Genomic DNA, 112,080 nt, shown 5'->3' with positions numbered 1-112,080 from the left:
ACATAGATAGTGACAGTCCGGTAGTTATGACGTTACAACAGTCTCAGAGAAAGAGATACCCAGCTCCCAACACATGACCACTCTCAGACTAGAGGGATCATAGTTGGAGCTCTCCTCATGACAAGGGACGTTTACCCAGTACTTTCTCCTGACCCCGAACATCTATTAACCCTGACACAAAATCTACTCTTATTAGGAGCAAGCTCACATGAGAACATACTAACTAGTAGTATCCAATGACTAGTTCTATTGATTAATGAATAATATAAGCACACAATAAATCAAATTTTCTTCCACAGAACACACTACAGACCTATGGTTTATTGTGATGTCATGTGACCATACTAACCGACTTTGACATGCTGTAAAACAACACACCCCAGGCAACATTGCATCTCACAGCATCATGTCATTGTATTTTAACATCATTTCTTAGTATTCATCAGTGGTGTTCTCTATCCCTCCTCTCTCTGTCCTCAGATCTATGTTCTGGACAGATGCCTACTGTATGGGCTGTGAGTGATTTAACTGTCTGTGCCATGCCATGATTCCCTCTGATCCATGGCCCCTTCACTCCCCACCATCTGTGCCCCCCCCAACCCCATCCCCATACCCGCAGGCACAATGACAATCTGTAGGTGTGTGTGCATGCAAGAATACGTGCCTTTGTGGAGCACGCTAACGAGACACACAGAGAAATATTGTCGTTATTGATGGTGAGCGCCATCGACACACAACAATGACTAACTGGTGATACAAGCAGTGTGTGACATGCACACCTGTTTGTGCTAGCAACAGATCCAGAGAGGCACGGAGACTGCTCTGTTTGTTGATGCTACTGAACCTGACTCTTAGGAGGTCACACTGAGAAAAACGGGGCGTGTTCCTGTGCATTCGTATTCCTCCAGTAGGTTCTGTACCTTGGTATTACTTGTCAGTGTGTCCTGAATTGGTCGTGCATCAATTGGTATGGATTCTGTATCTGTGTGGGAGTTTCCTACGAGTGTTGTGTGTATTACATGATTGTGTGTGTTTTGTAAGTGTGTGTGTGTGCCTGAGTGTAGTTATGAGGGGCTGGTGTCGAGCTGAGCAGCACCCAGCTGGTAGTGTGGGCTCCCGTGTTCCCTGGGTGATGTGGGCGCCATGGACCATGTGCCCTCCCCTAACCCCACCCATCAATCATATGGCTGACAGCCATGCAGGCCTATCAGGGGCCCCCAGGAAGCATGCGTCTCCTGCTACCTATGATGGATGACTATGGAGGCTTCAGGACTGAGGGGGGCTGAGGTCTATGGAGTGTGAAGTTAGAAGAGGATACAGAGGGATCAGTCTGTGTTACATGTGCTATGAGTCAAAGTCTAGGAAGTAGGCTAGGATGTAAAGGCTCCACACCATAACGTTCTGGTTAACGTTCTCTGAAAGTTCTAATCGTTCAATTACGAGCGTTTGAGGGTGAGGTGGACACATCTGGCGTGTGACTAACGTGTGACTATACCGCATGACTAGCGTGGGACTGACACCTGAGGAGCGTGTAACAACGACCGAGTAAGACACCCCTGAAAACTATTAGCGTGTGACGACGTGTCATTGAGTCGCAATGTGTGACGAAAGCAAACAATGAAAACGACGTTTGCTTTCGCAAACGATGAATAACAATCAAGTAACGCTAGGGTAACAACTGACTAACGCCAAAAGCGTGCAACGTTATCGTTTAAAATTAAACGTTGAAGAACGCTGGTCTCCATGAGAACTTTTGTGCATGTTCAAAACTTTTTTTGGACCAGCGTTCTCCGACGATCACCGACGATTACCGACGATTACCAACGTCACCAGCGTCCACACAACGCTCTTATGGCGCTATACCAGCGCTACACCATCGACCATGGACGATTACCAACGTTTCCTCTAACGTTATAGAACGTTGATCAGAACGTTATGGTGTGACGGGGCCTTAAGTTAGGATACAGGCTGGCTTTGTTTTGGTGTTGTGTACCCTGTAGAGGTAACTATATGTGCATTCTTCTGAGGGTGATAACATGCATGGCTGTAGAACAGCCCATTCTACATGGATCCACTTTCACGTTCATGCTTGGCTGGGTAGAGTTTGCCTCATATCAGCAGTGTGTCCATGGATTATAGACAGAAGTGTTATTCTGTGCCTCTGTGAGTTTTCATAACGACTCCAGGTCTCCCAATGAATACACCAGTACTCCCCTGAGTCCACTTTCACTTTATCTGAGTGGTTGCACTTTTGTCCATGGATTTCCTTGGCTATTTCTTTTTAACTAGCTTGTAAAATGTAAGATACAATATCTATCCCAGATGACCAGCTTTCTAAATAACCCAAAGCAGTGAGATTCCGTCAGTGTATTTATGCCAACAGACCAAATCAGATAAAGTGTTTCTCCATTACCATGTCTACTCTTGGGAAAGCAATAATAAGAGGGTGAAATAAAAGCTACGTGATTTGATGTTTTGGTACTGCAGTGTTTGCATTATGCAATTACTGTAACATTGTCTTTTCTAATCAATCAATGTGTTCTAGCAATGTTTTAACTTGAAAGAGAGAACATTTATTTTCCTGCATCTGCAGGAATAGCCAAGAGTTGTTGTATATGTTGTTGGAAGCATTAAATGGCTAATGACCACAAAGTAACAGTTACAACTTGCATTTCTACCCAGTACATTAGCTGCTCCAGAAAACTAGTACATTTGCTAAGTGGATCTATTATTAGCGTCTGATATCTGGTTTACATAGCGTTAACAAACCTCACACAACAACATGTAATGCCCTCAAGCCTGCTTTATCCTCATAGTGATTCAAACATAATATAGATCCCATCACCTCACGCGACATCCCATATATTAGTTCATCTTTAATTTTGTGTTGGGGAAAGCCAAGACAGAGACCGTGAGGTTAAGACTGGTTTCATCACAAATCTGCCAAAATGTACATTATGTTTCACTGGTACTACATGCAGCACTCCACGCTGATCAATGGACAGAGCTAGCTAACTGAGCTCAGGGCAAAAAAGTGTAATGTCCACTTAACCATTAATGACACAGCCTCTCCATAAAGTTTATGCTTTATGGCATTGCTCATATTTCATCTTAACCAACTCCTCAATACATCACCTGGCTTCCGCTTTAAAAACTGTAAAGAATTTACCAAAGGAATGTATATATATATCAATGGAAGGAACTTTAAAATATGCTGGGCAGCTTGCTCTGAAGGTTTCCTCTCACCGCTGTTGATGTTCATGCCTAGAATACACCTGGCCTATCTAGAATTTTCCACAATGGTGTCCAGACATTGGCCTTTTGAGCTTCTTAAACAGGCTATTTTCTCCCCTAATGTTGTTTCCTATTTTCTCTTCTCCTCTATTGATTGGACAAGCTTTGTGGATCGATAGATTGCTGTAGATGAGAGAGATTGTGGACCAGGCGGGATACCTCTCTCCAAGGACTCGCCTTGCTCCCTCTGAACTCTTCACAGGCTTTTTTTCACCCCTTTCAAGGTTATGAACTGAACATTTCATATTAAAAGTCAGGTGGTTGTTTGTTGGGGTGCAGAGTGGGTCAACCACATATGCTGAGCTGTGTTTTCATGGTGGGCTTGTTTGGTCACAGCTCACTGCAGAGCAAATCACCTTGAATCTATGGCCTGTTTAAGCAAGGATGTTTACTGCTCCCCAAAATCCGATAGTCCTGTAGGTTGTGCCAGACAGTGAAGTGTTAGAGACAGATGGTACAGACTGTTGGTACATTATGGTGTTTAAGGGGATCACTACACCATGATGTTACGTGTGAACGTTTTTGTGTATGTCTTTGTATTAATACAGACATCATAGACTGGCAACAACATAGATATAAATACATGCTGGCCTTTTCTCATTCTGCACTGTTGCATTGAAGGAGGAGAGATGTGTACTTGACAGATTTTGCAGAAGCTGCTATTTTTCCTGCCAAGGGAAGAAAGAGAGGTGTCAGATTTCTGCCGGTGCCATTGTGTTCGCTGGCCAATGACAGTGCAGAGGAGAAACTCATGACCTACTGAGCCTTCACTTCTTCTCTCCTTGCGTCTGTAACAATCCGGTCCAACACTCCAAAGGCTCTGGTGAGTGGCAGCTCCACTGCAGTGCTGTCCATTTTAAATGACTGGGCTCTTCACCTGAGTCAGATGCTCCAGGACATTATGCAAATGTTCACCGTTCCCTACACTCGCAGACCTTCGCCGCTCTCGCTGACGATAATCAGCCACGATTATGCACTTGTGGTTGCAAATGCATCTTCTGCAATTAAGCTCACAATGATCATTATTATCATCAGACAGAGAGAAAGAGAGATGGAACACAAGAAAAGGAAGAGACAGAATCGAGATAGATGGCTTATGCAACTCCAACGGCACACTTGAACAACGTGACCCCTGTGCAGAACACAGAAGTAGTTTCCCTTCAAACTTTCGACCGCTGTGAAAAGATAAAGGTCAGATCACCACCCATGTCTTCTGTGAAAACCTTTAAGTTTAGTCCCTCTAAACTAGCTTTGCTTTGATGCCTGCAGACAGCAGGACTGAATGTAATACTGTCCTTTGAATGTTATACTGAAGGCTATTCCCTATTCTGAAGGGCAGTTTGTCAACGGCTTAGTGAGCATGCATAAGGCTCAACATTCAAAATACCGCATTCCAATCTTTTCATTCTATAGCTAATGCCCAGCTTCTTGTAGCAGATATAATTTTGACATCCTGTTTAGTACATTTTGCAACAGTGCGGGCCCCATTACTGGGAACAGGGTCTCCACAGATAACAGCCTTTTGGCGATGCAAAATATCTGGTTCAATATTTCAATATTTCATCATGCCCTCGGCACTGAGCATAAACATAGCTATTGCCATGGTACCATGATTTCTCTGAACCATCCATATGGTTTCTCTCTCTCTTTCTCTCTCTGAGTCTGTGTGAGGAAAAGCTCAACAGAGGAAGTGAGGTAGGACTCCTATGGCTAGGCCACTGCTGATTAGGGCTAAGTGTGGGCGTGGCCTCAACAGAGCTGATGATCTGACCTCAGTGCTAATGACTTCACACGCTAGGCTTTGACACATCAGCTGCAGACTGTTCATTTATGACCTTTTGGCCTCAGCACGGATGGAATCTGTGCACAACAGATCCAGTGCACAACACTGTTATACAGCTACCGTGTTCTTACGGCATGCACTGATCCTCCATCAAAAGGTTACTTTATTTACACATTTGATTCATATAGTTGCTCTTGTCTTTTCGGCAAGCACAGCTTCTGCCCTCTTGATGTCTAAACAGAAGATTTGGATGTCAATCTCTTTCTCTCTGTGATTACACTAAAGTTTAAATAAACCAAACCCAAGCTTGCTGAATGAAGGTTGCTGTATAATTTCCTGCTCTCAGTCAAATTCAAATTGCCTGTAGGGGGCCTATAACAGGTGTGTAATCTACATAACGCAATCACAGCATAATAACTGCAATTACAGAAACAAGAAATTGCGATTGCAATAAAGGATAAGAAAAGGAGCACGTGTTTTTGTCAAACACTTTGGCACACCAGGACTGTTCACGACCAAACGGCAGTGGTTATCATTTAGTAGAAGAAAAAAAAAACTAAAGTTCTGCCTTAATGTGCAGGGCTGCGGGTTGTTTTTGATTTTTCAATGGCGTTGGATACATCCCCTAGGGCAAATAAAACTGAAGACAAATTTGATGTGGTGACAAAAGAGAGGGATAAGATGGAGGAGAGGACAGGGGCCTGTCTCTGCTAATTAAAAGCGGGGCCACTGGTGTCGAAGCAGGGTTCTCAAGTTAACAAGGAAGGCCATAATGGAAGGTGTCAGAGGAGGAGGGTGGTGGCCCACAGAGGAAGAAAGAGAGAGAGAGAGAGAGAGAGAGAGAGAGAGAGAGAGAGAGAGAGAGAGAGAGAGAGAGAGAGAGAGAGAGGGGAAAAGATAGAGAGAGGAAAGAGAGAAAGAGGGGGATAGAGAGATAGAAATATTGAGAAATAGAGAGATGGAGAGAGAGATGGAGTACAGTACATGATGGATGGACCAGGGGATGGGTATTGTTACAATCATTAAAGAGACATCTCACCTCACCACATAAATTACCTGGGATTAAATATTAACGATGTGTCTGTCCTGGCTGACACATTTGGAGATGTTGTCCATGATTTAGTCAACTTTAGATGTGCTGTGAGAAGAAGGGACAGCGTGCATGTTCTACTTCAGTAATGATAAGAAACGGCTACCTTGTAAAAGTAAAGGTTATGTTTTGGTGTCAGTAATAGGAGCCAAAACCTCATGCCATTTCTGAGAGAGCGTATACATTTACATTTATGCATTTAGCAGACGCTTTTATCCAAAGCGACTTCCAAGAGAGAGCTTTACAAGAGTGCATAGGTCACTGATCATAACAACGAGATAGCCCCAACATTGCGAGCAGCCAAAACAAGCCAAGCATACATTGTGGAAAACAAATAAGTGCCAAAGGGAAGAACCATAAGAGCATGCAGTTAAACAAGTTACAATTAAATAACGTGAAACTCAAAAAGTGCAAGTGTACCTGTAGAAAAACAATCAACAGTAGAAATATTTCAGTGAGTACAAGAATTTAAATCCGTTACAACTAACCAACAAGAGCAACAAGTCTCTCAATAAGAGAGACTTGGAGGAAACTGACATCAGGTCCAGACAAGCTTTCGCACATGTACATTCAAAGTCATCTAACAGTCGGTGAGAAGAATTTTGACTGTAGAACTACAATATTTTTATTAACTAAACGCTTGATTAAACCCCCAACTCTCCTTAATGTTTACGTATTAGTGTATTTGAGCAGGGCTGTCTATGATTAATTGCTTGTTTGGCATTGAACTAATGCTAGTTAACCTGTTGCTACCAGGACCTCATTAGCTGAAGTGGTTATTGCAGACAACTGAATAGATTTGCCTGGGCACGGCTTCTGCTTAAATCAATAATCAAATTACATTAATTGCATTAATCTATAAAGATACATAGTCTAGAAAACTAATGTTTGGTGGTCATTTTGTGTGTTGGGCCAGGTGAATACTATGTATTACCATTGTATGCCCTGCTGAGAGTAACAGGTATTGGAAAAAACATTTCCTCTCGTGCCTTCACGTATTATGAGTTATTTTAGACGTGTAAGTGACAGGTCTGTTTCAGTAATGGGAAATGCGTGAGAGGCATCATGGCCACAGTTGAGGTGTGCAGTGTAGCTGGACCAAATCGTTAAGACATCACCCTTCTGGATTGATCCTTGGGTTAAGAGCTTGAACTTCAAGGTCCAAAGCCCAAGGACAAAGGAGAGCATTTATCATCAGTCTTAGAACCCCCATTACAACATCCCCCTCCACTCTCCCCCTGTACACCACCCACCAATACCCAAAATGACCCCAATTGATTGCTTGGTCCACGAATTATGGCAGACATGTTTCCATTATAAAGAAAACAACAGCTCCCAGTGTTGCATGAGGACATCATGTAATCCAACTACAACCAGCGAAGAGTGAATAACAAACCACAAAGTATCTTAAGCACAGCTAACCTGATCAAAGCTCCACATTAACAGCACAGGAGAGTGTTGCCCTGCAGTCTAAAACCACTCTTGCAGACCCATTTTGAGAATTAATACTTGGCGTAATGGCATGATTAGCCAAAAAGTGCTGACGTGTTTTTTTGGTCCAACTGCAGGAACAACATTAGTCGTTAGGTGTAGCCACAGGGAACAGGAACTCCGGTGAAGACATTCTATCATTATATTAGGGGGATGCTTCTACCAGGGTTGTAATGGAATAAACACAGTGACTTAAAGCACTTCTGAGTTGGGTTTCTCATCTTGTTGTTTTAAAAAGACCCGTCTGAGACCAGCGACCTACGTAATATAGCCTATTACATGTCTTAGCTTAGTGAAGGGTAGATTTACATGAGTCCAGTTGGTTATCCTACCGTAGATAAATAAATTAACATTCAACGGCACAAACATGTTTTAATGTCATTAGGTTTAGTGTTGTCATATTAACAATTGAACAATTGTTGACATTTCCAATAAATTAGTAAAGGAACACTCCAAAGGTAATCGAAAGGACCAAAGTAACAGAATAAACGGTGGGGAAAAACATGGGTTTATGATAGTCCTTAGAGAAATAGGTTGCCCGAGCCTTTGCCTTTGATTTCAGCTCGAGTTAGAATGATATTATCGATCGGGAGGTGCGGCCCGACAATGGCGTTTGTTGTTGGCCCTGAGAGGGACAGAGTTGAGAGAGAAAGAAAGACAGTGAGAGAAAAGGACAGTGAGGGAAAAATGTCATTTGCTGTTTTTTTGGGAAAGGGAAAAAGACAGACAAAGAGAGATCGAGATAAAGACAAAGAAAAGAGAGAGGAGGGTGAGAGGAGAGAGAGAGCGGCCGTGGAATGAGTAAGGGTCCGTCGGCAGAAATAGAACAGCTCCCCAATCAATCGTTGTGCCGGGGCCTGCTGGGAAACTGCAGGGGCTCCCTCAGCAGTGTCGTATAAAGGAGAGGTCGTAATGGGCCAATACATTAGATAAATGGCATTTACTGCTATGGAAACGACTTGGAACCTGGCTGTAGGTTGCCCACTGAGTCAGCCGCCAGTACGTATTTATATCCCCCCTCTTCCGCTCCTTGCTGTGTAATTCCCCTCCTACGCTCCCACACCTCGGATGATCCCCCTATCAGAGCTCTGGCCACCCACTCATTGGCCCCCCTGGCCCCCCTCCCCTTTGCCTGAGGTCAATGGTGTCCTGCTCCGAGGGCCAGGTAGGGGGTGTGAAGCTGTTTGTCGCCAGCACAGCTGGCTGCTCACTGCTTCCTGTCAACTGATTCCAGGCGTGCTTGGGCAGGGAGGGGGGGGGGGGGGGCTTTGAGAGGGGGGAGGAGCGAGACTCAGGGGGGGTGATGGCTCATGGAGGACGATGATAACAAAAAAACTATGTAGCCTCTGGCTGTTCAGCCCCACAGTGAAATAAATGATGTGGCAAACAGCTATAGCTAATAGTTGACAGAGAGCTGATCTGATACAGCCTGTTGTCGTAATGGGGGAGGGAAGGGGGGGCTGTTGTCAATTTCTACGCTCTACAACAGATCTTATATTTTGGGGCCAGCTTTGATGTGGGTCCTGAATCGAGTAGGATGAGAGGGCATTTTAGGTTTGAATAAAGACACAGACCTGTCTATTTTCTTCACACTTTTTTGATCTTCTAATGTCTTGCGTTCATTCCTGCCTCTGGTAATACCCAGAGAAGATTTCCTCTCTGGCGTTTTGTACGTCTACTATCTCTGCTCTCTCTGCTTCCAGTGTATGAATAATGAATTCCTTATTCAAAGGAAGCAGGCGATCTAGCCCGTACACGGTTGTCATTGTACGAGTGCTCACAACCCACAGACCCTTGTCATGTTCATGCTTCTCTGGGGAGCAATTTCAACACAATTTACCAGGCTTGAAAAACACGATGTCAGACAGGCTGAGTGTAGCAGCTAGCTAGGCTAGACGTTACCATACAACAATCTCGCTTAACCAATGTCAGACAAGAGGACATTTAAATGGAACTTCCTCTCAGTGATGGCTTTGTGTTCAGCTTTGCTACTATTCATTAAGCAAAGTGGGCCAACAATGGAATACTTAACAATGTAAATGCTTAAAACATTTTGCATTATTTATGAATGCTGAACAACTTCATGGGTTAAAAGCTTAATGGTTGTTTGGGGACTGCATTCTGTAGTGTATTGCACACTGGTTAATGCAGCTTCAGAGTCCACCTAATATCCCAGTGAATTGATTAGTGTTCAAGGCTGCATCAGTGTCCTCTTGTTCAATAGTTACATACTGTACTTTCATCATATTTGAAAAAGCTACATTAACTTGTATAATTTGATGACTTGAGCTGGCATTTAGTGAATGAGTCATACGTGTCCTCTATATCTTAAGTGATGTTTAAACACACCCACACACACATACCAACACACTACAAATGGGGGATGTAGAGCAATTTTAATCAGAGAGGGATGCTGAGGGTCAGCTTTTTATCCCGGCAAGGCTGGCACTCTTTGCCCTCTCACCTGCATGGTGCATTTCTCAGCTGCCTCAATCTCATTCTCACCTGCCTGCTGGGTGTGCTTGTGTGTATCTGCCAGTGTGTGTATTTAGGTATTTCTGTGTGTGTGCTTGTGTGTCTGCCTGTTGTGTGTCTGCCCATGTGTGTGTGTGTGTGTTTGTGAATATGTGTACATATAATTGTGTTTGTGTACACCTGGACCTCTTGGTGTCTCCACTCTGCCCTAGCACACAACACAGAGGATAGAATCCATGTAGCGTCTCCTTAACCCACACCACACCATCAAGCTCCACTGACCTGCCATGATTTTCTTAGCTCTTATAGCTTCATCACAGTTTTCAAGGCAGAACAGACTTACTGTGTTTGAAGGAAACTATAAAATGCGTTTCTATTCTGACAATTGGTCAATTTTGAAGATCGTTGTTGTTGTAGAATAGAATAGATCCTTTTGATGCAGGGTTCAAGTGCTGTGTCCTCTGAAAGGCACACTTTAGTAAAGGCGACACAAACCTTTTACAGCATTCGAAATGACTGCCTTGCCGTGTGTCTTGATCCGAGTCAGCTTTGTGTTCAGAGAAGTTGGTGATGATACCTGGAATCTGCCATGGGAGGGATCCCCTGTCACAAGTCTCATTAAAACAGCTCTGTCACCACATCAAAGGCTCCTTTTTAACAGAGGAGACCGCGATCCCTGCAAACACTCCCAACACACCCCGTGTATCCTCCACGAGAGAAGGTGGGAAGACGGTGGGATGGGAAAGTTGAGGTTTTGGGTCACTTTAGATCTTTGGTGGACAGAAATAGAGGCTATTTAATGCAGAAATATGATAATCATCTCCTGGACCGCAAGGCGTCAGGACTTTTTAATATCTCCCTCAGCTCAGGTGATGTATCTGGGGTGAGCTGCTCTGTGACACTTGTAAGCGACAGAGGTTTTTGTCAACTCAGCACTCACCAAATAGGAAGTCCATTCTTTTTAGCCTATCACTGACCGTGCAGTAAATATCTCAGAGAGAGAGAGAGAGAGAGGCAGAGAGAGAGAGAGGCAGAGAGAGAAAGAAAGAGGAAGGAGAGACGGGGGGGACAAAACGAGAGAGTGAAAAAAGGGAGTGAGAGAGTGACCTCATTTGCACCTTCTCCAGGACCTCCTTTGTTTCTGCATTACTCTAATTGGGGCTTGTTGCGGCTATGTTCAGACTGCACCAGATCCTGCTACTCTCCCTCCCTCCCTCCCTCCCTCCTTCCCTACCTCCCTCCCTCCATCATTTTGGATGAGGGAGATAGGAAGGGCACAGAATAGATTATGATCAGATAAGCTTCCCTTAACAAGCCTTTTCTCCTGCCGTAGCTGTCATCTCTGGGCAGAGTAATACTGTTGCTGATGTGATTCGGCCAGAAGACTGATTTTTGCAATGTCCTTTGAGAGCTTTCTCATTTCTCTGTTCTTCCCAGGACAAAATGAAAGCAGTAGACTGCAGAGATAAAGTTGCGGTGGATTGTTGAATCAATAGCCCCAGGTCTAGTTCCCTTCAGACCTGCCTAGTGGGTATAACTAAAGAATCACACCTAACAGCAGCAAATACTGTACTTTGGGACAAATATCTAAATTGTACTTTTTGACTCAGACCTTGAGCACATACATTCCCAAAGAAGACCAGATATTACCCACCAAAATCATTTACAACCTTTTTTAAGTTAGAACAATGCTACTCTTTTCCTAATCCTTACTACTGTGATAAACCACTGATGGTGTTCCTTCTTATCCAGATGAAAACTCCTGCTTTAGTCATCCTGATTGTGTGCAGAGAACACATTTGAAATCCACCCACATGCTTACTGGGATCATCCCACATCAAAGTACTCTGGGAGAACTTTGACTCAAGTCTCTATCATGTGCTCTATTTAAAGTTCATAAAAGGAAACAAGTCATAAACAACACACAAGCATGTTTAATAGCAAAACAACAGACTCTATACAGTTACAATATGTAATTGTGTATCACAAACACCACCATCACAGTGGTTAGGAGCCATGGACGTACCAGAAATATACTCAAACTACCATCAGATCTAAGTGGAAATGCAAGAAAAAATTCCTTTCTAATTCTTCAGTATACCTGGCGGTGTGTCTATCATTACCATAATCATAACCATGATCATACTACCGTACTACTGTATATAGAATGTGTGTATATAGTATTCACCACACTAAATTGTGTGGAAAGGATGCACCGCTGGAGAATTAGATGTCTTGTAGTTTGGATTTGTGGGACAAACCTATCGATTCAATTGTTCCAGGCTAGAGCAATCGAGCACCGATAATAACTAACTGAGATAATTCCACTCTGTATTTGGACCCATGTATAGCCTTTGTGTTCAGGACACCTTGTCTCAGGAACTCCTGCTAGAGTGCAGCCTAGCAGAAAGACGTGTCACTTCCTCCCTTCCTCTGAGACCCTCCCCCCGAATTTGATGAGTCAGACATATGTGCGACTTGAACGAGATGTTTGAAGGTTAGTCAGCATCCTATGACCTCCCCAACTCACTCTTGTTCTTGACGTTGATTAATTTCTAGCCAGGAGAGACAAGTACGCCACTGCTCCACATCTCCACACCTTCTAGAAGAAGTCAGTCAATAATGAAACTCTCTGATTTACCATTGCTGTCCATTCAATGTTTTTGTTATTTATTTAAAAAAATACTGAAGGTTTTTTATTTGGATATATTCTACGTAACGTGGCTCTAAATAGCAAAACAGGCCTTGGAATTGTCTGGTCTAAGGAAGAGTGACGCATTGTGAATAGACGTGCCCACTTTAGAGCAGCTACCTGCGGTCTGACTGGAGGGGGGAGGGGGAGCTAAGATCAGCTCCACACAGCTATGAATCACAAGCCTTGGTTTTCTGACTCACTGGAATTATGTAAGCTCCTTGCATTCCATCAAATATGGAGGAGGAAGAGGAAACCATTTATGAAACGTGTAGAGTTCCCTTATCAGATTAACACAGGAAAATATCCGTCAAAAGTACGTCGAAAGTGATGATGACAATGTTGTTGCTGCTGCTGATGATGATGATTGCTGATGACCCCTCTGGTCATTTGGGTGATTGATTTGCATTTTGAAGTGAACGATTCATTAAACTCTGCTGGTCATTTCTTCAGATCACCTGTGTTGATATAGAAGGTCAAAGAAACTAGATAAATAAATAAAAACTGAAGCATGAAGAGATTGCTGTGAGCCAAATAATGATATTGAATTCCACTAAGCCTGTCTCTCTGACTTTCCACAGTCATCAGGCGGCGTTAGCTGTGACACAAACCACATTGAAATGATGGTGAAAATGGGACCTGTGTGTGAGGACTGTGTAAGTGACTCAGCATCTGCAAGTCTTCCTTTAGCCCCGAACCCCACTGAGTTAGCTGCCATGCAATCTCACCCTGATATAATAGAAACCAATTAACTGAGTGGGTGGCTTTACCAAAATCTTGATTTAAAATCTCGCTTTATTAAAAAGAGTTACAAAGTGCCAGCATACTTAACCTGACTGGTGGCGGAGATATGATAAAGAATGTAATCCGCTTGGCGTGATGTGATTGGCTTATCGAGTAATAGTCCCCCCACAGTGTGTGAAAACTCGCTTGCATTCCGAAGTCAGTCTTAGAGCTTCATTCCCCCCCCCAAAAAAAATACATTTGACAAAACGTGTTTTTTCAGGGGGTAGGAAGTAACTTTAAATTCCCTTTCCCTCGGCACACTAGAACAGTTCAAATCAATTGTCATATTGCTGCAGTGTGGGCTACAACATTATTTCACAGTCCTTCAGTGACCATACATGTGGATTGATAGATACTGATGGAAAACCCCAACATAGATAATTAGTATACATATAAGTATAATACAACTGTCTAGCTTTGCTGGGGTAATAAGCCATCTTGTGCTCTGCAGTAGCCATCGCAAGGTCCATTAGTTTGTCTTTCTGCGAAGCTCTTTCAAATGACGATGGCTGAGTGTCACTGTGGCTCCTCACACTGCCTGTTCTGAGCAGCTTAACCCGGGAACCCTGGGATGAGATATTAATGAGTTATTAATGCACTCGGCTGGCCTGGGATCAGCCCAGCCACACCTCTGCATATCCTCATTGCCTGATCGTATCGAAGAGGAGGAAGAGTTGCTGGGGTTTTGTGAATATCTGCGTTGAGCCCCCAAAATATGCAGACCAGGGTAGATATTTTTTAATGGAAGGAGGATGGTGGTTACTAAGTATTAGTGTTGAAAGTATGTGAGAAAAATAAAAATGATAAAGTTGTCTTAATACTGCATTTAGTTATGTACGATCAGGATAGCTATGCATAACCTCTACATAACCTCGTTATCTGACTGTACTTTGGTGTTCATACACATTAGTGTTGCTGGCAGAATGACTTCATGACATCACACTCCTTAAGCCCCTTGTAAGGCATCTGCTGGGAGGAACAATATGGAATGATGTACAATGATGTACGCCTAGGGTAGGGCTATACGATGCATCATAAACATTTGATGTTGAGCTTCAGTGTATTTTGTATGATTAAGGGGCATTTGTTGCATGCCCTTTCAGTATCAATGAACTGAAATGAAATTCAGGAGCTGTCCTGGTTTACCAGTTTCCCTTCCCCCACGTTCCCCCATGTTTCCCCTACCCCCTTACAACCCCCCCTCTCCAGCGCTCCAGTCATCGAGGTTTCTTGTGTGTGCACTCCTTGACAGTGTTTATCTATGGATTACACCTTTTCTCCTCGTCTGCATCGCAGGCCAGGTCCTTCCTGGCTCTTCTTGCTGAACAAGCACCTCTCTGGGACAGGCACTGCAGCACAAATGAGGAACTGCATCTTTTTCATATAGAATGTGACTTATATAATGGGGTTGTGGATTTATCATGTCAGAAATAACAGTTTTTCCCTTTTTCTTTTTGTAAATCTGCTGAATTACTTTAAACCCCCTTGGAATTCTGTCAGGTGATGAATGGTTTGTTAGATACTGTTTACTCTGAGGCGGGATAAAAACTCATCTAATGCATTTTATAAACATCCGCTTGTGGTTGTATATACAAGCATATCCGCTCTGTTGTGAAATAATCACTTGATCTTAATACGAATCCAATTGGCATATTGGAATTTGTCACCAGAATTTTCCATCTTCCCGTATTGTAGTACAGTTTTAATTTCAGCCCTGTAAGGTCCCACCAGGTTGGATATGTGTTGGCTAATCTCATGCATTTTGTCTTTCAAAAATGCATCGCAAGACTTCAGCTTATGGCAGGATGAAAACACTGACCATCTGGTGTGAATCCCAGCAACATCAATTTTTTCATTTTGGATTATGGAGATTTTGTTTGTGAATACAAGCTTCAGGTCTTTTGGCAACAGGTGTGAGAGGTGCATTGGCGCTGCAGAATCTTAACACTGATTCTTACATGGTTTTATAAGTCATAGACACTGACAGGTGACATGTAAATGCGCCGAGCATGCATGCATGCACACTCACACATCCAACAATCCTGCACTACACACACACACACACACACACACATACACACACACACACACACGCAAAGCCCACAGCAGCCAATGCTTTCACAGCTGAAACAAAAAAGGTCCTATGCTCCATCTAAACCCCTCATAATGAGTCCTCTCATCTCCCCACAGCACTGTTCGGAGAGGAGCTGGCTTCTCTGCTGACACCCTGGCAAGAAGCACCGACCACCCCTACTCTCACCCCTTCCAACAGAACCAGCCTGAAAACCCCATGAAGTGCTCACTGGGTCTTTTCCTCCTCTGTCCGGAGTGCCACGTCTCGGAGATGTGAACAAAGCTCGCGGGGGGTGGAGAGGGTGTGTGGCGGAGGCAAAAGGACTTCTTAACTGAATCAGACTCAGTCAGCCGAGACGGCTGGAAACGTCTTCTCCTTTGATTCCCCAGGGGAGGAGAGGGCCAAAACAAATGAAGTCTGACTCCTTTATTTTCTCTGGGGTTCTGTAGGACTGACCCGGGTTGTCCCTCGGCCCGAGGGGATCAAGCAGTGATCCTCTGCTGTCTGCCCGCCCGCCTGGACTGTCACAGCAACACAATAGGCCAACTCCAACTTCATTCTCTTGCCATGACAGAGCAAGGATAGCCCCACATTCTCTCCGTGATGAGGGGAAGGCTTCATTAACAGTGTTGTGTCTCAGATCTATTTAATGATTAGAAAGCATTGATCTGTTCATATCATTGCCTGAGGAATGCCTTGATGTGTTTTTGATTTTTTTTTTTCAGTGAGATAGCAAAAAAGGTTAGTGAAAATTTTACACCGTCAAATAAAGATCTCAATGAAAGATGAAAAGAAGAATAAAATATTCAAACATAAAAAAGATGTTTCCCTGCAAAGAAATATTTGCAATGAATAATTAATGAGACAATGAAAATACACATAATATCCCCAGTGAGAATGAGTCCACATTATTCATGTAACAGTATATCCTTTGTTTTGTCTCATAAAATGAGGCCCAAACCTTGTAAAATTGGTTGCAAAATAGATTTACAGTTTACTGTAAAAACTGCAGGTATCAGTGTAAAGCATCTTCAACACTTGTGACTAGCTGTTGGCAGATACACGTGTGCGATGGATATCAACACACCCCGCTTTGCAATCTACACATACCAGCTTTCTGTCAATCATCTTTGTCCCACGAGACACAACAGAGATATGGCTTGGTGGATGTTTTCTTTCCAGGCATACACCACAATCCCTGTTTCTCCAAACCAAACCACTGTAACAAGCCCACTTGCATGCGCTGTAAACGCTTACGGCCGCTGCTATTTTTGGTCATCTTGTCTAACGAGGAGATGTGGAACACCTGTGGAGTGTAGCGCTGCAGTGGTCTGCCCTGTTGTCCTGTCTCGGGCCCTAATAGGCAGGTGGCACCTCCCATCAGAACACAGATATACTGGCAAGGACACAGCTGTTTTCACAAGAAAAGAGAGACAGAAAAGAAGGAATAAAGAGAGAGAGAGAAAAAAAGACACAAAAAGACTTCATGTCTGAGGGGCTGTGCTAATTTGGAACATCCTAAAACCTTTGTGCCTTGTTCAAATCTATCAGACAGGGCGGTTATTTAATTACATTTTAAATAGACTCTGAATGATGAATTAAATCTCTCCACTGTTCTGTTGCTAATCAAAACCTGATTAATCCATTTTTAATCATTGCTGACAGGGGCATCCCTTGATGTTTCATTCAACTGAAGATGACGTCTGAAGCCGCTGTGCACTCCGGCCAAGGTCCCCTCCATCAAGATTCAGACAACAAGTTGTAATGACATGCACAGGAGACATGAAGGTCACCTGAGATGTGACTGCAATCACGGGAGAGTTTAAGTTGCTTTGGGCCATAAAATAGCTTTTTCTCTTTTTTTTACAATGTTTCAATACCCATCTGATGCACCGGCTTGACTTTAAAGGATAGAAGGGCGGACGGACGATCTATCAAACTATCTCTCTTTACCCCTCCAGGGTCTGTGTATCATTATGGGAAACACACTGGTGGTGGGACATCCATTTCACAGTGTAACCAAGCAGACTGCTCTGCGTTTATCTATCTGAGAAATGGCCACCATAAAACTGCTAGGCTCCTTTCAAAATAATGTTGGAGAGTAAGATACAATTTCCCCGCATTACGGACTGCTTTTTTCTGGAGGGGGCCAGTCAGGAGAATGTATTATTGTTATAAATGTAAGTCATCCACACAGTCCCTGGTGTCCTCTGTGCTGGAGTCAAGGTTTGAAAGAGGATAGTCTGTGAAAAGAGAAGGAGAAAATAGAGGAGGCCTTTTGTTGCTTTTTTTGGGGGGGGGTGGGGGGGGTGTATGAGAGAACGTAAGAGGGTAATCTCACACAGGTCTTTTGTAGACAGGCTTCCATGAGTGACACAATCCTGGAAAACAATAAATTAGCCTTCAAGACCTAAGTTCTCTTCCGGAAGCTCTGTATGCTTCTGTGGTCTTGACGACTGACTTCCCATTGTATCAAGCAGCCTAAGACATTTTCAAGGTTTCTTAAGCAGAAGTCTGAGGAGTATGAATAGGCAACAGTGATGTCTTGTCAGTCTCCAATGTGCAAAAATCTCAAATTCATGAATAAATAAGAAGAGCAAAAATGAATCTGCATTATCATCGAGGGATTACATCCCCATCCTGCCGCAGCAAAGGAAACCGTGTGTGGTTTAATACTCGGGTCAGAATGGTAATGTGTAATCTGCCTTGACTAATTGAGTATAGGATTTTGAATAGCGTTGAGAGGAGAACAAAAAACGGAATGCATCCGAAAACCTAAAAACATTTTGGGCTTCCTGAACGTGGGGGGTTGTATGTGGTGTAGGTAGGCGGTGGGGTTAAGTGTGGGGGGTTTGACTATATATTGACAGCTTACTGCGAGAGACAGCATCCTCAACATTAGAGTAGGTGTGGAATCTCAATGCAGCCGGGATGGCTGGTAGATGAATTGTTTAGAGAACAAAACCTTGATCTCGCCAGATACACGCTCTCTGCCTCGGTGGCTGTCACGTTTCTCTCCCACTCTGTCACTCTCAGGAGTGTGGCGCCTCTCCTACACTGTGGGGGCGGATGGCAAACCGCCTTCCTGCTCCCCTGGTTTTCAAAGAGCATGGACATGCGCTGTCCTTCAAAAGCAGCTTTTACATAGAACATCTCTTCCGTTCCATTCACTCTAGCCTGTCTCAGCCTGAGTGCCCAAGTACCATAAATGGGTGGTGAGGTTTACTCATCAAACACAGTTCTCTCAGAGATAGACTAAAGTGTAGTGTCGTGTACTGTAAGGAGGTAACAGTCCTCCAGAGCACTGAGGGAAAGTCTTGAACTCTCTTTTCTGTACTGAAGCCCTCTATTGTTATGATTTTCAAAAACATAAGCTTGTCCATGGCAGTGGGTTTTCAGACTACACCAGTTCCTCAAGCACTGAATAAAATTGTTCCCCCAAACACCAACATCCATAGGCTATATGTTTGAACCAGTTTCAGAATACTGATGTGTTATTTGTGGGAGTAGTTCAAGTGATGGGACACACATTGTTATAGTCAGACCTCGAGGGAAGGTTACAACATTGAAGGGACAGTGAGATCCTCAAGGCTCAAGTCCAAGGTACAAGAATATTTTATCTTCTGAGAAAGCCAACAAAAAAAAGCTTTGGACACCTTTTTCACAGTTGAGTAAGTTGTCTTTCATTTTTTATGAGCCTCTCTTATTCATGTCACTGCACAATGTTAGTCTTAGGAAATTGGTGGGTAAACATCTTCTGTTTTGCCAACTTCTTAGCATGTTTGTGATGTGCCCTATTCACCTCTCTACCTGTACTGACATATGTAGTTTTCTTGCTGGAGTTGGGGTGAATTAAAAGGCCAGGAGTGTTGTGTCTACAGGATACAAGAGGTCAGGGGGAAGACGAGCTATTGAATCTCAGTCTGATGACTACCTATGAGACACCAAGGATTCCCACACAAACACACCAGGAGTTAAATACAAGCATCAAAGATACTCAATGATTCAGTCAAACGCCCGAAAAGCCAATTTAGAGAATGCTGGAAAAACTGTACTTGATTATTGCAGATATGAATCTCACACACAGTGGAAACTATTTATGTCATTAGATCTTATCCATTTTAACTAGGCACATTCTCAAATATGTCTGTGAAGCCCACGTGAATTGATTGCTTTTCCCATTTCTTTAGAACGTTTACCTAGGGTTGTCAATACACAGGGGCCACAGTACACAGCCCATGTGTCCAATCACAGTATATAATAGGATCAGCCATTTGAAGCATCACACTCACTGTCACTGCCTATAATGTCTTGTCTGAAACAAGGTTAGAGTGTGTTGTCTCTGTGTAAGAGAGACAGAGGAGAAGTCGTATCTATCCTCAATTGTTGGAGAGGTGGCTGAAAATCCCTTCTGCTTAATTAATTTCCACCGGCAACCTGTTATGCCTACACCCCATCTTTTGAATGGCCAATAAGTACAGGGGTGGTTTTGATTGGTCCACTCTGCAAAAAAATTGGGCTTTCAAGTCGAGAGGTGGATCTCTACACGCCAAACAATTTGAGAGACTTTGTGTGGAGCGATGAGATGAAAAGAACAATAATTGATCGAGACGTAGACAGTTAGGCGGAAGGATCTGGATAACAGGGATACACCCGATGACAGGGAAACGGTTTGGCTTGGCAGTCCCAAAGAGGAAGGTGTTCACTAGGTGACAGACGTTCACATGACAGAGTGTTTGAAATGGTAAGTGAAGATGGACAGCAAGCCTGGGAGATTCTGAAGTCCCTGATAGCCGAGACGAGTTGAAAGGACCAGACTGGCGTCTACTCTCTCATTCTTATTTGACTGAGATGGAAGTATGAGATGTGCCTGATACGATCTTTCATGAGTTTCTCCAACTTGATTAATGGACTATCTCACAAAGAAGAAGAATGAAACTTCAAGGAAGGAATGATTTCTGACAGACCAATCACAGTTTTTTGGGTGGGGGTCGGGGGCTGTGCGAATGATGCTTGAAAAGAATATGTAGGGATTTTGATCTATGTTTAGTTTGTGTTGGAAAAAAATTCAAACTGAGAAAAGTCCATGACAGGTGGTTGTCATGAGGGAAACTTCTAAGTTAGTGATACTGACGTCATAATGTAATGAGGTAAAAGGACTATGGGCCTATTCATTGAAACTGTGGAGACCCTTTACTGGCAGGAATTGTGTGGGAACACATTTTCATAAGTTGGTGAAAAGGTGATCACCTCTGGAAATCTCCATGCATAAGATTTAAGGATCACTATTCAAACGTAGATTGGGCATGCAGTACAACTTGATGAATGTAGGAATACAATTTTAAACAAACCAAGCTAAATTCAATCGGACACAGACTAAATGCTAGACACATATTATCTGTCTTTTATATTCAGTTTGACAGACAAAAAATCTCCTCAAGACAGATTAAACATTGACAGTAGTTTACTTAAATGGTGAAAGTAAAATTTGTTTTTAGATCATGGACTAGCCTACCTCGAACGTCGAAGTAATTTGCCAAGCTATTTGGATATAGCGTCCTCGAAAATATGTAGCCTACGCAATTTCATAGTGCAAGAGATGACGTTGTCTTTATATGGTCAGTGTTGATTATGTCCATAGCTTTCGCAGGTAGGTACCGATCGAAGATACGATAATGCTGTGTAGGAGGGACTTGATGCTCCGCGCAAACTTCTCGTTTGAGCTTTACCCATTCGAGTGCCAGTCGCCCTAGTCCTTCTTGGCGCGACGACATCAACTTGGAATTCAGTGGACACGGTAGCGGATCCTACAATGCAGTTGAAAGTGAAAAAGCGAGCGGAGGCTGAGAATTTTACGCTGATATAGCCTATAACGTTTTTTTTCTTCCTTTTCCTTAACATTAGATTTTCTGATACAAGGACACTAGCATCTACAGCAGTCATACCTTCACTAGCACAGTCACGTATTTGCGCGGTCACATTAAAAACATAATCACAAACACACTAATAACATATCTTTATTTTACGAAGAAGGACGTCAACCTTTTTGGATCGAGACATGGATCTATGGTTCTGTTCGACCCGAATTTGCTGGTGGAGGGTATTGTTTCTCATGAGCATCTTCCAAGACTATTTGAGCTCAATGCTGGACTGCCCGCCAACCTGCAGCTGCTCACCAACAGAGATATATTGCAATAAGTCCGACAATGGGAAATTCTTCCCCTTGCTTGCTCTTCAAGATACAGGAAGCAGTGGCAATACAAGTGTCGATATAGAAGACTTTTTCAAGAATATTACGTCCATGTAAGTATGGGAATTGTGTGTGGAGTCTCAATGCATATGAAAGTCCTTCATATGCTGTAAATATAAGGGTAACAAAAACTGTCTAAATACACTGCAAGAAAACCAACAGTCAACTCACAACAATTCAGTGCTATTAGCTACTATAAAAAACACAAATGATTTCCATACACATCTTTGGGTAAATACAATTATGTATTAAAGATACATCTTAAAGGTTTGTGGTCGGAAAAGCAGACTGAAATGCCAACATTTATGCTTTGATGAGCTTGAACGTGACCAGACAAACTTTATCTAAGAGAACAATAAATTATATGAATCTACAGCAATTGTTTTACAAACATTTTCATATGAATAGCCTACTCCAAGAAATTTGAATAAAAAAGTAATAAAAAGGCACCCATGTAAGATAGAAACATGGTTAAAGATTAATCTGCCCCCCGTTTATATCCAGGGAGTATGTCTTAAAATAATGGTCTGTTTTAAATAGAGCACAGCACTGATTACGTGAATTTACCCTCCAGAAGTGTATTTTCACTCTGCCTCACCATCTCTGGATCGCCGTCCTCCTCTGTTCTTGTGTGATGCGTTTGAGCGGCGCGCTGGCATTGACCCTCCTGCCAGCCAACATCACAGAGCTCTTTCTTTAAAAGTAGCTAATTAGCCCTATGTTTTCTTATGCGATATAGACATAAGCTGACGGGGTACACTGGTTTCTTTTATAATTGCATCTGCAAATTGTGCCAAATCGTTTCTGCATTAGGCCTACTCAAGATTGCGGATTTTTCTCGCATGACATCTGATCATTCCGCCGCTTGTGGTAGCCATCTCTAACCTCGTCTTTATTTTAATGGACAACTAGTTGTGTGTGTGGTTTAATCATTGCTTGCCCGGGCCAGTAGAGGGTACCATGGTTGTTTGTAATGGCAAACATTCAGCATAAAGTAGAATACTACATTTGTGAAAATGGGTGAAATCGTGCCATGGCTTGTGCTTGCCTGAAGCTATATAACGTAATTGACCAAAGAGTAATTGTGTATCTAATGACGGTGTCAAAAGCTAAGCAACCCACGCTGTTTTACTTGTTTGCGTGGCCGTTGGCTCAGTCCCTTACTTGTCGTGTTGGCACCTGCAGCTCGCGCGCAGGAAGAGCGTCTTGCTTGTCAGCACCATGTCTGCTGGACAGCTCCCGGTGAGACGGCGGAACGGCCTCGCATTTGGGCAGTCTGCAGCAACGGGGTCCATGAACAGCAGGATTTCTCTCTCTCTCTCTCTCTCTCTCTCTCTCTCTCTCTCTCTCTCTCTCTCTCTCTCTCTCTCTCTCTCTCTCTCTCTCTCTCTCTTTCTTTCTTTCCCCCATTAACTTCCCTTTCTGGTTTGGATGCATATATTTTCCAGCGCCCTTGAACTATGCCACTAAAGCCATCAAGGCTTTTTCCTTCTCTTTGAGGGAAATCGAGAGACAGTGAGTGAGAGTGACAATTGGCTGAATACAACATGGTAGCTGCAGGATTATAGAGACAACTCTATTTCACATTACCACTGCAGTCTGATAATAATTTTCACAATTACAATGAATTTGTCATGAATTGAGTGATCTGCGTCTGTGTGTGAAATAGTTCACAGGCAACTGGAATGGAATAAAAAGTAAAGGCTGTTGAAATATTTGACATTCACGTGAAGGTCTCTTGCTAAGAGTGCGACTGCAGGTGTGGGTGATATATTAATCCAATGAAAAGATCCCATCTTTTCTTTTCATACCCCTGTAGTGAAGTTCCGGACTTTTCTATTAGTTCTGTAGTGCTGCACAAGAGAACCCGTTGCTTATTACATAGGCATCCGGTACAAAGGGGACTCTATGAAACACCTAGGATGAAATCCTGTGAATAATTCCTCTTTTTTGAAGCACACTGTAAAGTGACATCTCCATTGCAGACATCCATTCACTGGGCTTAGAGGTGGAACCTCAACTGGAGAAGTGTGCTTGGAGGAAAATCTATTTGTCAAAGTTACCTTTTTTTCTTCTTTGTCGTGCAGGAACATGAAACATGAAAAAACATGAAAGATTTATGTGTAATGACGAAGGTATGGTTTTCATTTGATGGACAGATGAAAACAATAAATTGGTTGTTTTGCTCAGTTTTCAACCACTTACACATCTGTTGGTTGATTGAAATATGTAGTATAGTTTATATTTTTGTGCTATTGGCTGTTACTGTACCCATATGCTCTCATCAATCCTATTCTGTTTTAGTTCATTTATCATTCATCTCCCTGTTTTCAAAGCAAGCACAAAACACTGACTAGTCTACAGACTTACTCACAAATATTCTTTGTTTCTGCTCTAATTCTTGGTAAAAAAGGGAACCAAGACCAAGATTTGGCCAATGAGGGGAACACAACCCCCCGTGGTCCGAGTTTGCTGGAGATGTCTCTAGCATGTATCCCTGTATGTCAGCCATATTGTTTGGCGTAGCTGGACATGGGGCGGACCTACCACTGTGCTAAGCATAATGTTACTCAGGCACTGAAGGTTCTTCTTGTCATAAGCATATCATCAAGTTTGCATGAGCCTGTCTTTGTGGTAAGTAGGTCAGGGCCGCCATCAGAGAATTAGGAGGAGTGTGTTCGTTTTGGATCCCTGGCATGCAGAGACGCAATGAAAAGGCCTGGCCATGTGACTGACCTGGCTTTCTCCCACGCACCCTCTGCATCTGCAGTGCTCCTCTGCTTTAAAGGAGCATACTAATGAAGCAACTCTCCTTTAACAATCAAAAGATGCATTGAGGATCCACGGGGTGAGAAAGCCAGCCGGCGCCCCAAGGCCACACTGTTTGAGAGCGGATTAGACAATCCCTTTAAGATATCCTCATTAGGAAATGTATCAAATCTGATCAGTGAACTTCTATCTTAGCTTGTTGATTTTTTAATTACATGTTCTTGGATTTGTAACACTATGATGTATTCTGATTTTGGTTAATTCTACAATTGAAGACCTACATAAAACCACAGAGACTGTTCTGCAACACAAACCGTTCAGCTACTCTTCACTCACCCCTAATTGCATTGACTATAGAAAGATAACACACTGTATAGGGTTTCATTGGAGATAAATTATGGTTGGAGACCTTTGTTATCACCTTTAATTTCCTGCAAGATAACCTCCCCTGAAGCTGAGACTGTGTGGGTGACCTTCCAAGTATGAATCACCCCCACTGGCGCCCACATGATAGCCTTTATCAGCATACACTTAAATAGTGCATGACACCCTGTCTCCTCCTCTGTCCTCATGCCTGTTTAAGCCTCAATTACTATTCATATGTTTTTGTCATTAGAAAATATCAATCATCGGGCATTAGCAATTATGATGAATCATACCCCTCTGTGTCTGTAGAGTGTGAGTGCGTAGTTTGGACAATGTGGATTTTCCTTTTACATTTCAGAAAGGTACAACAATGTGTATATGGTCTATGTGTCTTTATCAATTACATTACCACGACTAAAGAGCTCTCTCTAGATTGTGTGCAAACATTGCTGTTAACATTATGAAGGCCGGAATGGTCCTCTATCCTTAGTGACCTTGAATGACAGCTGTCATTGTGTCTGGAGTGCACTCACTGTCCAGTGGCATGCCCTGTGTGAGCTCTCACACCAAGTTACTATGCATTATCATTTTCAATAATATGAATAATGTCCCCTGCTATTGGAATAGCCCTGGGTGGATTGCTGCTACAACCCTCTTACTAATGTGATATTATAGATTTATTTAGGGAAAGCAGGGCAATGGACATCAGTTATGGGTCCACATCTCACTCCTCCCCTCTAGGCTCTGGCTTTAGGGCACTGAAAGTGAGTGTCAATGATGTGAGTGTTTGCATGTGTGGGTTTTTTGTGGGTTTGCGTGCATTCATGGATGGTGAGGCTGTGGATGTATTAAGGCAATTTGTTTGAGTGACTGTGTGCGAGTATTTGTGTGTGTGTGTTGTATATCGATGGGGTGAGTTGTAATGGTTCTGGTGGTAAACAGGCCTGATAAAGGTAATGGACCCGACCTGATTCCGGCGGGTAACATAATCAATGACTGGGTCACTAAGGACATATGACCCACCTTGGCGTAAACACAGCTTCTGTTTCTCAGCCCTGTTACAGTGACAGGGTGCCTAAGAACACATTTCTATCGATCTCTTAGAGACGGTTTCTGATTTAGATTCTTGTTCTGCTCTGTCTTCTATTGGCATACGTTTGACTTCACCTTCACACGGTGGGGGTGATGGGCCACTCAACCATGTTCAATGATTATTCTATCATTTTCAGGAACTGGCCTAATGCTGTTGTTGTCCTTAATTCAAGCTGAGTGTTTCAACACTTGGTATGGTATTATATTGTGGTACAGTTTGAGCGGGCGACAATTTGAGCGTACACAAAATATTTTTGCAAAGTGGGAAAAGACTGGGGAGTTTGAGGGGGTCTTGAATATTTTGTGAGACTCTGACAGGGCAGTAATTTGTTTTTGTGGATATGGCCAAGGGAAGGAGTTATTTGATCAAATATTACAGATGCACCGTTTGTGAAAGTTGTCAGCTGAATACTTTGACAAATTACAAAACATGGTTGCTTGTTTTCTGTTTTGACTAGTCCTTGATAGAACTGCGGCATGGTTGATCAATCATATACAGTGGCCGGCCTCGACAGCTGTCTGGCTCTGTCAGCGTGAGATATAATGCCTTCTCCTTTCCAAACAGGCCACTTCCTGTAGTCATTTGGTGTACAGTGGCTTAAAGACAAAAACGACAACATTGACTGCACAGTGAGGGACTACATGAAATCTTTGTGTGTGTTGAATTGCTCTATAGTGTCAGAAGATCCAGTGTGCCAGGATTGCTGCCAACTCACTTGTCACTTTGAGTGCAGCTTGAATGATGAGCAGACGAGTCTTGTGCTTTGGAACTCATGCATGATTGTTTGTTGTAGCAACAGGTTAGATACGCTGAATTCGATGAATAGCGTTGTCTGTGTATGTGTATGTTTGGTACATTGGGTGTGCTTTAGTTTTGTGTAAATGTACACATGCAGGTGTGTGTGCCTGTGTATGCATGCTTGTGTGTACCTGTGTGTGGTGTGTGCAATGTTGCATGTCAGAGAGAGAACTTCCTAGCAAATATACCTCTCCAGACCTGCAGGCTCTGAAATCCCTCTCTAAGGTAATTGGTTGACAGTTTACTATTGGATGTGAATACAGTGTGATGAGAGGGTGTTGTAGTATTCTACATCGTTGCCAAGAAAACAAATACAAAAATGTTGGGTGCATTTTCCAAAAACCCAGTTAGACTTAATCCTACTCAAGGCTACAATGCAGAAAATCCACTGCCCCCCCCCCCCCACCACCACCACCTTCTCCATGTCTCTTTTCTGCTTGTGTCCCAGTAAACCTGGAGAGTTGAGGTGCATTGATTTGCACTAGGAAATGGGATTATGGAGATGTAACCTTCACTGAGTCTTTATTGCTGCAATATACCCAGAGTGCATTGGGGCAGTGATGAAAGGACACCATAGCAGAGCACTTACTGTTGAGACCGCACCTGCAACCCCTATTTTTTTCTTCTTTTTCTTTTTTTAGGACCTTCTCTTTTGTGAAATATTGAACACTTTAAGTCCTTGGACAAAAAAGTATTTGATATTTTTTGGGGCTATGCTACCTAATATTGTCCCATTGTGGTGTTTGAAGAGCTGCTGTTCACAATATGTTGGTTGTGGGGGAGGATGCAACTAGTTGGAAGCAGGAAGGAGGAAGCAGTTTTTGGACACAAAGCCCACTTTCCATAACCTAAGTGTTGGTATTTGCTTTGAAATAAACAGCTGCTATTTTGACATCAGGATTAATACAGTCAAATTCAAAACACATTTTCAACTCAAACCCCTCCTTTTCCTGCAGGTGTAAAATGTCTCCGGTCATATTTTTCAGTCAACATGAATATGCTAATTTATTAGTGGTTTAATTAGATATGAGTACTCAGGTGCTGGAGTGATACACACAAGATTCTGTTTAACCTTTCACTTTGATTTCCCCTAAGCCTAGATTGTAGTCCACATAAAAACAACACAACAACACTCCATGTTTGAAGCAGTGGTGTTTTGTAGCCCTTCAGAGCACCATGTTTCAGAAGATTTTGTTTAGACCCAATGCACAGTATGTGTTGGGTTTAGAGACATTCTTAATAACTTCATTTTTTATTTTGGTATACTGCTGTATCTTTGAGTTGGATAAAATCCACATGAACTGTATGTATAATTTGTTTGGATAAGATGTCAGATCGACAAGTTATTGCCTTAAAGCATTATTGTCTGTTTTGCAGTGTTGTCCCTGTGGTCTTCGACTGCTTCGATGAATTATACATCTGAGCTGACTACTATATATCACTGCCATTCAATGCGTAGTTTCTACTATGTGGAAAATGAAGGCTGGTCTGGGAACAGTGTGAGAAGTATGAGTTGGCATTAATGTTAGATACACAACTTAAGGCAATGGGGACCAAAAAACGAGCCAGGGTTGGTTTTGACGTGCTGACATGGAGTCCAACAACATAAATTGATGTGCACAATACATGTGCGTCTTCAATTCATGTGTCATCAATACACTCGGATCTGAAATGGATATTGTAACCATAAAGGAGTTCCTAATTAAGTGTACTTCGTGGGGGCGTTGATTGCAGAAGGGTGTTCCGAAGCCCCTATCATCTCCAGTTAGGAGTGGAAGATCAGACGATCCTAAAAGGTTAGACAAATTGGCAGGTGTCTTGAATGTCAAGGTCTGCCAAATCTTTTCTCTGAGCACGTAAGACTACATTTACTATTCATTGTACCTCCCCCTCCCCATAACACACACACAATATACTGTAATGACAGCTTTTAAAAGTTAAGACTTCAGAACTAAGAGCCCATCAACTCCTTGGCTGTCAAATGAGTCTCATCAGTGTATGGAAGGTAGCATAGTTCATTACTGAGCACCTCTCTGATCAGTTCCGTAATATATCTGTGATCCTGCTCGATTTGAACCTAATTGAAATCCCCAGGAGAAATACCCTATAGCTGTAAATTGATCATTTCCCGAAACTGGGGGAGACTAGCAATGTGAAGAAGCTGCGCTGCACTCAGGAAGTCTTATCTGTGGTGTAGTAATGTATGGTCCTTCGTTCTTCCTGGGAAAATCAAGCCAGGATCTTGTGATCCCATTGTGCTCCACAGCCTTTGAAAGTGTGCTTTGTACTGCAGTATTAGGTGAGGATGAACTGGAGCAGATGCTGCATACAGCACAATACCAAATACCTCAGCTCTGGACTGTGTGACCTCCTTTTGAAGCTGTTTGCATTGTTGTCTGCACCATTTCCTTCCTAATGCACCTAATAGCACACCTTCTCAATCAAGTCTCTACTCGTGCAAATGTATTTCCAGGTTTTTTTTCCACCTGGTACAAGTGCATTGAGGCTTATTTAGCAAATGGACATGACTGCTTCTTGTCATTTGAAATCAGAAAAGTGTCCACTTCTTTTGCCCTTGAATATCAAGGATAGTGTACAGGCCCATTTTTTCTATTAATAGTGAGTAATAGCTTTGGATATAACTATACCCTTCTTTTAATTGTGTTTCTCACCATACACGTGTTTACCTCTTTCTCAAAGCAAAGACACAAGTGTGTCAGGGCAGACAAAATGCTGGTTTACTAACCAGATTGACTGCTTACAAACAGATGAATCAGGGATCTTGGTGCGTCAGCAGACACATCATTTGGAGCAAGACAGCCAGGGTGACGATAACAATTTCTAGTGATTGATGACACAAAGTTGGCATTTGCATCCTTAGGAAGTGATAAAACAATCCTTATATACTTCAGATGGTGGAAGATCATGCAGAAGTTGAATATTTCGTTTGTACTGTAATTGTAATTAGAAATAGGGAATTATAAGCAAATTGTTTGATTAGTGCTTTAGTTTCATCCTAAATAATCGTATTTAATAATCTTTCTAAATCTTTTATCACGTTTATTTGACGACTTCATATATTTGAACTCTCTGATTGGCTTCTGTACAATGTTTTATCCATTTGCGTTCAATCATTAGTCCAACCAGATGGAAGGTCTTTTAAACACATTTTATATCCTTGGTTAAAGGTTACAAATTTGAATGCTGCATGACAATTTTGGCAGGAATCCAGAACAATAGAATCACTTGTTTAATTAAAATGTAGCTTACAGCAGTATGCAGGACATGGTCTGAAGGAGAGTTGACATGAAAACGTTGACAACAGCAGAAAAACCTGATTAATCTTGTTATGTTTTTGTTTTGGTCACGGATTGGAAAACTTGCCCTCAATCATCCAATTACGTTGGCATGGTCAATGAACCCTCAAAGTAATAATGGCAGTTTGACAAATGTCAAGGTCTTTGGATTGGTTCATTCACCAGATCAGAGACTCACTAATGAATACTAGAATAATTCCTGTTTTTCTCCCATACTGTGATTTCCTGCAGACTACTTTGAAAGTCTTGATTTTTAAATTAAGAAATCTAATCCATAAATGAATATACTAAATTTAGAGAGCCTTAAGTATTTAACATTTATTTTCTTAGTCTTTCACTTTGCTGATTGAGAACACAAATTAATACAAATGTAGACTAAAGTAAGATGACGTTTGAGGCATCTTCTTTCCCCACCCTTGCCCCACTATTATGAGCCTGTCGACCTCTCTAGGCCATCTTAATAAATAAGATTTGTTTGAAATTGACCTGCTTGTTAAGACAACCAAAAATATATAATGTTCTTCAGGAATCCAGAAGCCATCTAATGATGTTACTGAGAATGAGAGGGTTCTGATTGCCAACGTAAGTATTCAGGTTTCTTGGCTGGCAGAGGAAGGTTCTCCACCATAGTTCTAATTTCACTGACCCTTGACAGTTAAAATCATGGAAACTCTACTGCATGGTAACCTGGTAAACATTGCCACCAAAATGCAACTCCTTATTTTTATCCTCACCATAACCCTGCGATGGGTAATTAGAAGGGACGTCTCGGGCCTGGGAAACCAGTGGATGTGAAGCCAAGCTCCTGGGCCCTATTTTCAGGGGCAGAGTGTGCCCAATATGATTAAGAGTTTGCTTCATGACGGCAAATAAAATTAGTAGTGTTAACAAGAATATAGCGCTACAACACTCTGTCAGAGGGGTTTGGCCCAGCCACACATGCTGGCTGTGTAACTCATGTAAACAAAACAAGCCTATACCCATTCTTCCTCAGGGAAGGATGCTTCAGGGAGCGATTAGTTGTGGTTGCCGTGTTATTTTTTAACCTGCAGTTAAATCATTTACATACAATTTGATTTGACTGACTAGTGAGATCATTGATCATCTGTTTAATGCTCTTTTGAACTGGTTTAATGTGTAGTCAGTGTTGTAATCTATTGAAACTTTAGAGTAGTAGAGTAGAAGTGTTTAAGATAAAAAGTAGCTTGTGTTTCAGTATGTCAAAGCTTTAGCGAGGGGGGGGGGGGGGCAAGCCGGCAGGCGGGGGGATCATAGTCTGATGACTCCTGGCAAATTGGAAGCTAATTATAGTCATTTTCATTTTGGGCAGAAACCAGTGCTTAGTCATGTGCAGAGTGTAGATACATTTCAGAGCACGCCTCGCCGCATCTACGTTTAGCACTGCCAAGTTTACCCTCACGATTGAATGAGCCTGCTCTGAGGGTGACGCTCAGGGGTTTAGGTTTTTACACCAAAATCCCAATCTGTAAACCAATGACAGAAGCTTTTGGGCCAACCAAAGGACGAGGACAACACATTTGATTTATAAAGACACCTTTTGTGATTTTTCCATTGCTTCCATTGCATCTCAGAGTATGCATTCAAAGAAACAGAAAATGTCCCCCCCAAAAATGATCAGACTTTGAATTGGCAAGAAAACTGCTGTACATGTGGATTTTCATTGTTGGTAGGGTAATGCCACACAATACCATACATATGACCGTCCCCTTACATCAACAAACAGCATGGCTGTGATATGACAAACTGTATTGTACTCGGTCGCTTGACTGTGTAGTACATTGACTATTTTGTGTAAAGAGTTCCATGTTACAATGGTGCCATGATGCCAAGACCACACAGTTAGCGTTGGCAGCCAGGGTTGCTGCAGGGAAGGAAGGTCAAAGGGCATTTAGCAGATGTGAATTGGCAGGCTGAGATCTGTCTGTCATGTGATATGACCAGACCAACAGGTGGCATCCCAGAATTACAACAAGTAACATGTTTTCAGTCCTGCTGTACAGAGTGCAGAGAAGCCTTCTCTATAATAATATTATAAAGTCTATGTTATAGATGTAGACATCTTGATCGGTACACATAAAATATACTAGAATGTAAAATTGTTCTGGAATACCGGTAGTACATATAACTCCACGCAAACAATTTTATTGGTCAGTGGGTCCATTGGTCAGTGGACTTGACCAATTGAGTACTTGTCCTCCATAGGATAGTTCCCTTAGAGACCTGCAATGGAGCTAACCAATCAATTGAAATTTCATTCTCAGCATTTTTCATTTCTGTTGGTATTGATTCAAAGTCTCTTTGTTGTGGTTCTTTCTCTCTATTCCACAGTTGCCTCACTTTTTCTACCTCGATTGCTGGTGAATTTTGGGCATTATCTTAAGTGCTGAATCCATAGCTTCTGAGGGGGGAATCATTTCCAATGTAGTCGTAATTTGGTCAATTTTGACTGTCACTTTGATATCGATATCATATTCCTCACCCAGCAGTGCCTAGTGATATAGTAATTGAGAGGAATTCTTACAGCTTGCATGGTCAGTTTTTCATACTTTTCTTAAATGTGTCTCCTTAATGTTTTCAGTTTATATTTTCCCATATAAGGTGTGTCTGATGATTAGTGTCTAAAACCTGTGCGTGTGGTGGGGGTTGTTTCAGGCACCTTTATACATCATCGTCTGTTCTTGTCCCTTTCTCATGTTCCAAAATACATGTCAACACCCAGGTAAAGTCCTAAACCATATTCTGCCTGGTGTCAAATATCAATGATCATGGAACAGCCCTCTCTGAGACCTGACACCTTCCTCCAGAAGCTGCCTGGCATCATGTAGCATGTGGATCCACAGCACTGAGAGCTGGATTGAGCTCCTCTCATTCATATGTGAACAGGGGTCCCAGTTGAATTTGTATATTAATGTGAATGTTGGAGGCCATTTTCCAAACTGATTCTGCAAACAGATGGGAGGCAGATATAATTTCATAGGCACATGCATTAGAAAGGAAGCCTGTGCATCTGTCTGTGTGTGTATGGGTGAGGGTGTGATTGCATTTGCATAATGAAGATGCAACATGCCATGCTTTTGTCTTTTGTGGAGGACACAGAGAGAGAAAAAACGAAGGAATCAGTGTAATACTCGACTCCCATTTACAAGTTGTGAATGCCTAATGTACCTCATGATTGGTTTGGAGGATGACTTGTTCCAACGCACCAGACACAGTGTAATCTGTAGACCTACACACGCTAGCCACCCTCCCACCAACGGCCCTGGTCCTGTCACAACGTGTTTCTCAATGGCCTTCTTTTACATAATCAGAATGTCTACCTCAGACTGTGTTTACCATGGTTCTATAGTAAAGCGAGTTCGAAGAACAATGGGTGGTCTGATTGATGCTAGCGGTTGTATTTTAATCTAGATTGGAGCTTCACTACCATCCACCCACACTGAAGGAGTGTTTCACTGCTTCTGGCCTTTATGGAAACAGCAAAGGGAGAAAAGAATGTAGATCAATGTCCCGAGAGCACTCCCAAGACATTCTATTTTATTAAACATTTTCCCATTAAGGAAGGAGTACAACTGTTGTACATCATTCCAACAGAGTCGTAAATCACGGAGAGACAGCAGTATTGGAAACAATGGGGGGAATCAGGGGAGATTACGGGAAAAACAATTTGGGGCCTCTTCGATGTTTGTGTAGAGAGTCTCTTGACAAGATTTTGAAATAGATTCACCATGTGTTGCCACCCTGTGCATCAAATGTGTTCTTCTGAGGTGGCTGGACTGGGGATGCTCTTCTATTTCTGTTGTATTTGTCTTTATTCTCTAACTTGAACATTTGTCTTCTGAAGGAACATATCAGGTAAAGGCATTATCAAACTCAATTCCCACGTTTCCAGCTCCCTCGTTAATTGGAGTTAACGTGGTTTCTGGTTGGTTTTACTTCATAACAGCCGTCTTGTGCTTTTCATCTCTGATCGCATTGATCTTGATATGTGCTGTTTATATCTTCAAGGTTTTCATGCTGGAAAAGGACACTCTAATAAAATAAAATCTTCAAGGCGTTGTTGTCAATTCCCAGCACATATTACGGTATTAGTTGGCTATTAATTAGGAATCAGATTTGGGAAGTAGCCAAAGTGTCTCGTCACCAGTAACGACAGCCCCGTTGAACAGTATTCTGAAGTAGAAAATTCAAGTTTAGTTCATAGACAAGTTCATATTTTTATAGAGATAACAATCAAGTTTGAATTCCTTCAGTGTCAGTGCTTCCTTTACATCTGTGTCATTTGGTGCATTTGCTTTGTCACAACAAAGCCTCAAATTTCCCTGTGAAAACTATACACCGCATACTAAAACAATTCTAATATATCATGCTCGTACGAATTACACAAACACACGTGTACAGATCCTTTCTCTGTGCTCTACGGATGAGCTCCCAATGTGCAGGCTTCATTTCTTGTGTGCATTGGTCTGTGGCAACTGCAGTGCTGCAGCCAACCAACCCCTCTGTTGTGTTCTGCTGGGAAATCAGGATCCCACCAATGCTGTGAGAAACCAAAAAGGAGCATGGGAAAAACCCCTAGCCCTTCTTCATGGTGTACCACATCACTGCTCAGCTACTTGCCACAAGATCACTGCTCTCTGAGGACTGACTGTCTTCAATAACATTCATCGAAACATTGCAGCACCGGACTGGTGTGTGTGTGTGTGTGTACGTGTGTGGCTTGTGTGTGAATGAGCTGAAAGTAACAAGGATACTGTAGTTGTTACCTTGCTGGGTATTGTTTAAAGATGGTGGTGATTTTGGGGAGGCCTTTGGTTGGAACACCGTTCCGATGTCCTTTGGATGTATATGTCTTGCTTGGCAGCTACCAGATTCATTTTGAATAGACAATCAGCTCAGGCAGCTTGGCCTGACATTTGGTGAATGTAAATTACTCAGTGTTTTGACATGGGTTAAAGAGATTGATTTGACATATGATATTTCGGATTGAACGTGTGAAATAGAGGTGCATTTCTGGCTTTTAATCATTTATCACTCTCTCTTTTCTGTCTGTCTGTCTCTCTCTGTGTCTCTCTCTCTTTATGTCTCTCTCTCTCTCTCTCTCTCTCTCTCTCTCTCTCTCCCTCACTCTACTGACAATAAAGCAGTCACCATGACTTTGGTATCATCAAGACCCCCCTGGTTACCTCCTCCAACTCAATGCTATTTTAGTGCTTTTATACACAAATCATTTACAAATACTCTCTTACCTTGAAGCTAATTTGCAAGCGTATGCACACAGTTGGAGGCACTGCTTTTCATGTTAGTCTCCCATGACAATTAGGTTATAGGGTCCTCTGTGGGGGGCTGATACTGTAGCGTCTGTATAAGTAAAGTTGTCTGCAGTTGTACATTTTCCCCAACACTTATATAAAGCTTCAGAGACCGTCTCCTGGGCAATTAAATCTATCAGAAGTCAACAGAGCACGCTCTGTCAGAACTAGCAATTTAAATGAGTATGGATTCACAAAACTTTGAAAATACCCTTGCATGGTTGAAGTCTACTTAGCAACTTGGAGTGAGAGAAAAACCTCTGCTATGCTGCTATTTCTACTACATATTTTCGTTTTTCTTCACAAATTAATAAAAAATGACTTTTAATATATCTTTTTTCCTTGTTGCAGACATATAGAGAACTGGACGGGCCTGCAGACTCTAAAAGATGTGGATATGGAGCTCTACACTGGACTACAGAGACTGTGAGTGTAACTACTGAAGCCCTCTAAGGGCCCTTGTGTTTATTCCTAGTTGTTTGTTTTGGATAGGTCTAAACAATTTCGGAGATAGATTTAATCTAGCCCATCGGAGGGAGAAAGAGGCCCATTACCAGCTTGCCTAGATCTTTTCCAGGCTTTCAGATCTACAAAAGTGTTGAGGGAGTAGTTGGCGAGTTTGTGAGTGGGAGCTGGTTTTGGATAGTGCCAGGGTGATGAATACTTCACTGCATTGCACTCACAGTGGTGCAGGCAGCCCAGGGAAGTGGGAAGCGCCATTGTAACCTGCTTTGTGCCTTATCAGTGTTTGCGATCAAGCTGACTGCAGTAGAGAGCTGAATATTTGCTGCCCACAGGGAAACAGCGAAGCAGCCATAGGAATAAGCACATGTGGCTGTTGCATCACAAGCAAGACATCAGGATTTAATGGCCAGTATTTTTTCCAGGCTAATTCTCTCAGGAGATGACAAGGTGTTAGTCTGCAGGCGAGGCGAGAGGGGAGGAGGGTTTGTGACTGTATAACTGATGATAATACAAGCTGATCTTTAAACAAGCTTTTAATTCTCACCCAGTCACACGCAGGCAGAACATCCCCCTCGCTTCGCTTTGCCACTGATCAAATAATGCTAAAAAGCAGCGGGTAAAATTGAATTAAGGAGGCCCTTGCTTTTGCGTAGCTTTTTTTCTTCTCTTTTCTGTTTTTTTTCTCAAAGCAATGTTACCCTGTCTTCTGTCCCTCCTCTCTACCCACACACTGTGTCCTTACACCCTCCTCCTACCCTGTCCCTCCTCTCTACCTCCCACCCCCTTTCCCCTGTGAAGAACATCCGTCTCTTCCTTTCCTGCACCCTGAAGACAAAGCTGGCCTCTTCCCCCGCTCTCCTTGATCCCTCATCAGGGAGGCCAAGTGCAATATCCCCACAGATAAATTAGCATTTTTCTCATTACCATCTCCTCTCACCTGCCGCCTCTCATCGGGACACTCCCCTCCTACGCCTGGAGATGCCGTTCTGGCTACCCAGACCTTCCGTGGCGTTGGCAAGGGCCACCAAGGTCGGTCAGCCGAACGTGGCCCTGCTCAAATCTCCTCTCCTGTCAGAGAGAGCGACATTTGAATATAAACAACTGCAGGGACATGTGACAAGGCCATAGGGCCGGTGTTAATTCTCTCACAGAGGCTGTTGGAGTCTGGTAGGCCCTGTGCTATCTGTGTCACAGTCCTTGACCACTAATCTGTTTTCACTGTTGGGGGAGCACTTTTTATAATAGGTGCTCAATCTGACCATGAAGCCACTGAAACCATGTCATGTCGTCAATATAGGCTTATTCAATCTTAAAATCACATTGCTAGCTATACAAATGCTCGGTCTAGAAATCACTACGAATGCAAAATAATGCATTTTTGGTCTTTCCATCAGTTACAGGTTTGGTGAGTGAGTTCACACAAACAATTTAGCCAACAGGCATTTTTATTTATAATGTTGCTTGTCATATATGGTCTGATCTATTTTAAATAAACCCTCCCAGCTATTGTGAATTGTAAAGTACACCCAGAATATGTTGAAATAGCTCACTGTGTGGGCTGTCGCTGGGTGTTCACTATTCAGTGAACAACAGAAAGTGTATTAACAGTAATCAGTTTTTACATCCCATTTCAGTAATGAATGGCTCGAGATCAGTGCAGAACAGCAGTGATCAGAGGAGAAACGATAATTGGCACCAGCAGCTAAAGTAGATGGGCATACTGTGTTACAGGGCCTCCCAATGATGTCAATGACTTCTTCAAGAGAAAATGGTACATGGAGATGAGCAGATTAGATGTCATTACTGGCCTAGCATTACTTATAGGCTATCACATAGAAGAGTGTCTAGCACACACAACAGTTAATTAGCTAGGTTAGCATCATTCTCAGCCAAGCACTAGTGAGTTATCCAATAGTGCATTAGCTAGGCCAGCAATATTGTCCCCAACAGCACATATACAAAAGTATATTATCGTTAGCACAGGCCTCTAAGTTACCAAACAGTAAATTACAGTTAATTTGAATGCTTAGGTAAATAGCAATCCATGATCCTATTTAAGGGTATTGATTGACAGTTAAGTATGTTGGATTAGCATGCTGCTAAACTGGATAGCTAGTAACTACCAACCCCAATCATTTTAAACATTGCATAGATGAGGAGGATCCTCCAAGCTGAATAGGGCCAATGCATAGATTCTTTTGAAGTAATTATTTTCAGCATCCCATGAATACTGATGCTGAAACCTTAAACTGACTGTGTATATGTCTCTTTCAGAACAATAATGAACTGTAATCTGCGGGTGATTCAGCCAAGGGCGTTTGCTCAGAACCCTCATCTACGCTACATGTAAGTACATACGTTGAACTGTGATCACTGCCCTTCCTTGGTTTAAAAGTGTCACTGCCCAGCCTCGAAATGATCTGTTTTCTGGGAGATTACACATTTGAGCAGCTGCTTTCTTATTGGTCTATATTGTACCTGGGCCATCAATGACACGCTTAAAAATTAATTGAGATAGGCTTGATTTGTTTCACAGTCAAAAATGTTCAGACAATAGTTTTTTGTTTGCAGTGGCAAACAAGCTATCCTTACCCAGGTATTGGATTACGAAGAAATCTAATTATTTGCAAATAGTAATTGAATCAGCTCTACGTTGTATGTTAGACCACAATACATTGTGAAGTGGAAGAATAATGTAACACAGCATAGACTCAGTTATTCAAGTAACAACTAACTTAGAACTTGTTTTTTGACTCAATCCTTGTTTTTGAATATCTACTATATTGAAAACAACTTGCTGGCAAGGTGATTACCAGTACATGTTGCCTGTTGAATTGTAGTCATGGGAGACTTGATGGTACTGATATTAGGCTGTGCAACATTGTCATTGGTATTTCTAAATTTTTACCATGTCACATAGTAAATAACAGCACCATTTTATAACACAGATAATTGAGATCCTATTTGCTTCGTTTTTTTGTGCAGAAAGTAACACATAAAAAATGCAGTTCAATTTAGTTTGCCTGGAGGTGGTGTCCACATTTTACCTAAGTACCAGAAAGATTCGGGAAGGATAAGGATAATTTATTTAACAAAGGCAGATGTGACACTTTATAACTTTATGTTTTCTTAACTTTTCTGGGAGTAAACATGAAGAGAAAGTAAATCTCAGCCTGCCACCTGAACAGACCACCGTTACTATATCAACTATCTTCCAGAGCCAAATTCACAGACTTACGCTTACAGTGTAAATATAGTAGATATATGTGTGTCTGCATAAGGGTGTAATCTTTTTAGTTCAAGCACGCCAAATGTTGTTGGTTTACTTAAGGTATTTCTGTAAAGGGTTATTTATTTGACTATGACATTCGTCCTTCTTGTGTTTGAAAAGGTTCTCTATATGCATGTGTGCGCTTTTCCACAAGGAGTGGGTGGACCCACTCGCTCTGCCTAGCGAGTCGACTGGCTCATCCGAAGTAGCTCATCAACATTTAATGAATGGGATAAAAGTCATTAAAAGGCTGCCTTCACTTGAGTCACAAATGGAGCAGATGGACATGCTAATTGTGGACTCATTAAAAATGGGGATGGGTGTTCTGTGACAAAGATGATGATGGTTTATGTCTTTCTTGGGACTGTGGGTTTGAAAGGGGCGGAGACTTCTGTGCTGAGGGCTGGAAGCAGATCCTCTAAGAGGGAAGACGAAGCTGTGGTAAAGATTCTATTCTGGAGCTGACAGCCTACTTGGGGAGGAAAGGCTGTCATCACGGTTTGCATGGAGTCTGAAGAACTCAATCAGTTATTTATGAGTTTATTTCTTCAGTGCAGTCTTTTCTTAGGCTTTGAGAATGGTTTCTGTACATGTTTTGCGTCCCTAATGATGAATGATAATGTTTGAAGTACGTGGCCAATTCCCTTACTTGTTAAAAGCGCACAAGCTTACAGAACTCAAGAGACATCTGATTCCATCACTTACCTGTTTTGTTTTTGAAGCCATTCTGTCTGGAGATCTACTCCACCAAGAGGCTGAATGCTCAGGGGACAAAGCCTCACAATCAACCTAGAACCTTCTTTCAGCGGCATAGTATCAATTTGTGTGCCTTGCAAGACCATGCTGCAGACCAGGATCAATCCACAGCCTACTAGAAATCCATAGTCATAATTCCTGTAAACAATCCCCCTGGTTATGAAATAACATACAAGATTGAGTTTGTCTCTTTTCTCCCTCTGATCCCTCCTTTGTCTGGGACTACAAACAACCAGAGGTCTATCATCCTACCAAGCCATTCAGCTCTCACTCCTTCACCCATCTCTTGGTCAAAGCACCTATGGAAATTGGTTTAAACAACAAAGAGATCCAAAACAAGGTCTCTGGCTTTCAACTTGTTTGCTCCGCCCGACCCGGGTCTTTTAATGCCGGAGGTCTGGCACCCGCTTTAATGTGCGTCCTGTGTGTCCCCGTTTGAGTGAGAGTGTGTGTGTGCGTACGCGTGTGTGTGTGTGCGGCAAATTAAAGGTTACTGTCTGTCTGGATGGCCAGACAACACACCACTCTATTCCACATATGACGGAGAGACCCAATAAATCTGGAGGGGCTGTTGTCACAAGGGCAGTAGTAAAGGTCAGCTGGTCCAGGGGAGGAACGAAGTAGGAAGTCTCTCTCATTAAATCTCCTCAGTCTACGTGACGTTCCAGACGGAAATGTCACTTTAACACCGGCTGTCTTCCGGAATGAGCCCATCTTCAATTAAGACCTGATTATTCTATGTTTGTGCAGCCTGGATGTGAAAACCCTCCTTTCGGAGGAATTCGTCTGACGTGAGGCTCCTGAAATTCTTGTGGGGACCCACGGCAGTTATTGAGTTCTTGGGGGAATGAGTTAATTTAGAGGCTGTGATGGTGTTGGTTTGGTTTAGCAAGGATTTTTGATGTGGAGTTTTTTTTTTGCTGGATGCTTTTACAGTAAAGCACAAATAGATGAGTGAATCTGAAGGTGCAAATGAGTCCTGTTCCTTGTGTGATATTGAAGAGTATGTGGTAGCCACAGATTGCTCCGTCTGCACAAAGAATGCTATTGCTTTCCGAACGACATGATCCGCCTACATGTTGGGATTGCAATAAGACTGTGCCTTCCACCTAACAAATGTCCTTGGTTGTGAATACACTGCTCATCTAGCCTGCTCTGTTGTATCTTGTTGCACTGCAGCAGTCTGTCATGCTGTGCAAACCGCCTTAGGGATGCTGCTTTCCACATAGATCATGGATAAATGTCAAAACTATAGATTTAGATGTGCTTGTGCCAAACTCTATGTAACGGCATGCATACTATTGATTTTACTCCTGTCTGTGGCGATATGGTTATGAGGATGTGATTTAGACAGCTCTTTCTCACCAGAGTCATCACAGTTTGTGTGTGTGTTTATGTGTGTGATTTTAATTTGATTTGGTCAGTAAGTGTGTGAGTAAATGTTCATGTTTCCGCACACACACACATTTTAAACTAATGATTCAACAGTTATTCACCTCACGCTCACGCTCGTTCCCATTCTGTGTGGGTGCAGTGGTGATTCAGAGTCTGTCAAATTGAAAGTTGGCGTTATTCTGTGGATAAAGGTTGTGTGGTCCCGTTGGCAATCTACTAATGTACTCCCACAGACCAGGCTGTTTCTGCAACAGTTAGCTTGATCCGCTCCAGGGTTTAGCCAGAGCCCGTGTGGATGTGGAGGATGATTGGGGGTTGAAGGGTACTTTAGGATTCTCCTCTGATGGTAGACCACTCCGCCCCCGCTGTTTGAAAACCTTTCCCACCCACAATGCATCACACCAGTCACTTTTTAGCTTTGGAAATGGTAAACGATCTCTTCTGTCTTGGCAGTGTGCTTTCTTATCTCTTTTCTGTGTCACATAGACATCCTTTAGACTGTTTGTAACCTCAAATAGACTGAGTCTCAAGCCAAATCTATTCCACTTATTTAATTGTCACTATTAAAGATATGTTGATGAGTTGCCCGTAACAGATACAAAATGAGAAAAAGACAGAAGTGGGCACAGTTGGAGGCGATTCAACTGCAGTGCATGAAAGTTTGGAAAAACAAACAGGATGCCCAAATTGAATAAACACGTTCATGAAAATCATACTGAGTTTCTATTTACTTTCCACCCCTCTCCAGCATGTTTGGATGCTCCGGGCTAATCTCATCGTAAACATGGCCGGCTTGGACCAGATACTTGGGCTACGAAGCATGATATCTGCCAGACAAGCCGGCAGGTTTTAGGGTCCGCTGCCCACAGTCTGAGTAGACACCAGTGGTTTTGAATGGAGATGTCACTGCCCTGTAGAGTATGCAGAGCTCATCTCCAGGCAGAGCCTGTAATATTGTAGTGAATCTAAATCTAGACAAACAGTAAATGTGAGGCTGTTTGAGTGAATATGAAATGCAGTGGTTGAACCCACTAAAGATGGTATATTGTTGAGTGAGACTACAAGATATTAGCAGGGAAAGGTCCTTCCAAAAGAGCATTTCTAACAGTTTGGTGCATAGCAGATAATTGTTGAGAAATTGGAAAAGTAAAGTGGGGAATTGTTCAAATTAAAAACATTCAATGAAAACATTGATATGTTAGCAATAAAATACATTTTATATATACAGCAAATACGTATGTAGGTCAACATAGAAACAATTCCCCTGAGTTGGGTTGGAAGAACTGCAATGGAAACAGGATCATCATTACAGATGAGTTAATTGGTAGGACATTATATTCAGCGTGATATTTTCTGAGTATATTTCCTGACAACTGAATTATGGTAAGTGAAGTCGACTGTGTGGGTGTGGAGTCTGTCACTTAAGGCCATCTTAATTAAAGTTCTCTCCACACAGTACATGAACAATGGAGTGTTTGATGCATGGTGGTAGGAGTTCTTTAACATATCTCACATGAACATTTTGCATGAATCATTAAGAATCCGTATCCTCTTTTTCCATGTACCTTTGGGGTATCACTCTCCGAGTGTGTGTTTGCGGAAGAATGTGTTTTATGTGGATGCATAACTTTTGTGAAAACATAAAAACACAAAGAGAGAGACAGAAAGACAGAGACAATGAAAGACAGACTGACAAAGACACGGCCCCATACTGGCATGCAGGCCAGGCTAGGCCAGGCCAGACCAGGCCCATCTTTAGATCCATAATTATAGCACTCTAACTGATCCTAAAACTTCATGACGCTCGTTCTGTTCTCAGAGTGAGTCCGGGTGCTGGGCTAATCGCCGTGGTTACACTGCAGAGGAGGACTCAGCAGCCTGACACCCAGGGGGCTCCCTGTCAACCAGCGTGACACAGGGCTTCCAGATCAATATTGGCTGCAATACCGAGTTGTTTTCTGCAGCCTCAAGTTCAACTCTCACACAGAGAGTTCAGGGAAGCGTGACCCCGCCTGCTCGCATTACCTCGACGCAATTCTAAAGGGCTCAGATACAGACAAGTTCTTTTCTGTTCGGGTAGCATTTTTTCCCAGATGATGTTTTTGTTTTTTTTGTCATAAAACAGCCGGCACAACTAAAATAACTGTTGTTCATCCAGCAGAAGCAATGCTTTTATTTAAGTGGGGCATTTGTGTATGGTCTGCCAAATGCAGTGTAAGGGTACTTCCCAGCAACACAGTGATTAGTGGGAGGCAGCAATGCGAATACAATCCTGACATGAGTGAATTGTGCCTAATGTTTCACCAAAACAAATCGAGGAAACGCCAGCTCAGGAGTTGCTGCTGGTCAGATGAAGGTCTTTCATCTCCATTGAACATCAGCCCCCCCGTCTTCCTGTCCTGCCCTCCTCCCTTCATCCCCCTATTCCTCCATCTCGATGCCAAAACCTGTCCGTTGACAGACAGCAGTCTGGCGGAGGCCTGACACTCTATGTACACAGCGCTAGCAACGGCCGGGCTTGTCAATCAAAGTTTGGGGAGTGAGAAACCACCCAGATCTGTTTGGACAAGAGGATGAGGATTGCTCTGCCTTCACAGATTGCTATTTACCGTGCCGCTCTGGGATTGGATTGAGATATTCTCTTCACACCTCGCCCCGATGGTATCCACTGTAGGGCGGCCCACCCTGCTCTGCCGGTGGCATCCAGCAATGCTGTCAGCTGGCTGATTCGACTGTGACAGAGACAGAAAGAAACGGCTCAATGTTGTTGTTTTTTACCTGTGGTGCCAGATGGGGGATGAGGGTAGTGCGGGGGTGAGGCACAGGAAGGGGGGAGGGGGTTAGAGTTTTTGTGGAGGCGGGTGCCAATGGGATGTCTGTCTTTGGCAGTGGGATGCCTCAGTTAGCTACTGTCACATTGTCAAGCTGCCTCATGGCAAGTTTATGCACAGAAATCCTTCTGTGGAGGCTTTCGGTCTAAAATAAATACTTTTTAGTGTTGAATACTCCATTCCTTATTACTTCGTCTCATGTCCACTGCCAATCAAGTGTGGAAGCATCCTCTGGAAACAAGCTGTGTTTACAGTTGGAGTCATAGGTCTTTGAAAACAGTCATGAAAATATATTAAAATAATATTTCAACACTCATATCCTAGCAGCAGTGACATTTTGTTCCCAAGTGTCTCCAGCACTCAAATCCTCAAGGCAAATTTTTGAATTGATGGAATGTTTTTCGTTATTTTTTTTGCACCACAAATGTCTGCGCTTGTGTAATCAGAAGAATGCTCTCGAAAAGTGTCCACGTTTGACAGAGGGGAAAGTCCCCAGGGATGTATATATTTGCAGCAATAAGTCTGGACAGTCAAGGCAGAACTGACCGGCCTAATGTGCGGCTTGTCCTTGAAAAACAGGTCCCTCTCATTTTTTGGTTTTTGTAAGGGGGGGTTTTGGTGACCAAGATTGCCAGGTGCAAATTTAATACAAACCGTTCTGCTCTGTGCTGTAATTAAATCTGTTCAGCTAATGATCTAATTAAAACAGAGGAAGTTAAAGAAAGGCTATGGCACTTTCAGTGATGTCAGAGGACAGTAAAACATTGACATAGCATTCTTTGGCTCTGCTAACTGGCAAACTGGGTAACTCGCAGGATTGCCTTTGTGTTGCACATTAGCTTGGAGCATATCGACAATGCAGCTTACACAGCCTTGGTTTTGAACAGTGCCCTGCCTGATTACAAGAACATGTCTATGTTTTTTCTACCACAGCTTGCACCCACTTTTTTATCCATGCTCCTTCCCTAATCCTATAGATGCTGAACACTTTAATCCTCTTTTCTTGTGTGTCTGTGTGTTTGAAAGACAAAAAGTCTGGGAATACTGTCTTTCACAAACCTCTGAGGATGTGAAAGAGCGGAAACTGTAAATGGAATACTGCAGGTCAGCTCATGGCCACTGGATGAATAAAAGTCCCTTCTCTGCTGTTTCTAGATGTGATGCATGCTTTCCCAATACTCTTACTGGACTCCTACTGGAACTTCATCCAGTTTCCTTGTTGTATTTACCACAGAAAACCACAGGTCACAGAACAGTGGAACCATGGCTTGTTCCATCAGCCAATAGATGTCATGATAGAAAACATAAAAGTAGGAAAGATTAAAATACACAAAGTGTATTTTAGATGTAGATGGTCAAATGTGGATGGATGTTATATACATCTGTGAAAAATATGCATTTTTTAGTTGTAAAATATTACTTTTAAAGCTGATGTCCTTTGAAGTACATTTTTGACAAGTAGGCATACTTATGCCTAGTCACCCGAGGGATACTAAGAACCATTTGCAAGATTTTTGTTTGTCATTTTGCTGGCACGGTCTTTGACCATCTCTCTGTGCTGTCTGATCTCATTCATGTGCACATTTGTAAGGTTAGCCACGAGGTTACTGCTGTTGCTGCCACCGTTGGCAAGCAGAGCCAAGATGTATAAAAATATTTCTAATGGGGCAGTTGGCTGAGTGTGCTGCAACAACCAGCGGGTTATTGGGAGACAGGCCTTTCTGGACACCTTCAATCCTGCCCCTTTGTCTCAACGGCTTGGTCTTTGGTCTGTAAAGGGGAGAGGGGAATTAGGACCTGGCAGTACCCATTGGGTCAAGGTAGGGTCCTGCTGCTTTGAGATTCACAGGGGTGCCTGGCTCTGTGTCAACCACGTCACCCCTGCCAGTTTTACAGGACCATCTGCTGTTGCCCCCCTCTCTTCCCCGGCGGCTCAGTCCTGGCAGTGCCCGTCAGAACAAGTCAAGATGGCCGCCCCAGGTGGCAGTGCATGACAGCCGTAGCAGAGGGGGTTGCTGGGAGATACGATGCAGAGGTGGCTATCAGCCAGCCGGGGCCCGGGCTGAAGCTAATAACCCACCACCAGCCCCACCAGTCGCTCCATCCCCAACCCAACTCTCTCTTTTCCCTCTCCCACCGCTTCCGACATCAGCACCCGCTCACACCTCACTTCGACCAGGAAAGGCTATCAAGCCACCAAGTGCCTGCTGTACGCTGGTGTGATTAACGGCCCTGCGCCCCCATCCCGCCGGCCTCCTCCCTTTAAAGGGGCAAAGCGATTACCAGGGGACCAGAAGAGCATCACCTCTCCAAAACAGACCAGACACATGATGCACAGACAATGATTGTGTTATTGGTGCAGGAGTGCTACGTGATGAAAGGATAAATGGATCTTCTAGTCTAATAAGGGGAGACCGAAGAGGAAGGCAGCACAGAAAACAGTCCTACTGAGTGGTGTCAGCTGTAAAAGCAGTAGAGCGAGCGCTGTTTGATTCGGGCTGACCGGGGGTGGCAGCGTTTTCATGTTTGGAATGTGGTCCTCCTCATTTCTCCTAGCATAGAGGGAGAATGAGTCGGCTGTCACCTTCCAGGATTATGGGTTTGAGGCATGAGGTCTGGCCCCCTGAATTCATTATGGTCGTTCAACTCACAATGAGGATGAATCAAAGACAAGGCAATCAGTGGTGGACATTACAGATGAGCTCCTGTCAACTCTGGGAGACCAGTGAAACTGGGGGGATTCACTTTGTCTCTATGCCTACCCTAATGTGATACATTCAAATGCTTCTGAGACCTACTCACTTTTGGTATATTGTGTTGATAGAGTGAGAGGAATACAGAAGTAGTGAACACACCAAGTTAAAGTGCTATTATTGTGCTTTTATGGGCAATTGTCGACATTATGGTGTGAGTTGTTTAAGTAATTACTTCCAATCGACTGGGTCTAGAATATATAATACGGTTTGAGTCAGAACCCTGTTGTGTTTCAAAAAACGCCCCTCGTTTGATTAATATTATTGCTCATTTCAAATCAAATTCCAACTGTGCACTGTGCATGCTTGAAATAATGATGTGTATTTTTAGGTAATGCAAGAGTTGGATTTCAGGAAGTATGAAGCACACTACTTGGATTGTGTGTCAGACTACTTTATGCTAGCTCTATAGTCAAGTTTGAGTTGAATTCTTTCCATTTTGATGGTAAACAAATGCAGGCGCTGCCATGTTTTTCTTGACTTCTCAAGATGTCTGTCAACGGGTTGAGTCCAGCAGAATGTGCATATCCTCTGACCTTGTAAGAGTCAACACGAACAAAGACCATAGTTGCTGACTTTGACCAGCCGACCGGTGTGGGATTTCATCTTGACATGCACACGTGTGTGCCAACATGTGCTAATATACAATACGTTACTGACCAAGAACATCTCCATCTCAGTGCATGCAGAGACGCACAGCGGAAGTCTCACGCTACACTCGTGAGGGCTGGCAGGCCTGCCCAAACCATCGACCATACATGGCTGACTTCCTGTATCTTACGCCAAGTGTGCACTGCACATGCAGCATCTATCAAGGCGTGAGTTCAGGCCTATCTTTTTTTTTATAACATATTCTCTGAAGATGCTTAGACAGTAAATCTTCCCCACACCAACGCCTCGTTCCACATTTCCATAAATTTGCATCATCGTTGCGCCAGCCTGTGTTGTTCTGGAGTCAGTCGAGTGTCCTTGAACCATTGTTACTGCGCGGTCAAGGAGAAAACCACAGATTGTGAGATAACATTACTCTGTACGGACACCCAACTGAATGTAAATAAACAGCATCAGTTACACTAGCTACTACAGGTCTTGAAAACTCAACATCTGTCAGGCAGTGTTAAAGTAATGTTTGAACTTTTCGACAAACTTGGATGGGTATGAATGCACATGCTACATATATACTAACAGCTGTAAACAAAGCCTGTGTTAGCAGAGGTGCCAAACAGAAGATGTCAACATGGCTTTATAACATGTTTCCTGTGTCCGTATAACAGTTAAAAGACATTGAACAATAGCATTTGGATGACAAACGCTGATGACCTTTGCTTTGCATCTGAATGGCGACTTGTGAAAGGCATGAGCTGAAGACAGCCACATAAGCCCCCGCCTCCAGAACAGGGAACTGGATCTGATGACAATGGATGCATGTGAGCGTTTTCCTCTTCTGTATAAATTACCTAGCCTCTTCAATAACTTGATTAATGTAGAATTAGATGTATTTCCCCGCTTGCCACAGTTGTTGCTCTGGCTGTTTCCATGGAGACAGAAATTTAATGCAGAAGGATACTGAAGACCACAAACACATACACGCACAGGCACACAACACACGTGATGTTTTCTCCTTGATTGCATGCAAACAGTTAACTGTTGTCATTTTCCTCATGTTGTCTTTACTGTAATGTTTTGTGACATGATATTGAGTGTGGGATGTTACAGGCGTTGACCTCTGCTAATTATTCTGCCTCACCGCATAGAGTTTAAATTGTGGACTTGGCACATGCAGCTCTTTTGATGAAAAGAGTTGTGTCCATTCTTTGGGACAGCTGCAATCCCAAGCTTTTGTCAGAGTATTTGGTGGTGAGAAAAAACTCATTGTGCAAAGACAAAAACCTAACACCAGCTGATAGCCCTGTGGACACTTTTAATTACTCAAACAATGTTCAATCCATTCTGTGTAATGCGGAGCTGAGGACAAAAACAAACATAGAATTCAGGGTTGTTTTGTCGCCTGGCTCTATTTAAATTGAACCACATGTATAGTCTCCGTGCTCCAGACCTGCAGACCAAGCCTGGGGTTAGCATGTTAACCCTGGAACCCCTGGTTCTGCTCATACCAATGGATTTACCAATAGCTGATGTTAGACGAGGTGTGAAATGCATGCGACCAATTTCATCAACCTCAAGTCAGTACATTTCCACTACTCCATTACTACGACTCATTTTCAAATTGATGTCTGGTAGTTCACACTCTGTCGTTCACCCACTTTGGGCTGTTTTTAGGCTTACATAGTGGATCTAACATTCTCTATCATATGATAAAGTGTTTTCTTACCATCTGACCAAAGAATACTTAATAGCACAATTTTCTGTGCTTTAGATCAGTTCACCAACCTTCTATAGACAGTTTATCCCAGAACTGTGCCGATAGATCCAAGGCTAGTGATGGGAATCTAGAAGCTATGTAACAAGGTGTTGAGAGTCAGTGAGTGGGGGTGGGTGTACAATACGGCACGCCTCAGTGTCTTCATAGCTGCTTTAATCTACTCCTACCTCTTTATTGATTTCTTAGGGATTTTTTTTTCTTCATAAAACTGGAACCCAGAGAAGGTTGACTTGGTATAGCTGGTCAGGGACTACAGCTCCTGGCACTTCAAAGCCTTAAGGTCTTGTTACAGTCATTTAGGTGTATTTCATGGTGGTACTGTAACTACAGTGGATATAGAAAACACTGGGAACGCATGAACTGTAGACCACTCTGATTCGCTGCGAGTACAGTTGCATGTATTTCGTCACATCATTATTAAGTTATTCCTTTGTATATGCGTGTAACTAGAGATGTTGCTTTTTTTTTATTATTAGAACTGTTCACTGACAAAACTGTATCTGTCATGGCCACAAAGCGATCTATTTTAAAAGAGTATGAGTGATTGACGTTCCGTTGGTTTAACTGCTCACAGAGGAATGAGGAACTCAAAGAGGTTAATGGCTCTTGAAATCGCCAGTTTAAGATCAGATATACACAAGAACAGATATGGCATTGAGAGAATCTTTGTTGAGATAAAAGAATCCCTTATTTTTAGCCTTGCTCCCCAGAGCCCACCATACCTAGGACTGGTGCAGATTTATAGTGAACAATATCTTCTGTTCTAATGAAGTGAAGCCTGTTTGAAGTTTTTTCCTCCACAGTTTTCACTAATTGAATTTTATGCAGTGATGAATTAATATCACGGTACTTCCTGCTTTTGATTGTGATAGATTCTTCCCAGAGGTAATAGATTTGAACTAGATTAATTTTGATCCTTTATCAATAACACTGCAGAGATCTTAGTGTGGATACAATTCAACACACCATGACTTCTGTTTGGTTCTCAAAAACTCCCATGCAACTTAGCACAGCTCTTCTCTCCATCAGACATTAGTGAATTATTCACAATGCGTCTTTAGACCCAGCCTGTCTTTGAATGATAGATGTGGCAGACGTTACGAGGGCTCTGCTGTCCTTTGAAAAGTCAAATGTTCGACAGCTGTATGAGACGATAATCTGACGTTCTGAGATGTCTTCGGAAAGAATTCCTGGGCATGCAAAGATGCAGGAGCTCATAGAGGGGTTTATGTCACCATAGTTGGGATGGAGTTTTATAGAGTTTACAAACCCCTCGCCCCACACACACAAGCACTTTTAAAACCTTGGGGACAGTGTTGAGAAATATGCGGTATAACTGGTGGATTCATGAAATATGGACTGAGTGAGTTAGACTGAAGCACTGAGCTGAGTGAAAACAAAAAAGGTTAGCATTTACGAGAAGCTATAGAATACAATCCTTGTACTGTATGCTATGGCTGTTTTGATTGGTGAAGAGATTGATTGATAGAGAGATCCACCTATGACCTTTATACTTGATCCATAGCTTGTCGTGGTAAGGTCAGAGGTAGAGGGAATTGTTCTTCCCCAGTAACAAGGGAATATTTCCAGGGGTTTCAGAAAAGGTTGTGGGAGACTTTGTACCGAAGACTGTCATTTCACAAGATACTATTGAATATGAACAGAGAGGATTCAACCCCAGGAGAGTCTATTACTGAAAAACGTTGCGTTGTATTCAATCCAGACCTCAGACAGGGAGGCCATTAGTTACGGTGATTCTTTTAAACAAAGGGATATCGGCTGGCTCACCTCAGGAAATGAGAATCGTTTCAAGAATATGAAATTCATTGAGGAAAAAAATAATCGATTCCTTTTTTCATTTCAATCCATTTCATTTCCATGCAGTGAGGATTGCAGGGATATCCCTGTTCCAACCTTGTAGAACGGTTGTGAAAGACAATTAAAATGGCCACCTTCTAACTTGAACATGTACTGCTGCTAAAACTTCGATGGCTATCACTGATCCCTGTTGGATAATAAACGACAGGACTTTTTCACCTTTCAGTCATATTGAGAGATATTGTAAGTAAAAAAAAGCGTCTAACTGTGGTGTCAGGAAAAGAATCTGGCACAGAGTCTTCGCGTTTTGAGAATTAAGATGGTCGACGGCATGAAACTTCACTGTAAAATCTACAAACACACTGATCGACACAAGACGCATGAATACAGATCCAGTTAGATTAGTATGGTCTGGTACTGTACCTGCAAGTTGCTAGAGAAATTGAACCATACTCACAATTCCAAAACAGTTCATCTTCAGCAGGGATCCACTGTAAAGTTATGTTCTGGTGCTGTTCCCTCAACAGAATAGATAACTACAGGGCTTCAGCTCTCATTAGCGTTGCTTCCAGAACGTGGCCACAGTTTCCCATTGACATATGTGATTAAAGAGCATTATTGAAGAAGCCCAGGCCCCTCGTGACCCCAGAGCCCCCAGAGCTTCTGTCTTCATCTGGAGGAGAGCTAACACACAGGATGCTGCTGCTTGATATTCACCCCCATACTTCACGCAGGGACTGGTTTCCATCAATATTAACCTCCTAGGTGGATCCAACTGCACTGCACGTCGCTTTTCCAACTTTATGAAACTTGTATGTGGAAAAAGGTCTATGCAAGAAGTTAGATTCTAGCGTGTGGAACGCATGGTTTTATGATTTGGAACCAGTGATTTAGTTCTGCCTGAGTGTTTTGGTCTTAATAGGAAACTCTCTGAAATGATTACTGGGTTGTTGGCCTTTCAAAACATGTAAAAACGGATTCAACCTCTCTATAAAGTAAACACATACATTTTCTACTCTACAAATTTTTCAGTTTAATAATCAACACCTCCCCACCCACTGTTAATCTTTTTAGCCTTGCATTAGCTGTGAAGGCTTATTTGCTTATTTGTTTATTTATTTATTAATTTACTTACTTTGGCCCCCTCCCACCCCCCCGAATCCACTTTTAGCTGACATTTCTCCTTGCAGTGGCGAAGGATGACCTTTGAGAAAAGAACACTTCCTGCCAGCTTTGGGCGAGAGGTCTCCGAATATGCTTACACCCTCCCCCTCTTGTTGGAATACATACATGCAGCACTGCCCACCTAGCATCCACAAGAAAGAGAGAGAGAGAGAGAGAGAGAGAGAGAGAGAGAGAGAGAGAGAGAGAGAGAGAGAGAGAGAGAGAGCTCAGGCTGGCGCTTGTGTAACTGCTATCTTGAGACTTAAGGGTATAGTCCTTGTTCCATTTAGAGGGAGCTGATTCTCTCCCCTGCTCATGCTCTATCACTGATGCGTTTGTTTTAGCCTCTGGCTGGCAGAACAGAGACCAGTTCTAGCTCATTCTCAGGTGCAGATGTTCATCCGTATGCCGTCTGACTGCAGTGCCACTCAAGGTTAACACTGACATTAACGTCTGCTGGTTAGAAATCAACCAAGGCGCTACATCTTTTTGTATCTCTCTCCCTTCTATCTCTTTCTCATTCTCTACCCCTCTCTCAGTGACAAACACAACTCTTTAACATGTCCGTTAAAACACATACAAGCACTTTAGGGACACGTGCTGGTGCTTCCAGAGCTCTACAAAACACACGTCTATTAAATGGAACAAGTGTGTGCAAGGGTATAGTGTTACCCCGTAGCCACGAGCTGTACCCTGCTTAATGAGGACCTGCAAGGGCTTCTTTTCAATCTGTAGCATTTCCCTAATTTATTCAGTCTGTGGCACCGAGTCTGTACCCGTTGGGAGTACTTTTTTCATGGGGAATGTCAGTGAATATTCTGTTTCATGATATACTGTATTCACACATTTCTGTTACTCTCTGTTGAGTCTGGGTCTATTTACCAGGGGAGCAGTGGATTTGGACTTTGTTGAATTAATGCAGATTGCAGCTATTGTTAAGCATTTTGCCTTTTTCTGTTTTGAAACCTTCTTCCAAACTGTTCGAGGCTGCCTTTCGTTGAGATAGTAAGAGGGGTGACTCAGATATGGGTGTTGTTCTGCGTGTCAGTCTGTGTGTTTCTTGTGTTTAAACTGGATGTGGTGTGTGTTGTTGTATGGGTGTGTATGTTGTGTCTCCAGGTGAGAGTGTCTGTGCGGGCGTGTGTGGGTGTGTGTGTGTGTGTGTGTGAACCCGGGGATGTGTGTTAAGACTTCCCACAGGTCTCTTCATGCGTTGACAGCGGATAACCCACAGAACCAACAACTCCTCCCCGAGTATCACAGGAAATGAGAAAGGTTGCAGGATCCTTAGCTCCCTGTTGCCATGGAAATAGGCCTTATCACTGAGCGCTGCTTGTTAGACGACTTTCTAAAGAAGCCTGGGAGGAAAGGCAGGCCAAACAGTGGAGCAACATCTGCAACCACGGCACAGATGCCTGTTTGCATAAGTTACTGATAAAATGTGTGTGTCCTTCGTAACTGAAAGTGTGGGGCAAGATAGGCATATTTGTATTTTTTGAAAGGTATGTAAATTAGAGAGTTGAGAAATATGTACCAATATACCAGTATAGAAGGATAAATATGTTTATACACTTTATATATGTTAAGGAACATCCTTTAAGGCCTGCGTAGTCCTTTCATTGTTTGAAATTCAATGCAATGCTTTGAGCTACTACCAACTATCTGGTGTGAACAGATACCGTTGCTTGTTGCTGAAACATTGCATAGTGGGTTCATATTATGAATTTTGCTATGCATATGTTTCAAATCAAATGTAACATGCGCATCATGCGTAACAGCCCATGTAGATTGCACTGAAGCAGACTGTAAAAGCTGTGCTTTGGCAGAGTGAACCCAAATGAAATATTCATGACGTAATACAATTTGTTCTCCGCTTCTGCCCTAATTTTATTCATCTATGTCAGTGCTCATACTAACTGTATGATAGGAGAGTTTGAAAAGGCCGTCTTATAGTGGGCCGCCACATCAGTATCTATAGCATCATCATGGAACCTCAGATAAAATCTGAAAGAAAGTCTGTTTTATATTAAAACTGACCTCAAGTGTTCTGGTCAGATCACTTATGAGGTTTCCGACCATTCCTATTGAATTTGGTGGCTTTTACAGTCCCCTGGGGGTTTACTTAAGTCAATTGAATTTGTTGACTTGAAAATGGCCAAGTTTCTTTTATTGAGTTGCCTGAACCGCACGATTCCTGCAGCTGATCCTGTTTCCTCTGGTTTGTCGATAGCCGTTTGCAGTTTCTTGCCCTATTTCCATCCAGGTCTGTCCTTACTTGCCTGTGGTTAACATTCACTCTTTTTTCACTTTTCTTTTTTTCTCTCTTTCTCTGCAGAAACCTGGCAAAGAACCCCCTGACCACGCTGTCATGGCAGCTGTTTCAAAACCTACAACTATCTGAGCTGTAAGTTTGCTCCTTTATTTCATCTGCCTCGTGCTAAGGTAAAAAAAAGGTTGTGGTTTAAATTAGATCAGCATCAGCGTCATTCTCACACACAATTCTGCCCAAACAATAATCGCTTTTAGTAAATGCTATTATAATTCATGTCTGGGTTGTGCAAAACCTCTAATTTGTTTGAGATGGAGGATTAAAAAAAAACGGAAGGGTGGCTCAGCTTCAACTTAACTGCGGTGTCGTGGCACAGTGATCTTCAAAGTCATTTACACCCGACTTAATTAAGACACGCACAGGAAACGTAATGGTTTTGTAGGAGGGAGAGTCTGACCTCATTTTCTTGTTTGTCATGAATATTTGAGCAATCAGTGTGTTTATAAAATGAGTTTGCTCTTTCACCACCGAGGAGAACATTTCAGTCTAGACCTGCATTGTAATTTGCACATCATTATAGAAGCCCTGTCCATCAGCGCACCTGCCCTGTCATGTGGAGGGGTAGGATCTTCCCTGCTCGGCCCAACGCTGCCTCTACACCAGCCTGATGACACCAGGCTGTAGGGTGTGGTCACATGGGGTGTGTAGGGGGAAGGCCTATTTAAAGCAGCCCTCCTTATTGTGCTATTTCCAGAGGTAGAAGCAGGGCAGATCCTTTGAGGAGAAAGATGGGGTGAGTGGGGGTAGGGGGGAGGCTACTGTGTGTGATAATGCTAACGGGGTAGTCCTGCTGTATAGATAAGGACGTGAGAAGAGAAAGCCCGGTCATACGGTAGTGGAAGTCAGATGGCTGAGCGGTGAGGGTGTCGGGATAGTAATCCAAAGGTTGCTGGATCAATTCCCTGCCATGCCAAATGATGTTGTGTCTTTGGGGAAGGCACTTCACCCTACTTGCCTTGGCGGGAATGTCCCTGTACTTACTGTAAGTCGCTCTGGATAAGAGTGTCTGCTAAATGACTAAATGTAAAAATGTAAATGTAGTGTCACACTGTCCCCCAACAGACTATTGGACTTCCTAAGTGAATATTTGTGCCTGTGCACAATGCCCTTTGCTACCTCGCCCCCCCTTCCCCCCGCCTTCCTCTCTCCTCTCCATGCCTCCCTCTCGATGAATTACAGTCTAGATGTTTCCCAGTTTTTTCTTCGCCGTTCCACATGGAGGACAAAGGACGCCAGGGGATTTTCCGGTCAACTTAACATTTCATATCTGATATTCTACAAGAATAGGAGATTGAGGCTTGGGTTTTGGTAAAAGGGGCGTGATTTGGTGTCAACACGATCACAGAGGCATGGCACTGAGTTACATAAGAAAGAAGCCATGTGGAATCAAGCTGAGTTAACAGGAAATGAATCACTGGATCCAATGGAGACACTGGCACATTACTGCAATAATCATTCTAATATAAGTGTATTAACACTGCAAGTCAATCACTCCACATTACAGTAAGCACATCTACCAGGGGGTGCGAATGTTTAGTCTGCAATTTTTTGACTAATGCGTCCCAGCACGTCAAACCACATCCATTTTATATATAAACAGAGACACATTAAACCATCTGAAATAACAGTTGTTTCCCACCACGAGGAGAAGGCTTGGCCTTTTGGTCTTATTTGGTTTTATTTTGGTCTCAAAAATCTGAGGCGGAAAGTGTTCTTGAAACATGATTTTAAAGTACTTTGCGAAACATGATTTAGGCCTATCAATTGACAGTGTATGAGAGCTGTTTGTTTGCAGTGAATGACATAATTTCTGCATACTGTTCCAGACACCTTGGGGAAAAACTAAAGAGGAGAATCATGAGATTCAGACGAAAGCATCTGCCTTACTGTTGTCTCATATACATCCGCTAAAATCCAACTTTAGTTATCAAGAGCTAATTGTCAAAGCTAGTTGAGTGTCAATACGACGAGTTTATTTCTTCATTTTTTTCTGACAGATATAGCATGCCCTCAGTCACCCGAGGTTCTTCGTAGTTCTGTTGAAAGAGGCCTAACAAGGCTTTGAGTTTTCCACAATGAAGTCAAGCTCCTACTCTGGTTCATGTTGCTTTTTGTCAGTCTGTGCCCTTCAGCCAATGGAGGAGAGTTTACAGACCTGCTACACATGCTGACCCATCGTAAGCCTGTGAATTGTATCAGGGTGAAAGGTTGCTTAATGCTAAATATGCTGTTGTTGCTCCAAGGGTACTATGATTGGAGATGCCTGAGTAGCACATCCACTGTCAAGGAAGCTCATTCACTACCCCCCACCTCCTATCACTTAAATATAAGTTTTTTTTTTTCAGTTTGCAACTAAACCCGTTTGCCAGAGGCAGTGTGCATCCTCAATCCTTTTATTCTGTTGACTTTACTTTAATCCTACTCTCTCCATGAAGCAGAGGGCTCCACAAATCCAAACATTTATGCGTCTCTCCATGAAAGGGATTTCCGTTTGACTAAAATGGAAAGATAAAACTTGCCAGGCTTTTGATGGGTCTTGTCATGGATTAGAAGGATTTCTATAGGGAGCCCAGGGGCCACCTGAGCAGCCAATAAGAGATAGATGAGGTGAGATAATTAAAGTTTGTTAATATGCACCTGCAGTCTTGGAGTCTTGTTATTGTACTTCACACATCTGAAAACACCAAGGTGGCTGTAGAGGCCAAGATTAACTACTCAGGAGAAGGAAAAAAAGTTCCTCATAAGCTGCAACTTTGTTTGACTCTTACTTCTTAAATACTCATCTGACCTGCCTCCCACTTCTTAAATGTCTAAATGATTGCGGTGCAGGTGGTGTTGTGGATAAGCCAAGTAAGGTCTGGTTCCCCCAGCCAAATTATGCCATAGTCATTTAAGAAAGCTAGCCACTGTGAGAGCCCCTGGGAGTCTGGCTAACCCTGGTGTTTGCTACACTGAATAGGGAAAACATAACAGAGAAAGCCGGAGCTCTGATTGACTGAAGGACACACAATATTTGTTTTTGTATTGCTGAACACTTTAACCTGAAAACATTGTCCATTATCCTGATAACATTCTCCAGAGAGCAGACATTAGACAGTGAGACATCGGAAATGGTAGGCCTTATCTATCATTGGAAAGTAATAGGAGGCAATCTTGAATCTGGGAAACAGTTCCACCGCTCACGTGAAAGCTCTTACAACGACTGTACATTGAGCCCTGTTTTGCTGGTAAGAGCTATTTGAATGGGTCTGTCTGCAGGCAATCTGTGGCAATGGGCTGGCAGGCTGCCTACTTGACAGCTACATTATCTCTCTAGCACCTTAAATGCATGGCCTCCACCTCCACTCACCAACCACCCAGCATCTGGACCCAATAAAAGTGACACTGAAAAACTGACAAGTTGAGTACCTGGAACAAGGCAGAAGTAATGACACAGCTAGAAATAGAGAGATTTAGAGAGAGAGAAATAGAAGGAGAGAAACAGAAAGAGAGAGCTATAAAGACAGAGAGAGAGTGATAGTAAAACAAGTATCAGAAACCAAAATACCAAACACAAAATTGATGTTGCCTGTGTTAAATGTGGGTAAAATAGGAGTGTGTGTGGGGGGGATTTAGGAAATAAGCAGGATTTAAAAGCTAATATAATTTTATGCATGGTAAAAGGGATATTGAAGACTATTCAAGCTGAGATCAAAGCCCATGAGTAACAACCTACTCTATATCCTATTGTTGTACGGATGCCAGTTCAGTTCTGCACAGGCACCTGTGTGTGATTTTTCAGTCAACCAGCATCTGTTGTTGATCATTAGGCCTTCTTGAATGCCTAGCCGATTGTTAGCTTGAAGGAAAAATCCCGCTGCAAGCTCTGTTTTGTGGGTCATGTAACAATGTTTATGGTTCCTGCAAATGGTTCACATTTAAGCCATTGCTGCTGCTGATACTCTTGGCATATTAGGAAATAGTGTGCATTCCCCCAAAACAAGCAATTAATCATCTAATTGCATGTTAAACTGTATGTTGAGAACATAAAATTTCACTTTTTCCGCTTGGATTCTTTCGTCCAGTCTCACCAGCGCTCCTGCCAACCCAGCATATTTGCATATCTGTCTGTGTTAACTCCTCACAGATGAATAGAAGCCTGCGTATGGAGCCAGTGGTTATATTAATGATGATAATTACAGGGCGGGGGGAGTGCTTGGCCATGCAGGCCCCGGTGAGGACTGAGCCAGTCTCAGATGAGGTGTTGCTAGTCGAGTGTTTAATGAAAACCTTCTCCCTGAGAACCCTGCAGCCCAGTTTAGGGACCCCGGTTCGCACGGCCCAGACTCATTATACAGGAAGAATACATGGCTGCCACTCTGGCACTGTATCAGGGGAACAGAGGGGAAATAATTACTGGTTTACAACCCATGCTGATTAATTTATTTGCAATTTAATAAGCGATGAGCGTCACCTGTTACTGGCTATTGAAAGGCGTTGTGGTTTGGGCATGAACTGCTTTTGACCCAGTTTTTTTAACCATTAGCATGATGAAAATGTATCACAGCTTGTTTTGAATATGATAGAAGAACCTGACTACCTAATTTGTGATCCACCTGTGAAATATTTCAATCAAATTACTTTATAGAGAACCGTGGATATGATGCATAATTTATGATTACCAGCGATGTAAGGTTGACCCTTATCAAGGACGTTCGGATGGTCATTCATCTTGATAAAACCGGCCAATCGGTGAAGACACATTAGCATATGTAAAACACTGACTCCTGGAATGTTGAATAATGCGTCTCTTCATTATACAACATACCCTCTCAAGCAACACGTACATAAATAGAATAACACAAGCCTTACACTGAAACACACCCAGGATTGATCACCCAATCACATATCTCTCAGTGACCTTCCCTCGATTCAAGCATAATCATTCCTCTTTCCACACAAAAGCTCAAAACTCCCTTCAAATGGGCCTCACTGTGCCAGCCTGATTGATCTGAACCACCTACTATGTTGTTTGGTATTCATGGGGGCTGATTGCCGTCGCTGTTGCTGATGTTGTTGTTGTTGTTTGTCCTGGTGTTCTGCAGGAGGCTGGATGGCGTGGTGTTTGAGTGCGGCTGTGACATCCGCTGGATCCAGCTGTGGCAGCAGAGGGGGGAGGCAGGGCTGCACACCCAGCAGCTGTACTGCAGGAACGGAGCATCCAAGATCGAGCTCCGCCACATGTACATTGGCAACTGCGGTAGGTGTACATGCCTCACCCATGTTCTCGGGGTGACGGGTTACAAGTGTCACTCACTGTGTGTTTGTGTTTCTGTTTGCATGTCCGTGAGTGTCCGTGGATGCCTGCTATGTCTTGATATGTGTGTGTGTTTCTGTTTGTGTGCGTGTGTGTTCCTCCTCTCAGACCTGCCTGAGATCAGTGTGAGCCACTCTAACCTGACAGTGATGGAGGGGGACAATGTGACAGTAAGCTGCAATGGATCAGGAGCCCCCCTCCCAGAGGTGGACTGGACTGTTGGTGGTCTCCACTCCATCAACACACATCTGGTGAGTCTGACCAATCATTGTTCGTCTCCTCCTCCTTCCTCTGTTGTCCAAAGTCTGGTTTAAACTCTCTCTCTCTCTCTCTCTCTCTCTCTCTCTCTCTCTCTCTCTCTCTCTCTCTCTCTCTCTCTCTCTACTCTCTCTCTTTTTCCCCCTCTCTCTGTCTTTCTCTCAAATTCTTCCTCCCTCTTATCCCCTGTCCTCTCTCTCCTCCCTCCCTCATGCTCTGTTCTTGCAGTCCAACGTGTACTGGCCCAACATTCACTCTATCAACCTGACGCTGGTCAACGTCAGCCGTGACGACAACTTCTTCCAGCTGACCTGCATCGCTGAGAATGTGGTGGGGATGACCAACTCCTCCATCCAGCTCAATGTTCAGTGTAGGTTCTGGTTTGTCTAATCTTATCTGTGTTCTATCCAGCATGTTTGAAATGAATGGGGTTATTTAAATACATGGACTGAGATTTCTTTCCTGCTTCCTCACTCTCCGATTCAAAACTGAGCTAAACTGCCAGGTGACTGAGGCCCAATTAGGGACGTTATTTAATGAGCAAATACGAAGGCAGAAGGAAAACGGATGTATTGTCAACTTCAAAGGATAGCTGTGTGTGCCTCGGTTGTAGTGTGCAAGGTTTGTTGCAAAGTTTTATGCAACTTTTATGATGCATCCAATGATATACGTGTATTACTTTGTTTTGATGTATTGTTAGGGAATGATCAGGATTTTAAATACATATTTATATATTATTAATGTCACTGACAAGTGCAGAGAATAATTTACAGCCCTGCTCTCTCAATAAAGGAAAAATCCATCCATTATCAGGTGAAACCGTCTATTTCTGCAGGTACATTTAGAATGCAATGAGGTGTTGCATGGTTCTAAATGGAGTGAAATTGATGTCGCCAATTAGCGAGAATACACCCTCTAGCCTGTCTGAAACCTCACATCGCAGATATGGAAGTGGAAATAGGTAGGAAAAAAAGAGAAACAGCCATCACTGTAATAAAATGAATAATTAGATCACCATCAGGAAACATGTTCACATAAATACTGCATGTCTCACAGCCTCATGTGTCAACCTTTATGAAAAGCCAGCTCTGATCACAGGGCTTTTGTCTTCAGTATTTGACTCAAAACCAAATATTTATGCTATTTAACAGGTGCATATTGTGAGAGAGTGAAATTCTTCAACCTGTTGTGGAGAGCTCTGATGAGATAATGACTTACTAGAGAGTATTTTGTTGTTACGTCATTACATAAGATTGACGTTTGCCCACACACCAAAATGTATAGATATTCTCCGGTCGTACCTCTCTACCAGTGTACGCTGCACACTTCTTCGTGGCTTTTGTTCATCTCTTTTCCTGGTGCTGCAGATTAACTTATCAATTTTACACCACATGCTTTTGTGGTAATTACATCTCCTCTTCTGCAACTGCCTATTGTCTCAGGAAATGTCGTAAAATAGGTTTTCTACTGTTCTGAGGATGGAGGATGACTAACAGAGAAATGAGTCTGCCTTCCGTCATGTGTGACAGTCGTCAGAATTAGCAAGTTTAGCAAGTCTGCAATTATCCACAATGGAAGCTTCACAGAATTGTTCTTCCTGTTTTCAATAGATCACTACTTTGTCCTCTACCAACTGCGCACAACGTTTCCCGCCTCACCAAGAGAACAGTGGAGGTCCCGGAATTGTTATAATTTTTTATTTATATTTTACACATTTCATGCAGGTTTTCTTTGAAGTTAACTTGCTTTTTATTATTGGCGTGTTGTGAAGTGTTAGCAAGCCTACCTCTATGAAATGCAGTGCTGGTTAGAATACTGGACTCCACAGGGAAAGGACTCGACAGCCTAACAGTGTGACTTGTTATTTTGTACAACAGAGCAGATCGCAACCCATTGTCGCCTGCAGCCCACATTCTAGCATCAACTTGTTGGAACCTCATTCGCTTTGAAAAGAAGATATGTGTTAGCATTAGATAACGTTATAAAAGTACTGCATGCTTGTATGGCGTGTCAGCGCTCATCAAAGACGTGGGGTTTATCAAAGCCCGTCATCTTCATGTTGACATTACCAGGACACAGTGTTGCTGTTGTCCAACATGGAGGGCTATAATGACTTATTGTATCGACTGAGACCCGGGGAGATGATGTGATGACAGCGGCACATTGAGGAGAAAATGGATCTGTCCCTACGTGTCCATCAGTAAGGCAGAGTAGGTGGGGGTGGGGGAGGAGGAGGGGGGGCACTCTTTCTCTCCATCCTCTCCAGCTCCTCGATCGTCCTCTGCTTCTTCTTTTCCCCTCAGTGATTCCCCCTCCCTCCGTGTTTCTCACGCTCTCTTTCCTCAGTTCCTAACTCCTTCAGACACACACACACACGCAAACTCTCAGAGAGAGACACATTGAGACCTATGCACGCGCACGCACACACACACACACACACACGCACAAACTCTCAGAGAGAGACACATTGAGACGTATGGACACACACGCTCGCACACACGCAGATATGCTCAAATACACACCATCAGTCGCCCTCCCTGCTCTCTGTCCCCTCCCTGTCTCCGTCTCTGAGGGACTGCATTGCAGACCGGGCTAGCCTCGGGCAGCTGCAGGGCTCACTCAATGACAGGCATGCTGGAGATGAGAGAGCAGGCAGGGCAGGGGAAGGGTGCTGCAGCATGCTGATGTGACACACAAACACATGCACACGCAAGACCATACACACCTACACACACGCACACACACACACACACACACACAATCGCTCTGTTTTTTCCTCTCTCTTTCTCTCTCTCTGTTTCTCGTGCTCTTTTTACCCCCTCTCACACACTCACGCGGCTCACACACACGCGCGTCATCTGTTTTGGCGGCTGAGTGCCTTGCTGTTTCTACTGGGAAGATTTATCATCAGAACTCCTTCACTCGTCTCCACACAGAAGGAAAGCGGGAACAACAGCTCCAGGAAATCCAAAGACTAAAAGCTTTATTAAAATCTGTTTCAGACGCAAACAAACAAATGACACCACACTGCATTTCCCATTAATCTTGTTTTTAGGGGTGGGCTGGGGGGTGGGGGGGGTGGGGTGGGGGGAGAGGAATATAGATACCTGGACCATAGGGATATTACCTGCCTCTTGTCAGTAGATCCAACTAATGCTCTGCCCTGCTGCAGCTGCAAGTATGACTCATCAAACACACACAGTGTTTGCAAGAATAGTTGATTAAATGCATCTGGTAATACTAAGTTGATGATTTGTTGACGTGTTAGCACCCTTTTGAGTTTAGCTATGCATGCCTACCCACCCAAAGTTGTGAATAACTATTATTCTGTATGCTGTATGTGTTCCTATGACAAGAAGAGTTGTCAAACTGATAGCGGCACCTTGATGTGTCAGAGTCTCACAGTTTCCTTTTCCCCTGTCACAGTTCCACCAACCATCCTGAAACTGGCGGAGCCAGAGCGTCGCCATGACACGTGTATAGAGTTCACGGTGCGTGGCTACCCCCACCCAACACTGCGCTGGTACCACAAGCAGAAGGAGATCCTCCAGAATGCCTACATCCGCACAGAGATGGAGTTCTACCAGGACTACCTGGAGGGATGCCTAACCTTCAGGAACCCCACTCACTATGACAACGGCAACTACACACTGGAGGCCAGTAACGCCCTCGGAACCGTGACCAAAACAGTCTACGGACACTTCCTGACGGCCCCTCCTTTTGAAGAAAATGGTCAGTGCCCTCCTGCTTTGGCTCCAGCCAGTCCCACACCTTCATCTTGGTGGTTATCCTCAATATCAATGTCTTTCTCCTTCGGCTTATCACAGGCTGGGGTCTACTATCAAGGATAAGCAATCCATTGCATAGTCCATGATAAACACACTGTAGCAATGATTCCATTATCTGAGTTTCAAATGAGTTTTTCCTTTGACCAAAACAGCTTTCCATTTCTCTAATACCCTGAAATACCATGTGACGTCCTCTGTCCCTGGTAAGCATTGTCATGACGAGCCTAACGTGTCCCAACCCACACATTTAGGAGCTTTAACAAAGTAGACAGCATAATCTCTGACCTTCATCTCCGCCCTCCCCTACCTCTACCTATGAGGCCATCCATTACAATCTGCCATGGATTATGAAGTCTGAATATGCGGGTGGACATTGACGGATTGGAAACGTCTGGGTTTAAATGAAGTGGGATGGCAGGAGGGCAGGGCTGAGCTGTGGTTGAGGACACCGGGGCCCCATGGATCCACCCGGCTCGGTTCCGCTCCAATCTACCCTGCCCACATTAGCTAGAGGACAGCCAGATAGATCTGCTCTCATAGGGCCCCTTCCTCACACACACACACACACACACACACACATACACACACACACACACACACACATACACACACACACACACATACATACACACACAGATTCTCACCGCCACAAACCCAAACACCCTCACACACCCATACACACACACAGATTCTCAACCCCACAAACTCAAACACCGTCACACACTTGCACCCCTGGGATGGAGAAGGAGGGAGAACAGGTTGGACTTTGCTACACAGGGAAGGTGGTGAAAGCCAAAGACAGCTACTGTCATAACAGTAGTGCATGGGGATTGTAGAGTTCAATGAAAGTGCTGGAGAGGCAAGGCACTTCTAATTATTACAGTGCTAGGGGAGGGAGGGAGGGAGGGAGGGAGGGAGGGAGGGAGGGAGAGAGGGAGGGAGGGAGGGAGGGAGGGAGGGAGGGAGGGAGGGAGGGAGGGAGGGAGGGAGGGAGGGAGGGAGGGAAGGTTGGAGGGAGTGAGGGAGGGAGGGAGGGCAGTACACATACACACACACACACTTTTGCTCCACTGTACTCTACGGCTGTGCCAGTAGCAGTTAGTCTACCATGGGCCCATTAATTTGGCCACAATTACTCTCTGATCTCCCACTTTCCAGCCCTTCAGACTTGAAATTTCCCCATCAGCCCGAGAGAGAAAGAGAGGGGGACAATTTCATGGTTGTGTGTCTGTCTTCAGTGCACTTGCTCTGGGTTGTCCTTTTAATGTCCCTGTTTTTCAGAGCTATCAGTGCAAAATGCCCCTGTTTTAAAGAGATATTCTATTCAAAGGACTCTCTTGGACCATCAAGCATATCTCTATAGACTTTTAAGAAAGACTTATAGTTGAAGAGATTTGTGGGGTAATGTTGAAGAAATTGGATTTTAGCCTCCTGTGAATTCTCTAACATTAGCTTGTCTGTGTTGCAGTTGCCCCCACGCCATCGGACAATGAGTCTAACAGACCTGAAGAGGATACATTTGGCGTGAGTTCAAAAGGAAATTTTAGTCTCCCTAACGATGTTGATGAAAATATATAATACCTCACAACAGTTACAGTGACAATAGGAAAGCTGAGATCAAGCAATAGTTTAATCTCTCAAAAATTACTTACATTCTCTTTTCAACTCATGAGGATTCAGATTCCCTGTTTCATCCAGACATACTTTGCCGGCTAGTACAGCCATCGTACATAGACAGATAGATTAGTAGCTATCCTAGCTAAAACAGTAGCAACACCTCCTCTGCTGTCCTCCACAGGTGTCCATTGCAGTGGGCCTGGCTGGCTTTGCTTGCGTGCTGCTCATCGTTCTGTTTGTCCTCATCAACAAATATGGCCGCCGCTCCAAGTTTGGAATGAAAGGTGAGTCGGCACAGATGTACAGCTGTTCATACAGGACTGGGCTTTGTCTGGGTATTTCCGACAATTGCATCACCTGATACAATTCATGCCCTCTGGCCAGGTCTCTCCTACCACCTACCCCCCCTTCCTTCCACCCCCCCCACCGAAACAAACCCCCGAAATACACCAGCCATTGGTCCTGATAATGTGGGCTGCATTGGGCTATCACAGATGGGATCCTGAATTAATTAGTTTCATGTCTGTCTATCATGCTGAGGAATTCAACGGAATGAATACGGCTTTTGTGCACGGGGCAAGCTTTGATTTTGGGCCGGATCCAGGTTCTGCTTATCTTGGGGCTTTGGCATAGTGTAGAAGGGAGCCGGGGGCCAGACGGGCCCCGGTGAAGAGCATTGTGCGTCTGAGTCATGAGTGTGGGAGTGAAGCAGCTGGGGGCCTCAGATTTGGAAGGCGCTCTGCGGAGGGAGCCTGTGCAGCAGTTCTTATCACCAATGTTGATACTGTTGGGTCCCCAACGTCTGCACGCCGTGTGCATTGGCAGCTGCTTTGTTTAGAGGTTTTACAGACATAAATAGGCGGATCTCTTGCAGCAAGGGATTGAGATTCTAATCTCTGATTTTGACTCAGTTTAACCAGATGTTAGATGTTGTTGTTTGCTGTGTTCGTCTCCTATCTACGGCAATTTAGAGGAGAGGTCCCAGTTGGCTTTCTGTTAGTTTTGTCAGAGTACATTTTGATAGTAGGCTCTTTAACTCTCTGTAAGTTATTCAATTTCATTTTGTTAGCCTAGTATAGTGTTAGCCCACTCCCCACCCCTGTAATTAGCTGCTTACTGGGATTATAAATGGTTTGTCACCTCAATAAAGAATTCCTGTGGCATAATCATTTATGGGTGGCAATTATTGCTTCACCCCAAAGTCTCTTCTGATGAACGATGCGCTGTGTAATTAATTTACATTTTGGGAGCGGAGTTGATGAGCTTTCCTGTGCACTGTATTGCATGTCGTTTTTCTGATGGCCGCAAAACACACAAACATGCTAATGTCTGTGGCAAAGCTAACACTCCAGACCGGTAATTGGGAGAAATGTAGAGAAAGGTGATTTTCTAGTTCAAAAGATGAGAGCTTTTTCCAACATATTGTTAACAACTCACGTCACGACTGTCACATACCAAAGAGTGTGTTTTCCAACAAGACTTGTCATTACTTGTAACACCTTGCGTCTCTGTACCCTCTTCTTCTTGTTTGCACTGACCTCCACTTGCGAGAGCAGTAGAAGGTGAGCCAATTTACTTTAAGTGAAGCATCTTCTTATTGTCCGTTACTGTGAGTGGCGGAAATTGTATACAAAATAATAGACTCACAGAAATGGCAGTGTGGCCTCTTTCACGGCGCAGAGCCAACACAGGAGACTGATTTGTCCTATGTTTTTCCTTCCAACTCCACTACCATCTCCCACCCCCAACCCCCTCTTTGAAAATCAGCTAGAAGCCCAAAGAAGTCATTTCCTTGGATGAAGCATATTGGATTTTCACTCCACTAAATCACTGCGGCTCTTTGGCTGTTGTAGTTTGATCACCAACTATTCTTGGGCATCCAATAAAATCCTGATGTTTTTTTTCTTTAAGGGGGCTTGGGATTGCGATTAGAGGCAGCACCGTGGCGTGTCCTACTACATTCAGTTGATTTACTCGCCTTTCAGGCCCCACTGCCATGTAGTGAGGCCCACTGCTCTTGTCCTCTCTTTCTTTATTTTTTATTCACTTTTTTATTCTTACTCAGCCTTTCCTTCTTACTCAGCTTTCTCTCATTCTCTCATTCTCTCATTCTCTCATTCTCTCATTCTCTCATTCTCTCATTCTCTCTCTCTCTCTCTCTCTCTCTCTCTCTCTCTCTCTCTCTCTCTCTCTCTCTCTCTTTCTTTCTCTCTTTCTTTCTCTCTGTCTCTCTCTCTCTCCTCTCTCCTCTCTCTCTCTCTCTCTCTCTCTCTCTCTCTCTCTCTCTCTCTCTCTCTCTCTCTCTCTCTCAGCAATTACAAGCTTTCTAAAGAAAGCCTGATTTTGATGGGGCAAAGTCTGACCTGTGACCTGTTTTTCAATGCCTTGTCCATTTAGCTCTGTGTAAACATTCATGCCTCCTCTTTTCTTCCACACTTTTAGCTAAGGTTGGGGCTATTTCGTAAGAGGGTTTATGTCCGGGGATCAATAATGATTGTTGGTTGCTCATCTTTCATAGAGCAAAAAAAAAGAAGAGAAAGATAAATATGTTTCTAGAAGTAGAGTTAGCTGTTTGCCAGAGAGCATTCTGCTCCCATCCACTCTCTATTCAACACAACTGAATCCAAATGCATGGCCTCATGCTCTCTCTTCTGTCTGTCTGTGGGCGTCCATGTTTCTTCCTGACATTTTGATTGACAGGTTGATAAAACCCCTGTGGGATGTACCATCCTTTCTTGGAGGGGGTTCCTGTAGATAATGCAGACTTTTGTGCTCTCACACAGCAAGCTTCACCCCAGGCAAATGATACTGCATGGAGCGCATTTCATTATGATACTGACACAACTACTACTGTCTAGCCCATAGTTGTATGACTAACAGGTTACCTTCGGGCCTTTGTGCCTGGGAGTGAACCTTCACTTAGCCATTCCTGTCTGGTTTTGCTATTCACTATTATCAGCGCACACATACACACGGACACTCACACACCAGTGTAGGTGCACTCTAAACACTCACACCCATGATTCCGGCATGTCTGTCGCAGGGGTTTAACCTCCTCTCTGCTACATTACCTGAATATAGCCCAGGGATGATCAGCACACACCAGAGAACACAAGAATCGTACGCATGACTGACTGTCTTGGCCTCCACCAGCGACTTGAGGCCCCTCAGAAATGACAGAGCGCTGCTGTTGTACAGAGAAACAACTCGACCGACAAAGACCCACGCTTCACCAGCCTCCTGTCTGCGTTCCACAAAATGTGTTTACCCTGTTCTCTTGGTACAGCACCAGTCTGTGCTAATTGGTGCTAAATCATTCTTCTTAGCGGCGCAGACAGATGGGCGATGCTGAGGAGCAGTGACTGGCAAGCCAGAGGAAAAACCCAAATGTTGATTCCATTTTCTCTACGTGAAAACAAGGACGGTTTCCAAAAAGTTTATCCTTAACTCTCACTCTCACTTGGTGTCCCCGATACAATGCCCCTCACTCTGAGTGGAGTCTGTGAGGATTTCAAAACACTGCACCATCTCAAGCTACATGCTCCTGAACGTCCCTTACACCCTTTCCACCTGGAGGAAAAAAAGAAAGAAGAGTCCTAGATCTCTTTTATTTATTCATCCACTTTAAAATTGTATGAGTTGTCTTTCTCAGGAGCATGTCTTTGGTCTTTGTCACTCTGCTGTATATAGATTTTAGGCCTGGTAAGGAATGGGTGAGAGGAGGCTTGGGACAGTGTTGTCTGATCCTAAGAGCCTGATGCAAACAGCCTACAAGGCTTCTTGGCAGATGCTGGCAGATATAAGTGCTGCGTCATAGAGCTCTGTTTGTTATTGTGGTTCCTCTTGGGGTGCTGTTTTCGGCGCAAGGTATATTTGGCTTGCCGATGCTTCACTCTAACAGCGTCCTATGGGAAGGAGGCTAGCTAGCTCAAAACAAAACATCTAAATGCTGTTGTTCATTGTTTGTTCTTCGTGGCACTCTGTTTCCTATTGGCCGGGGAAACACGTTGGAGCTAATAAGAGGCTGTGATTGGATCCATTTGAATGAGAGATTCATATACTTATTTATTATATTTTACTCACTGTATATTGATTACTGTACTTTATTGTATTTGACTTCTAAACTATCTAAACTGTCCATAAGTAAACGCTCCACATCATCAAGGACTTGGGAGAGTAAGGCAAGAGTGCAATGGTACAATATCTTTTTTTCTGCTTTAAGTTTCCCATCTCCACCATGACATACTTTTAATGGCACAGTCGTTGTGATTAAGAAAAAGGGAGGCCTAACATTGCCTACTAATGAAAAGGGAATAACAGATAAAGGGCCTCTGGCTGAAATTTGAAAAGGGAAAGTTCTTCTCTCATCATCAAAGATCTAAGATCAGGATGTGAATCCAGAGAGATAGACAGTCCAAGTATCAGCTATCTTTAAATACTGTATAAAGCTTCTCCCTTCGGTAGCATTGCTCAACTCCAGTATGTATTCAATTGTAAATAGGAAGGCATGCCATGCTGCTCCCACAGTTGCACTGTCTCGCTGAGGGGATAGTAGAAATATTTTTTGCCAAGATTCAGAGAGAGAAGGTTTTTGGCTTGGAAGGCTTTTACCCTACCTTTAACCATGAGTTAATTCAGTGTGAAGTAGAGCTAACACACATATGTAAGGGCTTGTTATGTAACAGTCACCTGCAGTGCCACCATATACTCACTCCTACACGGAGGGCTCAAAATGATGGAGTGATTTTTACATCTGTACCAGCCAATATGAATCAAGCAGTTTGTATACCACAGTTCATTTAAGATACATTCCCAAAAGTTTGGCATTTAGTGATTTTTCACTCTAATTGTTCTCCCTTGTTACATACTAGGGGAAATAGGTGTGTTGTAATGACATTGGGTGTGGGAATTTTATTATGTTATTTGCTAGTATTTTTTTCAATGATAGTAATTCCACCAATGTGCAGCGCCCAAATTTGTTTGTACAAATACAAATTTTACCATATCCTCCAATAGTAATTCAACCCTACATTTTAAATGCTGCTCAGTCAACCTGTTTCTGATATGAAAAAATCTTGCTGCAGCAGCTTAGTAATTCTAAATGCATCCCTGGTCTATGGGAGGAACCTGGATACATTTGTTTTCTGGTCATACCCTTCTCTCTCCCACTGTGTCTGGAGAAAGACATACAAATTGCCCAGGAGAATCCCAATGGCCTCTTTGGCCCTACACTACACACACCGATGGGACTTGAAGACCTGGGCCCTTGCATTAAAGATAGACAACCCATCTTCCATTTTTTATGAGATCCGCTGTTAAACTTTAAGGGCTGGAAAGTAATTGTTATGTAATCACAACTATAGAGTTAATTATTCATGGTAGCAGCATTCTCTGTCTGGGTGGGGAAGGGCGGTTGGAGCATAACGTTCTCTGGAGGGGCCAGTTCAAATCTCCCACCAATATACCGGGACTCCAATTCATCTCTCTCTATCTAGAAATAGAGCAATATATCTGACCAATGCAAGTTACTATAGCACCAAAGGCTTAACAATTACCACCGTTGTGTTTGATAAAATGATTTTAAAGGGATTCTGTGACATTAGTGTGACACAGTTATTTATGCTCATGTGGGAGTGTATCGGCATCTCTCTGAAGATAAAACAGTCCTCTTTAAGACAGCATCCACATTAAAATTAGCGAGTCTGTGTAATACAATATACAACTTAAGATATTTGCAATGGACTGCCTTGATCATGAATGCATGATGCAAGCAGCAAAAATTCTGGCATGGGGGTATGTTGTGTGTGTGTGTGTGTGTGTTTGGGGGAATGGGGGAGACGGGGGAGACGAGGCGGGGGTCTGCCATTAAATGCAAAGTCTGCTGCCCTCACCACCTTGTGGATCTCCAGCCTGATCCTGTAAGCTTGGTGGTGAAGGCCCATGGCACATACTGGCTGATGAAAAATAATAATAATAAAAATGACATGAGAGCGATGGCTGTTAAGGAAATGCCAAGGCCATCTGTGCTGCTCTAAGAGGGTGTGAAATGAAGACGGAGTGTGTGTCACACCAAGATGAGGGGTCATTATTGCCTCTTCAAAGGCAGCAGATTATGTCAATTTCACGGGTCACACACTCCCAGGTCAGCCCGTTTTTTATTTTTTTTATTTTTTTTAGCACCGGAACACCTAACAGCCAATAATAGATGCATCGGGGAAAAGTGTGACGCAATTTAAGAGTGCGTTAAAAATGTGATACTCACGGGCATAAACTGAAATGTTGTAGCTGGCATCGACTGGCTCCAGCCAGATGGCACCGTGGTACTCGCAGGGCTTTGAGTGCGGAAGGAGTCATTTTATAATCTTGCTCACTAAATTAAAAGTTTGTCGCAGCGAATTTGTAAATGTCACAAAATGTTAGAAGACACAAAACAACCTTTCTCAACTTGCCTTCCACTTGCAATGTAAGAATTATACATATTGTTTTGTTTTAATCACAATTTATTTCTTCATCCTGCATGAAGTTAAGACAATAATTTAGAACAATTCCCTCACAAACATTCGAGCATTCCATTGCAGTAGCTTATTAATGTAATGTCTCATTTTGGTGTTTTGAACAGCACATAGCTTTATTTTCTCTGTTTGCCTTCGTGCCAAAGCATTCTCCAGGGAGATCAGGCCTCCTTAGCTCGTACTGCGTGCCCAGGGGAGCATTGCTGATCAGAGCCAAACAAACAGGCTAGCAGGCTACCCTAGCCCAATCTGCTGAGCACGTGTTACTGCACACACAGACACACACACACACACACACACACACAGACGGGAGGATACCATGGGGCCTAGGCTTGCAACTTCACTGGAGGTGGCTGCAGCTGCACTATCTAATGGGCTTATTGGCTCCTGTGCAAATAGACTTTAACTGGCTATTGGCTGGCTCTGCTTGCTCATTTGGCCACCTTGACTTGGCCTTTGTCATTAGATAACTTCTTGTGTTATGTGTAAACTCTTCCTCCATATCCCTGTGAAGGTCACCTGTGATAAAAAATGATTGATGTTGTGTTCTTTTTTGTGGAGATCTATATGATGTTTACACTAACTAAAAGTAACACTCATTTACACACACAAATTGTATAGTGTAGTCTGTGTGTGTGTGTGTGTGTGTGTGTGTGCCTGTTATGGTTGTTGTGTACCCCTGCGACTCATGTCTCAAAATACGTCACCGTGACTGTGCCAGTGATTTCAGGGAAACAGGAACATTTGGTGAGTTAGGTTCAGTGGAGCCGTCAGTCATAACAGGCAATTTCTGAAATGGTCACGGTGAGTTGTTACACTTGTCACTGGCGATGGGCGCTACGCTGCACAGGAACAGAGGCTGGAGTGGCACCTCCTTTTGTATCAATGATGTGTCCTGTCTACATGTTGATCCTCTGAATCGGTCTGCAACATGAGGCCACCATTGATTTAAACCAACCTAGAACCCTTGATGCTCTGATTTAAGACATCCTATTCCTCTCCTATGCCGCCATAGGCAATTTTTTCAGCCACGTGACCGGCGGCGTCTCAGAGATTTATGAGAGTGTGTCTCTCCAGAGCCTGAGCAGCACCGCAAGAAAGGCGCCGTGTAAGCCTCTTTCCATTGGGAGAAATTCAGCAATATGTTTTGGACAAATCATGCGGGCGTAGATAAGATGCTTATGCGGGTATAGTCACAATCTGATGTTGCCATTGTGCAGGAGGGCAAAATCCAATTTCCTCCGAACCGCAGAGAAAACAAAAAATGAGGGGTTCTTTTTTAATCATTGATTAATGTTTTTGAGAGAGATTAGTATTTATCTTTGTGTGTATTCTGATAGTGCAAAGTGTGCATGCAGTTCTATTATATAGTTTTTTCAGTGTGTCATGTTTTAGGGTGGCCAGAAATTAATTGTTTGATAGCATATGTCACATATTTAAGCTAGCTTTTGTCTGTCTATTGCCCGACCTCCCTTTTATTTCATGTTGCTCTTCTCACAACATGACATTTGGAGCAAAAATAGTTTGGCATTTTGGGGTCTGAGCTATCTGGTACATAATGGGAAGTAACTGACTCACACAATTGTACCTTGCCTACAGTTATCCAGCTCATTCAAGCTCAGTGTTATACAATGAATATTTCATATGACGTTTTCAGGTACACTTTGAAGCTTACGGTGCAGTTGGTGCTGTGTTGTTGCACAGTTGCTAACACACTTTCGACCAGCTTGTCTCTTGTTATTCTGACCCCCTGCTTTGGAGAGGTTGGCTGCCTAAGATTCTGTTTTTGTGTAAGTGTTTTGTGTAGGAAAGTATTTTCTCTCAGTAATGTAATTACAGTTTGGTAATTACAGTACATTTGGTAATTACAGTTTAAAAGTGGGAGAAGACTACATAATCCACATTGAGCCACAAATTGATTAGCATGTCCATTCCCTGACAGCCATTTCTCCTGCATGCCCTCTGTCTCCCCCGTTGCCCGTAGACTAATACTCTGTGTTATTTTTCTGCTCCACTGGGGTCCAATTGGGCCAATTCCACTCGTTGAGCTTGATAATTAGTGACAATTGTAAAAGTAATTTACAAACTCAAGGAACCTCATTGAGCAAATGGTGCCAATTAACTCTAGATGCTAATGTGGGTAGAAACGCGGAAAAGTGCAGTCTGACCCCCATTACCGGAGGGAGGGATAGCCAGGATGTCTCCATACACCCTTATCCTCCGACCCCAGTCTGACTGTGTGTGTGTGTGTGTGTGTTGGTGGCTCCCACAGATCGGCTGTGTGGAAAGCAACAAAGATGCTGGGATCAACTTTGGCTTTAGCTGAAGCTTCTAAAGACACAATTTCAGTAGGCCTATGTTTGAACGTCAGCATTATCATTCCTGACGTCATTGGGGTATGAGAGGAAATGCTTGCCAGTTTTAGTTTTTTTATAACTTTGGAGTGAGTACATATTCCCTCTGACTGTAGCTTGGTCTGTTAAGAGAGGATGGGAATATCTTGCTGAATGAAACATGCAAGGGACGTTTGAAACGTTTGAAAAATGTCTAACACTCCCCTGAGGAAAGTGTGCAGAAGCCATTAAAAACATGTCACATGTAATTCCACAACAACCTACTGTACGTCCCCCCAAGTGTTCAATCCTAACAGACCATGACATCAACCTCCTTGTGATTCAGTACCGCCGTGATCATTTTCATTTAAATACAGAAAATACTCTTTGCCTCATAGAACAGTCAGAGAAGACATTTTCTGGAATCAATCAATACAGTTTACAAACTATTTATTTGTAGCTTACCATTAGAGAAGGGAAAGAGGAGGCATAGAGTATGCACAGAAGCCTCCTTATTTAACTGGAAGTTACTCTGACTTAGCGACAATGTAAATGTCACTCCTCACTGCCTCCTCCTAGACCTGCCACAGACACTTTCCAATCTGGATAATCCCACGTGTAGATAAAGAGTCACCTTTTAATTTTACTATAGAGTTTAAACACCCCATCCCCTCCACCCCCCACTCCCTTTGTTCCAATCATACTGCACACATATGGGCCCCCTCTATACCTGGCTTTCCTCTGGGTTCAAACAGAAAGCAGTAGTCTGATTGTGTCAATCAGACAGGAGACCGAGTGTTCCTCCCGGTCCTCAGCCCTATCGCTGTAAACAGTAACCACTCATGTTTAAAATCCTCACTTCTGGTGTTGCTTTGATCCCCGAGGTGAAAGGTGGGGGAGGCTGAAATTGACACTTATGAAACTAAAGGACAACCCGTGCCAAAAGCTTAACAGACAAATACAAGCAGAAGTCATGAGAGGATGGATAGGGATGAGAGTTGCTAGCTAGGATGCTAGTTAGCTTGTGTGGCATAGCATGGTCTGACCTCATACAGACTCATATTCATATGACAGTTGGCGTCCCATCCAATCACAGATCACAACCTCAGCCGATCCCCTTGGGGCCGAGCAGCCTTAGCTAATCAAAGGTCCAGAACCTCAGAGTGTCCTAGAGTGCCATAGGGAATGCTTCTGTGCTGGCGGGCCTGTCTGGGCTATTCAAAGACAGATAGACAGTGAGTGATGGATAGATGGTGTTTATTGAATTGGATCTGGCAAAGAAAAAGAACGGCTTGCTTTTTTGGTTTTACCCCTCCCCATTTAAAAAAGAATCTCTCACAGTATTCACTCTCTCTCTCTGTCTCTCTCACGCACTCTCTCTCCCTCTTTTTCTTTTCCTTCCAAAACAACAGATAAGCCTCTGGCAATATTCACAGCCCTCCATGTGACATCTTCTGTTTATGTTTATTTAAATGGGTCTCAGATCGCTGTGGAAGTTGTCCCGTTGCGGAGCCTGGCAGGGGGCAAAGCAGCTGGGCACTGGAATGAAAATAAGGACGAGAAGAGGGATGATTTCTGAAACGATGCTATATGCAAAAAAGTCTGAATGAGACAGAGAAAGGAAAGAGAGTGAAAGAAAGAAAGAAAGAAAGAAGAAAATGTAAAAGAAGATATTTGTGTGAAATACATTTTATGTAATGGGATTCCGTAGTTCTTTGGTCCAAAATAAGGTTACCTGGAGCTTGAAATATACAAAAGTCCTGTCTTGCCAGCTTGTCCCCCTATTGAGGTTTTGTTCTCTGCTTGTGCTTCCCAATTTTGTGCTCAGAACAACTCTGTGCTCTGAAAATGTTTGCTAAATCGTGTATCAACGGGACTTGACAGAAACCACCAGGAGAGCCGAAGGGCACCGTATGATTTCTGCTTCTCCAACTGTGTGATTGTAGCCATGCCTAGAACATTCCGACAAGGCACAGCAGCAATTCGAGGTTGCGAGTGTGGGACTGTGTGAAAGAAACCTCTTATCTGCTGTAGATGTTCCATTGCTCAACCACCCTGCCACTCCTTCTACCTCGATATTTGGAAATGCATACTTCAACGTTACCATTCTTATGTTTGAGCTGTAGGCAATAACTCTTTCTTGCCAAACAGTCTGCTAGTCAGATAGTCAGCCAGCCAGCCAATCAGCCAGCCAGCCAGTCAGATTTTCAAATCCAAGCTCTCTTCTACTTCAAGCGGAACATCATTTGACAGTTGCTTTCTCCTGTCTTATGTCTGCATCCACACCATTTAGGAGCTATCTCTGGTCCTTCATTTCTACATGCTTATGGCAGCACTTTGATGTAGCGGGCAAAAGGGGATGTGTAGGGTGTGTGTGAGTGCTTGTGTGATGGGGGGGACGGTGGGCGCTTAATTGGCCCCATTAGTTGGTTTGACTCCCTCCTTTCTCAGCGCCCCTCCAGTCATGGTGAACCGGATTATGCACTCTATATTTGCCTGTCTTTCATCTTGATGCAGTGCTGCCGGTCTTTCCTCATGCCATCTTCCGTTTCTGTGTTGTGTGCCAGTTCTGGTAGAGTACCATACTGTAGTTCCCCACTCAGGACTTTGGTTTGGACCAATGAAGAGATTTCAACAAGGATCCAGTGATTGTTTATGCTTGTCAGATGAAGAGATATTGGTGTATGTACAGAAGAAAGCCAGGCTGGAGAGCTGACTCAAGCACTCTTTGTACGTGCAGCTTTAAGTGTGAAATTGGCCTGTCAGACTATACATAAATAGAACTATTTGTAACAAAAATAACAAAGTTAGAACCCTTTTCAGGTCAGAAAAAAAAGTCTGGTTCCAAACCGTGTGTGAAGGAGCAAATCGGCTTCAAACTAAGAACAGACTTCTTCTGTGGTTACAAATGGTTCCACCGTGTATAGAACTGCTTTGTTGTTTCAGGATAGCAAATCGTCATCCTCTCTCCAGAACTAGACTTCGAGCAGGAAGTGAAGCGGGCCGTTTGCTGACTCCTTATGCTGGTGATGGATCTCCTTGGGTGCAGGACAGGACCTAATGAAGGGCCATTGATGTTAGCTTGGGAACAGGTAACCTTGGATGGTGGCCATGCCCACTCTGCAGGTCTGCCATCACTCTACTCCTCTGTCCCTGCCTCTGCCAGACTGAGACATGGATTCACTCAGTGGAATTAGCTTTGTTTGGCAATTTAAACAACTAGCTTAAACAACATGGGGAAAAAACTGCAGGTCAGATGGTGAGGAGTTGCTTTGAGCTATAGTCTTCACAAAGCTTGTACAGGCATCTAATACTCTCTCCACTGCCACAAAATACTGTATAGAAGCCAGTTGAAAGACACCATACCATACTAAGAGGTTTAGGATTCAGCTTATTGTGGACGTCATGACTTTGAACAGTTTGAAACTTGTATTCATTGTTGAACAATTGTGTGATGGTGCAGTACAATGTGAAGTTACAGTACAATGGAACAAGGACAGGTAGAGTCCTTCCTCCAGAATCATGTGTTCTGGAGCAAAATGACTCAACAGTCTCTGTAAGTGCTGTGATTGCTTCCTGTTAGAGCATGTAGCTCTAGCGGTTACAGGGAAAACCCAGCACACACTGCACTCAAGCTGGACCACAATAGGTTAGATACCCCGCTGTAGACGGTTATTGTCCCGTTGGCACTGTTTTCTTGTGCAGCTCTGTGGTAAATTGATTGCTTTCTCCACCACACATTCCAGCACCTGTGGCCACCAAGCTGTAATGTATAGGTACATCTCTCAAAGACCTGTAGGCCCCATCACTTGGAATAATCATGCGTATTGTGTAGATAGTAGTTAAAGTACAAGGACTATGATGCCTTGTATGGGGCAGATAGCATTCATCCAGAGTGTGAAGGGTGAACCACATACGTGTCTCTGGTAGCTGTCTAATTAGCTTGCTCCCCAGCATTCCAGCCCCACACTAAACAGACAGACAATTTGCTGAAAATCTGTTCTCGTTTGGCCAGCACCCGTCTGTGGGGGCAGGCAACTATGAATGATAGTTGGTGGGGAAGGAGCCCAAACCCCTGAGGGGGACGGAGCAAGAGGGAGAAGGAGGGAGGGATGGGGAGGTAGGAGGGATAGTGGATAGTAGGAAGGGATAAATGGAGGGGAAAGGTGCAGGGGAGGGAGGATGGGAGGGGTAGGGATGTAAGGAGGATGAGAGGGAGGGGGGGGGGATAAAGGAGAGACAGAGCGATGGATGAAGAGAGAAACTAATAGAGATGTATGAGAGAGAGAGATATGAGAGCATAAAGGTGGAGAGAGAAAGGAGGACTGGAGAGTCAGACAGATAGGGGTTGGGGTTTAGAAAGGGGAAGGGTCTTGAGAGAGCCTAGAGAGTGCTCCATTGACACCTGATTGATTGCTATCCTTGCAGGCCTGCAGAGCACGTCTTTTTTCTTTGACATTGTGTGTGTGTGTGTTTGTGTGCGTCTGTGTGTGTGTGTGTGTGTGCATGAATTTGTACGTTTGCTCACACATGTTCAACAAAGGTAAATGTGTAATGGCCTCAATAATAGTTCACTGTCAGCTATCTGGATTTCTATCTGTATTATCAATTTTAATCTCCCCCCTGTTTTACTCCCCCCCGTCCTTCCCCCACCATCAACCCACTCCCAGACTCTCTCTCTCTACACACACACACACACACACACACACACACACACACACACACACACACACACACAGACACACACACGGACACACACAAACTCACACACACACACACTTCACCCCCTACTGGTTCTGATGTCTCTCCTGCCTATAGACGGCTCACATCAGAATGCAGGGACAAATCAAACCCTGGTGCCACAGGGAAACAGCGGCGCTGATGCACACAATCAGGGGGCCATTTTGTGTCTGGAGGAGATGCATGAGGCTCTTACTCCTCTCTCTGATTTACATGCTCCTCTCGGCCTGCGCTTTGCGTTTGAGAGCCGCTCCGGAGCGTGCCTGCTACTATGTGAAATATGACCATTGAGTGTTAGTGCTGAGTAGAAAGGCAGTGTCCTCATTCAGCCCTGTGGGGATATAAAGCACAGTATTTATACCTGAAGTGAAAGCTTCAAGGATGTGCGGAAGTTACTGCGAGGCTCTCCTGTGTCCCTCTTCACTTCTCTTTTTCTTTCTCTCTTGTTCTCTCATTCTCCTCTCTCTCTCTCTCTCTCTCTCTCTCTCTCTCTCTCTCTCTCTCTCTCTCTCTCTCTCTCTCTCTCTCTCTCTGTCTCACTTTGTCTCTTTCTCTCCGTCTCTCTCTTTCATGGCTTTTGATTTCTGCAATTCATCAAGGATGAGAAACAAACTGACATGTTCAAACTGACATGATGTTTTCATGTCTGGGGATATTTCTAGGATTTTTCTAGCAGGACAAGACTTGTTTTTTTTCCTGATTCTCTGAACCACTCTTCAGAATGAGTAAACAAATAGACCTGTGATAGCTTGTTTTGGAAATCATGTCATTCCAAATCATTTTGAAACTTGAGCGAAATTGGTTGTTTTCTCTTCTGGGAGATTATGTAGCAATGTGATGTAAGAGATGCAGACATGATAGGAAGCAGTGAGAACTGAATGGGACAACAAATCCACTGCCTGTCTAATTTGCTTGGTTTCAACATTGAGTCAAAAAACTGTCAGTGTAAACATGACAAACACTGGTTATGACAAAAATTGGTTATTGAACGATTGAGCAGTGTCAATAACACACCGTGAAACACAGAGGCAAGTTTAGTATTTCCAGAGGGGAGTTCAAGTTACACAAGTGACAAATCTCTGGGTTCCTCTTCCCAACAGATTGATTTACAGAGCGTTTCAGGACTGGGTTTATTTCCGTCTCTCCCACACGCACTGCCCTTCTACTTCAGTCTTCACCATTTTTATGCAGCAATAAAGGAAATGCACATTGGGCTTTTGTGGGACGACTATAAATTCTCGATAGCCTACTTTGGGAAGCACCATAAATATCGACTGTCTTAGCTTTCAGCATTTGTCACAGTTGGACACAGCTAACTAGGAAGGAAGAGCTACTGGCGTCCTGAGGTGATTTGTTCTTGAACGCACCTTGTGTTTAGATACCCTGAGGCACACACTCTCTGTTAATGAGGTTAACCAACATTTGCTATATGTTCTACAGTACAGTCCTTGGTCGTTCAGTACAGTCAGCACGCATGACAGAAACGTATGCAGTGAAGGAGGGCTTTCACTTAATTTCTCCTCTGCCCCTTACCATAAAATGCTTTGACACTTTTTCATTTAACTTCAAACCATCTTTTGTTAGCATAGTAGCTAACTACTAAAACAAGCTAACAAGCTTGTACACTAGCCATCATTACAGAGCTCATAATCACGCTTGCCCACTAGATAAAAATACCTGGGCCCTTACCATCAAAGTTGAAGATGTGAGTTCTCGGTTGAAAGCACTTGATTTGACACCTCATGTTAGTCATCCCCTCAGAGGCTTTCCTTGTTAAGGCTGGTGTTGATGAACGCCATTTGATGTCAGTTAGGTTTGAAGATCGTTATGTGACTTGCTGTTTGAAGAGAGCGCAATCTTCCCGCCTCTATCTCTTCTGATCTGAGACGTATGGTGATTGCCCCTCTCCGAATGCTGAACGCCACATTATTGGTTGTGATACATTTATGAAGAGGCAATGATGCAGTACTACTAGTATCACAAACAGTTCTGATTAAATGTCTAATGTAAATAAGAGCAATAAAATACATTTTTACTGTTTCTTTAGTTCTTTTTTACTGTGAGTCCGTCTATACATTAGTCATCCCCTGTTATAGATCCTACAGTAGTTTAATTTAAGCCTGTTTAAAAGTCCTGGGTAAAGAACGAGAGAGGCCTTGCCTCAGTGATGTATCATTGCAGTGTTATTTGCTCATTTAGCATGTCCTCAACTTAATTCAAATCCTAATTAACTACCTTTGAAAAGAATCTGTGGGATAATTAGCATGTGGGGGTGTAGCGGAAGCAATCAAGCTTTACGCAATTTATTTCTGACCACAGGGAAAACCTACAGCGGTACCACTTTTCTTTTTTTTTCTTTTTTTGCTGAGTGTTACCTTTACTAATTTCCTTTGCAGAGGTTCTGAACATTGAAGTAGTGGAAACATCACCAGAAAAGCATCCTGCTGTAGTGCTGTGTTGTAGAGGGAGACTTCATTGTGTTTTTACTTTGGGTTTCAGCAGGTTTTATTGTATTTTGCCTCCTCTAGAATGTCTGTTACTCCATTGCTGCTAAAATTGACTCATAGAAAGTTATTTTCTACTCAGTTTATATGTCGATTTGCTGACATTTTCTTGGGTCCCTTTGTGTTAGAGTATGTGTTAGAGTTGTTTTTAGGGAACATAACATCTATTTCGTTCTCTATCAAAATGTCCCCCGAATCCATAATCACGTTCTCCCCCAATTTATCACTCCCCCACAGTACACTGATGCCCCTGGCCAACACCTTGACAATATCTTAATGAATGAGTCAATGTTAAAACCTAAAGGAGGGGGAATGATGTTACATCTCTGTTCTTGTATAATAAATTAGATTGACCTGCAAACTCTGACAAAATAGATGACACAAATGTCACTTGTGATCAATTGAATTTGTGAATTAGCTAATGCACCTACAATGTAGGCTCCTGCATCATACCAAAGCATTCACTTTCTTTGTCACTGACAAACAGTGGAACACTGAGAAAGAGTTCTTCATGTTTAAACTAGTTGGACTTGATGTTGTGCTGGGTATTTGAGGGAGAGGAAGAAAGAAAGTTTTTCAGTTTGTAGTTTCTCTTAAATAAATCAGTTGATCTACCAGTGGAACTTTGCTCTGATAGATTTTCATCAGGAGACATGCCGTCTGGAAGCCTGTTCACAGCCAAGGGAACCTTTTCAGATGATAAAAAATCCTCTCAGACACCGTTTGGTGTTTTCATCAGTCAGGTGGCATAAATGCAATTTTCTGGATGTTCTCAGTCAAGAGGCACTCTCCCAGCCCTAACCCCACGCCACCAACAATAACCCCCTTTGCCCCCCTACTTACCCTCCCAGCCCCTGCCACCAACAATAATATCCTCCCTTTTCAGTAAACTTCACTTCCCAGGGACTTCTGCACCAATTTTGTAGTTCTCAGCCTAGATTGGAGCGAGGCCATCTACGCCCACGGGGATCCATTCAGTGGCTCTGGCAGGCGATGACATCCGCTTGTCTTTCATTTCATGTGGCATTAAAAGGGAGATCACAATACAAGCATCCTTTGAGGTGTCTCTTCATTTGCCACTATCAGATACTGCAGAAAGCGTTTTTATCACAGTTCATAGTGCTGCTCTGTTGGGCATAACTCATTTCAAGACAATCTGTGCTGATGTTTCAAACACAGTCCCAAGGGGTAAGGAAGGACTTCACATCACATAACTGACTTTGTAATTGTTTAGGTTTGTGGGTGTTTGTGTTTGTGTGGGTGTTGTGTATGTGTGTGTGATAGTGTGTAAGCGTGTGTGTGTTTGTTGTTTGCATGTGTACTGTGAGTGAGTATTCTTGGGTGTGTGAGTGTGTGTGGTGTGTCTGTTCCTTCTCAGTTTCTCTGGCTGCCTGTTCCAACCGTGGAACTATAATTTAATATGACTGGATATTGATTGTTATTTACTGTGTTGTCAAGGTGAGCAGGAGTCTCAACTTTGTGAGTAAATAGCTCCCCCGACACAGTTCTTTTTGAAGAGTGATTAGAAAACTATTGAGTACCCACCAAATGAGGAGAAGCCAAAAATCATGGTTCTCTAATATCTGCTCATGACCACAAGAATATCATGTGAGATGGCAGAAACTGTAAAAGTAAGCTGTGGTGTTAGCATAAATACTGTGTAGTAAGTTCAAATTAGATAGTGACAGGGTTTACTCAAAATTCACATTTAGTTGATACTGCTATGATTGGTTGGTCAGAGAGGGCAGGTGGGTAAGTGGACAATAGAACATGATCTGCTGAAGAGTTGCTCCAGCACGTTAAATATGACATTAACTTCCACCGACACCTACCCTTACCATAACTGTCTCCCAATGCCTGACCTTAGCAGTTTACAGTTGGTTGTTATGTTGGCTCTAGAGGCTCAGTATCTATAGGGGGTGAAGCAGTAACCTAATGTTCTTGTTGGCCTTCCTTCCTCTCAGGACCAGTGGCAGTGATCAGTGGTGAGGAAGACTCTGCCAGTCCCCTTCATCATGTCAACCACGGCATCATCACCCCCTGCACCCTGGATGCTGGTCCTGATGCGGTTGTCATAGGGATGACCCGTATCCCAGTCATAGAGAATCCTCAGTACTTCCGGCACGGACATAACTGCAACAAGCCTGCCACCTGTAAGTAGCAACATAGAGTTTCACAAAGGTGTGCTGTTTTTTATACATTGTACCCAGCAATCATCATTATTGTAAATACTCAATGATTTTAGCGAGGAAGAATATATATAAAGGAATGCAGTGGCGGACAAGTTAACATGTTGTTACTGTATGTATAACCCTTTGATATACTTCTAACATAATTAGACTGACTGTTTTGTTTGAGTGGTCTGATAAGTATAAACTTCTCCACAGTCATAGTGCTCTGCCACTTATTTCTATCTGATTCTACTTCTGACTTTCAGATCTACTCCCTTTTCACTCTTTAGTAATGTGATGTTAGAAGACCAAAATGGGGTGCTTATTGATCCTCGCCACACTTTAATCTCTCTGCATCTGCTTTAAAAGAGATCTTGTTAAGCTGCCGGCCTCCATTTTGATTGGAATTAATTGAAAAATAGATGTAAAAATAGAAGCCTTTCATGAAAGGAGGAGGGAATATTGTTTTAAAGATGATTTCATTGGGTTTTGTCTTGTTCCGTGGTTACGTGTCCTATCTAAGGACGTGCTCTGGCCCTCGGGCAATGTAAAATTTTGAGTAATATACAGAGGCAAAGTGATCATATGGCGTTCGCATCTGGTTGCAAAGAGACCAGGCACTTTAGGTTTGATCTGTTTAGACAAAAACAGGCTTTTGTGAGCCAGCTCCAGGCATTCAGATGGGCCCCCTTGGGACTCATGTTCCAGGTTGGAGAAAGACAAGATCAGTTTAAGGCCCAATTACTCACAATTACATCAACTGCTCAAGAGAAACATTTGAAACAGCAGTGCCAGCCAACAATCAGGAAAGTCTGATGTCTGTTACTGCCAACAGGAGTCAAGTGCGGAGGACTTGAACAACAAGTCTTAGCATTTTTTTCTCATGGTTTCGAGTAAGCCTTCGCATTTTCTGGATGTTAACTATCCATGGTTTGTTTTGATTGAACATTGTTTACGTTTTGACTGGCAACTCAAAATGGCCATTCGTCCAAATACAGGACGTGTCTTTAAGCAGGGAGCCAATGAGAGGGAAGGAAATCCCATTTAGAGGTGATAAATAAATGAGTCTACTTATGTATTATGAATGGCATGAATTCTTAATATTCAGGCAGTGACTGATTTATATCCCGTCATGCCTGCCACAGGAGATCTGATTGGGAACTAATGAATAAATGACAGTTGGCTCAAATGGAACTTTTTGCCATTGTCATGCACCTGGAATTGAAAATCAGATGAGGCCTAAAACACCAGTTTTGCAGTCTGAGAGCCAATGTTAGGCTTTCTAAAATTGACATCAGTAACATGGATGATATTATTTAGTTTGATGGTACTTCACATGCACATCCAGATATTTAGGGAACGGTAAATAACTTGACCTCTGATCTCATCATTGGGTGGAGCACAAGGTCAAGTTGTCAAGAACGACATCCTGTAAGGGTGAAAATCAAACGGCCCCCAGCCGTGGCCTCTAGCACGTGTCCGTTTTGCTGCGCATGAAATATGGACCTGGGAGCCCTCCTCACCCCCAAGGTGCTTGTGAGGGCTTGGAGGGGAGATGACATGGAGAACAGGGCACGCTGGCCAGCCTTCTGGCTCTACTCTACTTTCCGTTTGATAAATCACTTCACTTACACTGCCTAAGGGCATGCCTTGGGGCCTTGGCCACTACCGGAGGCCTGTCCTTCTGCCTCCCAGCCCCCACACCTGCCACTCACCCCCCCTGATAGTTCCAGACCTCCACGGACAATGCTCAGTGTCAAACTGCAACCTTTTTTAGCCGCTCAAATGGTAAAATATGGTTTAATTATTGATGTTGGGCCATGGATCTATAATTTATTCATTCATTTACTTGAAAGCTTCTTATCCTGTTGCCTGGAGGGCTTGTGCTGAGGGGTCGGAAATGCATGTGCTCTCAACCCTCCATGGGAGTGCACGCACACACATGTACATGCATACACACACGTACACACTCCATACTCCATCCCCCACCACTCCCACAACATGTCCTGGACATTACTTATGTCCATCACAGTTTAGCACATCAGCATTCCACAGAATGCAGGGTGTCACTCAAACAAAGTATCCTCAGAGCCTTGTGGGAGTAGGGGACCACATAAGGGGGAAGAGGAGCTCACACATGACAGGCTCTGTCAGGCCAAATGTCTCTGTTGAGGGCCAGCAATCCACAATTCTAATGTCCTTGGACCTTGCCCCTGACCCTGTACACTGCTGGGCTGCATTCACACCATTAGGGATCCTCCCATTAGGTAGCACAGTGTAGGTCCCTGAAAAGGCCCAAGGTACACATGTCTTGACTGCTGTTGTTGAAGCCAGGGTGCTCATTAAAATATGAATCAGAGAGGAATTCTGACATATCCTCGAACACACAAATGTGAGTTTCATAACAGATTCGTTCTGTCAAAGCTGGACTCGGCCAAGCTGCCAGATATAAAAAGTAAAAACAGTTATTCTTGCAACGTGGATGTGAAAACATGCCGTATGCTAGAAAACAAGCCTGTCGTCCGAAAGAGGAACTCTGGGTGTACCAGATTCCTATATGCCACAAATCTGTAAACAGGAAATCCTGCCTGATTAAAAATAACGTGTGGAATCAGCAGTGGTTTTTTCCCCCAAGTGAAAGTTAACGGCCCAAACCCAGGGAAATGTAGCCTTATTAAGAAGATAAGGAGAGAATGGCAGAGGACAATTCCTCAGCCCTAATGACAGATCCCTATCAAACCAACTCTTCTGTCTCTGAGCAACTTTCTTTTGTTTTATCACTCACTCTGCTTTTTTAATTATGGATTTGTCACGTCCCGCTAGGCAGAATTAGACAATACCTTTTGATGTTGGAGGAGAGAGCAAGCCCTTTCCATTATACGCATGTTAGTAGCCTGAGTAGTGATATGCAGGCGTGGCCAGTACAGATCTTTCTTTGTCCACACTGCCTTTTTAAATGATGGAACCTTAATGAACCTCAAGGTACATTTACATTACATTTACATTTATTTATTTAGCAGACGCTTTTATCCAAAGCGACTTCCAAGAGAGAGCTTTACTAAGTGCATAGGTCACTGATAATATCAACAAGATAGCCTCAAAGCATTGCGGGTTGCCAAAACAAGAAGCACACATTGTGAACAACAAAAAAATGTATGCCAAAGGAAGAACCATAAGAGCATGTAGTTAAGCAAGTTACAATTAAACAACATGAATCTCTAAGTGCAAGTGTACCGGTAGAAAAAGCAAGGAACAATAAAAATAAAAATAAGATTAACTAAAATAGAATATTTCGCAGCAAATTCAACAGTTTAAATCTGTTTACATTTGCATTTAATAATTTAGCAGACGCTCTTATCCAGAGAGACTTACAGTAAGTACAGGGACCCTGAGGCAAGCAGGGTGAAGTGCCTTCCCCAAGGACACAACATAATTTGGCTCAGCCGGGAATCAAACTTGCGACCTTCAGATTACTAGCCCGATTCCCTAACCGCTCAGCCACCTGACTCCCCTCTTATTGGTTAGTTACCACTACCCAACAAGAGCAACAAGTCTTTAAGCAAGAGTCATGTGATCCTTGAGGAAACTAGCATTGAGTTCAACAAACCATTCCTAAGTACCGCTGTACTCCCGGAACAAGTGCGTCTTGAACCTTCCCTTGAAGGTGGAGAGTAAGTCTGTGTCTCTGATGGAGGTTGATTCCACCACTGGGGGGCCAGGCAGGTGAAGAGCTTGTGTTGGGGCCGGGCGGTCTTGAGCGGTGGGACCACCATCTGAAGAAGACCGTAGGTGGCGGGTGGGGGTGGAAGGCTGCAGGAGAGATTTGATGTAGTCGGGTGCAGTCCCGTTCACTGCTCGGAAGGTCAGCACCAGGGTCTTGAATCTAATGCGGGCCGTGATGGGTAGCCAGTGGAGGGAAATGAGGAGCGGAGTAACGTGGGAGCGTCTGGGTAGGTTGTAGACCAGGCGTGCCGCTGCGTTCTGAATCCTCTGAAGAGGGCGGGTTGGGCATGATGGGAGACCGGCGAGCAGCGAGTTGCAGGAGTTCAACTTGGAGAGGACAAGCAGCTGGGTGGAGTGCTCAGACAAGTATCTCCTGATCTTCCGGATGTTGTAGAGGGTGAATCTACACGACCGGGAGACTGCAGCAATGTGGGCCGTGAGGGAGAGCTCATCATCCATGGTAACCACAGGGTTCCTGGCAGAGGATGAAGGGGTCACCAGATCCCAGGGTGATTGAGAGGTCGTGGGAGATGGAGGGTTTCGCCGGGATGATGAGAAGTTCTGTTTTGGCGAGGTTCAGCTGGAGGTGGTGCTCTTTCATCCAGGTGGAGATGTTTGTGAGGCAGGCCTCAATCCTAGCTGAGATCCCCGGATTGGTGGGGGGGAACGACAGGTACAGTTGCGTGTCGTCAGCGTAGCAGTGGTAGGAGAAGCCATGGGAGGTGATGATTGGTCCAAGTGAGGTGGTGTACAGAGAGAAGAGGAGGGGTCCAAGGACGGAGCCCTGTGGGACACCAGTGGAGAGCTGGCGAAGGTCTGACAGTTTGCCTCCCCAGGAGACCTGGTAGGATCTTCCCGACAGGTAGGATGAGATCCACTGGAGTGCAGTGCCAGTAATGCCCATCTCAGAAAGTCTGTAGAGCAGGATCTGGTGGTTAACCGTATCAAACGCTGCAGAAAGGTCCAGCAAAATGATGACGGATGACCTCGAAGCCGCTCTGGCAGACTGGAGGGCAGTGATGACTGAAAGGAGGGCAGTCTCTGTTTAGTGGCCGGTCTTGAAGCCCGATTGGTTGGGGTCAAGCAGGTTGTTCTGAGAGAGAAAGTTAGACAGTTGGTTAGATACAGCACGTTCAATTGTTTAAAAAAAGAAGGGTAACAGTGATACCGGTCTGTAGTTCTGGAGGATGGCAGGGTTAAGGGAGGGTTTTTTGAGTAGAGGGGTAACTCTGGCCTGTTTGAAGGCAGAGGGGAAGGTGCCAGAGGTAAGAGAGGAGTTTTGGAAATGGAGCAGAAAAGTAATGATGGAGGGGAAGATGGTTTGAAAGAGAGGGGAGGGGACAGGATCAAGGGGGCAGGAGGTGGGGCGATGAGAGAGAATGAGGTCAGAGAGCTGTGACTCGGACAGGGGAGAGAAAAAGTTTAGACATTTAGTTGGGTCAGTCATAGAGGGTGAGGGGGTAGGAAAGGTGGGTTTAGGGAACCAATTGCTAATGTCGGAGACCTTTTTTTCAAAGAAGGAGGGGAAGTCGTCTGCTGTCAGGATGGAGGGAGGGGGTGGGGGAGGTGGGTTAAGAAGGGTGGAGAAGGTAGAGAAAAGTTTGTGGGGGTTTGAAGCGGAGTTAATTTTGTTCAGAAAGTAGAGGGTTTTAGCACCAGTTATGTGAGAAGAGAAGGATTTAAGGAGGGAGTGATACTTATCAAGGTCCAGACCGTCTTTGGACTGGCGCCATCTCCTCTCAGTTGCTCGAAGGGTGGACCGTTCTTCACGAATAACATCCGTAAGCCACGGGCAGGAGGGAGAAGATCGTGCAGGCCTGGTTGACAGGGGACAGAGATAGTCAAGTGATGCAGTTAAAGTGGTTAACAGGGTGTCGGTGGCGGTGTTAGTGGGGTGGGACGAGAACTTGTCAGTGGGAGGGAGGTTGTTACAATAGAGGAGAAATGGGAGGGGGATAGGGAGCGGAGGTTGCGCCAGAAAGTTACGAGGGGAGGGGAGGTGGGAGGAGTTGGAGGGAGAGAGACAGAGAATTGGATAAAGTAGTGATCAGAAATGTGCAGTGGGGTTAAAGCTAGCTACTCTTTGACCAGTTTAAACTGGTTATCTAACTGCTGAACCTTCAGCTCTACCCAAGAGATAAGTTTGAGCTCAACTCAATATTATACAACAACCTTGATCACTCGCAGTCAATGCGGCGGTCTCGATGTTCTCTTCAGCAGGACGCTATACGCGTTGAAGATGAAAATGTTTCCTACAGAGGCACCAGTGACTCATTTGACAATTTAAAGGACACACAAATGTATGAGGGCTTTACGCGTTTAAAAGGCTTTTGCTAGAAGTGGGATTTTATGAATATTTTAGAATAGGGTGGCAATAGAATATTTTGAGCTTTGATGTCAGTGTCTCTTGGTGCACAATACAAGTCCAATTATTCGACATTACCGGTAGTGGCTAGAATGAAATGACCTAGAAGATCCTCACAGCTAGCTTATCTGTGGCCAGGGGTCACTGCCGTCTGCAGCATAGCAGACGACCCTGGCATGTTGTCAATGACGGCGTATGAGAGGAGACGGGACACAAAGCACTCTCAACAACTTCCCCCCCGCCATCCCCCCAACCCACACAGTTACACTCTCACATTCAGAGACAGGCTGGGCTTCTGTGCATCAATCTGGTCTCACGGACGATAGCTAACACACACACACACACACACGCACACACTCTCCTTCAGGAATACAGCACTGTACGTAGACAGACACGCACACATGCACACACACATATACACACACACGTATACACACTAACCTGATCACCTGTGTAAATCTCACCCGCACGTCCTTTTATTTCCCCTCTAAGCCACTGGGGAGTACGAGGGGGAGGGGAAGGGGGGTCTCAGGTGAGGGAGGATAAATGAATGAGCCCGGGGACAGTGGCTTTAATCTCAGGGCTTTCTACCCAGCCGCTCTGTGTAAATAGGTTGCTGGAAGCAGCTTGAGAGGGCCTGCAGAGGGAAGCTGAAGGTTAGAGTAGCATGTCCTAGTCTACGACGGCAGCTCAACCTGTAATGGCTGTCTGAGGGGCAAGAGAGATGGCAGGAAAAAACAGAGCCACACACCACTTAGTGGACAGAATAAGTGAATATAGATGAGATGTTTAAACCAAGAGTGGCTGGGGTCCCCAGTAGAGCAGCTGGGCCTGCTGCCTCTTGACGGAAGGTCATGCTGAGGGTGTTAGATCTGATGCTGATGCTCTGGGGCTGAGTCAGAATGGCACTGAACATCAGAATATGGAGGCCATGTCTACGCTCAGATGATGCAAGTGGTTGACATCATTTTTAAGAGTTTGCCATGGAACATACCGACAACATAGTTAACATAGCATGACTTTGCTGTAGAGCAATCGTATACAGTGCAAACAGCACAGTATGAAGGTTGTCAGAAGGTCTCATTAAACTTTTTTTCAAGAATTCCATTGACTGAGTGTTGTGCTACAAATGTACATGCTGAATGATTTAATGAGGCTTATTACCCTTAACCTTTTCATCCACACACCTCTTTTCAATGGATAATTGCTTGAATCCCCCAAATCATCTCCCCCTTCAACAGCCACCCATGGCTCAATGCACCAGCGCTCGCTGACTATTGTTTATCAGCTGTCTGTGTCTACGGGGACCGATCCTTCTGCTTGGGATGCACGATGGTGGCTGTGGATTAAATGAAAAAAAAAAGATGAAGCGTAGGGGGAGGGGGTGGGGACTGTGGCCCCAGGTGGGTCCCTCACAGATGGCATGCAGACAAAGGAGGGCTTTTGGATAGGAATCACATTTGCATTATTGTTATTTGTATTTGATGGAAACCTGGAACACCTGAGTCGAGAGAGTGGTGGGAGTATGCTAAGTGCGAGTGGAGGTGTGCTAGAGTGTGTGTGCTTGCGCTCAGGGGTACGTACGTTTACGTAGGTATGTGTGTGCGTCTATGTGTGTGTGTGTGTGTGTGTTTGAGAGTATGGAGGTGTGCGTGTGTCTGTCTGCAGGGAGCATTTGATTGAGAGGGCTGTATCCCTAGCTAGGTGGTTCCCTAGCTGTTTCCTCTGCACAGAGTGGGCCCTAGCTGTTTCCTCTGCACAGAGTGGGCAGTCCTCACCTTTGTTATTGCATCTTGTAAGAAGTCTTCATACTGTAGTTTAATCATGAGGTACATGTGCTGTGCAGCTTTTCAAATACCTCTTGAGTCAGCATGAAAAAGAAATACACAATGTTGTACTTTAACTTCTTTCATATAGAGGCACTGTTTATTTCATAAATAATCTGTGCTATAATTGAAAAAATCGATAAAGACTGAAGTGTAGTCATCATAAAATAATGTATATCTGACAAACTTAAATTAGAAAAAGGTTCAGCTCCCTACTTTTTCACTGATTCTACCCATGTTAAATGCACCACCTGTCATGTTTTTAGTTCTTGGAGAAATGAGGTACTTACAGTGTACTGTAGCTAGTTACTTTCTCACCCACCCACCTAGCCCTCACCAGCTGTTGAAGTGAACTTTTGTTTCTTGAGCTAGCACTGCATTTTAAGGAGTCGCAAGCTTCCATTTTTGTCCAGTAAAAATATTTAACTCAAAGGCCAAATTATAAGTGTTAAGAGATCCAAGCCGGTGGGTAAGTAGCAACTAACTTTCAGTGCATCCTCAGACACTAAACTAAGCACAGAAAATGTGTAAATGCTAAACCGCAACAATTAATTAATCAGAAATACGAAATTTGTGTAATCATAATGCAAGATGCTTCAAGTTTGAATCTTTGGAGGCAAGTGAATGATTGGCTAACGAACTCAGATGAGAATGTACTGAAAATTATCTAGGTTATAAATCAGGTAACAGGACAGCGGTCAGTGCAGAGGCCTCAAGGAGGCCTCAACGAGAGTTCTCCCCTGTACTAGCTGCCTCTTAGAATGCCAGCTAGCCATATGGAACATACTCTTCCCAAATGAATGCTAGCAGGAATTCTGAACAGGTGCAGAGCAAACTGATTATTTACCTTCCCTATGCCCTTTCATGTTCTCCATCCCTTCAATTCTCTGGTGGATTTTTCAAAAGCACATAAATGCAATGTGGCAAAGCCCAGATCGCAATTACACAAACTGTGTGCCAGAGACTCAATTTCATAAAAAAAATAACATTTTGCAATGCCTCTCAGCCTTTCTCTTTTAGTTTCAATCTTTACAAAAAGTCCATGGGTGTCTTATCTAGCTGCAGTGTTTTGGGCAAGAGTCCCTATGCCCTCTCTGTATCAATAAGGCAATTGAGACAACAACGATCATTACATGCTCCAGCATCGGGCCCATCTTGTTAGTGTCCCATCTGGGCCAACGTGGCCTGGCTGTTCCATTCCAATGGATTTCACAGCATCCTCTTAGATGTCCTTGAACAGAAGTAAACACATTCTCTGGTGGCTCATATTCAAACCCTGTGTCCCGTGTCTGTCTATCCCCTCCCCTGCCCCCGTCCCTCTCTGTCTCTCTCTACCACTCACTTTCTCTCTCCCTTTGACTTTCTTTCAATACCCCCCTCTGCACCTCTGTCCTTCCCTCTCTCTCTTTTCCCCCTACCACTCTCTCCATCTGTGCTGGTCCCCCCATCTCTCTCTCCACTGCAGACGTACAGCACATAAAACGACGTGACATCATCCTGAAGCGTGAGTTGGGAGAGGGGGCGTTCGGGAAGGTCTTCCTGGCGGAATGCTACAACCTGAGCCCAACCAAGGACAAGATGCTGGTGGCTGTCAAGGTATTACAGATGAACCTCCTCCCTTATTCTCCTCATCTCTTCCTCCTCTCTTCTCTCCTCTTCTCTGCTTTTCTTGTTCTTTCCTCTGCTCCCCTCTCCCCTCCCTCCTCTCTTCTCCGGACATGATTTTGGTGGCTGTGAAGTTAAATGATGATCCCTCAATTAGACACAGTAGTGTCTTTACAGGTCCGCCTTTCACCATGTGTTCACCCTTATCTCAGAAAGTAGATAACACCTAATGGGGCATTGTACCGCAAAACATGCGTCAAATTCTCAGGATAGATAGCTTGAGAAATGTCTGTAAGAGTGACTATCAAGTTGTAATACTTCAGGAAGGGTGAATGGTGAGCCATCACTCCTCGGGAAGCTTTTTTGACCAGTAAAATGAGACCTGCAACGAAGAGTCTTGAAACATGATGTGACAAATAGTATTTCAAGAGCTGTGTCTAAGGAGTATTGGTTCACATTCATGACAAATTAAGATTCTCTTCATCATGATGGCACCACCATTATCCACATCATCCCTCTTCATCAGTGCGTGCACAACTGCAAATGTTGGCGGGAGGGGAATTCCTCACGTCAGGTGGTGTTGTCAAGGTCTCTAGAGAACGGAGATCTAGCATCCACCACAAGAGAAGTTGGCTGAAGAGGGTGGGCTACTAAACCTCAGGGGGCTAATGAAGAGTCCCAGATAGGCACATATACACAACCCTTCTAGGGGCTGCACCCCTCCAGACATGTCCATCTGTCTAAACCCCCCACCCCCCTAGAGGTGGATCCCTCAGCTTTGCCCACTCCCCCCCCAGAGGTGATGGATCCCCCCGCCACCACCAGACCCCCCCAGTGATGATGGATCATGTGGTTCAAAGGAGAGGTTCCTGGGCCGGCTGGTGTAATCAGGAAGGGAGAAGACCACATGCTGCTCGGACATCATTATACAGTAAAAGCTGTAACAGTCTTTTGAAAGCCCACCGTGACATAACGCGCATGAAAAGGTCACACACGGTTTTGGGGTGGAGATAATATGCGATTTGTGGATCATCCACATTCTTAATGGTAGGAAAGCTACAACCTTGACCTTTACTTTCATAGACCAAGCTGTGAATGTCTCAGTTCAGAACAGCCATGATGGGAGTGTTTGTACTGAGTGTGTGCAGTATCTATGGAGGGCATTGTGTGTTCGACCATGCAGATCTCATCATACTTTCATCATATCACACAATGAATCCCTCAAGGTAAAGTCACTTCAATTCCTTTCTGCTCTTCATATCTGCAAGTTTTGCAGAGGTTGAGTCTACATCACAACCACCAAGTAAACGTCTTTTTTACATCTATCCTCTCTCTCTCTCTCTCTCTCTCTCTCTCTCTCTCTTTCTCTCTCTCTCTCTCTCACTCTCTTGCTCCTTTTCTCTCTTATTCCCTCTCTCAATTTAAGATTCTGTTTGTGCTTGCTTTCTAACCTTTCCATATCCGTGTGCATCTTCTCAGAGGGTGTGCACGGAATACATTCTTAAGGTCAGCGAAGAGAAAAAGAGTCATCAGTGCTCCTCCAATTTGCTTTGGTGGAGCACTCGGAGTTATTATTTTGGAGTAGAGCCCAGAGATGAAACATTTGGTTTGACTCCCAGTCGATTTTTATAATAGAATTTTATGAGCTTTTACTTACAGTACTGTTTATCACCAGTATCCTTGAGAGATGCAGAGGAAGAGCATGTATACTGTAAAGTAAAGGCATTTCAGAAGGCCAAGCCCAATAGTAATGAAAGGGGGGATCTTAAGAGAGTGGAAGTCAAGGGCAGAAAAGATCAAGTGTGATAACTTATGTATTTGTTGTTCCGTGACAAAGTGTCAAGAGTTTTTCATGGAGAATCAAACATGTTATTATCATGTTATTATAATTTTTTGATGTTTTTTTTTCTTTTTCTGGGGACACTGTGGTGCAGTTAGGCAATGATGACAACCCATCAGGATTTTATATTTTAAATGTACTCCACTTCAAAGGGATACATGCTCTATCAGCTTTATCCTATTACGAATCAAGTAAATGTCTTTTTTTTATACTGGAACGTTGTGACTGTTCTGCCTTCAGGCAGATGGCGGTGATGTGTGACGAGATAGTATATGACAGGACTATTAAGATTGCACCTTCAGAACCGTAAATCCCAGGAATTACAACTCCTGTAGTATATTCTTCTTAAATCATTTATTGTCTTACTCATGTTATGCTGGATGTATATAGTATATCTACATACTACAATACCCAGTAAAGGCAAAGGATAAAAGATAATCTGTCAAATCATACAATTTTACAGTCACTGTCACCAAATACCTCTTAGTCTAAATACTGTTCTGTACAGTCCATGTATGGAACAAGACAAGTGAATACAGTACATGAATACAACAAAATGCTTCCTTCCTTTTAGACCCTGAAAGATCCCAACCTGTCAGCCAGGAAGGACTTTCAAAGGGAGGCGGAGCTCCTTACCAACCTGCAACACGAGCACATTGTTAAGTTCTACGGCGTGTGTGTGGATGGAGACCCGCTCATCATGGTGTTTGAGTACATGAAGCATGGAGACCTTAACAAGTTCTTGAGGTAACCGTACACACGTACACACACTCAGAATGACTCAAATACTTGTTATTTAATATAATAGTCAGAACAAGTGACAGATAAAAGAGTGAATTTGCTGGTATTCGCTAGGACCAGAATACACTACGTAAGTCTTTGGGGGTTTTGGGTTTGATGTCTGTGATGGAAATAATTGAAAAGAAGACTGGTGTTATGATTGAGTTTGTGTGTCCTTTACTGTGATACTGTTATAGTATTTTTTTGTTATTTATTTATTTAAATTGTATTTATAAATGTTTTATGAATCTTTTCTGAATTGAAAAGCAATCCCTTGAATGATGAAATTATTTCATTAAGCGAGCAAGACACCACTAATCTTTCTTTTCTGGTCTCCTATAATCTTATTTTGTTGATCCCGGAATTCAATTAATCAATATGCAGAAAAAACAGTCCAGTCTCAACACCTAAATTGTGATGATGTATTTGACACGTCATTTTTACTCTTGATTATTTTACCTCAATACACAATAATAGTGCCTCTAGATATAGAGATAATAAGATAGAAAGATAGATACATTGATAAATAATATATACGTGTGTGTGTATGTACAAAGAGAGAAAGACACAGAGAGAATGACAGAAAGAAAACAATTTAAGGCATGAATTGAGACACCCAGCAGTGAGAGAGGTAGAGGTGGAGAGAGAAATTGAGAGAAAAGGAAAAAATGGAAGAAATAAAGAGAGAGAGAAGGATAGAAAGAGAGGGGATAGAGCAAACTAGCGAGCAGTCCCCCCATGGTGCCACTTCTGCAATCAGCCAAAGGCTCTATTCTCTCAGTGTTGATGAGGTCAAAAAAAAAGTACTTGCGTGTAATTCCTGAGAGAAATCTTGTTTTCATCCATGAACAGAGAGAAAAGTATGTGAAAGTGGTACATAAAGTGGTACTAAGTGGTAGATATTTGGATATTCCAATATGGTTATTTTGAAATGTTGAAATGATTGCTTTCCAGCTACTAGAAGTGGACTAGTGACTAAGTGTTTTGATCTAAAGCTTATCCAAGCATGGCTAACAACAGTTTGTTTCTGCTTGAACCATGTACTCATTCAGATAAGATCAGTTTATGTTATGAAAAAGAACTTCGGTAACACATTACCTGGATGGTTAACAGTTTGTGAACTGCCGTGAATAGAAACTTCTGTACATAATCTAGTATTATTTTATCTTTTATAAACAACCCTATAAGAGACCAAGTGAGCGTCCCCAGTAAAAGGTGAATGTTTGTGATTTGTGATGGGGGTTTCCTGTTGCAGAGCTCATGGGCCTGACGCCATGATCCTAGTGGACGGCCAGCCGCTGCAGTCCAATGGGGAGCTGGGCCTCTCTCAGATGCTTCACATTGGGACACAGATTGCCTCCGGGATGGTGTACTTGGCCTCCCAGCACTTCGTCCACCGGGACCTGGCCACGCGCAACTGTCTGGTGGGCAACGGTTTGCTGGTGAAGATTGGAGACTTTGGGATGTCCAGAGATATCTACAGCACTGACTACTACCGGGTAAGGCTGGAAATAGGGATGTTGGGTTAAAGGCCTGGGGGGAAATGCTATTTGTGATCAGTCAGTTGCTTTAGGTGTCTTTGATTTGGTTTGCCTGGTGTGACAGGTGGGCAGATTTGGACATTATGCCACTGGCTGGGTAAGTGCTGTGTAAGCGAAATTAAGCGTACCTAAAGTAGTTGAGGGACAACAAATGGTGTTTGAACCCAGGTCTGTTTATTTCGTATTTTCTGTGTTTTTTTTTCTGCATGGTCAAATAAATACATAATTTGTATACACTTCAATATGCACATGCATTGGATGATTTGTAAATGTTTACATGCCAACCCATCACAGAGTGAGGGAGTTGAGATAAAATATTATTTTTTGAAATGTATACTCTGTGTTGGCACCTGAAAAACTTTTGCCCATTTCATCCTTTAAATGCATCAGGATGGTGAAAAGGTAATCAAATCCAGGAAGAACGAAGACAATATTGTTTGACGTTCTCTCTTTCTTTAATAAATTACTCAAAATGCATAAATCAAACAAGTGGATTGTTCCCCAAACAAGGTAATGATCATCATTATAATCATATTACAGCATTTCTGTTCTCACATGCAACCGTGCTCCGAACTGCATTGAATCCACAATATGTGTTTCAATGGCTTCTATTGAACTATTTCATGATTACAGTCCATTTTCACATTCATCTTAACTTTCACACTGATGTTGGATGAAATGGAACAGTAGTTTTTGTATATAGTTTTATATATATATATATATAAAAGTATTACTTTGGGACAAATTCAAACACATTCTAAAACTGTAGAGTTACTATTGTCCAGACAAACAACAAACAAACAGAAGAGAGATCTTAGCAGAGGAAGCCAAGTACCGACTATGACTGTCCCTGATGGCAGTCGGATGTGGGGGTGTTTGCCAGGCAGGGGAGGGGCGGGTAGGGTAGGGTTCTGATAGCATCTCTGCTAAACTACACAGAGAGGAATATTGACAGAGTCTAAAGATTAGAAGGCCCTAACAGTATTGGACACATTCCCTGTGTGGAGTGATTATGAAGAGAAGACCATGCCAACTACACAATCCTCACATCGCTGACTAGTCATATTGACGTCTGCTGTACTCTGGGACTCCGGAGACACTGTCTCACCAGAGGAAAGTACTGGGAAACAGCGATGAGATGAGATTCAAGACATTTCACCAACTGCCAATCTCTTATGTAATATGTTTGTAAGGGGACAGGTGTGTCTTCAGCCTATCAGATAGCTCTGGTGTGTTGCACGTTGTCAATGAGAAACTGCTTTCTGTCAACATGAAATGGAAGCCAGATTGTGTTATTTATATCTACAGTATTAATGAAACATGTCCAAGCGCCTTACTTATTTCAGTTTGTTACCCAACGATTTAACAGACATTTTTGTGAATACCAGAGTAGGTTTTCATGCAAACTAACTTGATTATTTACAAACTGAAAATCCCATAGTCACTGCAGCAATAAAAAAAATAAGAGCATGATGTCCTTTGCTAGCATCTCAGATGCTTTTAGTATCTCAGATCCTTTAACTTATGTTTCCCTTTGAAGATAAGAGGTGCCAGATTTTCCTGTAGACACCAAACTACTGTAGCTCAAGCATCCCACTGCATAATTTATTACACCAGCAGGAACAGGGCTGGGAAAAACTCTGTGCTGACTAGCACACAGACCACATTTATTTACTGTCGACCAATAGAAAAAAGAAGAAAAATACCATGGAAAGTTTAGCAACACACTTCCGTAGTGTGGTGCAGCTACAATCCCACTTTATCTGCTCCTGGCAGCAACTCAGCAGGTTCTACCCTAATGGGCCTCATAGACTCTAAAAGTGAATTTGTGTTTGCAAACGTCTGAGCTTGGAGATATTCGGTGGATGGAGGGTTGAAAGAGAGAGGGATAGAAAGAGTGAGAGAGTGTATAGATGGTTATCGGTGGCCCTTAAGATATCTACAGGCTCCTCCTGGGCTCTCTGTGGGCCGTAAAGCGCCCAGTGAAGGGGTCCTACTGGGCCCGTAATCCATCCCCTGCCATGGCGCTCTGCTCTCCGCGCTGCTAATCCAATCATTTCCCTGCCACGGTGGGACAGGCAGGCCACTAATCCAGTTTGCACACCACAAAAAAAACCGTCTGACTCCTCCCTCTCTCCCCAAGAGGCGTGCATGGCGAGAGATATGACATTGAATGGGAAATATCTGGATCATTAAGGGGGCAATTATTATATTTTTATAATGTATTTATTACATTTTTCCCCTTCACCACGCTGGTTAATTGCTACGGCCTTGCCACAAAGCCCAAGGTGCGGTGTCTTTCTCTGGGAGGATGCACTTCCAATTTTAATTCCCACCTTCCCGCAGAAGCGTTGGGATCATTTGCATGCATCTGTGGAGGTTTACCCTTGCGTTTAGTGGGCAGTGTAGACCTCAGATAAGTCATTTAGACTAACAGGAACTTAATTAATTTGCTTAATCTTTCTAAACCTTCACAAGGGGACGCATGGGTATACAGCCCATGCCAGCTCAATCACCTCTTTTAAGCCCACCTATCGGTCTTGACTTCGGCCCAGTGATTTTAACACGTAACCCACCGTGCTTTTAATGTGAGCATTAGCCTAATGATGTGTACAATACTAAAACATCTTGTATTAAATGAGTCCAGGTGATGCTTAAGTCAAACAGCGCCACTATGACCATAAGCACTCAGGTGCATCCTGGGAAATGAAGTTGATTGGCCATACAAGAAATACAACGAACAGCTAGCAAAATGCAATTGCCTTAAATGACCTGAAGGACAAGAGCTGTGCCATTGAGATAAAGACTGACTAGAGTGTTATAAGGATCTAGATTCTGAGATACAGAACATCATGTCCCTCATTTAGGTTTGCCTTGATTGCCGCCATGTTTTCTTATCTCCCCGCTGCTTGAGGACTAAGCCACTGGCCTCCCATTCATGGCTATCTGAGATGCATCTAACTAATTTGGTGTTCATTTTGGCAAGGCTAGCGTGTGTAAGCTGGAAGGGAGGTTTAACAAGGGGAAGGAGATGCTCCTGCAACTGCTGTGCACCAACTTGATAGTTCCACCTTGACATCGATTTGGACTTAGTTTGTCACAAATGTTTTTTTCTCCATGGCAAATCTGAAGACCCTGTTCACGCAGTCAGGCTATGTGAATACTATGGAGAAATTGATAGTAAAAGGGCTATGTTTTATAACAATGATAGCAGGCTATATGTAATCTATGTGTAAGTGGCACACTGTGGTGAATACTGGTGGCTAGGTTGACCTTCAGGCCATGTGCATAAATATTACATCATGTAACACTTTGTGGTACCTACCGAATTCTCACTTTTATAAACCATCAAGATCTGGGAATTTGCAGGTTTATTTTGAGCAAAAAATGTGAGGGCATTTATATTTTACATTCAAGGGAGGAGTTGCTGTTGGCAGATTGACAGAACTAATGTTTCTTTAAAACATACAGATTCTTTACACCCTATGTCAGATTGAGAGGGGGATGTGTTTGACATTCAAAGGAAATGTGCTATGAGACTGGGAGGTAATTAGCAAGACTTGAGCTGATCTTTTTGTGGTACTTAAAATGCTATACAACACTCACACAGATGCCAAAGCTGTTCAGTGGAATCGGGGAATAGAACTTATGACTATAAATGAACACGATTGCAGTGTTGCCAAGAGTGTAGAAAGACGAGCAACTTAAGACTGAATGCTGCTATTTATTTAGGTTTTATAGTGATAATAGCTGTATTCATGGCTGAGGCCTGTTTTGTCCATAAACCTCAGTAAATAGGTTTGTCCTCAAAAACAGACAATAGACTTCCCTGTGCAATTGTGAGCGTTTATGGATTTATTTACTCTTTTATACAGCCAAAAATATCATTTCGGGCTGAGGTATATATGCTGTAGCTAAGAGTGATCTGTCTGCTGTTGACAAGGCCAGCACTAAAAGGCAACATAAGGCTAATGGATTCACTATCCCCCCATTGGTCCATAATTCCTCAAAAAAGCTTCAAGCTGAATGCAGTTTCTAAATAGGCTGTGTCTCTAGCGGTGGGTAAAATAAAGTCTTATTATTTAGATTTTCAGTCAATACTGTACTTTGACCCCAGGTGTATACTGCACAATGAGCCTTGTAATTAATACAGGGTGCTGGTTAGCACTCTCTTGCAGAGGAGAGTTGCAATATCCTGCAGCTCACTGCAACATCAGTCTTGTTCAGTCTGTCATGGGTATGATTAAAGCAGAGCCATTGACATGAATAGGAAATAGATTTTAAAACAATCCCGGCTAATGAAAGCTGAGAGCTGGGATGATTAATGGTTGATTGTTTAATCGATTAATATCTAGCTTCGGAGGATTTACAGTGAAAGAGACTTCATTACAGGCACAGCTTGGTTTAAAGATGTCAACTATCACAGAATTGATAGCTCCCATTCTAAAAATATCCCTCGGGACACTGATACACTTGTCAAACCAGTTAACTTAAGGTTCAGTAAGCCAATAACGTTGTTTTTGTACTGACTGACTATGTGTGGGAACAGTATCTTGAGTCTTTCATACTGAGATGCTTTGTTGATATTTCAATTGTTCTGTACATTTTTTATCAGTTGTATTAGGTTATGTTTATTACTGTCATTCAACCAGAAGGAGCATGCATAAACGTACAGGGACAGGTGCCAGTCAGGATAAAGTGGGGTTCTGCATTTCATTAATGCCAGTTCTGATAGTACAATGGACATATATGCTAAGTGTAATATCAGTTCCAGGTAGAGGGACAGTCATCCTCTGAGTTGTCCTGATGGGTTTATCTCTGACAGGTGGGAGGACACACCATGCTGCCCATCCGCTGGATGCCTCCTGAAAGCATCATGTACCGGAAGTTCACCACAGAGAGTGATGTGTGGAGTTTTGGGGTCATCATGTGGGAGATCTTCACTTACGGAAAGCAGCCTTGGTTTCAGCTGGCCAACAACGAGGTATGCTCCTTCTATCAATTGAGTGGATTGGTAGGACTGTCTGGTATTTTGATGTTTTCTTCAAATTTTTCTTACTACCTTTTACCTTATTAAATCACATCTAAAAACAATGAAGTGTAGGCACTTCTGGGTTTCAGCAGGAGGGGTGAGGAATCTGGCAGATGTCGCTAAGCAACTGTAATACAATAAATGTTGTCGAGGCACTTTTGATTAAAACTGGTCATTTAGGACTTAATCTAAAACTAGCTATTGCTTCTCACTTATTCCTGAACCAGTCCAACCCACTGAAATGATGTATTGATGCTGTGCCATGAGATGATGCACTATTACATAATTTCCATGATTGGTTTGCTTTTTCATTGGATGGGGTGGGACAGAATCAATGGGATTCAATTAGGATTACTCTTGTAAAGCAAGCGTATTAAGAAAATTGAATTGACCTTAAAAAATAACCTGGCAAGTGGCACGCATCACACTCGTAATTCATGCAATTGAAACATCGATCGTCTCTTGATCTTGACAGAAATAGAAATGTACCAATTTCCATAGTGCCCCTCAAAAATACTGTATATGACAGTAGCATAAGTGAAGTGTTTGGATATTCCAGACGTGCTTTACTGAAATGGTGGTTTTGTGTGATTGCTTCTGTATTTGTTCATTCATCAGAAAAAAAAATCATTAATTTTGTGGCATTTTTATTATTATCCATACAGCTACAGACTGTATTTGTGCTTAAAACGTGCTAGATTACTTGACCTATGTCCCTTTTGTTTCCCAGGTAATTGAGTGTATAACACAGGGTCGTGTCCTGGAGAGACCTCGTGTTTGTCCCAAGGAGGTGTATGACATCATGCTAGGGTGCTGGCAGAGGGAACCCCAACAGCGACTTAATATAAAGGACATTCAGAAGGTCCTCTTCGCCATGGGCAAAGCCACACCTGTCTATCTGGATATCCTTGGCTAGCACTAGTCAGACTTGTTTGTTCCTCGCCAGACAGACAGACACACTGACTGACTGACAAACACAAACCAGGAATAACCAAACAACCTGTACCTTACTGCGCCACTGTCAAAACACCTACAAGTTTGGGAAGGACTTAAGTGCCTGCAACACTTTTCGATATACTGGATAAAAAGTATCAAAAAGACGCACTTTTACATTTTGTTTACTTACATATATGATGTATAGTTATACAGTTTCTGAAAAACTGCAAAAAATAAACTAAAAATTTAAATGTAAAAAAAGGGAAGACACAGTGATGTTTGCTCTTGGTATGGCGACAGCACGACAGGGGAAGAATATTTCCTGTATTTCATTTTATAAATATACATAGATATTACATACAGTATATTTTCTATTTATTTAGTTTTTTTTCAAGGTGTCAAAAAGTCTGCCATGTCTGTCGATAAGGGCTTGCCCCTGTGTGAGGAATGCCCTCTAATAATGACAAATGGCTGGCAGGGACTTGATGAAGAAAGCCTTACTGCTGTTTGATTGGCTGAGACCAATCCATTATGCTGATGAAGGACAAACATTGGATGGTTAAAAAGGAATCCGTAAAAAAATTGTGAAACTACCCAATCAGTCAACAAATTGATTTTAATTTAAATGAATGTACATAATGTAAATTTCAATGTGTGTTATGTTAACTTATTTTCTTTTTTGGGTTATTTTAGTTATTTTTCTGACACAGTGGGGAACATGGACTTGGTTTTCTAAATATTATATGAAATATATGTTTTAAATCATGAAAAAGGGAGGATATATGTTAATGTTGATAGTTTTTGTCACTGTGTAACTTACACAGAGAATGATAATTACAGTGGAGGACGTACGACAGAGAGACTTTGTAGAGTGTGGAGTATGCCGAGCCTTTACTCCAAATTATGTTTTGCCAAGAGGTGATAAATTCTTATATTAACTTTCCAGTTCATTTGCTTTTTATGACTAGAATAATGCGATGATAAGTACTGTCTTTCATCCCATCCCTACTCATACTGCACCTCCAAACATACATACACACTTTGATTTTTTGTTGTTGTCATTTCCATGCTATGTAGTGTAAAACTGTCCAGATAAATTCTTAAGAAAATACATTTCGTATCAGAGAATATTAATGATGAATTTTAGACATGTGTAACTTACACAGCATAAAGACTCACAATGCTATAAGGAAAAATAGATCATTTTAGATAAACTTTTTCACAGTCTCACAACATAATCTTCATCCAGTATGAGCTTTATTGGATGCTTGTTTTTTGATCGGATACATGATTTTTATTCCAAAGTATTTCTCATTTATATTTATTAATAATTTAATAATTTGAATGTATGACTCTCTTCCCCTCGAACGCTCATCCTGTTCCTGTGACCTTTGCATGTTCACCTAATTGGAAGTTAATTTAAGCTTTTTACCCTATAAGTTGATTTCTGTTTTGTGCATTTAAAATCTGTGGTATGGTAAAGCTTATACACTGATTACAGTTCCATACTTCATATGCCTAATACTGAGTTACTCTGCAATTTTACGTTACATGCCAAATGAACATGCCACAGTGATGAGTTGTATAGTGTCAAAGGCAGAGCTTAAAAGCGGGGTAGGTAATGTTGTTGAGAACCACTTTTTGTCATGTTTGCTGAAATAAACTTCACATCCTGATAAAAACCAATACATCTAAAGGTTTGAGAGTAAAATTAACTAAATCCGATATCTGCGGGTGTTGTAGGACTGTAATAAACACAACCATTCATTATAGTCGGACCGGCACTAATGATTGGATGGCATTCGGACCGAAGGCAACGATTGGACAGGCTACTTGTCTGTCTACTTACCTACCTCCCAGCAGTAGTCGGGAAGTGCGTTTGTGTGATTTGGAGGAGTGGCTTTGAAAGGAGGGACATTGAATCCTTTCAAACTCAACTGCTAGGTTTGCAAAACTTACCTACTCTGCCTTTAAACAAACTTTTTGTCATGGACTTACCCAAATTAAAGATTTTTTTTAAATTCCCTGTGGTAAAGAATATAGGACATTCTGACAATGACAGACAATATCTGCAGGGTATTGTAATAATTTCATCACAGTGAGTTGAATATTGTTTCAAAAGTTAATTGTGCTTATTTTCTTTTTCTTGGATGAACTAACTGAACTCTTTCTTTCTCCGTTTTGAAACAAAATCGACATATTATCATGTACACATGTTACGTACAGTATATAAAACGTGGTATAAAAATGCAGTATATAAAAAGACTGGTATTACATGATAGATCTTTGTATTAATGTGACTCTTAAGAAAATGTCTTCAAACAATCAGATCATCTTGTTTTTCACTTTGTCTTGTGTTATAAAAATGTGTGAGTTTGAGAAACCCTGTCTTATCCTAATCTCTGTCTTACAAATTGTATTGCAACATGTAAAATATGCAACATCACGATGTACACAGTCAGTACAACCCTTACAATTGTTTCACTTTTTGAAGTACAAACAACTTTCTCTGTACACTGAAATAACCATGCAAATACCATCAATTGTAAAACATAGTCCTGAGCAATCCATACTCTACAATGACCTTTCACTGACAAGGAAACACACATTCATTGTACACAAATGAGGACAACCATTCCAGCAATAGGTAACCATTCCAACAGCGGGTGAAAATTCCAGTTAATTATGTACTATATACTTTACACACAGTAAACACTCACCCACCCACACACCTTCAGCTTCATACAGCGGAAGCATGATATTGCTTTTGATGATGTTGCATGTGTTTGTGTGTGTGTTAATCTGTAGGAAAATGGGCCCACTCACATCCAGTATATAGTCTCCAGTGCAAAGATATATTTGGAGATGGTCAAAGTTTACCAGGCTTGACCTAACCTGTTGTCCATGCTTGGCTTCACTAAATAATGTGGAGAGAAAATTACAGGGATAGCCTTTAACAAGATGATCACTGATTGTTATAGCTCCAAATGTAGGTATTTTTATTGCACGCTTGACTGGATTTGGTTAGACTGTCTTCATGGCGAATTAGGTGCTAATTGAAGAGAGACCACCCAGCCCGACCCTAAGCTCAAAGCCTCCCCTGAGATTGTAGATATTTGTATAAACAATAATTTGTTTAGACACAGTCACATAGAAAATAACGCAATTGTTATGTACTAAGCTTAAGTAAAACGGTGTCAGAAACCAGACATTTAAACTCAGTGTACCAACACATATTTTGACAATATTTCCAACAAAGTATGAAGGGTCTTGACTGTCTATAGTGCTGCATGACTCAAAAAATATAATATATAAAGTATGAGACCGAAGAAATACTGTCAAAATTATAAACAGGTGTCTGGGCCTTATCAAGTAATCTTTTCATAACAGGTAATAGGGATGATGAAGTGACTTTGCAGGATATGTGAATAGCGTAAGTGCGTAGGCAAAGGGGACTTTCTGTGGCTTTGTTCTTTGATGTAGAAATGAGGAGGACGAGAGCACACATTGTGTTTGAGAGACTGGAGAGAAAAAGTGAGAGAAAGAAAAAGAGAGGGATGAAAATGAAGCGGAGGCTTGTTACGTAACAGCATGCATGGGTCTTTTCTCATCCAAGGACACCAGAACAAAATGTGTTGTTTGTTCATTACTAAAACGTTCCTCTAAGCTCCTCCAATCTAATATTTCAAGACAAACGTTATTAGGTTACAGTTGGTTTGACAGGTTTGAATGACTTACTTTCTCTATTTCTTCCTTTACTTTTTAAAACTTCAGCTGTAGTTAGCATTTTACTTGGTAAACGTACTTTAGGTTGTGTACCTGATTCTGAACATAAATTCTTGTCCGCACATGAGGAGCGCTTCCGATTTATCCCCCTAGGCATTGTTATCTGTTGTGATGGAATTGAGCCTCCAGTTCCTGAAAGCCAGTATAACCTTTATCTTTGCCCAATGCTATTTATACGTACTGTTTTTCTCTGCGAGTCTCCAGAAGAACAAGGTGTTTTGCAAACAGACCTGTTATAACTGTTTACCTCTTCGAATATGCACACTAATTCCCTGGAGGGGATGTGCTTGAAATTTGAAAGGCCAACAAAATTGTGAATTTCCACTTCATTTACCATGCAGCCAATCAGTGCTCAATGACCCAGATTAAGAATATAATATTAATGGTGACAGCAATAAAGATGTATTTTTGTGGAAACCTTTTCTCTCAATTAGGTCAATTTGCAAGAACAATAAATGAATTTTGACAAAATAATTTAGAAGAGGTGGGGAGTTGGAGTATTAAACAAAAGAGATTGTGACAGTGGGGAGAAAATGTGATTCAAAAGGTTTCTGTAGGTTAAGTGACTCCACTGTTTGAGAATGGGTGAAAATTGCCTCTGAAATGAGTTTTCTAAGCTTCAGGTTTCTTCTAAATGTGATGGGCCGTCTTGATAATTGGTGAAGGTTATAAAGGCTGGCACTCCTTGGTGATGTTTAAATGTTTGCCTATTGCATCATTGCAATACAACAACTATTAACAATTGAACCTTTGACTGCACCAAATGGTCCAATGCAATGGCACTACTACTGAAAGATCATGATCTTGAACAGGATCTTGGAAAATAACTGGATCTGTCTATTTTTGCTTAAAAGGTTGTGTGTGTCTGAGTTTGGCTTTCATTGCGACATGAGAACAAGATCCATCTCGTGCACAGCAGCAGGCAGTACATTGATGGAGCTGCTTTCATGAACATGACTGAGAATGTAGGAGGATTCTAGAAAATTGGGGAGTGAGTGAGCAGACAGAGTGCTTTGAGGTACAGTCATGCACGACCTCACCAAAAACGCTAACCCTGCTTGATCTCCTCGAGGGAGGATGGAATCAACTGCTGCATTAAGTTTTCAGGAGGGAATCGAAGAGGGGATGTCACCCTGGAGCAATCTGCTGCACTGTCAGCAGGTGTTGACATCTAGATTAACCTTGGGCTGCTGGGAGTCGTAGTCCTCTGTAGTAGCCAGGCTCATTGGAATGCACGGGGGCAACTTTCCTCCAATCCCACGGCTGGAACCCTCACAGGCCCAGCGCTCTGCGATGGTCTGTCAATCAGCCCTCGGCCGCAGATCTGACAGGAGCCTGAACTCCGTTTTGGGGGACGTGGGAAAAAGGAGGTAGAGGCTTGCAACATGTGGTGAGTCATCATCTCATGTCTTGGCCTGTTCCCCAGGCCTCACAGATGTACTGGGGGATGGAGTGTGTGTGTGGGGATGGTGGGGGGGGGGGGGGGGGGCGTTATTGTTCTAAGCTGCTTCCTCTAAAACTGAGTTGGACTTGTTATTCAGGTTCTCAAAGCTCAGTTCCTACAAACCATCAGTGTGTCACATGTCATGCTGTGAACTCACATAAATACATACAACAACAAAAAGCCATGAAGAATAGAATTATCTAAACTGCAGGTAATCTAATGTTAATATCCATCACTTATCCATTTTCTGAAGATCTAGGTTCTTTGCTCACACAGCCCTAACATGTTAGTGACTGCTTAGCATTTCAGCACACAAGTTCAAATTTAGTGTTCTTGTGTTGCTCTGACAAGTCATGGTTCATGCCTCCTACAGAGTGACAAGAACATGTTGATTTCTGTCCCCACAGTCATTTTTGTGCTGCTCTTGTATAACAGCCCGTCAGCAGATCCCGGGAGAATCTAAGGTTGTTGTTGTGTTTTTTCCCTCCTTACAACCTGACCATATGTCCGTTAATTAACCCAAAATCAAATGTTTATCCAACATTTCATGAGCACTGACATTAAGCTTGTTACTTGTGAATTCTGATTAGTATTCTACTCCTCCAAAGTCTCATGGAGGAAATTATGCAACTTGTTGCCATAGCAACTTTGGCAAAGGGTGTTTTAGTGGAGGACGGTACTAAATTCTGATAAGACAGGACAATAATGTGTATTCCCTTTTATTCAATAGTAATGGAGATAAAGTATTATAGCCTATCATAACAGGTTTAGTGGGCATGATTTGGAGATATTATCCTGTACATAATTTTTCCCCTTAAAGTTCCGGATATTGTTTCTCAGTGTATATGAGAGGAATTGTTTGTCCACACACACATTATTTTATCTTTTTTCACGTGCTGTTTGTGAAGAAATTCAATTCAAACCTTCTATACGTGTCCGCAAAGTCAAGTAAGAGAAGGATGCAATATGCTTACAACACAGTGCATCAAGTATTCTGTCAATACATACACAAACACTCAGGCAGTCCCTTAGTGGTTTTTAAAGTGAATCCAAGGTTTAAATCCAATGTGTGTGAGCACAGTGAGCATTTGACAGCGGCCTGTTTCACTAGTTGAGTTTAAATTAAGAGACAGACTAATCATGGATATGTGATAATATGTTAAACAGCTTGCCCATAATGGCTTTTAGATTTGGAAAATGTATATTTGATGTAAGAATTAAGTCCCAATTAGTTTATGCGCAGTGTGAGTGATGATGAAGATGTCAGACCTCGAGTGCAATTAGGTGATAAGTACAGAACAGTGATTGACCTGCCTGAGTCGGGAGCTGACTTTCCACACATGCCTAAGGATTTCTTTTTTTCAAATCTATAGACCATTAACAGTAAGATTTTCCAAACACATCATTTCCCAACTTGCTTGAAGGCATTTACTATACATTATTCCCTCTGCTTGCAGTGAAAATATCATTCCCAAAAAGAGATTTCTTTCTTTTATAGGTGATATACCCATAAGGGGGAACAAAGCTTTAAATTCAAACTGCTTAACATCTTCCAGTATTTTCAATTGTTAACTCCATATCTGTTTGTGCTTTGTGTGGGTGTGTGTATTTAAGATTATGTTTTAGATTCAGAAAGAGAGACAAAGATTTAAACAACAGTAAAAAGACATGGCTATGATAAGATATGTTGTGATTGCAGCTGTACTGTTTGTCAAACACTCAAATCTTGCCATCTGCCTACAGGGCAAAGCGCCTCCTCAAATTCTCACTGCCTTTGTCTGTCGTACTAAACTTTCTTCTTTCTGGTCAATAGAAATGCAACATAACTGACTTTTTTCGTAAAGAGAATACACATTCTCCTTACTCCTCAGATCACAAAGTTAACTTTAAATGAATGGCATGTAGCAAACTGACAGCACCTTCTGCAGTGAAGGAATCTGTGTTTTGTCTCCACAGTTAAGTGAATTATATATATATAGGCTCCTAAGAGGCTCCCCCCCTAAGCTGGCTGGTGTTCCTTTCTCCATATGACTTATTCAAGATGTATAACCTTAGGCCCATTACCGTTTCTGAGGCTCCATTTCTACAGTGCTTTATGTTCACACGTAGGACCAACATAGCAGTGAAGGGGGGTGAGGCAATGGCTTCCGTGAGTCACATGGTAGCACGCTCACAAGTTTGTCTGAGATGGTTTAATTTCCTGCAGTACATTTTCCAGTCTCTTTTTGCGCATTAGAGGGAAGGTAACCTAAACAGTCAAAACAGTCATAGATAAACTTGATCTCTATGAGCCAAGTTGACTTGGCTGCTAGTATAAATACCGCCCACTTGCACTCTCAATCAACAGTCTTTTTATAGAATAAGGAGGTGGTTACGTGTGTTTGTTAGTCTGTGTGCCCAGATTCAATTCCCATACAAAATAATGACACGCACCAGGTAATAACTGTTAGGCTTCAGTACTTTGATCTTTTTTGGTATTGACTTTTAGAGTTAATTCCCGGTGACTTGTCACCTCAATCTGCATTTTTCCCATCTGGCTGTTGAGCGGATATCTCTGGACAACATGAGGGAGGAAATCTCAAGTTTGTTTTTCTCTCAGCTTTCAATCCAGCACCTGGTTTGTTTGTGAGCCAGAAAACAGTGTTACGTCTCGGGTCTGCGTTTCATATCACAAACCGCAGCTCTGTTGAACAGTTGAATTCCGACACTTATTCCTCTGCCCGTGAGTCTGACATGTTGTCTGCATGGTAATTCATATCGCCATGTCACTCTTGCTCAGGCTGCCTCTTGATGTGCCACAGAGTGTACTCGTGTCATGAATATACATGTTGTTCTTGGAGATACAGTAGACCAAGAAGTGTGCAGCAGAGATAGACGTTTACACGCACTTCAAAGCGAAGGTCTCTGTTATCGCACCCTCTGTTTTGAGATGAGCCAGAAAGGGCAGTGACAGGGTCATGACTGGGGGGGCCTTTGGACAGCCTTGGCTTCACTGACAGCTCTATGGAGCCCTGCTTACAGCTTGTCAACACCATGTCTTGTGTCAAAAGATGTCACTTTCACAAGGACTTCTGTTGACTTGTTGATGCTGGATTTACTAGAGCAACTCTGTGTAACACTGCACCCTTGGAGACTGGGGTTTACTGGACATGTATGCACCACTCTCCCAGTTTGTGAAGGAAAGATAATCGGCTTGGTGCAGAAAAGAGC

General features: G+C 43.0%; 1 protein-coding gene across 1 annotated transcript; it reads left to right on the top strand.

Annotated features, from left to right (window-relative positions):
- Positions 1 to 21,743: 21,743 nt before the first annotated feature.
- Positions 21,744 to 104,232, top strand: ntrk3b (neurotrophic tyrosine kinase, receptor, type 3b). The gene is made up of 16 exons (XM_084682122.1): positions 21,744 to 21,988; positions 35,960 to 36,034; positions 38,348 to 38,419; positions 54,780 to 54,848; positions 59,858 to 60,012; positions 60,178 to 60,320; positions 60,556 to 60,697; positions 63,754 to 64,059; positions 65,584 to 65,639; positions 65,914 to 66,016; positions 83,786 to 83,974; positions 93,372 to 93,502; positions 95,926 to 96,098; positions 97,387 to 97,630; positions 102,498 to 102,656; positions 103,435 to 104,232. The coding sequence occupies exons 1-16, from the start codon at positions 21,744 to 21,746 to the stop codon at positions 103,618 to 103,620; spliced, it is 2,448 nt and encodes an 815-aa protein (XP_084538248.1). The 3' UTR covers positions 103,621 to 104,232.
- The last annotated feature ends 7,848 nt before the right edge of the window (positions 104,233 to 112,080 follow it).

This window comes from Hypomesus nipponensis, chromosome 19 (assembly GCF_054491055.1).
Source record: "Hypomesus nipponensis isolate SF chromosome 19, ASM5449105v1, whole genome shotgun sequence".
NCBI lineage: Eukaryota > Metazoa > Chordata > Actinopteri > Osmeriformes > Osmeridae > Hypomesus > Hypomesus nipponensis.
This window is presented reverse-complemented; position numbering and strand designations above follow the sequence as displayed.

Bases quoted from the DNA above. Each gene is read 5' to 3' on its own strand.
- ntrk3b (XM_084682122.1), top strand. From the start codon at position 21,744: ATGGATCTATGGTTCTGTTCGACCCGAATTTGCTGGTGGAGGGTATTG. The intron at 64,060-65,583 runs GTCAGTGCCCTC...TCTGTGTTGCAG, and splicing joins CCCTCCTTTTGAAGAAAATG to TTGCCCCCACGCCATCGGAC. The intron at 97,631-102,497 runs GTAAGGCTGGAA...TATCTCTGACAG, and splicing joins ACAGCACTGACTACTACCGG to GTGGGAGGACACACCATGCT.